We start from the raw sequence: 142553 nt of genomic DNA on the forward strand, positions 1-142553 counted from the left end.
GCAGGGACAGGAATGGATGTTGCAGGTTCCGGGGTTTAGGTGTTTTAGTAAGCTCAGAGAAGGAGGCAAAAGAGGGGGAGGTGTGGCGCTGCTAGTCAAGAGCAGTATTACGGTGGCGGAGAGGATGCTAGATGGGGACTCATCTTCCGAGGTAGTATGGGCTGAGGTTAGAAACAGAAAAGGAGAGGTCACCCTGTTGGGAATTTTCTATCGGCCTCCAAATAGTTCTAGGGTTGTAGAGGAAAGGACGGCGAGGGTGATCCTGGGTAAGAGCGAAAGTAACAGGGTAGTTATTATGGTAGACTTTAACTTTCCAAATATTAACTGGAAAAGATATAGTTCGAGTACATTAGATGGGTCGTTTTTTGTACAATGTGTGCAGGAGGGGTTCCTGACACAATATGTTGACAGGCCAACAAGAGGCGAGGCCACATTGGATTTGGTTTTGGGTAATGAACCAGGCCAGGTGTTGGATTTGGAGGTGGGAGAGCACTTTGGGGACAGTGACCACAATTCGGTGACGTTTACGTTAGTGATGGAAAGGGATAAGTATACACCGCAGGGCAAGAGTTATAGCTGGGGGAAGGGCAATTACGATGCCATTAGACTTGACTTGGAGGGGATAGGTTGGAGAAGTAGGCTGCAAGTGTTGGGCACACTGGATAAGTGGAGCTTGTTCAAGGAACAGCTACTGCGTGTTCTTGATAAGTATGTACCGGTCAGGCAGGGAGGAAGGCGTAGAGCGAGGGAACCGTGGTTTCCCAAAGAAGTGGAATCTCTTGTTAAGAGGAAGAAGGAGGCCTATGTGAAGATGAGGTGTGAAGTTTCAGTTGGGGCGATGGATAGTTACAAGGTAGGGAGGAAGGATCTAAAGAGAGAGCTAAGATGAGCAAGGAGGGGACATGAGAAGTATTTGGCAGGTAGGACCAATGAAAACCCAAAAGCTTTCTATAGGTATGTCAGGAATAAGCGAATGACTAGGGTAAGAGTAGGACCAGTCAAGGACAGAGATGGGAAGTTGTGTGTGGAGTCTGAAGAGATAGGCGAGATACTAAATGAATATTTTTCGTCAGTATTCACTCAGGAAAAAGATAATGTTGTGGAGGAGAATGCTGAGACCCAGGCTATTAAAATAGATGGCATTGAGGTACGTAGGGTAGAGGTGTTGGCAATTCTGGACAGGCTGAAAATAGATAAGTCCCCAGGGCCTGATGGGATTCATCCTAGGATTCTCTGGGAGTCCAGGGAAGAGATTGCTGGGCCTTTGGCTTTGATTTTTATGTCATCATTGGCTACAGGAATAGTGCCAGAGGACTGGAGGATAGCAAATGTGGTCCCTTTGTTCAAAAAGGGGAGTAGAGACAACCTCGGCAACTATAGACCGGTGAGCCTCACGTCTGTAGTGGGTAAAGTCTTGGAGGGGATTATAAGAGGCAAGATTTATAATCATCTAGATAGGAATAATATGATCAGTGATAGTCAGCATGGCTTTGTGAAGGGTAGGTCATGCCTCACAAACCTTATTGAGTTCTTTGAGAAGGTGACTGAACAGGTAGACGAGGGTAGAGCAGTTGATGTGGTGTATATGGATTTCAGTAAAGCATTTGATACGGTTCCCCACAGTAGGCTATTGCAGAAAATACGGAGGCTGGGGATTGAGGGTGATTTAGAGATGTGGATCAGAAATTGGCTAGCTGAAAGAAGACAGAGGGTGGTGGTTGATGGGAAATGTTCAGAATGGAGTTCAGTTACAAGTGGCGTACCACAAGGATCTGTTCTGGGGCCGTTGCTGTTTGTCATTTTTGTCAATGACCTAGAGCAGGGCGCAGAAGGGTGGGTGAGTAAATTTGCAGACAACACTAAAGACGGTGGTGTTGTCGACAGTGCGGAAGGATGTAGCAGGTTACAGAGGGACATAGATAAGCTGCAGAGCTGGGCTGAGAGGTGGCAAATGGAGTTTAATGTAGAGAAGTGTAAGGTGATTCACTTTGGAAGGAATAACAGGAATGCAGAATATTTGGCTAATGGTAAAGTTCTTGGAAGTGTGGATGAGCAGAGGGATCTAGGTGTCCATGTACATAGATCCCTGAAAGTTGCCACCTAGGTTTCATAGGGTTGTGAAGAAGGCCTATGGAGTGTTGGCCTTTATTGGTAGAGGGATTGAGTTCCGGAGTCAGGAGGTCATGTTGCAGCTGTACAAAACTCTGGTACGGCCGCATTTGGAGTATTGCGTACAGTTTTGGTCACCACATTATAGGAAAGACGTGGAGGCTTTGGAGCGGGTGCAGAGGAGATTTACCAGGATGTTGCCTGGTATGGAGGGAAAATCTTATGAGGAAAGGCTGATGGACTTGAGGTTGTTTTCGTTGGAGAGAAGAAGGTTAAAAGGAGACGTAATAGAGGCATACAAAATGATCAGGGGGTTAGATAGGGTGGACAGTGAGAGCCTTCTCCCGCGGATGGAAATGGCTGGCACAAGGGGACATAGCTTTAAACTGAGGGGTAATAGATATAGGACAGAGGTCAGAGGTAGGTTCTTTACGCAAAGAGTGGTGAGGCCGTGGAATGCCCTACCTGCAACAGTAGTGAACTCACCAACATTGAGGGCATTTAAAAGTTTATTGGAAAAGCATATGGATGATAATGGCATAGTGTAGGTTAGATGGCTTTTGTTTCGGTGCAACATCGTGGGCCGAAGGGCCTGTACTGCGCTGTATCGTTCTATGTTCTATGTTCTATGTTCTTGCTGAGTATTTCGCAAGCTCAGGCCAGATGGTGGGGGGTGAATGTAATGCGACATGAATCCAAGGTCCCGGTTGAGGCCGTACTCATGTGTGCGGAACTTGGCTGCATGTTTATGTTCGACGATTCTGCGATGTCGCGCGTCCTGAAGGCCGCCTTGGAGAACACTTACTCGGAGATCAGAGGCTGAATGCCCTTGACTGCTGAAGTGTTCTCCGATGTGTTCTCCGGTGTGACATGTGAATATTCGATTCATTCTCTGTCTGCAGTCTCTGTTGCTGTGTGTGGCACAGGTCTCCCTAGACCGACGAGCCTGCCGCTGATTTGATCTCACTTAAAATAACTTTTAATTGCGTCCCAAAGCCCATCAGTGTCCGCACAATTATAAATCTGAAATGTAAATGAACAATGTGACATTTATCTCTCTGTTCTGGTAATGATCAGAAGCAGTGATGTCAGATTTCACCACTCGCCAAGTCAGCCTGTGGATGCGTCTCGCCAATCACGTGGGTAATGTAATTCTGCCAGTCAGTGTGTTCAGTTGGCAGTTTAGGACAAATTCGAAGTCATCATGACTTCATCAGTGGCCTCATGGTTAAGATGTGAGTGATAGAACATAGAAAAATACAGCACAGAACAGGCCCTTCAGCCCACGATGTTGTGCCGACCCTTTGTCCTAGATTAATCATAGAATTTACAGTGCAGAAGGAGGCCATTCGGCCAGTCGAGTCTGCACCAGCCCCCAGAAAGAGCACCCCACACTTGGACTGTGGGAGGAAAACGGAGCACCCGGAGGAAACCCATGCGCACACGGGGAGGATGTGCAGTCTCCGCACAGACAGTGACCCAAGCCTGAATCGAACCTGGGAGCCTGGAGCTGTGAAGCAATTGTGCTATCCACAATGCTACCGTACTGCCCTTAAGAAGAAATTAATCTACACGATATCATTCTACCGTAATCCATGTACCTATCCAATAGCTGCTTCAAAGTCCCTCATGTTTCCGACTCAACTACTTCCACAGGCAGTGCATTCCATGACCCCACTACTCTCTGGGTAAAGAACCTACCTCTGACATCCCCCCCTATATCTTCCACCATTCACCTTAAATTGATGTCCCCTTGTAATGGTTTGTTCCACCCGGGGGAAAAGTCTCTGACGGTCTATCTATTCCCCTGATCATCTATCAAGTCGCCCCTCATCCTGCTCTGTTCTCATGAGAAAAGGCCGAGCACCCTCAATCTTTCCTCGTAAGACCTACTCTCCATTCCATGCAACATCCTGGCAAATCTCCTCTGCACCTTTTCCAAAGCTTCCACGTCCTTCCTGAAATGAGGCAACCAGTACTGTACACAGTACTCCAAATGTGGCCTTACCAGGGTTTTGTACAGCTGCATCATCACCTCACAGCTCTTAAATTCAATCCCTCTGCTAATGAATGCTAGCACACCACAGGCCTTCTTCACAGCTCTATCCACTTGTGTGGCAACTTTCAAAGATGTATGAACATAGACACCAAGATCTCTCTGCTCCTCCACATTGCCAAGAACCCTACCGCAAACCCTGTATTCCGCATTCATATTTGTCCTTCCAAAATGGACAACCTCACACTTTTCAGGTTTTAACTCCATCTGCCACTTCTCAGCCCAGCGCTGCATCCTATCTATGTCTCTTTGCAGCCGACAACAGCCCTCCTCACTAGGCACAACCCCACCAATCTTCGTATCATCTGCAAATTTACTGACCCACCCTCCAACTCCCTCATCCAAGTCATTAATGAAAATCACAAACAGCAGAGGACCCAGAACTGATCCCTGCGGTACGCCACTGGTAACTGGGATCCAGGTGAAATATTTGCCAACCACCACCACTCTCTGACTTCTATCGGATAGCCAGTTCGTTATCCAACTGGCCAAATTTCCCACTATCCCATGCCTCCTTACTTTCTGCATAAGCCTACCACGAGGAACCTTATCAAATGCCTGACTAAAATCCATGTACATTACATCCACTGCTTTACTTCATCCACATGCTTGGTCACCTCCTCAAAGAATTCAATAAGACTTGTAAGGCAAGACCTACCCCTCACAAATCCGTGCTGACTATCCCTAATCAAGCAGTGTCTTTCCAGATGTTCAGATATCCTATCATTCGGTACCCTTTCCATTACTTTGCCTACCACCGAAGTAAGACTAACTTGCCTGTAATTCCCATGGTTATCCCTATTCCCTTTTTTGAACGTGGGTATGACATTTGCCACTCTCCAATCCCCTGGTACCACCCCTTTTGACAGTGAGGATGAAAAGATCATTGCCAACGGCTCTGCAATTTCATCTCTTGCTTCACATAGAATCCTTGGATACATCCTGTCAGGCCCAGGGGACTTTTCTATCCTAAAATTTTTCAAAATGACCAACACATCTTCCTTCCTAACAAGTATTTCCTCGAGCTTACCAGTCTGTTTCACACTGTCCTCTCCAACAATATGGCCCCTCTCATTTGTAAATACTGAAGAAAAGTACTCGTTCAAAACCTCTCCTGTCTCTTCAGACTCAATACACAATCTCCCGCTACTGTCCTTGATCGGACCTACCCTCGCTCTAGTCATTCTCATATGTCTCACATGTGTGTAAAAGACCTTGGGATTTTACTTGATCCTACCCGCCAAAGATTTTTCATGCCCTCTCTTAGCTCTCCTAATCCCTTTCATCAGTTCCCTCCTGGCTATCTTGTATCCCTCCAGCGTCCTGTCTGTACCTTGTTTCCTCAGCCTTACATAAGTCTCCTTCTTCCTCTTAGCAAGACATTCAAACTCTCTTGTCAACCATAGTTCCCTCACTCGACCATCCCTTCCCTGCCTGACAGGGACATACATATCAAGGACACGTAGTACCTGTTCCTTGAACAAGTTCCACATTTCACTTGTGTCCTTCCCCGACAGCCAATGTTCCCAACTTATGCATTTGAATTCTTGTCTGACAACATCGTATTTACCCTTCCCCCAATTGTAAACCTTGCCCTATTGCACGCACCTATCCCTCTCCTTTACTAAAGTGAAAGTCACAGAATTGTGGTCACTATCTCCAAAATGCTCCCCCACTAACAAATCTATCACTTGCCCTGGTTCATTGCCAAGTCCCAAATCCAATATGGCCTCCCCTCTGGTCGGACAATCTGCATACTGTGTTAGAAAAGCTTCCTGGACACACTGCACAAACAGCACCCCATCCAAACAATTTGATCTAAAGAGTTTCCACTCAATGTTTGGGAAGTTGAAGTCACCCATGTCTCCTCTCCTGTGACTTCTGCACCTTTCCAAAATCTGTTCCCTAATCTGTTCCTCCACATCTCTGCTACTATTGGGTGGCCTATAGAAAACTCCCAACAAGATGACTGCTCCATTCCTATTTCTGACTTCAACCCATACTACCTCAGTAGGCAGATACTCATCGAACTTCCTTTCTGCATCTGTTATACCATCTATAATTAAAAACGCCCCCCCCCCACCTCTTTTACGACTCTCCCTAATCTTATTGAAACATCTACAACCAGGGACCTCCAACAACCATTTCTGCCCCTCTTCTATCCAAGTTTCCGTGATGGCCACCACATCGTAGTCCCAAGTACCGATCCATGCCTTAAGTTCACCCACCTGATTCCTGATGCTTCTTGCGTTGAAGTATACACACTTCAACCCATCTCCGTGCCTGCAAGTACTCTCCTTTGTCAGTGTTCCCTTCCCCACTCCCTCATTGCACGCTTTGGAGTCCTGAATATCGGCTACCTTAGTTGCTGGACTACAAATCCGGTTCCCATTCCCCTGCCAAATTAGTTTAAACCCTCCCGAAGAGTACTAGAAAACCTCCCTCCCAGGATATGGGTGCCCCTCTGGTTCAAATGCAACCCGTCCTGCTTGCACAGGTCCCACCTTCCCTAGAATGCACTCCAATTATCCAAATACCTGAAGCCCTTCCTCCTGCACCATTCCTGCAGCCATGTGTTGAGCTGCACTCTCTCCCTATTCCTAGCCTCGCTATCACGTGGCACCGGCAACAAACCAGAGATGACAACTCTGTCTGTCCTGGCTTTTAACTTCCAGCCTAAACTCCCTGAACTCGTTTATTACCTCCACACCCCTGTTACGACCAATGTCGTAGGTACCAATGTGCACCGCGACTTCTGGCTGCTCACTCTCCCCCATAAGGATCCTGAAGACATGATCAGAGACATCCCTGTCCCTGGCACCCGGGAGGCAACATACCTTCCGGGAGTCTCACTCGCGACCACAGAATCTCCTATCTATTCCCCTAACCATTGAATCTCCTACTACTATTGCTTTTCTATTCTCCCCCTTCCCTTCTGAGCCCCAGAGCCAGACTCAGTGCCAGTGACATGGCCGCTAGGACCTTCCCCCGTAGTTCATCCCCCCCAACAGCATCCAAAATGGTATACTTGTTTTGAAGTGGAACGGCCACGAGGGATCCCTGCACTGTGTGCCTGTTTGTTTTCTTTCCCCTGACTAACCCAGCTACTCTTGTCCTGTACCTTGGGTGTGGTTACCTCCCGTTAACTCTTCTCTATAACCCCTTCTGCCTCCCAGATGATCCGAAGTTCATCCAGCTCCAGCTCCAGTTCCCTAACACGGTCTCCGAGGAGCTGGAGTTGGGTGCACTTCTCGCAGGTATAGTCTGTGGGGACACCTGTGGTATCCCTCACCACCCACATCCTACAGGAGGAGCATGCAACTGGCCTAGCCTCCATCCCCTCTTACCTTACAGAATATAGCTGCCCTATGGACCAACTGGACCTCGCCCTCCGACTCTGCTCCCAGTCAGCTGCACTCTCTGTAAACTCCTGGATCCCTTCTCGCTCTTTGCGGAAATGTAGGAAACGAAATGAAAGGAGCACTTTACTCCCTCCTCACCTAACTCCCTCAGTCACCAAACTCTCACTATAGCACTCAAATGCATCAAATTCAGCACTCAGTGCAAACCATGATGTTTATCATGATGTGATCAAATGAGCATCTGTTTCAGTCTTTCCGCGGGGAGTTTTCATGCTGAGGAGAAACATGTTGGACATGGTCTGGGAATGTTTCACTCCGATCCATTCCCAACATTTCCTGCCCGGATGGGATGGGCGTTTCCTTCCAAACGTTGCAGGACACTTTATTAATAATGATTAATATTGGTTAATGATCATTTATTAAGTATTGTTTCATATGTTTAGTGTAGTTTATTTAGAAATATTAATTATCAGACGCGATCATTTTTTACTTTCATTTCCCAAACAGCTAAATTGGGTGAAAACCATCAATGAGAGGCAAAGGGAGCGCCGGTCATTTGTGTGGTCAGTGGTTTGTTTATGGAGCTGAGTAAATATTCCGGAGCAGAGCCGCTGCGAGCAGGGTTCGAACCTCTGCGGGGATACAATAATGTGGGTTTGCCGTTTCTGTCCACACATCTGGATAGGAATGGAGCTGCTGCTGCCCGGGGAGCTGGACAAGCAAGAGGCACAGATATTGACCAACTGCACCCGCTCCAAACAGATTCCCCAAATTACTGAACAAAACAAAAACAAGCGCAACTGATCTTGTAAGAAACTATGACAGTGTCTCTGAAATCAATATACCAACACCTCTTGAAGATTAGATTTGCTGTAACAATTTACTCTGAACTGTCTCAATATCAGCCTTAATTCCTTCCCAGCTCTCAGACAGGCGCTGACTGGTTAGAAGTTTGCTTCACTTTTCAAGGTCCGGCTCAATAAAATCAATCACAGGCCCATGATCTGCTTTCCTCCTGTTCTCAGACACATCCACTTTCTACAAGGGCGCACTAACTGGTTTTCAGAGTAAGAGTCAGACTGCAGTCACCTCGTTCTCTCTCGATCCCTTTATCCCAGAACCACCTCACAACCAGGAATGGAACTTCTCACAGAGCCAAGAATGGAATAGTTTGTCGATTCTTCCACTGATTCAGGCCCGTCCATCGCCAGGACGTATTCGTCCAAAAGAGTTGGGATGAGATGGGGCTGAGTTTCACTGTGTATCCAATCAGTCCCCGGAGAAGCACAAAAACAAGGAGTGAGGAGAGAAAAAGAAACAAAGAAATAGATAGAGAGACAAAGGAAAGAAAACAAGAAAATATTTTTCAAATATGTTCCATTTCTGCCTCGATCATGTTCCCCAGAAATACATTCAGCTGAATGAAACCAAACCACGTTTCCATTCGCTGCCATTCCTGCTTCTCCTTCCAAACGTTGCAGGAAACGTTATTATTTACTGATTGTTGCTTTGAGTGTGAGTTCCTTATTTATCTTTATATTGAAGAATGAAATGAAATGAAAATCGCTTATTGTCACAAGTAGGCTTCAAATGAAGTTACTGTGAAAAGACCCTAGTCGCCACATTCCGGCGCCTGTTCGGGGAAGCTGGTACGGGAATTGAACCGTGCTGCTGGCCTGCCTTGGTCTGCTTTCAATACCAGCGATTTAGCCCTGTGCTAAACACAGCCCCGTTTAGTTTTTAAAAAGAACGTTTTGCGAAAAAACAGAATTCGATAAATGTTCATACCGTTAACAGACAACCAACCGAAATTCCGATTAATTGTCGAGCCGGCAGCTTCCCGGGGGAGTTAAACAAACATTTCGAATCACATTCGCTGCGAGCAGGATTCGAATCTGCGCGGGGAAACACTATTTCATTTGAAGTCCAACCACTCGACCATCACAGCTGCGTCATTCAACATCAATTTGGTCGATAGAAAAATTCTCAAACCAGCCTGGAATCACTCCAGGAAGTTGTTGCATTCAAGCGACCAACGGGGCCCCGGGGTTTATGTGAGGAGGGATTGAATTTTCGTTGAAAATGACCATTCGATTTGGAAAGACTCGGAAATCTCAGCTCCCTGAACGCACAATTCCACTGATTAAATATTGTGTGCAACAACATTGGAAATATATTAGAAATTCATGTTTCTTTTCAAATGCAGCAGCACTACACTTCCCAGTCTGGAAGAAAATTAAAATGATGAAATCTAGAAATTACAGAGGGAGACCTGTGCAGACCGAATGGTCACATGATGACCTGATGACGCAACTAAAATGATCACGTGTCTGGATTCCGGCAGTTCCCCGGATCGCGGTCAGAGCACAAGCCAGGAGCAGCTGCTCAATTATTAAATCAGTTATTTTTTATTACAACTCCTTGGTCGCCAGTCATTGAGAGACCAGCATTTCTACATGGTGTCAGGAGTGGGCAGTATGGCAGAAGGACTCCACCGCATCAACGTCCTTGGATCATAGAATCGTAGAATCTCCAGGTCAGAAGGCCATTCGGCCCAACGTATCAGCACTGACCCTCCGAATGAGCACCGCAGCTCCTCTTCTCAAGAAGAGGTAATTAATAACTAATTAAGCGCCAGCCCGGCTAGCTCAGTCGGTCGAGCATGGGACTCTTAATCCCAGGGTCGTGGGTTCGAGACCCACGTTGGGCGCGTCTATGTCATTATCTGAAAATATTGATGCTGAATGAACTGTCTTCATAACAGGAACACAATGTTATGTCGCTGGACTGGGAATCCACGGGTCTGAACTAATCCTTGGTGACAAGATTTAATAAATCTGGAATTGAAATCTCGTCTCATGAATGGATCATATTTCCACAATAGGGATTGATTTGACTGAACCACAGTGAAGATCTGTCACCGGCAGTCACACGGTTCCACGATGGAGAGAGAACATTTCAGAGAGCACAGTTACACAGCAGGATATGCATTTACAAGGTCAGGGCCTTCTCCACATTTTCTGTGTGTCTTTCTCTGTCTGTTACAGCAGTGCTGATGTTACGTATTAATTGTCACTCGCGAACACTACCTTTTTGTGATTTACAGATACAGAACAAATCTCAGTCAGGTGAGTAGCAGAGTTTGATGGGTACGACATGTATTCCACAATCACCTTCTCTGCGTCAGATAATCAGATGCAGTCGACACGCGGTGCCTGTGTTGTTTTAACAAGAGTTTTACACAAGAACCGGAACACATTTACACAATACCAGGGTATAAGACGTAGGAGCAGAAGTAGGCCATTCAGCCCATCGAATATGCTCCGTATTTTAATGAGATTATGATTGATCGGATATATGACGTGTTATGACATCACACGGTGGCACGTTGTCACAGTGGCTACCTCACAGAGCCAGCGATCCGGGTTTAATTCCAACCTTTGGTCACTGACTGTGTGGAGTTTGCACTTTCTCTCCGTGTCTGTGTGGGTTTCCTCCGGGTGCTGCGATTTCCTCGCACAGTCCAAATGTGTGCGGGTAGGTGGACTGTCCATGCTAAATTGCCCCTTAGTGTTCAGAAAGTTGGGTGGTGTTACAGGGATGTGGTGCAGAGATAGGGACGCTGTCACAGGGTCGGTGCAGAGTCGATGGGCAGAATGGCCTCCTTTTACATTTTAATGATTTCATGATAATCCTCATGTCCACTTTCCCGGGTTTTTATCACTAGATTTCATGATGAACCTCTAAAACCAACATTCCAACCAAGCCTCAGGTAGCGGTAACTCCTCAATGGTCGTTACGTTCCCGGCTGTCAATCATTTGGTCAGACTGAGGAGGTCACATCCTGGAAATGTCATACATTGATCCAGTTCTAAAGTAAATTAAGTCGCTCTAGTCCCTGATGACCATAGGCTGCTTTCCCCTTTGAGAGTGAGATCTGACTGGTGGTGATTTAACCTGAGGATCATAAGACCATAAGACATATGAGCGGAAGTAAGGCCATTCGGCCCATCGTGTCCACTCCACCATTCAATCATGGCTGATTTCAAATCCATTTACCCGCTCTCTCTCCATAGCCCTTAATTCCTCGAGAAATCAAGAATTTATCAACTTCTGTCTTAAAGACACTCAACGTCCCGGCCTCCACCGCCCTCTGTGGCAATGAATTCCACAGACCCACCACTCTCTGGCTGAAGAAATTTCTCCTCATCTCTGTTCTGAAGTGACTCCCTTTTATTCTAAGGCTGTGCCCCCGGGTCCTAGTCTCCCCTGCTAATGGAAACAACTCCGCCACGTCCACCCTATCTAAGCCATTCATTATCACCATACCTCAGGCAAGGGGCAAGGTTGTGAAGGCGGGGTTTTCCTGATTCAGTTCTATTATAACCGTCTGATCAGAATCTAATTAACCTGGTTCGTCTCTGTTAATATTGTCTCACGCTGAGGCAAACCTCACCGATTGGATAGGCGAGTGATCGTTCTTCAGTCTTCTCATGGACGGACCCACTGAATATTGAGGCACTTTCTGAAAAGTTTGCCTTTCTACCAGGAATAGTCTCATCCCAACACAATAATTTATCATTAATCTGCTCCAAGTATACTTTCACGACTCGCTGAAAGAATATAATCCCTATTTCCTGGGGCATGAAGCCAGGCAGGAGTATATACCTGTAACTCAATGATCAGACTATGTCCATCGTGAAGTGTGAGTTCCGATGATCGACGGATTCCTCGGTGAAGCCGGGAGCGTTTGTTTTTGCTGTCAAATGATGGTTGATTCCAGTCTTTCAGCGGGGGCCTTTCACACTGTGTGGAAATATCTTGGACATGATATTGAGGTGTTTCCCATCAGTCCATTCACAAAAGTCCCTGAATATGCTGGGAATTCGTTTTACTGACAAAATCTGCATTTCCATCATTGACCACCGGGCTGAAATGAAATGAAATGAAATGAAAATCGCTTATTGTCACAAGGAGGCTTCAAATGAAGTTACTGTGGAAAGCCCCTAGTCGCCACAGTCCGGCGCCTGTTCGGGGAGGCTGTAACGGGAATTGAACTATGCTGCTGGCCTGTCTTGGTCTGCTTTCCAAGCCAGTGATTTAGCCCTGTGCTAAACCAACCCCTGAAGACAAAGTGGCGCATATTTTCCATCAATTCATGGATGCAACACGAATTAAGACTTTTTGACGCATGCATTTGTGGGTTCAGGTGGCCGAGTGGTTAAGGCATTGGACTGCTAATCCATTGTGCTCTCTGTGCGACCGAATCCCATCCTCGTCGATTTTTCATCCGCTGGTTGCTCGGAAGTGGGACTCATTTTTCCAAGATGGGTCTGCAATAACTGATGTGACAATCCAGTCCAAGTTGTCAGGCCAGATTGCAGCGACTTGTGTTGGAAAAGCGAGAATTCAAAATTCAGTCTTGTTCTGATTGAGATGAATTGATCGGGTAGTGAGAGAGGAACCACTTTGATTTGATTTATTGCCCCATGAAAAGTATTTTTCTGCTACCAAGGGAACATACACATTACATAGATAGTAGACAGAAAAAGAATAATCGACAGAGTACATTGACAAATGGTACATGGACAAACAGTGATTGGTTACAGTGCGGAACAAGGGCCCAAACAAAGCAAACCCATGAGCAAGAGCAGCATAGGGCGTCGTGAATAGTGTTCTTACAGGGAACAGATCAGTATGAGGGAGAGTTGTTGAGGAGTCTAGCAGCTGTGGGAAAGAAGCTGTTCCTATGTCTGGATGTGCGGGTCTTCAGACTTCTGTACCTTCTGCCTGATGGAATAATCTGTAAAAAGGTAAAACCTGGGTGGGAGGGTCACTGATAATGTTGTCTGCTGTCCTGCAGCAGCGGGAGTTGGAGACAGAATCACTGTGCGGGTGGCAAGCTTGTGTGATACGTTGGGCTGATGTCACCACACTGCAGTTTCTTGCGACCTTGGGCCGAGCAGTTGCGATCCCAAGCTGTGACGCAGCCCGATAGGATGCTCTCTGTGGTCCCTCTGGAGACGTTTGTGAGAGTCGATGCAGACATGATGAATTTCCTCTCCTTCCGTAGGAGGTAGAGACGATGTTGGGTTTCTAGACTGTTGCATCAACATGAGTGGACCAGGACAGACTGTTGGTGAGGGTGACACCCGGAAATGTAATGCTATCCACCATCTCCACTTCGCACCCATTGATGCAGATGGGTGTGTGTGTTGTGCAACGCTTCCTGGCGTCGATGATCAGTTCCTTGATCTTTCCGACATTTAGAGACAGGCTGTTTTAGGTACACTATGCAACCAAGTGATTTATCTACCTTTTGTGTCTGATTTGTCATTGTTTGCGATACGACTTACCGCAGTGGTATCATCCACAAACTTATAGATTGAGTTGGAGCTAAATCCTGCCACACAGGATATGCCTCCATATTCAGCGGGTCCGGCCATGACAAGACTGAAGAACGATCACTCGTCTATCCAATCAGTGAGGTTTGCCTCACTGTGAGACAAGATTGTCTAAGAGAACACCAGATAAATTAGATTCAGATCACACGGTTATAATAGAACTGAATCATGAAAACCCCGCCTTCTCACAACACCCGTTCCAGCCTCCCCGAACAGACGCCGGAATGTGGTGACTCGGGCTTTCACAGTAACTTCATTGAAGCCAACTTGTGACAATAAGCGATTATTGTTATTATTATTGCTCGTCGCCTGAGGTATGGTGATCCTCAGGTTAAATCACCACCAGTCAGATCTCACCCTCAAAGGGGAAAGCAGCCTATGGTCATCAGGGACTAGAGCGACTTAATTTACTTTAGAACTGGATCAATGTGTAACATTTCCCGGATGTGACTTCCTCAGACTGACCAAATGATTGACAGCTGGGAAATTAACGACCATTCAGAAGTTACTGGTACCAGAGGCTTGGTTGGAATGTTGGTTTTAAAGTTTCATCATGAAATGTAGAGATAAAAACCCGGGAAAGTGGACATGAGGGTTATCATGAAATCATTAAAATGTAAAAGGAGGCCATTCTGCCCATCGACTCGGCACCGATTCTCTGAAAGAGCCTCTGTGTCCCCACCACATCCCTGTAACACCACCCAACTTTCTGAACACCAAGGAGCAACTTAGCATGGACACTCCACCTAACCCGCACACATTTGGACTGTGCGAGGAAATCGCAGCACCCGGAGGAAACCCACACAGACACGGAGAGAAAGTGCAAACTCCACACAGTCAGTGACCAAAGGCTGGAATTAAACCCGGATCGCTGGCGCTGTGAGGTAACCACTGTGAAAACGTGCCACCGTATGAGGTCATAACACGTCATATATCAGATCAAGCATGATCTCCTTGCAATACGGAGCATATTTGATGGGCTGAATGGCTGACTTATGCTCCTACGTCTTATAACCTGACATTGTGCAATATTCTGCTATCTGTCTCTAAAACCCTTGTTAAAACAACGTTTAGCGAGTTGGTCACACCGCAGGTGAAAGGTACTGAAGGAGATAGAAAATGGGAGACCAAAAGACAGAGCAAGAGTAGGAAAGCAGTGCAGGTGTCCCCTGTGGTCATCTCCCTGCAAAACAGATATACCGCTTTGGATACTGTTGAGGAAAATGGCTCACCAGGGGAAGGCAGCAGCAGCCAGGTTCATGGCACCGTGGCTGGCTCAGCTGCGCAGCCGGGCAGGAAGAAGAATGGCAGGGCTATAGTGATAGGAGACTCAATCGTAAGGGGAATAGACAGGCGGTTCTGCGGACACAATCGAGACTCCAGGATGGTATGTTGCGTCCCTGGTGCAAGGGCAATGGATGTCTCGGAGTGCCTGCAGGACATTCTGGGGGGGGGGGGGGGGGGGGGTGAACTGCCAGCTGTCGTGGTGCACATAGGCACCAATGATATAGGTTAAAAAAACGGGATGAGGTCCTACAAGCTGAATTGAGGGAGTTAGGAGTTAAACTAAAAAGTAGGACCACAAAGGTAGTAATCTCAGGATTGTTACCAGTGCCACGAGCTCGTCAGAGTAGGAATGTGAGGATAGATAGGATGAATGCGTGGCTCGAGAGATGGTGCAAGAGGGAGGGATTCAAATTCCTGGGGCATTGGAACCGGTTCTGGGGGTGGTGGGACCAGTACAAACTGGACGGTCTGCACCTGGGCAGGGCTGGAATTGATGTCCTAGGGAGAGTGTTCGCTAGAGCTGTTGGGGAGAGTTTAAACTAATATGGCAGGGGGATGGGAACCGACGCAGGAATTTGGAAGGTAGTAAAACAGGGACAGAAACAAAAGGCAGTAAGGGGGAAAGTGTAAGGCAGAGAAGCCATAGTCAAAAATCAAAAAGAGCGACAGTACAAGGTATAGTGACTGAGGGGACCTCCGTGAATAGGACCAGGAATACTAAAAGGAATAAAACGGGAAGTAAAAACATTAATGGTAAGCGACGCGGCAGGTTGTTACATGACTTTATGAGTTCAACCACAAGGAAAATTAGGAGAAAAGTTAAGAGGAAATATAACTTAAGAGAGGTTACTGATCGAGGTGGTAAGATTCAGAACAAAGGTAAAAAAGCCAACATAAGTGTACTTTACCTGAATGTTCGTAATATTCGGAATAAGGTAAATGAGTTGATGGTGCAAATCATCGTGAATGACTATGATTTAGTGGCCATTACTGAAACATGGTTAAAGGATGGTCACGACTGGGAGTTAAATATCCGAGTAAATCAAACTATTCGGAACGGCAGAGTGTATGGTAAGTGAGGTGGTGTAGCTCTGTTATTTGAGGATGACATCTGGGCAATAGTAAGGGATGACATCGGTGCTATGGAGGATGAGGTTGAATCCATTTGGGTGGAAATCAGGAATAGTAAGGCAAAAAAGTCACTGATAGGAGTCATCTATAGGCCAACAAATAGTAACATTATGGTGGGGCAGGCAATAAACAAAGAAATAACTGATGCATGTAGAAATTGTACAGCAGTTAACATGGGGGATTTTAATCTGCATGTCGATTGGTTTAACCAGATCGGTCAAGGCAGCCTTGAGGAGGAGTTTATAGAATGTATCCACGACAGTTTCCTAGAACAGTATGTAATGGAACCTACGAGGGAACAAGCGGTCGTAGATCTGGTCCTATGTAATGAGACAGGATTGATTCAGGATCTCATAGTTAGGGATCCTCTCGGAAGGAGCGATCACAATATGGTGGAATTTAAAATACAGATGGAGACTGAGAAAGTAAAATCAAACACGAGTGTTTTGTGCTGATAGAAACGAGTTTACAGTGGGATGAGAGAAGAACTAGCTAAGGTAGACTGGGAGCAAAGACTTTATGGTGAAACAGTTGAGGAACAGTGGAGAACCTTCCAAGCGATTTTTCACAGTGCACAGCAAAGGTGGACGGTAGAAAGAGGGAAAATCGATCGTGGACATCTAAGGAAATAAGGGAGAGAATCAAATTGAAGGAAAAAGCATACAAAGTAGCTAAGATTAGTGAGAGACTAGAGGACTGGGAAATCTTTAGGGGGCAACAGAAAGCTACTAAAAAAATGCTATAAAGAAGAGTAAGATAGATTATGAGAGTAAACTTGCTCAGAATATAGAAACAGACAGTAAAACTTTCTACAAATATATTTTAAAAAAGAGTGGCTAAGGTAAATATTGGTTCTTTAGAGGATGAGAAGGGAGATTTAATAATGGGAGATGAGGAAATGGCTGAGGTACTGAACAGGTTTTTTGGGTCGGTCTTCACAGTGGAAGACACAAATAACATGCCACTGACTGATGGAAATTAGGCTATGACAGGTGAGGACCTTGAGAGGATTGTTATCAATAAGGAGGTAGTGATGGGCAAGCTAATGGGGCTAAAGGTAGACAAGTCTCCTGGCCCTGATGGAATGCATCCCAGAGTGCTAAAAGAGATGGCTAGGGAAATTGCAAATGCACTAGTGATAATTTACCAAAATTCACGAGACTCTGGGGTGGTCCCGTCGGATTGGAAATTAGCAAACGTGACACCACTGTTTAAAAAAGGAGGTCGGCAGAAAGCAGATAATTGTAGGCCAGTGAGCTTAACTTCGGTAGTAGGGAAGATGCTGCAATCTATCGTCGAGGAAGAAATAGCGAGGCATCTGGATGGAAATTGTCCCATTGGGCAGATGCAGCATGGGTTCATAAAGGGCAGGTCGTGCCTAACTAATTTAGTGGAATTTTTTGAGGACATTAACAGTGCGGTCGATAACGGGGAGCCAATGGATGTGGTATATCTGGGTTTCCAGAAAGCCTTTGACAAGGTGCCACATAAATGGTTGCTGCATAAGATAAAGATGCATGGCATTAAGGGGAAAGTAGTAGCATGGATAAACGATTGGTTAATTAATAGAAAGCAAAGTGTGGGGATTAATGGGTGTTTCTCTGGTTGGCAATCAGTAGCTAGTGGTGTCCCTCAGGGATCAGTGTTGGGCTCACAATTGTTCACAATTTACATAGATGATTTGGAGTTGGGGACCAAGGGCAATGTGTCCAAGTTTGCAGACGACACTAAGATGAGTGGTAAAGCAAAAAGTGCAGAGGATACTGGAAGTCTGCAGAGCGATTTGGATAGGCTAAGTGAATGGGCTAAGGTCTGGCAGATGGAATACAATGTTGACAAATGTGAGATTATCCATTTTGGTAGGAATAACAGCAAAAGGGATTATTATTTAAATGATAAAATATTAAAACATGCTGCTGTGCAGAGAGAACTGGGTGTGCTAGTGCATGAGTCACAAAAAGTTGGTTTACAGGTGCAACAGGTGATTAAGAAGGCAAATTGAATTTTGTCCTTCATTGCTAGAGGGATGGAGTTTAAGACTAGGGAGGTTATGCTGCAATTATATAAGATGTTAGTGAGGCCACATCTGGAGTATTGTGTTCAGTTTTGGGCTCCTTACTTGAGAAAGGGCGTACTGGCACTGCAGGGTGTGCAGAGGAGATTCACTAGGTTAAGCCCAGAGCCGAAGGGGTTGGATTACGAGGAGAGGTTGAGTAGACTGGGGCTGTACTCGTTGGAATTTAGAAGGATGAGGGGGATCTTATAGAAACATATAAAATTATGAAGGGAATAGATAGGATAGATGCGGGCAGGTTGTTTCCAATGGCGGGTGAAAGCAGAACTAGGGGGCATAGCCTCAAAATAAGGGGAAGTATATTTAGGACTGAGTTTAGGAGGAACTTCTTCACCCAAAGCATTGTGAATCTATGGAATTCCTTGCCCAGTGAAGCAGTAGAGGCTCCTTCATTAAATGTTTTTAAGATAAAGATAGATAGTTTTTTGAAGAATAAAGGGATTAAGGGTTATGGTGTTAGGGCCGGAAAGTGGAGCTGAGTCCACAAAAGATCAGCCATGATCTAATTGAATGGTGGAGCAGGCTCGAGGGGCCAGATGGCCTACTCCTGCTCCTAGTTCTTATGTTCTTATCTGGACCACAGGCACCTAGTGCCGACTGCGTCTGGTTATGTGGCGGAGAGAAGATGATTGTGGAATCCATGTCGTACCCATCAAACTCTGCTACTCACCTGACTGAGATTTGTTCTGTATCTGTAAATCACAGGTAGTGTTCGCGAGTGGAGGGAACACTCTGCACCTCAGTCTCTGGAACAGGTTGTGAGAGCAGGGTTCCTTCAATATGAGTCAATATCTGGTACTGTATGTGAGGGTGGGATTCAGTTTCTATCAAACATTGGTACGGAATGTAAGTGTGGAAATCTTTCTGTATTTATCAATCACAATTACTGTTTGGGAAAAGTGAGATTAATACGTAACATCAGCACGGCTGTAACAGACAGAGAAAGACACACAGTAAAGCAGGAAGAGACCATCAGGACACACACACAATGACACACAGAAAAGGTGCCGAGCAAACCAGCAAGATACTGAGATGGAAAAACTGGTTATTTACGAAAATGTGTTTCCTGCTGCACACAGATATTCCCTGTTTGTAAATGTATACCCTGCTGTGTAACCGTGCTCTCTGCTGTGTAACTGTTCTCTCTGCTGTGGAACTGAACTCTTTGGCGCCCCTGAAGCAGAATCATTCTGCGCCATTACTGAGACGAAATTTCAATTCCAGATTTATTAAGTCTTGCCACCAAGGATATATATGTTCAGACATATATATTCCCAGTCCAGCGACATAACCTTGAGTTCCTGTTGTCAAAACAGTTCGTTCAGCATCAATACGTTCAGATAATAATGTAGGCGCGCTCAACGTGAGGGTCGAACCCACGACCCTGGGATTAAGAGTCCCATGCTCTACCGACTGAGCTAGCCGAGCTGATGCTGCATTAGCTATTAAACTACTTCCGGTTGAGAGTAGCGGCGGTGCTCATTCGGAGGGTTAGTGTTGACTCGTTGGGCCGAATGGCCTCCTTCTGAGCTGGTGATTGTACGATTCTATATTCCAAGGATGTTGATGCGGTGGAGTCCTTCTGCCATACTGCCCACTCCTGACACCATGTAGAAATCCTGGTCTCTCAATGACTGGCGACCAAGGAGTTGGAATGAAAATAACTGATTTAATAATTGAGCAGCCCCTCCTGGCTTGTGCTCTGACCGCGATCCGGGGAGAACTGCCGGAATCCCGACACGTGATCATGTTAGATGCGTCATCAGGTCATCATGTGACCATTCGGCCTGCACAGGTCTCCTTCTGTGCTGTAATTTCTAGATTCCATCATTTTAATTTTCTTCCAGACTGGGAAGTGTGGTCCTGTTCCATTTGAATTTCTAATATATTTCCAATGTAACTGATGTTGCTCCACAAACTATTTAATCAGTGGAATTGTGCGTTTGGGGAGCTGAGGTTTTCGAGTCTCTCAAGGCTTCTCTCCAAATCCAATGGTCATTTCCCACGACGATTCAACCCCTCCTCACATAAACCCCGGGGCCCCGTTGATCGTTTGAATGCGATAACTTCCTGGAGTGAATCCAGGCTGGTTTTAGAATGTATTCTATCGACCAAATTACTAATGAATGACACGCTGGACACAGCTGCGATGGCCGAGTGGTTAACGCGTTGGGATTGAAATCCAATGGGGGGTTTCCGCGCAGGTTCGAATCTTGCTCGCAGCGACTGTGATTCGAAATGTTTGTTCAACTCCCCGCTGACTCCGGAATATTCCGATTGGCTGTAAATATACGGTTCATCGAGTTCAGTCCGATATGGAGCATTTGGAACGAAATATAAAGATGGAAACGTGGTTTGGTTTCATTCAGCTGAATGTATTTCTGGGTAAAAAGATCGTGGCAGAAATGGAACATATTTTATCTCTCTATCTGTTCCTTTGTTTCTTTCTCTCTCCCTCACTCACTGTTTTTGTGCTTCTCCGGGGACTGATTGGATACAGTGAAACTCAGCCCCATCTCACCCCAACTCTTTTGGACGAATACGTCCTGGTGATGGACGGTCCTGAATCAGTGGAAGAATCGACAAACTATTCCATTCTTGGCTCTGTGAGAAGTTCCATTGCTGGTTGTGAGGTGGCTCTGAGATAAAGGGATCGAGAGAGAACGAAGTGACTGCAATCTGACTCTTACTCTGAAAACCAGTTAGTGCGCCCTTGTACAAAGTGGATGTGTCTGAGAACAGGAGGAAAGCAGATCATGGGCCTGTGATTGATTTTATTGAGCCGGACCTTGAAAAGTGAACATAGAACATAGAACATAGAAAAATACAGCACAGAACAGGCCCTTCGGCCCACGATGTTGAAGCAGTCTTTTAACCAGTCAGCGCCTGTCTGAGAGCTGGGAAGGAATTACGGCTGACATTGAGACAGTTCAGAGTGAATTGTTACAGCAAATCGAATCTTCAAGAGGTGTTGGTATATTGTTTTCAGAGAAAATGTCATAATTCCTTAAAAGATCAGTAGCGCTTGTTTTTGTTTTGTTCAGTAATTTGGGGAATCTGTTTGGAGCGGGTGCAGTTGGTCAATATCTGTGCTTCTTGCTTGTCCAGCTCCCCGGGCAGCAGCAGCTCCATTCTTATCCAGATGTGTGGGCAGAAACGGCAAACCCACAAAATTGCATCCCAGCGGAGGTGCGAACCCCGCTCGCAGCGGCTCTGCTCCGGAATATTTACTCAGCTCCATAAACAAACCACTGACCACACAAATGATCGGGGCTTCCTTTGCTTCTCATTGATGGTTTTCACCCAATTTGGCTGTTTAAGGAATGAAAGCAAAAATTTATCGCGTCTGGTAATCAGCATTTTTAAATAAATTACACTAAACGTATAAAACAATACTTTATAAATGATAATTAACCGATATTAATCAATATTAATAAAGTTTCCTGCAACGATTGGAAGGAAAAGCCCATCCCATCAGATCAGGAAATGTTGGGAATGGACTGGAGTGAAACAATCCCAGACCATGTCCAACATGTTTCTCCTCAGCATGAAAACTCCCCGCGGAAAGACTGAAACAGACACTCATTTGATCACATCATGATTAATATCACTTACACCTTAACCATGAGGCCACTGATGAAGTCATGATGGCTTCGAATTTCTCCTAAAATGCCAACTGAACCCACTGACTGGCAGAATTACATTACCCACGTGATTGGCGAGGCGCAACCACAGGCCGACTTGTCGAGTGGTGAAATCTGACATCACTGCTTCTGATCAGCTCCAGAACAGAGAGATAAATGTCACATTGTTCATTCACATTTCTGATTTATAATTGTGTGCGGAAACTGATGGGCTTTGGGACGCAATTAAAAGTTGTTTTAAGTGAGATCAAATCAGCGGCTGGCTCGTTGGCCTGGGGAGACCTGTGCCACACACAGCAGCAGAGACTGCAGACAGAGAATGAATCGAATATTCACATGTCACACCAGAGAACACATCGGAGAACACTTCAGCAGTCAAGGGCATTCAGCCTCTGATCTCCGGTAAGCGTTCTTCAAGGCAGCCTTCGGGACGCGTGACAACAGAATCGCCGAGCAGAAACTTATAGCCAAGTTCCGCACACATGAGTACGGCTTCAACCGGGACCTTGGATTCATGTCGCATTACATTCGCCCCGCACCATCTGGCCTGGGATTGCGGAATCCTACCAACTGTCCCGGCTTGAGACAATTCACACCTCTTTAACCTGCGGTTACCCCTATCTGTGGATCAGTAAAGATTTAATCACCTGCAAATACTCGCATTCAAAACATTCTCTTGCATCTTTGACTTTGTCTATATATATGTTTCCGGAACATACCTCTTCATACACCTGAGGAAGGAGCAGCGCTCCGAAAGCTAGTGTTTGAAACACAGTTTGGACTTTAACCTGGTGTTGTCAGACTTCTTACTGCGCACATCAGAGACTGACAGATAAAGATTCATTCACCACCTAAATGCCTATATGCCCCTCCCCCAACGGACACACAAGCGCAATGCCACTGAAAGTGTTGTCATGATTCTGATATGCAGACGTTTTAACGGAAACTGGCAAACAACATAATGATTTTATCCACTCAATAACATTATCAGAGATTGATCATTACAGATTTAGTTCAACCTTCACACAGATTTTCAGAGAATGAAAGATACTGAATGAATGACAGACTCTCAGACAGTCCCAGAGACCCTCGCAAGGCGATTTAACTGAATCCCAAAGACAGAGTGTTACAGTAGATGTGCAACAATCCTAGGAATTACCGGAATATTACAAATATGGAATAAATCTGACTCTGTTATACAGTGTCAGAGACTGAAATATACATGAATTATATTTCAAAATTGATTGCATTTAGCAGGGTGGTAGTGTCAAAGAACCCAATGGAGCGAATCCTCAATGTGAAGATGGGGCCTTGTCTCCACAAGGACTGTGCAATGGTCACTCTGAACATATAGAGTATGGGACACAGAGCTCCACAGACTGAATCCTACTTTCCACACAACACCACTGACTGGATTGGATTGGATTGGATTTGTTTATTGTCACGTGTACCGAGGTACAGTGAAAAGTATTTTTCTGCGAGCATCTCAACAGATCATTAAGTGCATGAGAAGAAAAGGGAATTTAAAAAAATACATAATAGGGCAACACAACATATACAATGTAACTACATAAGCACTGTCATCGGATGAAGCATACAGGGTGGAGTGTTAATGAGGTCAGTCCATAAAAGGGTCATTTAGGAGTCTGGTGACAGTGGGGAAGAAGCTGTTTTTGTGTCTGTTTGTGCGTGTTCTAAGACTTCTGTATCTCCTGCTCGATGGAAGAAGTTGGAAGAGTGAGTAAGCTGGTGGGAGGGATCTTTGATTATGCTGCCTGCTTTCCCCAGGCAGCAGGAGGTGTAGATGGAGTCAATGGATGGGAGGCAGGTTTGTTTGATGGACTGGGCGGTGTTCATGACTCTCTGAAGTTTCTTGCGGTCCTGGGCCGAGCAGTTGCCATACCGGGCCGTGATGCAGCCCGATAGGATGCTTTCTTTAGTGCATCTGTAAAAGTTGGTAAGGGTTAATGTGGACATGCCGAATTTCCTTAGTTTCCTGAGGAAGTATAGGTGCTGTTGTGCTTTCTTGGTAGTAGCATCGGAGTGGGTGGACCAGGACAGATTTTTGGAGATGTGCACCCCTAGGAATTTGAAACTGCTAACCATCTCCACCTCGGCCCCGTTGATGCTGACAGTGGTGTGTACAGTACTTTCCTTCCTGAAGTCAATCACCAGCTCTTTAGTTTTGCTGGCATTGAGGGAGAGATTGTTGTCGCTACACCACTCCACTCAGTTCTCTATTTCCCGCCTGCATTCTGACTCGTCGTTATTCGAGACCCGGCCCACTATGGTCATATCGTCAGCAAACTTGTAGATGGTGTTGGAACCCAAGTTTTGCCACACAGTCGTGTGTGTACAGGGTGTAGAGTAGGGGGGCTAAGTATGCAGCCTTGCAGAGGCCCGGTGTTGAGGACTATTGTGGAGGAGGTGTTGTTATTCTTTCTTACTGATTGTGGTCTGTTGATCAGAAAATCGTGAATCCAGTTGCAGAGTGGGGAGCCAAGTCCTAGGTTTTGGAGCTTTGATATGAGCTTGGCTGGGATTATGGTGTTGAAGGCGGAGCTGTAGTCAATAAATAGGAGTCTGATGTAGGAGTCCTTGTTTTCGAGATGCTCCAGGGATGAGTGTCGGGCCAGGGAAACAGTTAGGGGCAGCACGGTAGCATAGTGGTTAGCACAATTGCTTCACAGCTCCAGGGTCCCAGGTTCGATTCCCGGCTTGGGTCAAAGTCTGTGCGGAGTATGCGCATTCTCCCCGTGTGTGCGTGGGTTTCCTCTGGTTGCTCTGGTTTCCTCCCACAGTCCAAAGATGTGCAGATTAGGTGGATTGGCTATGCTCAATTGCCCTCAGTGTCGAAAATTGCCATTAGTGTTTTATGGGGATAGGGTGCATGTGTGGCCTTGGGTAGGGTGCTCTTTCAAAGAGCCGGTGCAAACTCGATGGGCCGAATGGCCTCCTTCTGCACTGTAAATTCTATGAAATGGCGCCTGATGTGGACCGGTTGCAGAGGTATGTGAATTGCAGTGGATCGAGGCGTTCTGGGAGTATGGAGGTGTTGCGCTTCATGGTGAATCATCGTGAATTCCAAGAGCTGAATTATGTTGTGAATACTCACAAAGAATGGCACACAGAATAAAATGGCGAGATCGTGGAAAATGTGGGCCGTTTTCCATGGCCGGAAGCCTTCACTGAAAAAAGGCAGATCCAGCAGACAGGATTCGCCCTCACCTCCAATGTGTCAGCTCAGCCTTCAGCAGATTGAGAAAGAGAATACTTGAGGAGCAGCTTCATGACAGAATCGTTCGGAGTTACCATTGCACAGTGCTTACTCAGCAACGGCAAAGACTGGTCCCGTATGTCTTTTATTCTGTTCGCAGTGGAGGCCAACTAACCAAAATTAACCAATTTACACAATGATCCCAGTATGAAAAGCAAGGGACAAAAATTGTTTCTTTTGATTTTACTTTAACAATGAAATGAAATTGAACAGGAAATCAGAAGCTCACTCAGCTGATACAATAATCTTCGGGAGGCAATGATAAGCTGGTTTGAGTGAGTCTTAACTGTGATTTGGCTCGTTGGTCTAGGGGTATGATTCTCGCTTAGGGGCTTCCATTTGCGTTAAAATGCGAGAGGTCCCGGGTTCAAATCCCGGACGAGCCCTGTTTATTTTTATGCGCATTGAAGTCGGGAGCAGGTTTGAGCCCCAGAGAATATATCAGTGCTGAACACGTGAAGAAACGAACACGTCATTTAAAGACCGTTTCACCATGGTGTCGGACTCTGAATGTATCCTCAAATATGTAAAACAAACGAACGCCTGTGCATCCAGGTAACTGGCTGAATGCAATGGTTGTATGTAACCCCGATAAACCTTTGATTTATTTGCTGAATGTCCGCCTTAAACATAATCAATGTCCCGCTTCCGCCGCCTTCTGAGGCAGAGTTCCAAAGTCGCACAACTCTCTGGGAGTGAGAAATTTCCATATCTCCATCCGAAAAGGGCGACATCCTTGTTTTTAACTGCCCAGTAGTTCTGGTCTCACCCACAAGCAGTGACATCCTTTCCACGACCATTCAAAATCTGATGCACTTCAATCAAATCAACTGTCAGTCTTCACATCTCGACTGGAAACAAGTGCAGTCTGTCTAACCTTTCCTCAATAGTAAACCCGCTCAAAGAACAAAGAAAAGTACAGCACAGGAATAGGCCCTTCGGACAGTCAAGCCCGTGCCGACCATGCTGCCTGACCAATGACGAATCTAAAATGTTTTCCACTTCCTGGGTCGGTATCCCTCGATTTCCATCCTATTCATGTATCTGTCAAGATACCACTTAAATGTCACTATCGTCGCTGCTTCCACCACCTTCTCCAGCAGCGACTTCCAGGCACCCACTACCCTCTCTGTAAAAAACTTGCCTTGTACATCTCCTCTAAACCTTGCCCTCGCACCTTAAACCTATGTAATTGATTAGTAATTGACCCCTCTACCCAGGGGAAAAGCCTCTGTCTATCCACTCAGTCTATGCCCCTCATAATTTTGTAGACCTCTATCAGGTCGCCCCTCAACGTCCGTCATTCCAGTGAGAACAAACAGAGTTTATTCAACCGATCCTCATAGCTAATGTCCTCCATAACAGGCAACATCCTGGTAAATCTCTTCTGCACCCTCTCTAAAGCCTCCACATCCTTCTGGTAGTGTGGCGACCAGAATTGAACACGATACTCCAAGTGTGGCCTAACTAAGGTTCTAGACAGCTGCAACATGACTTGCCAATCTTGTACTCAATGCCCTGGCCAATGAAGGCAAGCATGCCGTATGCCGTCTTGACTACCTTCTCCACCTGTGTTGCCCATTTCAGTGACCTGTGGACCTGTAGACATAGATCTCTCTGACTTTCAATACTCTTGAGGGTTCTACCATTCACTGTATATTCCCTACTTGCATTAGACCTTCCAAAATGCATTACCTCACATTTGTCCGGATTAAACTCCATCTGCCATCTCTCCGCCCAAATCTCCAAAAGATCTAAATCCTGCTGTATCCTCTGACAAACCTCATCACTATCCGCAATTCCACCAACCTGTGTGTCATCTGCAAACTTACTAATCAGACCAGTTACATTTTCCTCCAAATCATTTGATATACTACGAACTGCAAAGCTCCCAGCACTGATCACTGCAGAACACCAGTAGTCCCAGCCCTCCAATTAGACAAGCACCCTTCCGTTGCTACTCTCTGCCTTCTATGACCTAGCCAGTTCTGTATCCACCTTGCCAGCTCACCCCTGATCCCGTGTGACTTCACCTTTTGTACCAGTCTACCATGAGGGACCTCGTCAAAAGCCTTACTGAGGTCCATATAGACAGCATCCACTTCCCTACCTACATCAATCATCTTTGTGACCTCTTCGAAAAACCCTATCAAGTTAGTGAGACACAAAACCATGCTGCCTCTCACTAATACGTCCATTTGCTTCCAAATGGGAGTAGATTCTGTCTGGAAGGATTCTCTCCAGTAATTTCCCTACCACTGACGAAAGGCTCATTCCTGGCACCAATCGAGGAAACCTTCTCTGAACCGTCTCCAACATATTTACATCTTTTCCTAAATAAGGAAACCAAAACTGCACAGAATTAGCGAAATGTGTAGCTCCTGGAATAAAAGGGACAGTAGCAATATGGATATAAATGTGGTTGAATAATCAGAAACAGAATATAATGGTCAATAGAGACTTTTCGGACTGGAAGAAGGTTTGTAGTGTTTCACATGGGTTCCTACTGGAACATTTGCTTTCCCTGATATAGAACAATTTGTAGATCATGGTGTAGAGCGAACAGTTTCAAAGTTTAGGGATTGTACAAACTTGGAAATTTTGAAAACTGAGACGCGGACAGTCTAGAACTTCAAACGACAAAAGATGATTTTCAGTCTGGAGGCGTGTGAGATGCATTTCGGTAGGGAAGTATAGAATCATAGAATTTACAGTGCAGAAGGTGGCCATTCGGACCATGGAATCTGCACCAGCTCTTCAAAGAGCACCCCCATGAAGCCAACACCTCCACCCTATCCCCGCATCCCAGCAACCCCATCTAACCTAAGGGCAATTTAGCATGGCCGATCCACCTAATCTGCACATCTTTGGAGTGTGGGAGGAAACCGGAGCACCCGAACGAAAGCCACGGAGAACAAATACAGTGATCCAAGCGGGAATCGAACCTGAGGCACGGCGCTGTGAAGCCATAGTGCTAACCACTATGTTACCGTGCTGCCCCTCAACTATTTATGGGGTGAAGGAGCAGACAGAGCTGGGTGCATAAGTGGATAGATCATTGAAGGTGGACAGGTGGAGAGAGCAGGTAATAAAGCAAATCTTATTCTGGGTTTATTACGAGTGGAAAAGAGAACAAGAGCAAGGAGGTTATGCTGAATCTGTACAAGGCACCAGTTAGACATCAGATGGAATATTTTGCACAGCTCTGGAAGCAACAATATTGGAAGGCTGTGGACGTATTGGGCAGCGTGCAGAAGAGGTTTACAGGATTGGTTCCATTTAGGAGGCTAGATTGGAGATGTTGGGAACGTTCTCCTTGGAGAGGATAAGGCAGAGAGGAGATATGATGGAGATGTTCAAAATCATAATATCAACATATTAACTGACCCACCCTTTACAGCCCTATTCGGTTCATGCAAACATTTCTACAGATACACTATACTCCGAGAGAAGAAATTACTCATTATTTCTGGTTTAAATGGGCGGCCACTTACTCTGAGATTATTCCTTCTGGTCCAAGACTCTCCCACATGGTGAACCAGCTTCTCAGCATCTATCCTGTCAAGCCCCGCCCCCCGCCCCTGAAAATCTATTATATCAGTGAATTTGAATGGTGGGATTTATTCCGTGTCCCAAAGATTCGTTCGGGCCTCTGGATTCCCAATCCAGTAACATAATCTTACATCCCTCTGAACAAAAAAACTGTTGATCCAGCTCATTATGAAACATCTTGGGCCAGTGGGCCGATGAATGGCAAATAGAGTTTAATTTGGATAATTGTGATGTGATGCATTTGGGTCGATCAAATCAGGGCAGGACCTACTCAGTTAATGGTAGGGAGTTGGGGAGAGTTACAGAACAAAGAGATTTAGGAGTACAGGTTCACAGCTCCTTGAAGCTGGAGTCGCAAGTGGACAGGGTGGTGAAGAAGCCATTCAGTATGCTCGGTTTTATTGGACAGAATATTGAATACAGGAGTTGGGACGTCTTGCTGGAGTTCATAGATCATAGAATTTACAGTGCAGAAGGAGGCCATTCGGCCCACCGAGTCTGCACCGACTCTTGGAAAGAACACCCTACCCAAGCCCACACCTCCACCGTATCGCCGTAACCCAGTAACCCCACCCAACACTAAGGGCAATTTTGGACACTAAAGACAATTTATCATGGCCAATCCAATCCACCTAACCTGCACATCTTTGGACTGTGGGAGGAAACCGGAGCACCCGGAGAAAACCCATGCTCACACGGGGAGAACGTGCAGACTCCGCACAGACAGTGATCCAAGCTGGAATCGAACCTGGGACCCTGGAGCTGTGAAGCAATTGTGCTATCCACAATGCTACCGTGCTACCAAGTTGTACAATACATTGGCAAGACCACACACGGTATGCTGTGTTCAGTTATGCTCACCCTATTATAGGAAGCATATTGTTAAACTAGAAAGAGTGCAGAAGAGATTTACGAGGGTGTTCCCAGGACTTAATGGTGATTTATAAGGAGAGGCTAGTTAGGCTGGGACTTTTCCCCCTGGACCGTATGAGTCTTGGGGGTGAACTTACAGAAGTCTATACAATACTGAAGACCATAGCTAAGGTAGTCGGCATCTTTTCCCAAAGGTAGAGAAGTCTAGAACGAGGGGGCATAGGTTTAAGGTGAGAATGGAGAGATACAAAAGAGACCAGAAGGGAAATTTCCTCACACAGAGGGTGGTGGGCATCTGGAACGGGCTTCGTGAGGCAGTGGCAGTGGTGAGGAAGCGGGTACGGTTTTATCTTTTGAAAAGCATTTGGACAGTTAAATGGGCAGGGTGGGTAGAAAGGGATATGGGCGAAATGCGGGCAAGTGGGACTAGCTTAGTGATAGAAACTGGTCGGCATGATCAAGCTGGGCCGAAGGGCCTGTTTCCATGCTGTCAACACCTATGACTCTATGACTCTAACCATCTTCCTGAGGACATTAGAATGCCCTCCACAGAATTGTATTGAACCGCTTGATACATAATCATTTCTTTATCCAAATCAAACAGATATTGTGGATTAATCAGGGGGTAAACGAACTCCTAAAATGAAAGAGAATTGAATGAACTGAGCTGAGGAAGGAAAACTGGATTGTCAGCAAGTTATACCGGATTTCTGTATAAAACTACCGCGGCAGGCCTCGAACCTACAATCTTCTGATATCATCACTAGATTTCCTCAAAGTCAGACGCCTTACCCATTAGGCCATGCGCACTGATGTTTAGCCCATATGAATAAATACTGCGATTATATGTGTTTCATTTCTGTTTTTTGATGATCCGCTGTTTCCCAGATCCCAGAAAATACAAGGGAAAGCTCCAGCTGCCGGACATGGTCATTTTCAAAGTGGAAAAGCCCTTCACTCTGTGAGCTGTGAAGATTCATGGAGGCTCGGGGACTCTCAGGCCGGCCAGGGCTCTTTAACCGGCTCCATTCACAGGAAAAGTGACTTCAGTTTCCACAATAACATCCGCTCTCTCTGAAACCCCCAAACTGAAAATCAGTCTCACCGTTAAGGTGAAGACTGCGGACTGCGGTTCCCGCTCCTGCTGTTTAATACAGATCACTATAACTGTGTACATTGAGCAGAAAGAAATTGCTGTTGTTTGTAAACATTTCTTACTGAACTCACTGTCATTCTCCTTCAACAGGACGAGATGAATTTCCTGCTATTTGACAAATTTGCTCAACCGGGTAAATATGAAATATATTATTTGCATCGTGGAATGGAGTCATTTCGAGAACATTTCTACAGAGAGAAATTCCTGGAACCAGCTGCAGAAAAACTCCGGGAGCCTGACGTGATTTCAACGCAACCTTCTGATCTGGAGTCAGGCGCGCTCCCGTTGCGCCACAAGCACAAATTAACTCAGAGATTATTTTTATTTATTTATACTTTGACTGTGTTCTGTACATCAGCAACTGTGCGAAACAAACTCAAAGAAGTTAGATTGAGGGATACTAAAGGGCCCTGAAGTAAAGCAGCTGTACCACGTGGTTAAGGTGATGCACAATAATCCATTGTGCTCTGTACACGTGGCTTCAAATCCCATCCTGGTCTGTAACGTGTCTGTTGTGTCTCTGTTTGGTCCCCTTGATGATGATGAAGTGAAAAAGCTGCGGCTTTTAGCTGTTGTTTGACGGCTTGTGGGTGAATAGTGGAACACTGTCCATATTGAAACCATATTAAAAATGATGAGAAAGTTACTTATTTCACTCCCTAATTGCGCCCAAATTCTGAGTTCGGAACTGTTTCTCTTTCTCGGTTTGAAACTCACGAAGTGGCGCAAAAATATACAACCAGCTTTTTATTGCGATGGCCGGGAATCGAACCCGGGTCAACTGCTTGGAAGGCAGCTATGCTCACCACTATACCACCATCGCTCACTGAAAGAATCAGATTCCAATTGGTACTTTAGATTAGCTTGATAAACTGTTTTGGAACACATTCATACTTAACGTAAGTTATTTCACTCCAATGTAAAATGCTCCAGAATGAGAGTGTCCGTGTCGCACGGCTCCCGTTCTGCCAGGATATGGCACCAGTCCACAATAAATGTATTTATCTCATTGATTTCTAATGTTGTGTGTGTCATTACTCTGGACACTTACTCTGGCCTGAGACCGTAACTTGTTCTTGTGTCCTGATGCTGCCGTTTTCACCCTATTTCAGTAATCGTAGAATGGCTCCAGTGCGGAAGGAGGCCATTCGGCCCATCGAGTCGGTACTGACCCTCGGAAAGACCACCCGACTTCGGCCCAATCGCACCTAACCTTTCGAATACGTCAGGATGGCCGAGTTCAGGTCGCAGTCTCCTCTGGAGGTCAGGGCTCGAATCCCACAACTGACCTTTACTCCGCGAGGCACCATCCAAACCTGGAACCCCTCCCTAACAGCACTGTGTGTGTACATACACCATATGGACTTACAGCGGTTCCAGAATCCCCTCACCGCCCATTCTCGCGGTCAATTAATGATAGATTGTAAATGTTTGGCCGAATCAGCGACAATCAAAGCCAGAGAGACCTGCAATAACCCTCAGAGCAGGAAAGGCAACTCATTGTCCTTTGATCCAAAAGCAAAATACTGCGGATGCTGCAAACCCGAAACAAAGACAGAAAATGCTGCAAATATTCAGCTGATCCGGCAGCATCTGTGGAGAGAGAAACAGGTCGTTCCAACGAAATGTCAGGATCTGAAATGGTAACTATTTCGCTTTTCACAGATTCTACAGATCCGTACAGTATTTCCAGCATTCCCTTGTGATTAGCTGAACATCCTCACACTCTGTAGCTTAATCCGTTAAAGCGCCTGTTCCCCTGTTGAGTCCTGATCCCAGAGGATCTGTTCAGTATTTCCAATAATGTTTCATTTCGAATCCTCCATTTCCACAGAATTGTGACGCTGAAATTCCTCACAATTCTCTCCATTGTTATCTACTCTGCTGGTATTCTGCACCGTCTAATGGAGACATGCTCGCAGGGCTGTGAGAGAGGCTTTCTTTCAGGCGTGAGGCCTCTTTTGGTCCATCAACAGCAACCGGATGCCTGCAGAGAAACTCAGAATGACGATCCCCTCTTCCCAGGATGAACTTAATCAGGGACAAGATGTTGTTTGAAGAGAGAATCAAAGGTCTGAAGAATTGGTCTGAGATTTCTGGCGTTTTGTGAAGAGAACAAGGTGGTGGAGCAATGTGACAATAGCAGGATACGAGTTTGGGATATTATCCAGTCTGTGCTGGGGGGCTGCGGGAAGGACGTTGTCTTGTCTGCCCTCCCAAGCTGAATGTTGGGATTGAGGTCGTGATCAGATTCCGAGAGGAGGGTGAAATCCTTTCACTGAGTTTCAAGCTCACAGTGCGGTTGAGTGTCTTGAGTTACAGGAAGATACAGACGGGATGGTCAAATGGGCAGAAAAGTGGCTGATGGAATTTAAAGCTGTAAAATTAGATGTGATCCACTTGGTAGGGGGGTTTCACAGTAACTCCATTGCAGTGTTAATGTAAGCCTACTTGTGACAATAAAGAATATAATATTATTATTATAGGATTAATGTGAATGGCCTGACACTGGGAAGTCCTGAGGAACAAAGGGACCTTGGAGTGTTTGTCCAGAGATCTCTGAAGGCAGGTGGGCAGGTTAGTAGGGTGCTGGAAAGGCATATGAAATATTTTATCAATCCGGGCACAGATTACAGAAGCAGAGAGGTCACGTTGGAGTTGTATAGAATGTTGGGGAGGTCACAGCTGGAGTACCGTGTGCAATTCTGGTCACCACATTTTGGAAATATGTGACTGCATTGGATGGGGTGCAGAGGTGATTCGGCAGGATGTTGCTTGGGATGGAACATTTAAGGGTTGAAGAGTTGAAGAGAGGTTGGACAGGCTTGTTTTTTTTCGCTGGAACAGAGAAGACTGAGGGGTGACCTGATCGAAGAGTACAAGATTATAATGGGTATAGTCAGGGCGGATAGGGAGCACCTGTTCAACTCAGTAGAAGGGCATGTCACGAGGGGACACAGTGTTATTCTGTGAGTCTGAAACTGTTACAGATCAGGTCTTGGAGGTATGGCTGCTGGAACTTACTCTGAACATGTGTTTGAGAATAATCCTGTATCTGTCAGGCTTCGTGACTCACTGTGAGGATGGGATTGAGGATGTGACCTTCAATCTCTGGGACTGTTTATAAATTTGCATTCATTCCACGTAAATTTCCAGCACAGAAAGAGACAACTGATGTGGGAGGTTTTAAGCAAACAACGTGAGCATTTAATATCAGAACACAATAGTGAAAGATAATGTAACCTTCAATCTGATACTGGATTGCTCTGGAAGTTTAACTCAGGTTGTACACATTGATTTGATCTCTGACACTCCGTCTGATTCGGAGTCAGAATTTTGACATGAATGTAAACTGGACCACAGTCTGGAATCGCTACAGTGTCTTCCATCTGGAACAGAGTGAGTGAGGATTCTGTAATAGTTTGCAAGTTACAGCTCAGTTCATAGACATCGAAATGAGATTGTATCTTTTATTTTCATAAATTGGGTGAGTTTTAAACGAGAATCAGAGTTTGTATCTTTGTCGCTTTCAACATATCTCAATCTGAGAATGTAGCAGATATTTGGGTTTGCAGCTAATGTATTTGTGAGGACACACTCTGGGGATTTGTGCAGCCACTTCTAAACCCCCTATTGCGCGATGTGACTGGTATTTAACTCGAATCTCAGAGTACATTATTAAGGTTAATTGTGTAACTTTTAACCGGCAATCACGTGTCAGTTTTCTCTGATATTTATTATTTCACTAAGGCTGCACTATTGTGAATCTGTTACAGTGATGATGAGAGTGGGTGAGAATTTGGACTGGGATTTATGAGGCCCCCGTTAGGGTGACATGGACACAGCGTCTGTCTCTCCTGCTCTGTTTGATTGATGGGTTGAAAATATGTCTCTGGAACTATTTCTGCTGCCTGAGACTGTGGAACTGATGACCTGTCTGTGTCTCTTTGCTCTGTCAGTGACAATGTATGGACTGTGTGTGGGAAGGAACTGGCGACACTTTTCCCTGTAACTTGTGTGGAGGAAACACCACATTTATTCATCTTCAGAATATTCTGGTATTTGTCTGTGGAAACAAATTATATTTTAAATCTCAAGTACAGTCCGGGAGAAGTTACAGATTTCATCAGTTTAATCCCAATTAATAATCATTGAAACCGCTTTCAGTATCAACAGCAAGTCTCCAGCTTTGATTGGTTAACACTTGTCAATTCAATAACTAATCAATCACAGGGCCAGGGAGACGACATTGTAGGATTTGATTGGCTGATGTTTTCAAATTCCAAAATCCCGCCAATTTCACTGCAGTGAAATGTTCAGGAAACGATTTGAATCTCACTTTGTGATCGGTTTATTATATTTTGCCGTCCCAGTTTCCAGGCGCTATATTAGGAACAGTTTGAATTTGTCAACCTCTTATCTGTAACCGGCGGTAATAACACCCCGTTCATCAATTTAAAACGGAGCAAATCTCAGCTCACTGGGAAAACAGGATTCATGTAGCGGCGCCCAGATCACCCCAGAGGAAACATCAAAAAACAATTTGATTAATTTAACTCACCAGTTGTAAAATCTGAATATGGTTATTAAACTTAAATAATTCCTCCTGAAATTTTGTTTCTCCTCATTGTCCGTCACAAATGCCAGACTGGGATTAAAATCGACTCTCAATTCGGTTTGATTCTCTTCTGTGTGAAACTGTCTGTGACGGGCGGGTATGAAGCCACATTCACAACATTCTGGACCGGGACAAATCTCTATCCTCCACAAAGAGATTTCTCATCAAGTCAATGCGGGAAAAGATGGTGCAGCTTTTTCACAGAGATTGTGGGTGGCTCTTAAAAGAGCCGTTGTGTTTGGGGTGGTTTTCAGTCCATTGTGGAGTTTTACTTGGAGCTGGTGTACTTGGTCACCGCCTTTGTCCCTTCCGACACGGCGTGCTTGGCCAGTTCCCCGGGCAGCAGCAGGCGCACGGCGGTCTGGATCTCCCGGGAGCTGATGGTTCTGCGCTTGTTGTAATGGGCCAGGCGGGAAGCCTCACCCGCGATGCGCTCGAAAATATCGCTGACGAACGAGTTCATGATGCTCATGGCCTTGGAGGAGATGCCGGTGTCGGGGTGAACCTGCTTCATCACTTTGTAGATGTAGATGGAGTAACTCTCCTTCCTCGACCTTCGCCGCTTTTTGCCGCCCTTTACTGCCGGTTTCTTAATGACTTTCTTGGCTCCCTTCTTGGAAGCTGGTTTCGATGTTGGTTTCTTCTCGTCAGCCATCGTCAATTTCACCCAGAAATAAAGCAAACCCCTTCCGAGCGCAGATTAAATAGACAGAGCCTCACATCTATGCTAATGAGGAATGGGGAAAGGAATGATTGTGATTGGACATTGTGAGAATGAGGGCAGCCAGTTATGTTCTGTTTATTTGATTGGATATAACAACAGACCAATCGGATTTAGGATTTTGCACCAATCAGAAACCTTCTTACTACAAACAGGCAATCCATTTCAGAAAGAATGTCTCCAGTCCTAGTTCGTCAATGTGTAAAGATCCAACGGGTAAAATCACCTAGCTGTCGGTGAGAGGGATTGTGCGGCAGTCTGGGATTCCTTCAGCAACTGTGAGTGTCTTGTAATATGTGAGAGTGTGGGATTTGCTCACAAGACGCAATGGGGAAAGACCACTCTGATACAATGTGTGAGTGAGGGATTTACTCACTCTCTCATACAGTGTGAAAGTGTGTGATTTACTCAACTTCTGATATAGTGTGTGAGTGTGGGATTTACTCACTCTCTGACAGTGTGTGAGTGTGGGATTTACTCACTCTCTGATACAGTGTGAGTGTGGGATTTACTCACTCTCTGATACAGTGTGTGAGTGTGGGATTTACTCACTCTCTGATACAGTGTGTGAGTGTGAGATTTACTCATATCTGATACTGTGTGTGAGTGGGATTTACTCACTATATGGTACAGTGTGTGAGTGTGGGATTTACTCATTCTCTGATACAGTGTGAGTGTGGGATTTACTCACTCTCAGATACAGTGTGTGAGTGTGGGATTTACTCACTCTCTCATACAGTGTGTGAGTGTGGGAATTGATCAGTTTTTGATACAGTGTGTGAGTGTGGAATTTACTCACGCTCTGATACAGTGTGTGTGTGGGATTTACTCACTCTCTGATACAGTGTGTGTGGGATTTACTCACTCTCTGATACAGTGTGTGTGGGATTTGCTCACTTTCTGATACTGTGTGTGTGTGGAATTTACTCAGTCTCATATAAATCTGTTATCGTGTGGGGGGCGCAGTGGTTGCTGAGTGAGTGCTTGCTGAGGGGAGTAAATTTTTAAAAAACTTACTGTTGGCGGTTTCCAGCTGAATCCAGTCGCAGTGAGGACAGAGTGACTGCTGGGTAAGGAGTAAAGATTTAAATTGTTTGCGCGGGCCCATAACAGCTGATTGCTGTTATCGTGCAGGGCGCAGTGGTTGCTGGCTAAGTTTTTTATTTTTACCTGTATTGAAATTGGGCGGTTCACATCGGTACCAACGACAAAGGTAAGAGATTTAAAACAGGAATTTCGGGAGCTAGGGTGGAAGCTGAGAGCCACGACAAACCATGTTGTCATCTCTGGTTTGTGCCGCTGCCACGTGCTAGCGAGTTGAGGAACATGGAGAGAGTGCAGATAAACACGTGGCTGCAGGGATGGTGTAGGAGGGAGGGTATCAGTTACGTGGATAATTGGAGTACATTCTGGGGAAGGTGGGACCTGTACAGACAGGACGGTTTGCACCTGAACCAGAGGGGCACCAATGCCCTGGGAGGGAAATTTGCTACGGCTCTTCAGTGGTGTTTAAACTAATTTGTCAGGGGGATGGGGAAACAAGCTGTAGTCCAGAAGCCAGTGTTGAGAGTAGTGAGATACTGAGGAGGGTATCAACGTCGCAGGCGTGTACCGGTAGACAAGAAGGTGGGTTGAAGTGTGTCTACTTCAATCCAAGGAGCATCCGGAATAAGATAGGTGAAACAGGAAAGGAGAGGTCACCCTGTTGGGAGTTTTTTATAGGCCTCCTAATAGTTCTAGGGATGTAGAGGAAAGGATGGCGAAGATGATTCTGGATATGAGCGAAAGTAACAGGGTAGTTATTATGGGAGACTTTAACTTTCCAAATATTGACTGGAAAAGATATAGTTCGAGTACAATAGATGGGTCGTTTTTTGTACAGTGTGTGCAGGAGGGTTTCCTGAAACAATATGTTGACAGGCCAACAAGAGGCGAGGCCACGTTGGATTTGGTTTTGGGTAATGAACCAGGCCAGGTGTTGGATTTGGAGGTAGGAGAGCACTTTGGGGACAGTGACCACAATTCGGTGACGTTTACGTTAATGATGGAAAGGGATAAGTATACACCGCAGGGCAAGAGTTATAGCTGGGGGAAGGGCAATTATGATGCCATTAGATGTGACTTGGGGGGGATAAGGTGGAGAAGTAGGCTGCAAGTGTTGGGCACACTGGATAAGTGGGGCGTGTTCAAGGATCAGCTACTGCGTGTTCTTGATAAGTATGTACCGGTCAGACAGGGAGGAAGGCGTCGAGCGAGGGAACCGTGGTTTACCAAGGAAGTGGAATCTCTTGTTAAGAGGAAGAAGGAGGCCTATGTGAAGATGAAGTGTGAAGTTTTGGTTGGGGCGATGGATAGTTACAAGGTAGCGAGGAAGGATCTAAAGAGAGAGCTAAGACGAGCAAGGAGGGGACATGAGAAGTATTTGGCAGGAAGGATCAAGGAAAACCCAAAAGCTTTCTATAGGTATGTCAGGAATAAGCGAATGACTAGGGAAAGAGTAGGACCAGTCAAGGACAGGGATGGGAAATTGTGTGTGGAGTCTGAAGAGATAGGCGAGATACTAAATGAATATTTTTCGTCAGTATTCACTCAGGAAAAAGATAATGTTGTGGAGGAGAATGCTGAGCCCCAGGCTAATAGAATAGATGGCATTGCGGTACGTAGGGAAGAGGTGTTGGCAATTCTGGACAGGCTGAAAATAGATAAGTCCCCGGGACCTGATGGGATTTATCCTAGGATTCTATGGGAGGCCAGGGAAGAGATTGCTGGACCTTTGGCTTTGATTTTTATGTCATCATTGGCTACAGGAATAGTGCCAGAGGACTGGAGGACAGCAAATGTGGTCCCTTTGTTCAAAAAGGGGAGCAGAGACAACCCCGGCAACTATAGACCGGTGAGCCTCACGTCTGTAGTGGGTAAAGTCTTGGAGGGGATTATAAGAGACAAGATTTATAATCATCTAGATAGGAATAATATCAGGGATAGTCAGCATGGCTTTGTGAAGGGTAGGTCATGCCTCACAAACCTTATTGAGTTCTTTGAGAAGGTGACTGAACAGGTAGACGAGGGTAGAGCAGTTGATGTGGTGTATATGGATTTCAGCAAAGCGTTTGATAAGGTTCCCCACGGTAGGCTATTGCAAAAAATACGGAGGCTGGGGATTGAGGGTGTTTTAGAGATGTGGATCAGAAATTGGCTAGCTGAAAGAAGACAGAGGGTGGTGGTTGATGGGAAATGTTCAGAATGGAGTACAGTCACAAGTGGAGTACCACAAGGATCTGTTCTGGGGCCGTTGCTGTTTGTCATTTTTATCAATGACCTAGAGGAAGGCGCAGAAGGGTGGGTGAGTAAATTTGCAGACGATACTAAAGTCGGTGGTGTTGTCGATAGTGTGGAAGGATGTAGCAGGTTACAGAGGGATATAGATAAGCTGCAGAGCTGGGCTGAGAGGTGGCAAATGGAGTTTAATGTAGAGAAGTGTGAGGTGATTCACTTTGGAAGGAATAACAGGAATGCGGAATATTTGGCTAATGGTAAAGTTCTTCAAAGTGTGGCTGAGCAGAGGGATCTAGGTGTCCATGTACATAGATCCCTGAAAGTTGCCACCCAGGTTGATAGGGTTGTGAAGAAGGCCTATGGAGTGTTGGCCTTTATTGGTAGAGGGATTGAGTTCCGGAGTCGGGAGGTCATGTTGCAGCTGTACAGAACTCTGGTACGGCCGCATTTGGAGTATTGCGTACAGTTCTGGTCACCGCATTATAGGAAGGACGTGGAGGCTTTGGAGCGGGTGCAGAGGAGATTTACCAGGATGTTGCCTGGTATGGAGGGAAAATCTTATGAGGAAAGGCTGATGGACTTGAGGTTGTTTTCGTTGGAGAGAAGAAGGTTAAGAGGAGACTTAATAGAGGCATACAAAATGATCAGGGGGTTGGATAGTGTGGACAGTGAGAGCCTTCTCCCGCGGATGGATATGGCTGGCACGAGGGGACATAACTTTAAACTGAGGGGTAATAGATATAGGACAGAGGTCAGAGGCAGGTTCTTTACGCAAAGAGTAGTGAGGCCGTGGAATGCCCTACCTGCTACAGTAGTGAACTCGCCAACATTGAGGGCATTTAAAAGTTTATTGGATAAACATATGGATGATAATGGCATATTGTAGGTTAGATGGCTTTTGTTTCGGTGCAACATCGTGGGCCGAAGGGCCTGTACTGCGCTGTATTGTTCTATGTTCTATGTTCTAACTTGGAGCATGGATTGGTACCTGGGACTACGATGTTGTGGGCATTACGGAGACATGGTTCGAACAGGGACAGGAATGGTTGTTGGAAGTGCCGGGGTTTAGATGTTTCAGTAAGAGCAGGGAAGGTGGTAAAAGAGGTGGAGGAGTAGCATTGTTAATCAAGGATAGTTAAACGGCTGCAGAAAGGCAGTTCGAGGGGGATATACCTACTGAGGTAATATGGGCTGAAGTTAGAAATAGGAAAGGAGCGGTCACGTTGTTAGGAGTTTTCTATAGGCCCCCAAATAGTAATAGAGATGTAGGGGAAGAAATTGCAAAACAGATTATGGATAGGTGTGGAGGTCACAGGGTAGTTGGCATGGCTGACTTTAACTTTCCAAATATTGATTGGAACCTCTATAGGTTGGGGCAGTTTTTGTACAATGTGTGCAGGAGAGTTTCCTGACACAATATGTGGATAGGCCGACAAAAGGCGGGGCCACATTGGATTTGGTACTGGGTAATGAACTGGGCCAAGTGTTAGATTTGTTTGTGGGAGAGCACTTTGGAGACAGTGACCACAATTCGGTGTCTTTCGCTATTGCAATGGAGAGGGATAGGGCCATACGGCAGGGCAAGGTTTATAATTGGGGGAGGGGTAATTGTGATGCGATTAGGCAAGAATTAGGGAGCATAAGATGGGAACAGAAACTGTCAGGGAAAGGCACAAATGAAAAGTGGAGCGTGTTCAAGGAACAAATACTGCGTGTCCTTGATAGATATGTCCCTGTCAGGCAGGGAGGAAATGGCTGTGTGAGGGAACCATGGTTCACAAAAGAGGTTGAATGGCTTGTCAAGAGGAAAAAGGAAGCGTATGTAAGGATGAGGAAACAAGGTTCAGTTGGGTCACTTGAGGGTTACAAGGTAGCAAGGAAAGACCTAAAGAAAGGGCCAAGGAGAGCTAGGAGGGTGCATGAGATGTCTTTGGCGGGTCGGATCAAGGAAAGCCCCAAGGCTTTTTACTCTTATGTGAGAAATATAAGAATGACCGGGTGAGGTTAGGGCCGGTCAAGGACAGTAGTGGGAATCTGTGCATGGAGTCAGAAGAGATAGGAGCGGCGTTGAATGAATACTTTTCTTCAGTGTTCACCCAAGGAGAGGGGCCATGTTTTTGAGGATGAGAGTGTGATACAGGCGGGTAGGCTGGAGGAGGTAGATGTTCTAAGGAAGAATGTTTTAGCAATTTTGAAAAACCTTAGGGTTGACAAGTCCCTCGGGCCGGATGGGGTATATCCTAGGATTCTTTGGGAGGCAAGGGATGAGATTGCAGAGCCTTTGATCTTTGGGTCCCCATTGTCCACGTTGATAGTGCCCACTGACATAGAATTTACAGTGCAGAAGGAGGCCATTCGGCCCATCGAGTCTGCACTGGCCCTTGGAAAGAGCACCCTACGCAAGCCCACACCTCCACCGTATCGCCATAACCCAGTAACTCCAATTTTGGACACTGAGGGCAATTTACCATGTCCAATCCACCTAACCTGAAAATGAAATGAAATGAAAATCACTTATTGTCACAAGTAGGCTTCAAATGAAGTTACTGTGAAAAGCCCCTAGTCGCCACATTTCGATGCCTGTTCAGGGCGGCTGGTACGGGAATTGAACCGTGCTGCTGGCCTGCCTGGGTCTGCTTTAAAAGCCTGCGATTTAGCCCAGTGTGCTAAACCAGCCGCTGCACATCTTTGGACTAGGGAAAAAAACCGGAGCACCCGGAGGAAATCCACGCACACAAGGGGAGAACGTGCAGACTCCGCACAGACAGTGACCCAAGCCGGGAATCGAACCTGGGACCCTGGAGCTGTGAAGCAATTGTGCTAACCACTATGCTACCGTGCTGCCCCTGCCCATGCCAGAGGACTGGAGAGCAGCAAATGGTGTTCCTCTGTTCAAGAAAGGGAATAGGAATGACCCTGGTAATTATAGACCGGTTAGTCTTACTTCGGTGGTCGGTAAGGTAATGGAAAAGGTCCTGAAGGATAGGATTTATGACCATTTGGAAAGATGCAGCTTAATCCGGGATAGTCAACACGGATTCGTTAAGGGTAAGTCTTGCCTCACAAATTTGATTGAATTCTTTGAGGAGGTTACTAGGTGTGTAGATGAAGGTAGAGCAGCTAATGTCGTATACATGGATTTTAGTAAGGCGTTTGATAAGGTTTCCCATGGTCGGCTCATGAAGAAAGTAAGGAGGTGTGGGAAAGAGGGAAATTTGGCCAATTGGATAAGTAACTGGCTATCACATAGAAGACGAGGGGTGGTGGATGGAAGATTTTCAGGATGGAGAACAGTTACCAGCGGTGTACCACAGAGATCAGTGCTGGGTCCTCTGCTATTTGTGATTTTTATCAATGACTTGGAGGAGGGGGCTGACGGGTGGGTCAGTCAATTTGCTGATGACACCAAGATTGGTGGAGTAGTGGATTAGGTGGAGGGCTGTTGTAGGCTGCAAAGAGAAATTGATACGATGCAGAGCTGTGCTGAAAAATGTCAGATGGAGTTTAACCCTGATAAGTGCGAGGTGATTCATTTTGAATGTGGATTACAGGGTCAACGACAGGGTTCTGAGGGATGTGGAGGAACAGAGAAATCTTGGGGTTCATGTCCATAGATCTCTGAAGGTTGCCACTCAAGTGGACAGAGCCGTGAAGAAGGCCTATAGTGTGTTAGTCGTTATTAACAGGGGGCTTGAGTTTAAGAGCCGTGGGGTTATGCTGCAACTGTACAGGACCCTGATGAGACCACATTTGGAGTATTGTGTGCAGTTCTGGTCTCCTCACTACAGGAAGGATGTGGAAGCATTGGAAAGGGTGCAAAGGAGATTGACCAGGATGATGCCTCGCTTGGAGGATAGGTCTTATGAGGAAAGGTTGAGCGAGCGAGGGCATTTCGCTTTGGAGTGGAGGAGGATGACAGGCGACTTAATAGTGGTTTATATGATGATGAAGGGGACAGATAGAGCGGACGTTCAGAGACTATTTCCTTGGGTGGATGTAGCTGTTACAAGGGGGCATACCTATAAGGTTCAGGGTGGGAGATATAGGAGGGATGTCCGAGGTAGGTTCTTTACTCAGAGAGTGGTTAGGCTGTGGAATGGACTGCCTGCTGTGAGAGTGGAGTCAGACACTTCAGGAACTAACAAGCGCTTATTGGATAGGCACATGGAGCACACCAGAATGACAGGGTGTGGGATAGCTTGATTTTGGTTATGAATAAGGCTCAGCACAACATTGAGGGCCGAAGGGCCTGTTCTGTGCTGTACTGTTCTATGTTCTAAAGTGTGTGAGTGTGGGATTTGCTCTCCCTCTGACAGTGTGAGAGTGTGGGATTTACTCACACTCTGATACAGTGTGTGAGTGTGGGATTTACTCACTCTCTGATACAGTGTGTGAGTGTGGGATTTACTCACTCTCTGACAGTGTGTGAGTGTGGGATTTGCTCTCCCTCTGACAGTGTGAGAGTGTGGGATTTACTCACACTCTGATACAGTGTGTGAGTGTGGGATTTACTCGCTCACTGATACAGTGAGTGTGAGATTTACTCACTCTCTGATACAGTGTGAATGTGGGATTTACTCACTCTCTGATACAGTGTGAGTGTCAGATTTACTCGCTCTCTGATACAGTGTGTGAGTGTGGGATTTACTCACTCTCTGATACAGTGTATGACTGGGATTTATTCACTCCCTGATACATTGTGTGAGTGTGGGATTTACTCACTCTCTGATTCAGTGTGTGAGTGTGGGATTTACTCACTCTCTGATACAGTGTGAATGTGGGATTTACTCACTCTCTGATACAGTGAGAGTGTGGGATTTACTCTCTCACTGATACAGTGTGTGAGTGTGGTATTTACTCACTCTCTGATACAGTGTGTGAGTGTGGGATTTACTCACTCTCTGATACAGTGTGTGAGTGTGAGATTTACTCACTCTCTGATACAGTGTGTGTGTGGGATTTACTCACTCTCTGATACAGTGTGAGAGTGCGGGATTTACTCACTCTGATACAGTGTGTGAGTGTGGGATTTACTCACTCTCTGATACAGTGTGAGAGTGTGGGATTTACTCACTCTCTGATACAGTGTGTGAGTGGGATTTACTCATTCTCTGATACAGTGTGTGTGTGTGGGATTTACTCACTCTCTGATACAGTGTGTGAGTGTGGGGCTTACTCACTCTCTGAACTTTAAACTAGCAAGTTGGGGGGAAGGGAAGTATAAAGCTATGGACAGTATAATGGTTAATGGAGATCAAGGCAGCAGGTTACGTGACAGGTTATTATGTAGAGATATGGGTTCAAAGACAAGGAAAATTAGGAGAAAGTGGAAGACGAAAAATAAATTGTGAAAATTTACTGATCAAGGTGTTAGGATTCATAACAAAGATGTAAAAAACAGCATAAGTGTACTTTACCTGAATGCTCGTAGTATACGAAATAAGGTAAATTAGTTGATGGCGCAAATCATCGTGAATGACTATGATTTAGTGGCCATTACTGAAACATGGTTAAAAGATGGTCCCGACTGGAAGTTAAATATCCAAAGGTATCAGACTATACGAAAGGATAGAATGGACGGTAAGGGCGGTGGTGTAGCTTTGTTGTTTAAGGATGGCATCCGGGCAATAGTAAGGGATGATATTGGTGCTATGGAGGACAAGGTTGAATCAATTTGGGTGGAAATCAGGCAAAAAGGTCACTGATAGGAGTAGTCTATAGGCCACCAAATAGTAACAGGATGGCCGTGCAGGCAATGAGCAAAGAAATAACGGATGCATGTAGAAATGGTACAGCGGTTATCATGGGAGATTTTAATCTGCATATCGAATGGTTTAACCAGGTTGGTAAAGGCAGCCTTGAGGAGGAGTTTATAGAATGTGCCCGGGGTAATTTCCTGGAACAGTATGTAATGGAACCTACAAGGGAACAAGCGGTCCTAGGTCTGCTCCTGTGTAATGAGGCAGGATTGAATAATGATCTCATAGTTCGGGATCCTCTTGGAAGGAGCGACCACAATATGGTGGAATTTAAAATACAGTTGGAGGATGACAAGGTAAAATCAAATACTAGTGTTTTGTGCTGAAACAAAGGCGATTACAATGGGATGAGAGAAGAACTAGCTAAGGTAGACTTGGAGCAAAAACTTAATGGTGAAGCAGTTGAGGAACAGTGGAGAACCTTCCGAGCGATCTTTCACAGTGTTCAGAAAAGGTTCATACCGACAAAAAAGAAAAGGGAAAAATCGACCGTGGATATCTAAGGAGATGAGGGAGAGTATCAAATTGGAGGAAAAAACATACAAAGTGGCAAAAATTAGTGGGAGACTAGAGGACTGGGAAGTCTTTAGGGGACAACAGAAAGCTACTAAAAAAGCCATAAAGAAGAGTAAGGTAGACTATGAAAGTAAACTGGCTCAGAACATAAAAGCAGATAGTAAAAGCTTCTACAAATATATAAGACAAAAAAGAGTGGCTAAGGTAAATATTGGTCCTTTGGAAGATGAGAAGGGAGATTTAATAATAGGAGACGGGGAAATGGCTGAGGAGCTGAACAGGTTTTTTGGGTCAGTCTTCACAGTGGAGGACACAAATAACATGCCAGTGACTGATTGAAATAAGGATATGATAGGTGAGGACCTTGAGATGATTGTAATCACTAAAGAGGCAGTATTGGGCAAGCTAATGGGGCTAAAGGTAGACAGGTCTCCTGGCCCTGATGGGATGCATCCCAGAGTGTTAAAAGAGATGGCTAGGAAAATTGTAAACGCACTAGTGATAATTTATCAAAATGCACTAGACTCTGGGGTGGTCCCAGAGGATTGGAAAGTAGCAAACGTGACACCACTGTTTAAAAAAGGAGGTCGGCAGAAAGCGGGTAATTATAGGCCGGTAAGCTTAACTTCGGTTGTAGGGAAAATGCTGGAATCTATCATTAAGGAGGAAATAGCGGGGCACCTGGAGGGAAATTGTCCCATTGGGCAGACGCAGCATGGGTTCACAAAGGGTAGGTCGTGTCTGACTAATTTGGTAGAATTTTTTGAAGACGTTACCAGTGCAGTAGATAACGGGGAGCCAATGGATGTGGTATATCTGGATTTCCAGAAAGCTTTTGACAAGGTGCCACACAAAAGGTTGCTGCATAAACTAAAGATGCATGACATTGAGGGTAAAGTGGTAGCATGGGTAGAGGATTGGTTAACTAACAGAAAGCAGAGAGTGGGAATAAGTGGGTGTTTCTCTGGTTGGCAACCTGTAACTAGTGGGGTCCCTCAAGGATCAGTGTTGGGCCCGCAGTTGTACACAATTTATATAGACGATTTAGAGTTGGGGACCAAGTGCAATGTGTCAAAGTTTGCAGATGACACTAAGATGAGTGGTAAAGCAAAAAGTGTAGAGGATACCAGAAGTCTGCAGAAGGATTTGGATAGGTTAGGTGAATGGGCTAGGGTCTGGCAGATGGAATTCAATGTTGCCAAGTGTGAGGCTATCCATTTTGGGGGGAATAACAGCAGAATGGATTTTTATTTAAACGGTAAGATGTTAAAACATGCTGCTGTGCAGAGGGACCTGGGTGTGCTGGTGCACGAGTCGCAAAAAGTTGGTGTGCAGGTGCAACAGGTGATTAAGAAGGCTAATCGAGTTTTGTCTTTCATTGCTAGAGGGATGGAGTTCAAGACTAGTGAGGTTATGCTGCAATTGTATAGGGTGTTGCTGAGGCCGCATCTGGAGTATTGTGTTCAGTTTTAGTCTCCTTACCTGAGAAAGGACATATTGGCACTGGAGGGACTGCAGAGGAGATTCACTAGGTTGATCCCAGAGTTGAGGGGATTCGATTATGACGAGAGGTTGAGTAGACTGGGACTGTACTCATTGGAGTTTAGAAGGATGCGGGGGGATCTTATTGAGACATATAAAATTATGAAGGGAATAGATAGGATAGATGCGGGCAGGTTGTTTCCACTGGTCGGGGAAAGCAGAACTACGGGGCATAGCCTCAAAATAAGGGGAGGTAGATTAAGGACGGAGTGTAGGAGGAACTTCTTCACCCAAAGGGTTGTGAATCTCTGGAATTCCTTGCCCAGTGAAGCAGTTGAGGCTCCTTCTTTAAACGTTTTTAAGAAAAAGATAGATGCCTTTCTAAAGAATAAAGAGATTTGGGGATATGGTGTACGGGCCGGAGAGTGGAGCTGAGTCCACAAAGATCAGCCATGATCTCATTAAATGGCGGAGCAGGCTCGAGGGGCCAGATGGCCTACTCCTGTTCCTAGTTCTTATCTTCTTATGGTACAGTGTGTGACTGTGGGATTTACTCACTCCCTGATACAGTGTGTGTGTGGGATTTACTCACTCTCTGATACAGTGTGTGAGTGTGGGATTTACTCACTCTCTGATACATTGTGTGAGTGTGGGATTTACTCACTCTCTGATACATTGTGAGTGTGGGATTTACTCACTCTCTGACACAGCGTGTGTGTGTGGGATTTACTCACTCTCTGATACAGTGTGTGAGTGTGCGATTTACTCTCTCTGATACAGAGTGAGAGTGTGGGATTTACTCACTCTCTGATACAGTGTGCAAATGTGGGATTTACTCACTCTGATACAGTGTGTGACTGTGGGATTTACTCACTCTCTGATACAGTGTGAGTGTGGGATTCACTCACTCTCTGATACAGTGTGTGAGTGTGGGATTTACTCACTCTCTGATACAGTGTGTGAGTGTGGCATTTACTCACTCTCTGATACAGTGTGTGAGTGTGGGATTTACTCACTCTCTGATACAGTGTGTGAGTGTGGGATTTACTCTCTCTGATACAGAGTGAGAGTGTGGGATTTACTCTCTCTGATACAGAGTGAGAGTGTGGGATTTACTCACTCTCTGATACAGTGTGAGTGTGAGATTTACTCACTCTCTGATACATTGTGTGTGTGTGGGATTTACTCACTCTGATACAGTGTGTGAGTGTGGCATTTACTCACTCCCTGATACAGTGTGTGAGTGTGGGATTTACTCACTCTCTGATACAGTGTGTGAGTGTGGGATTTACTCTCTCTGATACAGAGTGAGAGTGTGGGATTTACTCACTCTCTGATACAGTGTGCGAATGTGGGATTTACTCACTCTGATACAGTGTGTGACTGTGGGATTTACTCACTCTCTGATACAGTGTGAGTGTGGGATTCACTCACTCTCTGATACAGTGTGTGAGTGTGGGATTTACTCACTCTCTGATACAGTGTGTGAGTGTGGGATTTACTCACTCTCTGATACAGTGTGTGTGTGGGATTTACTCACTCTCTGATACATTGTGTGTGTGTGGGATTTACTCACTCTGATACAGTGTGTGAGTGTGGGATTTACTCACTCTGATACAGTGTGTGAGTGTGGCATTTACTCACTCTCTGATACAGTGTGTGAGTGTGGGATTTACTCACTCTCTGATACAGTGTGTGAGTGTGGGATTTACTCTCTCTGATACAGAGTGAGAGTGTGGGATTTACTCTCTCTGATAGAGTGAGAGTGTGGGATTTACTCACTCTCTGATACAGTGTGAGTGTGGGATTTACTCACTCTCTGATACATTGTGTGTGTGTGGGATTTACTCACTCTGATACAGTGTGTGAGTGTGGCATTTACTCACTCCCTGATACAGTGTGTGAGTGTGGGATTTACTCACTCTCTGATACAGTGTGTGAGTGTGGGATTTACTCTCTCTGATACAGAGTGAGAGTGTGGGATTTACTCACTCTCTGATACAGTGTGCGAATGTGGGATTTACTCACTCTGATACAGTGTGTGACTGTGGGATTTACTCACTCTCTGATACAGTGTGAGTGTGGGATTCACTCACTCTCTGATACAGTGTGTGAGTGTGGGATTTACTCACTCTCTGATACAGTGTGTGAGTGTGGGATTTACTCACTCTCTGATACAGTGTGTGTGTGTGGGATTTACTCACTCTCTGGTACAGTGTGTGAGTGTGGGATTTACTCACTCTCTGAAACAGTGTGTGAGTGTGGGATTTACTCACTCTCTGATACAGTGTGTGAGTGTGGGATTTACTCACTCTCTGAAACAGTGTGTGAGTGTGGGATTTACTCACTCTCTGACACAGTGTGTGTGTGTGGGATTTACTCACTCTCTGATACAGTGTGTGAGTGTGGGATTTACTCTCTCTGATACAGAGTGAGAGTGTGGGATTTACTCACTCTGATACAGTGTGCGAATGTGGGATTTACTCACTCTGATACAGTGTGTGACTGTGGGATTTACTCACTCTCTGATACAGTGTGTGAGTGTGGGATTCACTCACACTCTGATACAGTGTGTGAGTGTGGGATTTACTCACTCTCTGATACAGTGTGAGTGTGTGATTTACTCACTCTCTGATACATTGTGTGTGTGTGGGATTTACTCACTCTGATACAGTGTGTGAGTGTGGCATTTACTCACTCTCTGATACAGTGTGTGAGTGTGGGATTAACTCACTCTCTGATACAGTGTGTGAGTGTGGGATTTACTCACTCTCTGATACAGTGTGTGAGTGTGGGATTTACTCACTCTGATACAGTCTGTGAGTGTGGGATTTACTCACACTCTGATACAGTGTGTGACTGTGGGATTTACTCACTCTCTGATACAGTGTGTGAGTGTGGGATTTAATCACGCTCTGATACAGTGTGTGAGTGTGGGATTTACTCACTCTCTGATACAGTGTGTGTGTGGGATTTACTCACTCTCTGATACAGTGTGTGAGTGTGGGATTTACTCACTCTGATACAGTGTGTGAGTGTGGGATTTACTCACTCTGATACAGTCTGTGAGTGTGGGATTTACGCACTCTCTGATACAGTGTGTGTGGGGAATTTACTCACTCTCTGATACAGTGTGAGAGTGTGGGATTACCTCACTCTCTGATACAGTGTGTGAGTGTGGGCTTTTCTCACTCTCTGATAGTGTGTGTGAGTGTAGGATTTACTCACTCTCTGATACAGTGTGTGAGTGTGGGATTTACTCACTCTCTGATAGTGTGAGAGTGTGGGATTTAATCACTCTCTGATACAGTGTGTCAGTGTGGGATTTACTCACTGTCTGATACAGAGTGTGATTTAGGGATTTACTCACTCTCTGATACAGAGTGAGAGTGTGGGATTTACTCACTCTCTGATACAGTGTGTGACTGTGGGATTTACTCTCTGATACATTGTGTGAGTGTGGGATTTACTCACTCCCTGATACAGTGTGTCAGTGTGGGATTTACTCACTGTCTGATACAGTGTGTGAGTATGAGATTTACTCACTCTCTGATACAGTGTGTGAGTGTGGGATTTACTCACTCTCTGATACAGTGTGTGTGTGTGGGATTTACTCACTCTCTGATACAGTGTGTGATTTACTCACTCTCTGATACAGTGTGGGAGTGTGGGATTTACTCACTCTCTGACACAGTGTGAGAGTGTGGGATTTACTGACTCGCTGATACAGTGTGTAAGTGTGGGATTTACTCTCTCTGATACAGTGTGTGAGTGTGGAATTTACTCTCTCTCTGATACATTGTGTGAGTGTGGGATTTACTCACTCTGTGATACAGTGTGAATGTGCGTATTACTCAGCTGAGGCCTAACCAATGTTTTATACAGTTCCATCATATCCTGCCTTTTCTTAATCTCTGTACCTCGGCTAATAGAGACAAGGATAGTATAGGCCCGGGGTTTTCAAGCTCAGTGTCATGACCTGTGGGTGGATCTCTGGCAGGTTTCAGGAGGGTGCTGGTGATGCAGATCGCGGGAGGAATGGCCAATGGTCACGTCTAGTGTTTACAAATGCCGACCGTGATGGCCGTTTGAGATTGTCGGCCATTCCGCGCATGCCTGCCTTGTCAAGTAGTGCGCAGGTCCGGAGCTCAGCAAGGGGGACTGGCTGCTCCTGACGTCAGAGCGCTGTCCCAGGCCAGTTTTTACCAGCAAATTCTGGAGTCCTCCCACCGGAAGCAGCGCCAGCGAGCAGGTCACACGCCCCGTACGCTGACATCACGTGTTCTGGGCCCGAGAGAGATTCCTCCATTTTGCAGCTGCCAGCAGTGCTGGTGTGAACTCCAGGGCCTCTGGTGAACAACCCATGAAGAAGCTGAAAACAGGAACAAAGCAGCACAATGATGAGTATTTCAGGGGTGGGTTTATAAATTGTGCCACTGCAATCAGGAGTCAAATTTCATGGGTGTTACATGTCGGGAATTACTGGCAAATGAAAGTTTAAACCCTCAAAATGTCAAAGACGTTTGAAGACTCAGTATGGCGAGTTCGAGGACAAACCTCTGTAATTTTCGTCAATGGATGCAGTGAGATCTTCAATCATCAGCTGAAGTCATTATCAGAAATGTAACATTGAATAACAAAGCAAGTGAGATCGTGGGGACCGAGCAGGCTCACCTGTCACATTAAAGTCAAGTGAAAATGGTGGGTCGCGAAGATCAGCCGCGATGGTCGCAAAGGCCGCCCAGCGAGGGTCCCGAAGGATGGGAGGTTGGTAAAAATGGGACCCCGGTTAAAAAGTTTGATCCACACTGCCAAAGGCTTTCTTAACCATTGTATCCAGCTGCTCTATGTTAAGGTACTGGTGTACATGCACACCAAGATCCCTCGGGTCCTTCGTGCCTCCCTAAAATCCTGCCATTTATCATGTATTCTCTTGTCTTGTTTGTCCTGCCCAAGTACATCTCTTCCAGATTGAATTCCGTTTGCCACTGATCAGTCCATCTGTGTCCTCCTGTATTCGAAGGCTATCCTCCTCAACATTTACCACCTCACCAAATTTCATATTAGCAGCAAGCTTACTGATCAACCCTCCTATATTCATATCTAAAGCATTTGTATCAACCACAAACCGCCAGGGCCTCAACACTGATCCCTGTGGGAACCCACTGGACACAGTCTTCCAGTCAGAAAAACACTCCTCCACCAACTGCCTCTGCTTCCTTCCACTCAGCCAATTTTGGATCCAATTTGCCAAATTTCCTTATGTCCCATAGAAACTGACCTTCACATCAGTCTCCCATGTGGGACCTGATGAAAAGCCTTGCTGAAGTCCAAGTAGACTACGTCAAAATGCATTTCGCTCATCTACACACCTGTTCACCTCTTTAAAAAAAATTCTATCAAGTTGGTCAGCCATGTCCTCCCCTGAACAAAACCATGCTGACTGTTCCTGATTAATCCCTGCCACTACAAATGCAGATTAATTCTGTGTCTCAGAATTGCTTCCAATAGTTTCCACATTAAAGGTAAAATGATAATTCGGTACAGAGTAGGGCCCATGACAGAGCACAGTGGTAACTTGTGTGTGGAACCGGAGGATGTAGGTAGGGTTTAAAATGAGTATTTTGTGTCAGTGTTCACCCGTGAGAAGGACAGTGTGGATATAGAAATCAGGGAGAAGGACTGTCATAAAGCTAAAGAGATTAATATAGACAGAGAGGAGGTTCTGAGTGGGAGGCTTCAAAGTAGACAAAGCTCCAGGGCCAGATGATATGTATCCCAGGCTGCTGAGTGAGGCAAGCGAGGACATAGCAGGGGCACTGGCAATAATTTTCAATTCCTCTCTGGCCACAGGAGAGGCGCTGGCGGACTGGAGGATCGCCAAGGTGGTACCATTATTGAAGAAGGGAGGAAAGGATAAACCAGGAAACTACAGACCAATCAGTCTAACCTGAGTGGTTACTTGTAAAACAACTTCATTTTACCTGCAAGTATCCTTTCACGTCTCCTTTTTCCTCTCCTAATTTCCGTTTTAAGTTCCCTCTTGCACATTCTATACACCTGTGACGCTTCTGCTGTTTTGAGCCCTCGATATCTCCCACAGGCCCCCCCTTTTCTACTTATCCAACGCTGTATATCCCTCAATATACATGGTTGACTGGATTTGTTGGTCCCACCCTTTTCTTGATTGGAACATGTTGGCCGTGTACTCTCCCTATTTCCTTGTTGAATGTGTCCCACTGTTCTTTCACAGATTTACCGAAAGGTGTCTGCTCCCGATCCACTCTGGCCAAATCATATCTGATCTTATTAAAATCAGCCTTCCTCCAGTTGAGAACTTTGATCTGAGGTCCATCCATGTCCTTTTCCAGAACAGTCAAAGAGATCTAGGAGTACAGGTCCACAGATCACTGAAAGGGGCAACACAGGTGGAGAAGGTAGTCAAGAAGGCATACGGCATGCTTGCCTTCATTGGCCGGGGCATTGAGTACAAGAATTGGCAAGTCATGTTGCAGCTGTATAGAACCTTAGTTAGGCCACACTTGGAGTATAGTGTTCAATTCTGGTCGCCACACTACCAGAAGGATGTGGAGGCTTTAGAGAGGGTGCAGAAGAGATTTACCAGAATGTTGCCTGGTATGGAGGGCATAAGCTATGAGGAGCGATTGAATAAACTCGGTTTGTTCTCACTGGAACGAAGGAGGTTGAGGGGCGACCTGATAGAGGTATACAAAATTATGAGGGGCATAGACAGAGTGGATAGTCAGAGGCTTTTCCCCAGGGTAGAGGGGTCAATTACTAGGGGGCATAGGTTTAAGGTGAGAGGGGCAAAGTTTAGAGTAGATGTACGAGGCAAGTTTTTTTACGCAGAGGGGAGTGGGTGCCTGTAACTCACTACCGGAGGAGGTAGTGGAAGCAGGGACGATAGGGACATTTAAGGGGCATCTTGACAAATATATGAATAGGATGGGAATAGAAGGATACGGACCCAGGAAGTGTAGAAGATTGTAGTTTAGTCGGGCAGTATGGTCGGCACGGGCTTGGAGGGCCGAAGGGCCTGTTCCTGTGCTGTACATTTCTTTGTTCTTTGTTCTTTGTTCTTTTATCTTGCACTTAATGAATTATGATCACTGTCTGCAAAATGGTCCCCCAACGATACTTCAACCACTTGTTCAGCTTCGTTACTGAAAATGAAGCCCAAGACCGCCCCTCTCTTGTCTGTCCCTCTACGGACTGGCTTAAAATGTTCTCATGGATGCATTTTAAGAATTCCGCTCCCTCTAAACTTTCACACTATGACTACACCAGTTCATATTGGGGAAGTTGGAATCCCCCACTGATCCCACTATCACACCCCTATTACTTTGCCACTTCTCTGAAATTTGTCTACATATTTGCTCTTCTATATCTTTCGGATGGTTAGGGGACTATAGAACACTCCAGTAATGTGATTGCTCCTTTTTGGTTTTTAAGATATACCCATTTGGCTTCAGTTGAAGAGCCTTCTTAGATGCCGTCTCTCCTTACTGATGTCATTCATTCCCTGATCAAAATTGTGACACCCCCGCCCCTTTTACCTCCTGCCCGATCTCTCCTGGAGATCCTATATGCCGGAATATTGAGCTCCCAATCCTTCCCCTCTCCCAACCGTGATTCAGTGACAGCAAATACATTAAACCCGATATTCTCACTTCATCTGCCTTGTTCGTCAGACTCCCAATCTCGCTGTGATATATAATGCATACTTACAGTTTAGTGCTCAGTTAGCGGTTTGTGTGTGTGTAAGTTTTATCCTCAATGTCCCTATGATATATAATGCATATTTTACTGCTTCCTGCTCAGTTACTGGTGTGTCAGAGTGAGAGAATGTGAGTATGTGTGCGTGTGTTTTATTTTCAATGTCACTCTGTGATATATAACACATATTCTACTGCTTACTGATCAGATATTGATGAGTAAGTGTATGGTCGTGTGTGCGAGAGAGTCGGCATGAATGTGTGCGTAAGTGTGTATTACCCTCACTGTCTCTCAATGATACATAACACATATTTTACTGCTTACTTTCAGAGTGTGTGTGAGAGAGAGAGTGTGTGTGTGAGAGAGAGAGTGTGTGTGTGAGAGCGAACGTGTGTGTGTGTGGGTGTCAGTTTCCCCTCATTGTCTCAGTGATATATAATGCATATATTAGTGTCTGCTGCTCATTACTGGTATGTGAGAGCATGTGTGTGAGAGAGAGAGACAGCGCATGTGTGTGAGAATAAGCGTGCATGTGTGTGTGAAAGTGTGTATGTGTGAGAATGCGTGTGCGAGCATGTATGTGTGTTTGTGAGAGAGTGCACTTATGTGTATTTTATCCTCATTGTCTCTCTTTGATATATGATGCATATTTTACTACTTATTACTCAGATATTGTTGTGTCAGAGAGTTTGTGAGTATCAGAAAGTGTGTGAATATGAAAGAGGGTGAGAGTGTGTGAGGGACTGTGTGCAAGAGTGTGTGTCAGTCTGTGTGACATAGTGTGTGAGTGTGAGAAATAGTCTTCAGGAGTGTGAGGGGAGAGAGTATGTGTGTGCTTTACCGTCATTGTCTCTCTGTGATATATAACATATTTTACTGCTTACTGCTCAGTTACTGAAGTGTGAGAGTGGAGCGAGTGTGTTTTACCTTCAGTGTCCCTCTGTGATATATAACATATTTTACTGCTTACTGCTCAGTTACTGAAGTGTGCGAGTGGAGCGAGTGTGTTTTACATTCAGTGTCCCTCTGCGATACAAAACGCATATTTAACTGCTTAATGCTCAGTGACTTGTGTGTGTGCGTGAGAGAGCCTGTGTGTGCGTGAGAGAGCCTGGGTGTGCGTGAGAGAGCCTGGGTGTGCGTGAGAGAGCCTGGGTGTGCGTGAGAGAGCCTGGGTGTGCGTGAGAGAGCCTGTGTGTGCGTGAGAGAGCCTGGGTGTGCGTGAGAGAGCCTGGGTGTGCGTGAGAGAGCCTGTGTGTGCGTGAGAGAGCCTGGGTGTGCGTGAGAGAGCCTGGGCGTGCGAGAGAGAGCCTGGGCGTGCGAGAGAGAGCCTGGGCGTGCGTGAGAGAGCCTGAGCGTGCGTGAGAGAGCCTGAGCGTGCGTGAGAGAGCCTGAGCGTGCGTGAGAGAGCCTGAGCGTGCGTGAGAGAGCCTGAGCGTGCGTGAGAGAGCCTGAGCGTGCGTGAGAGAGCCTGAGCGTGCGTGAGAGAGCCTGAGCGTGCGTGAGAGAGCCTGAGCGTGCGTGAGAGAGCCTGAGCGTGCGTGAGAGAGCCTGAGCGTGCGTGAGAGATAGTGTTTGTATGATCGAGTGAGAGTGTGAGGATGTGTTTTGCGTCATTGTTTCGCGGTGAGATACAACAAATATTTTACAGCTTACTGCTCAGTTAATGGTGTGTAAGTGTGTGTGTGAGTGAGAGAGTGTGTGAGACTCTCAGTGAAGTATAACACATATTTTACAGCTTACTGTTCAGTTCCTGGAGTGCGGTGTGAGAGTGAGTGTGTGATAGAGAGTGTGAGCAGAAGTGTGTGCACGTGGGTGTCAGTTTTCTCCTCACTGCCTCTGTGATATATAATGCATATATTAGTGCCTGCCGTTCAGTTACAGGTATGTTTGAGAGGGTGTGAGAGAGGGAGTGGGTGTGTGAGAGAGAGAGTGGGTGTGTGAGAGAGAGAGTGGGTGTGTGAGAGAGAGAGTGGGTGTGTGAGAGAGAGAGTGGGTGTGTGAGAGAGAGAGTGGGTGTGTGAGAGAGAGAGTGGGTGTGTGAGAGAGAGAGTGGGTGTGTGAGAGAGAGAGTGGGTGTGTGAGAGAGAGAGTGGGTGTATGAGAGAGAGAGTGGGTGTGTGAGAGAGAGAGTGGGTGTGTGAGAGAGAGAGTGGGTGCGTGAGAGAGAGAGAGAGAGGGTGCGCGAGGGGGTCGGTGGGTGCGCGAGGGGGTCGGTGGGTGCGCGAGGGGGTCGGTGGGTGCGCGAGGGGGTCGGTGGGTGCGCGAGGGGGTCGGTGGGTGCGCGAGGGGGTCGGTGGGTGCGCGAGGGGGTCGGTGGGTGCGCGAGGGGGTCGGTGGGTGCGCGAGGGGGTCGGTGGGTGCGCGAGGGGGTCGGTGGGTGCGCGAGGGGGTCGGTGGGTGCGCGAGGGGGTCGGTGGGTGCGCGAGGGGGTCAAATGGTGCGCGAGGGGGTCGGTGGGTGCGCGAGGGGGTCGGTGGGTGCGCGAGGGGGTCGGTGGGTGCGCGAGGGGGTCGGTGGGTGCGCGAGGGGGTCGGTGGGTGCGCGAGGGGGTCGGTGGGTGCGCGAGGGGGTCGGTGGGTGCGCGAGGGGGTCGGTGGGTGCGCGAGGGGGTCGGTGGGTGCGCGAGGGGGTCGGTGGGTGCGCGAGGGGGTCGGTGGGTGCGCGAGGGGGTCGGTGGGTGCGCGAGGGGGTCGGTGGGTGCGCGAGGGGGTCGGTGGGTGCGCGAGGGGGTCGGTGGGTGCGCGAGGGGGTCGGTGGGTGCGCGAGGGGGTCGGTGGGTGCGCGAGGGGGTCGGTGGGTGCGCGAGGGGGTCGGTGGGTGCGCGAGGGGGTCGGTGGGTGCGCGAGGGGGTCGGTGGGTGCGCGAGGGGGTCGGTGGGTGCGCGAGGGGGTCGGAGGGTGCGCGAGGGGGTCGGTGGGTGCGCGAGGGGTTCGGTGGGTGCGCGAGGGGGTCGGTGGGTGCGCGAGGGGGTCGGTGGGTGCGCGAGGGGGTCGGTGGGTGCGCGAGGGGGTCGGTGGGTGCGCGAGGGGGTCGGTGGGTGCGCGAGGGGGTCGGTGGGTGCGCGAGGGGGTCGGAGGGTGCGCGAGGGGGTCGGTGGGTGCGCGAGGGGGTCGGTGGGTGCGCGAGGGGGTCGGTGGGTGCGCGAGGGGGTCGGTGGGTGCGCGAGGGGGTCGGTGGGTGCGCGAGGGGGTCGGTGGGTGCGCGAGGGGGTCGGTGGGTGCGCGAGGGGGTCGGTGGGTGCGCGAGGGGGTCGGTGGGTGCGCGAGGGGGTCGGTGGGTGCGCGAGGGGGTCGGTGGGTGCGCGAGGGGGTCGGTGGGTGCGCGAGGGGGTCGGTGGGTGCGCGAGGGGGTCGGTGGGTGCGCGAGGGGGTCGGTGGGTGCGCGAGGGGGTCGGTGGGTGCGCGAGGGGGTCGGTGGGTGCGCGAGGGGGTCGGTGGGTGCGCGAGGGGGTCGGTGGGTGCGCGAGGGGGTCGGTGGGTGCGCGAGGGGGTCGGTGGGTGCGCGAGGGGGTCGGTGGGTGCGCGAGGGGGTCGGTGGGTGCGCGAGGGGGTCGGTGGGTGCGCGAGGGGGTCGGTGGGTGCGCGAGGGGGTCGGTGGGTGCGCGAGGGGGTCGGTGGGGGCGCGAGGGGGTCGGTGGGGGCGCGAGGGGGTCGGTGGGGGCGCGAGGGGGTCGGTGGGGGCGCGAGGGGGTCGGTGGGGGCGCGAGGGGGGCGGTGGGGGCGCGAGAGGGGGGGTGGGGGCGCGAGAGGGGGGTGGGGGCGCGAGAGGGGGAGTGGGGGCGCGAGAGGGGGAGTGGGGGCGCGAGAGGGGGAGTGGGGGCGCGAGAGGGGGAGTGGGGGCGCGAGAGGGGGAGTGGGGGCGCGAGAGGGGGAGTGGGGGCGCGAGAGGGGGAGTGGGGGCGCGAGAGGGGGAGTGGGGGCGCGAGAGGGGGAGTGGGGGCGCGAGAGGGGGAGTGGGGGCGCGAGAGGGGGAGTGGGGGCGCGAGAGGGGGAGTGGGGGCGCGAGAGGGGGAGTGGGGGCGCGAGAGGGGGAGTGGGGGCGCGAGAGGGGGAGTGGGGGCGCGAGAGGGGGAGTGGGGGCGCGAGAGGGGGAGTGGGGGCGCGCTGAGGGGGAGTGGGGGCGCGAGAGGGGGAGTGGGGGCGCGAGAGGGGGAGTGGGGGCGCGAGAGGGGGAGTGGGGGCGCGAGAGGGGGAGTGGGGGCGCGAGAGGGGGAGTGGGGGCGCGAGAGGGGGAGTGGGTGCGCGAGAGGGGGAGTGGGTGCGCGAGAGGGGGAGTGGGTGCGCGAGAGGGGGAGTGGGTGCGCGAGAGGGGGCGTGGGTGCGCGAGAGGGGGCGTGGGTGCGCGAGAGGGGGCGTGGGTGCGCGAGAGGGGGCGTGGGTGCGCGAGAGGGGGCGTGGGTGCGCGAGAGGGGGCGTGGGTGCGCGAGAGGGGGAGTGGGTGCGCGAGAGGGGGAGTGGGTGCGCGAGAGGGGGAGTGGGTGCGCGAGAGGGGGAGTGGGTGCGCGAGAGGGGGAGTGGGTGCGCGAGAGGGGGAGTGGGTGCGCGAGGGGGGAGTGGGTGCGCGAGAGGGGGAGTGGGTGCGCGAGAGGGGGAGTGGGTGCGCGAGAGGGGGAGTGGGTGCGCGAGAGGGGGAGTGGGTGCGCGAGAGGGGGAGTGGGTGCGCGAGAGGGGGAGTGGGTGCGCGAGAGGGGGAGTGCGTGCGCGAGAGGGGGAGTGGGTGCGCGAGAGGGGGAGTGGGTGCGCGAGAGGGGGAGTGGGTGCGCGAGAGGGGGAGTGGGTGCGCGAGAGGGGGAGTGGGTGCGCGAGAGGGGGAGTGGGTGCGCGAGAGGGGGGTGGGTGCGCGAGAGGGGGGAGTGGGGGCGCGAGAGGGGGAGTGGGGGCGCGAGAGGGGGAGTGGGCGCGCGTGAGAGAGCCTGGGCGCGCGTGAGAGAGCCTGGGCGCGCGTGAGAGAGCCTGGGCGCGCGTGAGAGAGCCTGGGCGCGCGTGAGAGAGCCTGGGCGCGCGTGAGAGAGCCTGGGCGCGCGTGAGAGAGCCTGGGCGCGCGTGAGAGAGCCTGGGCGCGCGTGAGAGAGCCTGGGCGCGCGTGAGAGAGCCTGAGCGCGCGTGAGAGAGCCTGAGCGCGCGTGAGAGAGCCTGAGCGCGCGTGAGAGAGCCTGAGCGCGCGTGAGAGAGCCTGAGCGCGCGTGAGAGAGCCTGAGCGTGCGTGAGAGATAGTGTTTGTATGATCGAGTGAGAGTGTGAGGATGTGTTTTGCGTCATTGTTTCGCGGTGAGATACAACAAATATTTTACAGCTTACTGCTCAGTTAATGGTGTGTAAGTGTGTGTGTGTGTGTGTGAGAGAGTGTGTGAGATCTCTCAGTGAAGTATAACACATATTTTACAGCTTACTGTTCAGTTCCTGGAGTGCGTGTGTGTGAGTGATTGTGTGATAGAGAGTGTGAGCAGAAGTGTGTGCACGTGGGTGTCAGTTTTCTCCTCACTGCCTCTGTGATATATAATGCATATATTAGTGTCTGCCGTTCAGTTACAGGTATGTTTGAGAGGGTGTGAGAGAGGGAGTGGGTGTGTGAGAGAGGGAGTGGGTGTGTGAGAGAGGGAGTGGGTGTGTGAGAGAGGGAGTGGGTGTGTGAGAGAGGGAGTGGGTGTGTGAGAGAGGGAGTGGGTGTGTGAGAGAGGGAGTGGGTGTGTGAGAGAGGGAGTGGGTGTGTGAGGGAGGGAGTGGGTGTGTGAGGGAGGGAGTGGGTGTGTGAGGGAGGGAGTGGGTGTGTGAGAGAGGGAGTGGGTGTGTGAGAGAGGGAGTGGGTGTGTGAGAGAGGGAGTGGGTGTGTGAGGGAGTGAGCCTATGTGTATTTGACATTGTCACTATTTGATACATATAACATATTTTGCTGTTGCTGCTCAGTTACTGGTGTGTGTGTGCGAGAGAGTGAGAGTGTGTTTTACCATCACGGTCTCTGTGATATATGATGCATATTTTACTGCTTACTGCTCAGTTACTCTTGCGTCAAAGTGTGTGTGAATATCAGAGTATGTGTGAGTGTGTGCGAGAGAATGTGTCACTGTGTGCAAGAGTGTATGAGTATGAGATATAGTCTGCTTGTGAGTGTGTGTGTTTTGCCTTCATTGTCTCTGATATTTCACATATTTTACTGCTCAGTTACTGGTGTGCGAGTGTGTTTATCCTCACTATCTGGCTATCATATATAATATATTTTACTGCTTACTGCTCAGTTACCTAAGTGTGAGAGTGGAGAGAGTGTGTTTTACCCTCACTGTCCCTCTGCGATATATAACACATATTTAACTGCTTACTGCTCAGTGACTGGTGTGTGTGAGAGTCTGTGAGAGAGGGAGCAAGAGCGTGAGTGTGTGTGAGAGACAGTGTTTGCCAGAGAAATAGAGTGTGAGTGTGTGTTTTACTCTCACTGTCTCTCTGCGATATATAATTCATATTTTACCGCTCAGTTACTGGTGTGTGTGAATGAGATAGTGTACGAGTGTGTGAGAGAGAGAATGTGTGAGAGAGTGAAATATATGAGTTATAAAGCAGAGATAGACAGTGAGGGCACACTCACACTCACACTCACACTCACACTCACACTCACACTCACACTCACACCAGTAACTGAGCAATAAGCAGTGGAATATTACATTATATATCACAGAGAGACAGTGAGGTTACTGCACACACTCATGGGTCGATTGTCCCGAAAGACGTGCTGCTGGGTAATTTGGACATTCTGAATTCCCCCTCCGTGTACCCAAACAGGCGCCAGAATGTGGCGACTAGGGGATTTTCACAGGTACTTCATTGCAGTGTTAATGTAAGCCTACTTGTGACAAGAAAGTTTATGATAAGATTGATTCACAGAGGTACTGGTGTGTGAGAGTGTGTGTTTGATCCTCCATATCTCTCTGTGATATAGGACACATATTGTACTGCTTACTGTTCATTTACTGGTGAGTGAGAGTGGGTAAGTGAGAGAGTGTGAGTATTATCCTCATTGTTTCTATGATATATAACATTTTACTGCTTACTGCTCAGTTATTGTTGTGAGTGTGTGTGTGTGTGTGAGTGAGTTTGGCTGTCAGTTTTACCCTCACTGTCTTTGATATATAACACAGATATTAGTGATTGCTGCTCTGTTACTGGGGTGTGAGTTTGTATGAGATTGTGTGTGTGTGAGTGTGTGTGTCAGTGAGCCTGTGTGTATTTTCCCCCACTGTCTTTCTTTGATATATAACACATTATGTACTCTTACAGGTGTGTGTGAGTTTTACCCTCACTATGTATCTGTGATATATAACACATATTTTACTCTTACAGGTGTGTGTGTGTTTTACCCTCACTATGTATCTGTGATATATAACACATATTTTACTCACAGGTGTGTGTGTTACCCTCACTGTGTATCTGCGATATATAACACATATTTTACTCTTACAGGTGTGTGTGTAAGTTTTACTCTCACTATGTATCTGTGATATATAACACATATTTTACTCTTACAGGTATGTGTTTTACCCTCACTATGTATCTGTGATATATAACACATGTTTTACTCTTACAGGTGTGTGTGTAAGTTTTACCCTCACTATGTATCTGTGATATATAACACATATTTTACTCTTACAGGTGTGTGTGTGTTTTACCCTCACTATGTATCTGTGATATATAACACATATGTTACTCTTACAGGTGTGTGTGTGTGTTTTACCGTCACTATGTATATCTGATATATAACACATATTTTACTCTTACAGGTGTGTGTGTTTTACCCTCAATATGTATCTGTGATATATAACACATATTTTACTCTTACAGGTGTGTGTGAGTTTTACCCTCACTATGTATCTGTGATATATAACACATATTTTACTCTTACAGGTGTGTGTGTGTTTTACCCTCACTATGTATCTGTGATATATAACACATATTTTACTCACAGGTGTGTGTGTTACCCTCACTGTGTATCTGCGATATATAACACATATTTTACTCTTACAGGTGTGTGTGTAAGTTTTACTCTCACTATGTATCTGTGATATATAACACATATTTTACTCTTACAGGTATGTGTTTTACCCTCACTATGTATCTGTGATATATAACACATGTTTTACTCTTACAGGTGTGTGTGTAAGTTTTACCCTCACTATGTATCTGTGATATATAACACATATTTTACTCTTACAGGTGTGTGTGTGTTTTACCCTCACTATGTATCTGTGATATATAACACATATGTTACTCTTACAGGTGTGTGTGTGTGTTTTACCGTCACTATGTATATCTGATATATAACACATATTTTACTCTTACAGGTGTGTGTGTTTTACCCTCAATATGTATCTGTGATATATAACACATATTTTACTCTTACAGGTGTGTGTGAGTTTTACCCTCACTATGTATCTGTGATATATAACACATATTTTACTCTTACAGGTGTGTGTGTGTTTTACCCTCACTATGTATCTGTGATATATAACACCTATTTTACTCTTACAGGTGTGTGTGAGTTTTACCCTCACTATGTATCTGGGATATATAACACATATTTTACTCTTACAGGTGTGTGTGTGTTTTACCCTCACTATGTATCTGTGATTATATAACACATATTTTACTCTTACAGGTGTGAGTGTGTTTTACCCTCACTAGGTATCTGGGATATATAACACATATTTTACTCTTCAGGTGTGTGTGTGTTTTACCCTCACTATGTATTTGTGATATATAACACAGATTTTACTCTGACAGGTGTGTGTGTGAGTTTTACCCTCACTATGTATCTGTGATTATATAACACATATTTTACTCCTACAGGTGTGTGTGTGTTTTACCCTCACTATGTATCTGTGATATATAACACATATTTTACTCTTACAGGTGTGTGTGTGTTTTACCCTCACTATGTATCTGTGATATATAACACATATTTTACTCTTACAGGTGTGTGTGTGTTTTACCCGCACTATGTATCTGTGATATAGAACACATATTTTACTCTTACAGGTGTGTGTGTGTTTTACCCGCACTATGTATCTGTGATATAGAACACATATTTTACTCTTACAGGTGTGTGTGTGTGTTTTACCCGCACTATGTATCTGCGATACATAACACATATTTAACTGCTTACTGCTCAGTGATTGGTATGTGTGTGAGTGAGAGTGACTGAGTGTGTGTGAGAGAGAGAGTGTGTGAGAGAGAGAAGCAGCATCTTTGTGTGAGAGAGAGCGTAAGTGTGTGTGACAGTTGTGTGTGTGTTTTGCCCTCTTTGTTTCTCTGTGATACATCACAAATATTATACAGCTTATTGCTCAGTAAATAGCGTGTGTGTGCGTGAGATAGTATGTGTGAGAGGGAGTGAGATAATGTGCGAGATAGTGAGCATAAATGAGAGTGAGAGTGAGATGGTGTGTGTGTGAGAGGGAGTGAGTGTGTGTGAGAGGGAGTGAGTATGTGTGAGTGTGTGAGTGAGATAGTGTGCAAGAGAGAGTGTGTGTGAGAGGGAGTGAGTGAGAGTGTGTGAGTGAGATAGTGAGTGTTAGTCCGAGTGTGTGAGAGGGAGTGTGAGAGTGTGTGTGTGAGATAGTGAGTGTCAGTCCGAGTGTGTGTGAGGGAGTGAGTGTGAGTGAGAGTGTGTGAGTGAGAGGGAAGGAGTGTGACAGAGCGTGTGAGTGAGATAGTGAGTGTCAGTCCGAGTGTGTGTGAGGGAGTGAGTGTGAGTGAGAGTGTATGAGTGAGAGGGAAGGAGTGTGACAGAGCGTGCGAGTGAGATAGTGAGTGTTAGTGACAGTGTGTGTGAGGGAGTGAGTGTGAGTGAGAGTGTGTGTGAGGTAGTGTGTGTGTGAGGGAGTGAGAGTGTGTGTGAGGGAGAGTCTGTATGTGTGCGGGATAGTGAGTGTTTGTGTAGGTGTGTGAGAGAGCAACAGGGTGAAAAGTGGATGTGCTGCTGATGGGCAGCAGGGTGGCACAGTGGTTAGCACTGCTGCCTGACAGCGTCAGTGACCTGGGTTTGATTCCGACTTCGGGCGACTGTGTGGAGTTTGTACATTCTTCCGTGTCTGTTTGGGTTTCCTCCGGTTTCCTCCCACAGTCCAAAGATATGCAGGTTATGGGGTTTGGATATGCTATACTGACCCTCGGTGGGGTTACAAGGAGAGGGTGGGAGATTGGTCTTAGCGTGGCGTGGTCATTCAGAGGGTCAATGCAGACACGATGGGTTGAATGGTCTCCTTCTGCACTGTAGGGTTTCTATGAGAGAGAGAGTGTTTGTGAGTGTGTGTGACTGTGTCTGAGAGAGTGTGCAAGAGACAGAGTGTGTGTGTGTGTTACCCTCACTGTTTCTCTCTGATATGTAACAAATATTTTACTGCTCAGTAAGCAGTAAAATGTGAGACAGTGTGTGAGAGACAGCGTGAGTGTGTGATTTACCCTCACTGTCTCTCTATGGTGTATAACACATATTGTACAGCTTACTGCTCAGTTACTGCTGTGTGACTGTCTGAGTGAGCGCGTGTGAGTGAGAGAGTGAATGCATATTTTACCCTCACTGTATCTCTGTGGTATATCGCATACTTTATTGCTTACTGCTCAGTGACGTGTGTGTGTGTGTGAGAGAGAGTGTGTATGTGAGAGAGAGTGTGAGTGCATGTTTTACCCTCACTGTATCTCTGTGATATATGTCACATATTTAATTGCTTACTGCTCAGTGACTGGTGTGTGAGAGAGAGAGAGAGAGAGAGAGTGAGTGAGTGCGTGTGTATTAACCTCACTGTCTCTCTGTGATATATAATTAATATTTTATTGATTATTACTATGTTCTGGATTTGTGAGTGTCTGTGGGAGAGACAGTGCATGGGTGTGTGTGTGAGAGAGAGAGTGTATGAGAGAAAGAGTGTGAGTGAGTGTGTATAAACCTCACTGTTACTCTGTGCTCTATATAACATATTTTGCTGCTTAATGCTCAGTGATTGGTGTGTGTGTGTTTCACCCTCAGACTCTGCGATATATAATGCTTATGTAGTGCTTACTGCTAAGTTACTTGTGAGTGGACATGTGCATAAGAAAATATGAGTGTGTGTTTTACCCTCACTGTCTCTCTGTGATAGATAATGCATATTTTACTGCTTACTGTGGGAGAATGTGTGAGTGTGTTTTACCCTCACTGTCTGTGTATGATCTATGGCATATTTTACTGCTTTCTGCTCAGTTGTTGGTGTCTGAATGTGTGTGAGAGTGTGTGTTTTCCACTGTAGCTGTCTGTCTCTGTTATGGGTCATGTGTTAGCGAAAAATCAATTTGATTCTATAACTCTCTGCCTCTGTTCTGTGTGCTTGCATTTGTAGCTGTCTATCTCTGTTAGAGGATTCTGGGTTTAATCTCTATCTGTCCACCTCTCTGATGAGCATGATTTTATTGTGTTTTCTGTTCTTGTCAATATCTGTTCTGTGAGTTAATGGTGAACTTTCTGTTCAATATTGATCTTCCATTATTACTTTTAGTGATAATATTGATATAACAAATGATCTGTAGCCACGTCTCATGAAAATGACACTGTACCGTTATATCTGAGATCGTTCGAGTTAAACCAGGGACTGGTTTAGCACAGTGGGCTAAACAACTGGCTTGTAATGCATAAGAAGGCCAGCAGCGCGGGTTCAATCCCGTAACTGCCACCCTGAACAGGTGCCGGAATGTGGCGACTAGGGGCTTTTCACAGTAACTTCATTGAAGCTTACTTGTGACAAGAAGCGATTATTATTATGTATTTTGCACTAATAAAGGTGCAAAAAAAGTGCAAATGGATTACATCCACATTGATTGCTGAATCTATACCTAATTAATACTATACGGATTACTTTACAGGTGAAAAGCTGTTATCACAACAAGTTGATACAACGTGCCATGATATGGAGGGAGGGAGGACGAATTGTGGAAAATTATCCCACCTGCCCTCTTGTGTATCACTGTTGGATTGGACATGTTTATCTGGGACTTGAGGTCAATGTGAGTGTGACTGCTTCTGTTCTCTGTGACGGTGGAGTTGATGATGTGTCTGTGTCTCTGCAATGTTGGATTAATATTGTACTTACTGTCAGTTAGAAGGAGACGGCGGCACATACATTTTGCTGAGGAATCATCACCTTGTTCTTGGAACTCATTTCTTCATCTGTTGAACTAGGGGGAAGAAAGCATAGCTCTTGTAAATCAGGGTCAGATGAGGCCAATGATAGATCAATCTATTCTTTCAACTGATAATCACAGAATTTATAGTGCAAAAGGAGGTCATTCGGTCCATCGAGCCCATCTTTGTAAAGAGCGTTCCACGCCTCCACCCGTACCCAGTAACCCCACCTAACCATGTGAAATGAAATGAAAATCGCTTATTGTCACAAGTCGGCTTCAAATGAAGTTACTGTGAAAAGCACCTAGTCGCCACATTCCAGCGCCTGTTCGGGGAGGCTGGTACGGGAACTGAACCGTGCTGCTGGCCTGCACTTGGTCTGCTTTAAAAGCCAGCGATTTAGCCCAGTGTGCTAAACCAGCCCATGTGCGCTGTTGGACAGTGTTGGACACTATGTGCAATTTATCATGGCCATTCCACCTAACCCGCACATCTGACTGTGGGAGGAAACTGGAGCACCCGGAGGAAACCCACGCAGATACGGGGAGAACGTGCAGACTCCGCACAGACAGTGACGAAGCCGGGATTCGAACCTGGGACCCTAGAGCTGTGAAGCAACCGTGCTGCCCCCAATCAGTAAAAGAAAGAAAATACTCTCCAAATTCTAACCCAGAATCAGACAATAAGCCAGGCCCAGAAAGAGCTCTCCCTCCACGCCCCCCACCCCCTCACTCCAAGTCCCGGAACAAGATCGTGTTCCGCTGCGCCTCTTGCAAACAGCTCCCGATTCTCCCTGAACTCCCCCCGAGTCAGTAATGATCTCTGAGCCGCTTTGCTCACACTCCCAGATGGAGGTGCTGCTGCAATGAGAACGCTGTTTCCTCGCTGACCTGGGCGCTGACATTGACATTTCCCTCAGTTTCAACAAAGCGATTCCACTCACTGACCAAATGGAGAGTGTGGGGGGGGAGGGGCTGCGCATGCGCTCCCAATCTCAGAATGACGACAAGCAGGGGCGGGGTTACACCGGGCATGCGCACATCCCCGCCGCAATTCAGCATTGAGAATCAATGGGAATATTCCCCATTTCACTGTCATCACATGAGGAGCAAAACCTCCTATAGAGCCCGTGTTGGGGGGACTGTGTGTGTGGCTGCAAGTGGCCCTGCGCCCTCGGGCTCAACCAATCACCTTTGTAGCTGTGTGTTTGTCCCAATGAGAGATTCAATTTGCAGTCATTGCCTGCAGCTTGTTTGTTATTACACTGTCACTCAGCCCCTCAAACTCACACTTTCTGCAAACTACCATTCCACTGAACCACAGAATTACTACAGTGTGAAGGAGGCAATTCGGCCCATCGAGCCTGCAGCGACCTTCTGAAAGAGCGCCCCAGCTCCGCCCACTCGCCGCCTTATCCCCATAAACCCGTAACCCCACTGAACCGACACACCCTTGGACACAGCGGGAATTCAGCATTGCCAACCCACCTAACATGCACATCTATGGCCTGTGGGAGCAAATCGGAGCACCCGGAGGGAACCCACCCACACACACGGGGAGAACATGCAAACGCCATACAGGCAGTCACCCAATGCTAGAATTGAACCCAGGTCCCTGGCACAGTGAGGCAGCAGTGCGAACCACTGTTCCACCTCTGGCTTCACTCCCCTGGTTCACTCACTCCCCTGGTTCACTCACTCCCCTGATTCACTCGCTCCCCCGGTTCACTCAACCCACTGGTTCACTCACTCCCCTGGTTCACTCACTCCCCTGGTTCACTCACTCCCCTGGTTCACTCACTCCACTGGTTCACTCACTCCACTGGTTCACTCAACCCACTGGTTCACTCACTCCCCTGGTTCACTCACTCCCCTGGTTCACTCACTCCCCTGGTTCACTCACTCCCCCTGGTTCACTCACTCCCCCTGGTTCACTCACTCCCCCTGGTTCACTCAACCCCCCTGGTTCACTCAACCCCCCTGGTTCACTCAACCCCCCTGGTTCACACGCTCTCCTGGTTCACGCGCTCCCCTGGTTCACTCGCTCCCCTGGTTCACTCGCTCCCCTGGTTCACTCGCTCCCCTGGTTCACTCGCTCCCCTGGTTCACTCGCTCCCCTGGTTCACTCGCTCCCCTGGTTCACTCGCTCCCCTGGTTCACTCGCTCCCCTGGTTCATTCACTCCCCTGGTTCATTCACTCCCCTGGTTCATTCACTCTCCTGTTTCACTCAACCCCCTGGCTCACTCACTCTCCTGGCTCACTCACTCTCCTGGCTCACTCACTCTCCTGGCTCACTCACTCTCCTGGCTCACTCACTCTCCTGGCTCACTCACTCTCCTGGCTCACTCACTCCTCTGGTTTACTCACTCTCCTGGTTTACTCTCTATCCAAATGGACGTATTACTGAGAGGCAGCATGGTTTTGTGAAGGGGAGTTCATGTCTCACTAACTTGATAGAGTTTTCCGAAGAGGTCACAAAGATGATTGATGCAGGTAGAGCAGTGGATGTTGTCTATAATGACTTCAGCAAGGCCTTGTCAAAGGTCCCTCATGGTAGACTGGTACAAAAGGTGAAGTCACATGGTATCAGGGGTGAGCTGGCAAAGTGGATACAGAACTGGCTAGGTCATAATGGCAGAGAGTAGAAATGGAAGGATGCTTTTCTAATTGGAGTGCTGTGACTAGTGGTGTTCCGCAGGGATCAGTGCTGGGACCTTTGCTGTTCATATATATAAATGATTGGGAGGAAAATGTAACTGGTCTGATTAGTAAGTTTGCAGATGACACAAAGGTTGGTGGTATTGCGGTAGTGATGAGGACTGTCAGAGGATAAATCAGGATTTAGATTGTTTGGAGACTTAGGTGGAGAGATGACAGATGGAGTTTAATCCGGACAAATGTGAGATAATGCATTTTGGAAGGTCTAATGCAGGTAGGGAACAGACATTGAATATTAGAACTCTCAAGAGTATTGAAAGTCAGAGAGATCTAGGTGTACAGGTCCACAGGTCACTGAAAGATCAGCCATGATCTCATTGAATGGTGGAGCAGGCTCGAGGGGCCTGCTCCTAGTTCTTATGTTCTTATGAAAGGGGCAACACAGGTGGAGAAGGTAGTTAAGATGGCACACGGTATGCTTGCCTTCATTGGCCGGGGCATTGTGAATAAGAATTGGCAAGTCATGTTGCAGCTGTACATAACCTTAGTTAGGCCACACTTGGAGTATAGTGTTCAATTCTGGTCGCCACACTACTAGAAAGATGTGGAGGCTTTAGAGAGAGTGCAGAAGAGATTAACCAGGATGTTGCCTGGTATGGAGGGCATTAGCTATGAGGAGCGGTTCAATAAACTTGGTTTGTTCTCACGGGAACGGCGGAGGTTGAGGGGCGGCCTGACAGAGATAGACAAAATTATGAGGGGCACAGACAGAGTGGATAGTCAGAGGCTTTTCCCCAGGGTAGAGGGGTCAATTACTAGGGGGCATAGGTTTAAGTTGCGAGGGGCAAAGTTTAGAGTAGATGTACGAGGCAAGTCTTTTTTACACAGAGGGCAGTGGGTGCCTGGAACTAGCTGCCAGAGGAAGTGGTGGAAGCAGGGACGATAGTGACATTTAAGGGCCATCTTGACAAATACATGAATAGGATGGGAATAGAGGGATTCGGACCCAGGAAGTGTAGAAGGTTGTAGTTTAGTCGGGCAGCATGGTCGGCACAGGCTTGGAGGGACGAAGGGCCTGTTCCTGTGCTGTACTTTTTTTTGTTCACCTTTAGATTTACACACTTCTCTGGTATTACAATTCCCATGAATCACACAATCATCTGGTGAATACACTCCCTGCTTTATACATTCCCCTGTTGTACACACTACCCTGGTTTACACACACTCTGGTTTACACACCTTTTATTGTGCACATTCTCATGGTTTTACACACTCTCCTGGTTTACACTCACTAATTTTAAACACTCTCCTGGATGGAAACTCCCCTGGTTGTGAACATTCCTCTGATTTCCAGGTGCCCGGATTGTGGAAGTGCCTCCCCTCCACACAGAAAGTCCAGCTCTATGAGTTCATCCTTATCCTTGTTTCTATGTCACTCTCTATTTTTCTCTGTCTCTGTCTCAAATTTTCAATATTTCATCAGGAGTGTTATGGACACAGTGATAACACGTGTAACACTGGCCCTCACTGTGAACATTGGACACTGAGATAACACGTGTAACACTGGCCCTCACTGTGAACACTGGATACAGTGATAACACGTGTAACACTGGCCCTCACTGTGCACACTGGACACGGTGATAACACGTGTAACACTGGCCCTCACTGTGAACACTGGATACAGTGATGACACGTGTAACACTGGCCTTCACTGTGCACACTGGACACAATGACAACATGTGTAACACTGGCCCTCACTGCGAACACTGCTGCCATTTTGTGGGTGAGACGGTCACTGTCCCTCCTCCACACAGAAAGTCCGGCTCTGCGAGTCCATCTCTATTTCTTGAATTTGCTACTGGGATCAGAATGGTCAGAATCTGTGTCACTGTGAAAATCTCCACTCTCAGAGGGGGTGGGATTATTCTTTAACTGGGTGTCCCTGTTTGTTGAGTTTGGGGTTCAATGTTACCGGGCAGTGCAGGAGGATCACATCAAGCAGGAAAATCTCCACTGATAGAGAGGAGATCAATTGTATTTTCACCTTCACGAAAGGTGGGTCATCAATGAATTTAGATTTTAAAATATGACTGGCTGCTGCCGGGTATTTAGGTAAACAGAAAACTCAGAGAGTTGAACAGTAATTAAGACAGGGATTGGGAACAAGTGTTGAGAAGAGGGAGAATTCTGCCCTGGGAAATGTCATTTCCAGACCTTGTGTGTGGATGTGAATATTGTGGAAGAGAGAGTGTGTGAAAGGGGCGGGCCAAACAGGAGAAACCAACTGTGTTTGTGTGTCCGCTCTGACCAGGAGATCTCCCAATCCCTCTGGGACTAAATGGAAACATTTTTCATTCCAACAATCCCCCTGTTCCCCTCCTACTTTTCCAAGTTGGATTTCAGGGCAGTTTCGATGCTGCTTTCCAGATTTCTGTGGAAAGGTTGGGAAAATGAGAGCGATTGGGAGAGAGAGCGCGAACAGTGCATCAGTAAAACGGGTTTAAATGCAAAATGGAGCCTTCAAATCGCGTGAAACCTTTTCTACAGCAAACATTCGGGTGTGAGAGACAGGAAGGATTGATCCTGGGACACCGTGGAGCTGGAATTTGAGTGGAATTGGAGAGTTTGGGACGAGAGAAAAACACAGAGGCAGCAGCAGCCTGGAGCTGAGAGCAGGTTGTCTCCGCCCCGTCCGCTCGCTGCCTTTTAAGTTGCTCAGTGCCGCCACCAGAGGCTTCATTTCTCACCCACATTGACGGAGAGATTTTGTGCAGAGTCTCGGACATGAGCGATAGTGCAGCCGCCGAAACGGCTCCTCCAGCCGCCGCCCCAGTCAAGGCTGTCAAGAAGCAGAAGGCGGTTCCCCGGAAGAAACAAGAAGGTCCCGGGCTGGGCAAGCTGATCCTCCAGATTGTGGCGGAAAGCGGCGATCGCAAGGGGATTTCCTTACAGGCCATAAAGAAGGCGCTGCGGAGCAAAGGGGTCGATGTGGATAAACAGGGGAACAAGATCAAGCAAAGTGTCAGGAGAAATGTGGACAACGGCAGCTTGGCTCAGGTCAAGGGCACGGGCGCCTCCGGCTCCTTCAAGATCGTTAAGAAGACAACCGGGGGGAAAGTGAGAAAGACCGGAGCAGGCAAGAAACCTTCAGTGAAGAAAACAGTAGCCAAGAAATCTCTCAAGAAACCAGCAGCCAAGAAATCTCCCAAGAAACCAGCAGCCAAGAAATCTCCCAAGAAACCAGCAGCCAAGAAATCTCCCAAGAAACCAGCAGCCAAGAAATCTCCCAAGAAACCAGCAGCCAAGAAGGCGGCAACTCCCAAAAAGAGAGCGAAGAAAGCAGCCCCGAAGAAAAGGTCTCCTGTGAAAAAGACCACGGGCAGAATAAATCCGACCCAATTGAAGGCCAAGCCCAAAGTGAAATCAGTAAAGGCTAAGAAACCAGCAAAGAAGTGAAAGAAGGCGAGCAAATTGTAAACCTCTGAACCCAAAGGCTCTTCTCAGAGCCACCCACATCTCTCAGGAAAGAGCTGATCCCCCGACCAATGAATCGCTGTCCCGGTGCTGGGAGCAGATTTCAGACAGAAATGTCAATCCAGTATTGCCCCTCACTCGCTGACATGCTCTGCACCGGGCCTCTCCCCGCTCTGCACTAAAACACAGGGATGTTGCTGCCTCTTCCTAAACGGGGATGTGTCCGGGGGAACAGTCACAGTTTGTGTTAGTTTCATTATTCACAGATTCAGGGGGAGAGTCTGTAAAAGAGTTAACATGGCGGAGAAATCCCGCCTCACAACTTAAACACTACATCAGCTGGAAGGGATGCGAGTAAAATTCCCAACCCGTCTGGGAGAGGAGTTGTGTGGGGATGGAATAGGAGCTGGGGTTGAAATAGGAGCAGATAGTTGGGCTAGTTCTAGAAAGGAGTGAACTGAGGCGGGAATATTACTGACAAGTCTGGATTTAATAGATCTGCGTTTCTAACTAGCTGCTATCTGATGTTGCAGTTTGTACGTGTTGTTCAGCGCGCTCTTTTCACTTCTGTTTGGAATATAAAATGTGGGTTGGAGCAGGCAGGAGGAGGAGCTGAATGATCAAAGACATTTCACTGCTCTGTCTGTCACTCAGTCTGCTCCCCGCCTCTCTCTCTCTCAGTCAGGTCGGGGCGGGCTGTATAATAAAGGTTAGAGCAGCAGCTCGTCTCATTCAGCAGCGATTTGACTGAACAAGCATCATGTCTGGCAGAGGGAAAGGAGGCAAAGGACTGGGTAAAGGCGGAGCAAAGCGGCACCGCAAAGTGCTTCGTGATAACATCCAGGGCATCACCAAACCAGCAATCCGCCGCCTGGCTCGCCGTGGCGGCGTCAAGCGCATCTCGGGTTTGATCTATGAGGAGACTCGCGGGGTGCTGAAGGTTTTCCTGGAGAATGTGATCAGGGACGCGGTCACCTATACTGAACACGCCAAGCGCAAGACCGTCACCGCCATGGATGTGGTTTACGCTCTCAAACGCCAGGGCCGCACTCTCTATGGATTCGGCGGCTGAGGAAATCCATTTGACAATTTAACTAAATCCAAAGGCTCTTTTAAGAGCCGCCCAAATCCTCACATTGAGAGCACTGACCTTAGAATGGCAGCAGAATAACGCATTGAGCTGGTTTAGCGAGTCATAAGAGGAAACCAAGGTATCCAAGTTAAGACAGGTAGCGTTAGAGCAGGAAATCCTTTCCCATCATCGATACGTTTTCTCATTATAAGGTGACATAGATGTGTTGTACAGTCTGAAACAAAACCTTTCTCCAAAGTCAAACCTGTAACCGCACATAGTGAACACTGACATTGTAATGCGAGCGGGAATTATGTACCTGCTCGATTTTATTCAATTTATCTCTGTTGCGTCCAATCCGAGACAAAAATGGGACCAGGAATCATTGAGAAGTTTTTGATATTTACAACTTGAGATTGATTTTTGATTTTTTCGGTTTTGTTAAATATCCGTTCCTGGTCCCTGTGAAATTGGCGGGCTTTTTGAAATTGATGGCGTGTCAGTTGCAGGTCCACCAATCAGGGCCCTGATATCCTTCCCAATCATCGCTCTTTTCAAACTTGTCCACGGGTTCGGGCTGCATCCAATGAGGAGAAGTGGGCGGTCACTATAATGTCTTAAATAGGCAGCGAGAGAGCGGCGCCAGCATTCTCAGCGTGTGCGTTTCCCCCAGTTTCACATCATGGCCAGGACCAAGCAGACAGCGCGCAAATCGACCGGAGGCAAAGCTCCTCGCAAACAGCTGGCTACCAAAGCGGCCCGCAAGAGCGCTCCAGCCACGGGCGGAGTGAAGAAGCCCCATCGCTACAGACCCGGCACTGTGGCTCTGAGGGAGATCCGCCGCTACCAGAAATCCACCGAGCTGCTGATCCGCAAACTGCCCTTCCAGCGCCTGGTGCGAGAGATCGCTCAGGACTTCAAGACAGACCTGCGCTTCCAGAGCTCCGCCGTCATGGCCCTGCAGGAGGCCAGCGAGGCTTACCTGGTGGGGCTCTTTGAGGACACCAACCTGTGCGCCATCCACGCCAAGCGAGTCACCATCATGCCCAAAGACATCCAGCTGGCCCGCCGCATCCGCGGGGAACGCGCCTAAAGCCCGGATTCAGCACCACCAACAACAAAGGCTCTTTTAAGAGCCACCAAGTCTGTCAGGAAAAGAGCTTCCACATCCAGTGTTTCGATTCAGGAATTTATTTTATTTCCTTTATTTTTTTCTCCCTGCTGTCTGTTTCCTCATTCCCCTGGATCCGTTCTCAGTTGTGGGCCAGCCTGTATTTAATTTCAGCCCAATTCACTAGACTTGCGGTGATTGCTAATACAAACATCAACAATATCTCATGTAATCATCGAGACTGCACCGACCCTTCGAAAGAGTAACTTAGATTAATGGGTAGCAAGACGGGGACAGGCTGATATGGAGGGATAAAGACGAAAGAGATAATGCTGGAAAATCTCAGCACGTTTGGCAGCATGTGTTGGGAGAGAAGAGCTGACGTTTCGAGTCCAATGATAGATATGTAGATGGTGAGGTATAAACTTGCATAGATAAATGGATGGTTCGATCGATAGGTAGAAAGACCGTAAAGGGCAACTCACTCACAGAAAAGTTGCCATCACAGCAGGAGGAGGCTTGAGGGGAATTCTCACAATTTACTCTGCATCATAATGACGTTTCTCGTCTCCATATCTCAAAGAAAATTTATAGTTTATAAACGATGTTGTCAATTTTGCCGCACAGTATGTAATATCAAAACATTTTTATTGGATCTACAATTTCAGTTTCCCAGGATTTCTTACCCCAATAAACTGCTTCCATAAAAACTTTCCTGCAAATTGAGCCAGGGGTTGATAATCTGAGGCTCCGAGTATGAAGCGAGTCACACAGTAACCCACTTACAGATATAGTCATTGCAGAAATATCTACATATTAAATAGAGCGGAATCACTTGCGGATAGATTACAAGTTACAGACTTCCTTCTTTGAGGAATATTATTGAAACTAAGATAAATTCAGTTCAGACTTTTATCCCAAATAAATACCGTCAATACACATGTATCATAAATACTGAACATGTAAATAATCTGCACAGAATGCGCTGCGGATTGATATCATAAAGCGTGAAACATTTGCACATTAAGTAGCAGAGCAGAATCTGAGGGACAGACAATAGTTGGCCCTTTTTCAGATAAAGTGAGTGGCTCTGAAAAGAGCCTTTGTGTTATTAGATTAAAGAATGGTCGCTTCACTTCTTGCCGGCGCCAGCGCTGGTTTTCTTGGGCAGCAGCACGGCCTGGATATTAGGCAGCACCCCACCCTGAGCGATGGTCACCCTTCCCATCAACTTGTTGAGCTCCTCGTCGTTGCGGACGGCCAGCTGCAGGTGCCTGGGGATGATGCGGGACTTCTTGTTGTCCCGGGCCGCGTTACCGGCCAGCTCGAGGATTTCAGCGGTCAGATACTCGAGCACAGCAGCCAGATAGACCGGGGCTCCGGCCCCCACACGCTGGGCATAGTTGCCCTTTCTCAGGTGCCTGTGAACACGGCCCACCGGGAACTGCAGTCCAGCCCGGGAGGAGCGAGACTTGGCCTTGGCCCGAGCTTTACCGCCGGTCTTTCCTCTTCCAGACATTGTCCCAATCTCACAAACACTTTCACACAGAACAATTTCTGCAACATTTACTCTTTTATAAACTGACGGCTCCTCTGATTGGTCGCTGCTCAGTTCACCTTATTTGCCTATATTCTGCACCAATCAGCTCACTGGAAACAGAAGAGGGCGGGATTTACCCACAACAACCGGCAGAAGCTGAGAATTTGTCCATTTCAAAAAGCCGCCAATTTCATTGTGGGAAAGGAGCGAATTCAAATAAATGTCGTCCTTAGTCAGAGATTTCAAATCCCTTCTATTTATTTGGTTTGATTCAGCGCTTCCCGTCACCAATCACAGGCGCGGGTTTAACATTTAGTTTAAATGTGATTCATTCTCCTCTCGCTGTCTAACTGTCCCGGGCGGGAATCAATCCCTGTTCACAGCATTCCCGGAAGGAAAACGCTCCGTTTAGTCTTCAGTCAGGACCGAGTGTCCTTCACTGAAAACAGGGAGTGGGATTGAGTCCTCAGACTCTCCTTATTCCGCTCTGGAATCATCCCACTCCGGACTGTTACCCTGCGGGAATTACTGGGAATAAAATGATGGATCAATGAACATTTCAGGAATTGGGAGAAGGCTCCGTTCCCGCTAAAAACAGCTGCTAATGAGGTGATTTGGGGGCTGTGAAAATAACAGAATAATAACAGCTTTCAGCACAAAGCCAAGGCGGCGGAGTGAATTCTGCCTGAACCAATCGGAGAGCTGGAGAGAAGGAGCTACAGGTTTTGATTGGCTGACATTTTCAAGTTCCAAACTCCCGCCAATTCCAGTGCAGGAAAATCCCAAATAACGGACCGGCTCAATGTTCAGGAAACTATTTGAATCTCACACTTCGTGATCCGTTTATTGATTTTTCCATCCCAGAATCCGGGCGCTATTTTAGTAACAGATTGAATTTGTCAATCTCTTCTCTGTAACCGGCAGTAATAAGACCCCGTTCAGCAATTTAAAACGGAGCAAATCTCAGCTCACTGCAAAAGCAGAAACATCGAGATTACCAACCAACTCCTTCACACAGGCTTCACAGGGACAGAGAGAAAGGGCTGATTTCTGAGCCTCTCTCCTGAAAGCGGCCGGGAATGTTACTGGGAAGTGTGGAGAGAATCCCCGACTCTATCCAGCCGGTGGAACAGGCAGCTTTGTGTCCGGAGAATAGGGAGGGCCGGGGAGAGGCAGATCTTAAAGCGCTGCAATGGACTCAGGTCCTGTGTGTGCTCAAATCTCGCAGATTCCGTCCCCTGGGAAAACTGCGGAATAAACAGATCAACCCGAAAATAACCTCTTCATTACCGCCTTTACTCTGTTCCGAGAGCGGGAAACACGTCACCCGAGAGAAAAAATAATAATTTCCTTATGAATTTAACTCACCAGTTGTTAAACTCGGAATATGGGTATCATTAAATTTAAATAATTCCCTCCTGAAATTGTGTTTCTCCTCATTGTCCGTCACAAATGCCAGACTGGGTTTAAAATCGGCTCTCAATTCGGTTTGATTCTCTTCTGTGTGAAAGTGTCTGTGACGGGCGGGTATGAAGCCACATTCACAACATTCTGGAACGGGCCAAATCTCTATCCTCCACAAAGAGATTTCTCATCAAGTCAATGCGGGAAAAGATGGTGCAGCTTTTTCACAGAGATTGTGGGTGGCTCTTAAAAGAGCCGTTGTGTTTGGGGTGGTTTTCAGTCCTTGTGGAGTTTTACTTGGAGCTGGTGTACTTGGTCACCGCCTTTGTCCCTTCCGACACGGCGTGCTTGGCCAGTTCCCCGGGCAGCAGCAGGCGCACGGCGGTCTGGATCTCCCGGGAGCTGATGGTGTGGCGCTTGTTGTAATGGGCCAGGCGGGAAGCCTCACCCGCGATGCGCTCGAAAATATCGTTGACGAAGGAGTTCATGATGCTCATGGCCTTGGAGGAGATGCCGGTGTCGGGGTGAACCTGCTTCATCACTTTGTAGATGTAGATGGAGTAACTCTCCTTCCTCGACTTTCGCCGCTTCTTGCCGCCCTTTACTGCCGGTTTCTTAATGACTTTCTTGGCTCCCTTCTTGGAAGCTGGTTTCGATGTTGGTTTCTTCTCGTCAGCCATCGTCAATATCACCCAGAAATAAAGCAAACCCCTTCCGAGCGCTGATTAATTAGACAGAGCGTCACATCTATGCTAATGAGGAATGGGGAAAGGAATGATTGTGATTGGACATTGTGAGAATGAGGACAGCCAGTTATGTTCTGCTTATTCGACTGGAGATGTAAACAGACCAATCACATTTAGGAATTTCCACCAATCAGAAACCTTCTTACTACAAACAGGAAATACATGTCAGAAAGAATGTCTCCAGTCCCATTTTGTCAGTGTGTAAAGATTCAATGGGAAATGTCACCTAGTTGTCGGTGAGAGGGACCCTTCACCACAGAGAGAATGTGCGGGAGTGCGGGATTTACTCACTCTGTGATACAGTGTGTGTGTGGGATTTACTCACTCTCTGATACAGTGTGTGAGTGTGGGATTTACTCACTCTCTGATACAGTGTGAGTGTGGGATTTACTCACTCTGATAGTGTGAGAATGTGGGATTTACTCACTCTCTGATACAGTGTGTGTGTGTGGGATTTACTCACTCTCTGATACAGTGTGAGAGTGTGGGATTTACTCACTCTCTGATACAGTGTGTCAGTGCGGGATTTACTCACTCTCTGATACAGTGTGTGAGTGTGGGATTTACTCACTCTCTAATACAGTGTGTGAGTGTGGGATTTACTCACTCTCTGATACAGTATGTGAGTGTGGGATTTACTCACTCTCTAATACAGTGTGTGAGTGTGGGATTTACTCTCTCTGATACAGTGTGTGAGTGTGGGATTTACTCACTCTCTGATACATTGTGAGTGTGATTGTATTACTCTAGCTGAGGCCTAACCAACGTTTTTATAGTTCCAGCAGAACCTGCCTGTTCTTAAACTCTGTGCATCGGCTATTAGAGACAAGGGTACCATAGGCCTGGCATTTTAAAGCTCACGGTCGTGACCTGTGGGTGGATCTCGGGAAGGTTTCAGGAGAGTGGCGGTAATCAGGATTGCAGGAGGAATGGCCAATGGTCACGACCAGCTTTTAAAAGTGCTGGCCGTGCTGGTTGTTTGAGATTAACGGCCATCCCGCGCATGCCTGCCTTATCAAGTAGTGCGCAAGGTGGACCGGCTCCTCCTGATGTCAGTGCACAGTCCCAGGCCAGTTATTTTCAGCAAATTCTGGAGTCCTCCCACCGGAGGCGGCGCCAGAGCGCAGGTCACACGCCCCGTATGCTGACATCACGTGTTCTGGGCCCGAGAGAGATTCCTCCATTTTGCAGCTGCCAGCAGTGCTGGAGTGAACTCCAGGGCCTCTGGTGAACAACCCATGAAGAAGCTGAAAACAGGAACAAAGCAGCACAATGATGATTATTTGAGGGGTGGGTTTATAAATTGTGCCACTGTAATCAGGAGTCAAATTTCCTTGGTGTTACATGCAGGGAATTAGTCGTGGTGCACATTGGTACCAACGACATAGGTAGGAAAAGGGGTGTGGAGGTAATAAACAAGTTTCGGGAGTTAGGCTGGAAGTTGAAAGCCAGGACAGACAGAGTTGTCATCTCTGGTTTGTTGCCGGTGCCACGTGATAGCGAGGCTAGGAATAGGGAGAGAGTGCAGTTGAACACATGGCTGCAGGAATGGTGTAGGAGGGAGGGCTTCAGGTATTTGGATAATTGGAGCACATTCTGGGGAAGGTGGGACCTGTACAAGCAGGACGGGTTGCATCTGACCCAGAGGGGCACCAATATCCTGGGAGGGAGGTTTGCTAGTACTCTTCGGGAGGGTTAAAACTAATTTGGCAGGGGAATGGGAACCGGATTTGTAGTCCAGCAACTAAGGTAGCCGATATTCAGGATGCCAAAGCTTGTAATGAGGCAGTGGGGAAGGGAACACTGACAAAGGAGAGTATTTGCAGGCACGGAGATGGGTTGAAGTGTGTATACTTCAACGCAAGAAGCATCAGGAATAAGGTGGGTGAACTTAAGGCATGGATCGGTACTTGGGACTACGATGTGGTGGCCATCACGGAAACCTGGATAGAAGAGGGGCAGAAATGGTTGTTGGAGGTCCCTGGTTATAGATGTTTCAATAAGATTAGGGAGGGTGGTAAAAGAGGTGGGGGGGGGGGGTGGCATTATTAATTAGAGATAGTATAACAGCTGCAGAAAGACAGTTTGAGGAGTATCACCCTATTGAGGTAGTATGGGTTGAAGTCAGAAATAGGAAAGGAGCAGTCACCTTGTTAGGAGTTTTCTATAGGCCCCCCAATAGTAGCAGAGATGTGGAGGAACAGATTGGGAAACAGATTTTGGAAAGGTGCAGAAGTCATAGGGTAGTAGTCATGGGCGACTTTAACTTCCCAAATATTGAGTGGAAACTCTTTAGATCAAATAGTTTGGATGGGGTGGTGTTTGTGCAGTGTGTCCAGGAAGCTTTTCTAACACAGTATGTAGGTTGTCCAACCAGAGGAGGGGCAATATTGGATTTAGTACTGGGTAATGAACCAGGGCAAGTGATAGATTTGTTAGTGGGGGAGCATTTTGGAGATAGTGACCACAATTCTGTGACTTTCACTTTAGTAATGGAGAGGGATAGGTACGTGCAACAGGGCTAGGTTTACAATTGGGGGAAGGGTAAATACGATGTTGTCAGACAAGAATTGAAGTGCATAAGTTGGGAACATAGGCTGGCAGGGAAGGACACAAGTGAAATGTGGAACTTGTTCAAGGAACAGGTGCTACGTGTCCTTGATATGTATGTCCCTGTCAGGCAGGGAAGAGATGGTCGAGTGAGGGAACCATGGTTGACAAGAGAGGTTGAATGTCTTGTTAAGAGGAAAAAGGTGACTTATGTAAGGCTGAGGAAACAAGGTTCAGACAGGGCATTGGAGGGATACAAGATAGCCAGGAGGGAACTGAAGAAAGGGATTAGGAGAGCTAAGAGAGGGCATGAACAATCTTTGGCGGGTAGGATCAAGGAAAACCCCAAGGCCTTTTACACATATGTGAGAAATATGAGAATGACTAGAGCGAGGGTAGGTCCGATCAAGGACAGTAGCGGGAGATTGTGTATTGAGTCTGAAGAGATAGGAGAGGTCTTGAATGAGTACTTTTCTTCTGTATTTACAAATGAGAGGGGCGATATTGTTGGAGAGGACAGTGTGAAACAGATTGGTAAGCTCAAGGAAATACTTGTTAGGAAGGAAGATGTGTTGGGATGTGTTTTTGAAAAACTTGAGGTTAGGCAAGTCCCCCGGGCCTGACGGGATATATCCAAGGATTCTATGGGAAGTAAGAGATGAAATTGCAGAGCCGTTGGCAATGATCTTTTCGTCCTCACTGTCAACAGGGGTGGTACCAGGGGATTGGAGAGTGGCGAATGTCGTGCCCCTGTTCAAAAAAGGAACTAGGGATAACCCTGGGAATTACAGGCCAGTTAGTCTTACTTCGGTGGTAGGCAAAGTAATGGAAAGGGTACTGAAGGATAGGATTTCTGAGCATCTGGAAAGACACTGCTTGATTAGGGATAGTCAGCACGGATTTGTGAGGGGTAGGTCTTGCCTTACAAATCTTATTGAATTCTTTGAGGAGGTGACCAAGCATGTGGATGAAGGTAAAGCAGTGGATGTAGTGTACATGGATTTTAGTAAGGCATTTGATAAAGTTCCCCATGGTAGGCTTCTGCACAAAGTAAGGAGGCATGGGATAGTGGGAAATTTGGCCAGTTGGATAACGAACTGGCTAACCGATAGAAGTCAGAGAGTGGTGGTGGATGGCAAATATTCAGCCTGGATCCCAGTTACCAGTGGTGTACCGCAGGGAACAGTTCTGGGTCCTCTGCTGTTTGTGATTTTCATTAATGACTTGGATGAGGGAGTTGAAGGGTGGGTCAGTAAATTTGCAGACGATACGAAGATTGGTGGAGTTGTGGATAGTAAGGAGGGCTGTTGTCGGCTGCAAAGAGACATAGATAGGATGCAGAGCTGGGCTGAGAAGTGGCAGATGGAGTTTAACCGTGAAAAGTGTGAGGTTGTCCATTTTGGAAGGACAAATATGAATGCGGAATACAGGGTTAACGGTAGAGTTCTTGGCATTGTGGAGGAGCAGAGAGACCTTGGGGTCTATGTTCATACATCTTTGAAAGTTGCCACTCAAGTGGATAGAGCTGTGAAGAAGGCCTATGGTGTGCTCGCGTTCATTAACAGAGGGATTGAATTTAAGAGCCATGAGGTAATGATGCAGCTGTACAAAACTTTGGTAAGGCCACATTTGGAGTACTGTGTACAGTTCTGGTCGCCTCATTTTAGGTAGGATGTGGAAGCTCTGGAAAAGGTGCAAAGAAGATTTACCAGGATGTTGCCTGGAATGGAGAGTAGGTCTTACGAGGAAAGGTTGAGGGTGCTAGGCCTTTTCTCATTAGAGCGGAGAAGGATGAGGGGCGACTTGATAGAGGTTTATAAGATGATCAGGGGAATAGATAGAGTAGACAGTCAGAGACTTTTTCCCCAGGTGGAACACACCATTACAAGGGGACATAAATTTAAGGTGAAAGGTGGAAGATATAGGAGGGATATCAGAGGTAGGTTCTTTACCCAGAGAGTAGTGGGGGCATGGAATGCACTGCCTGTGGAAGTAGTTGAGTCGGAAACATTAGGGACCTTCAAGCAGCTGTTGGATAGGTACATGGATTACGGGAAAATGATATAGTGTAGATTTATTTGTTCTTAAGGGCAGCACAGTAGCATTGTGGATAGCACAATTGCTTCACAGATCCAGGGTCCCAGGTTCGATTCCAGCTTGGGTTATTGTCTGTGCGGAGTCTGCACGTCCTCCCCGTGTCTGCGTGGGTTTCCTCCGAGTGCTCCGGTTTCCTCCCACAGTCCAAAGATGTGCGGGTTAGGTGAATTGGCCAATGATAAATTGCCCTTAATGTCCAAATTGCCCTTGGTGTTGGGTGGAGGTGTTGAGTTTGGGTCGGGTGCTCTTTCCAAGAGCTGGTGCAGACTCAAAGGGCCGAATGGCCTCCTTCTGCACTGTAAATTCAATGATAATCTATGATTAATCTAGGACAAAGGTTCGGCACAACATCGTGGGCCGAAGGGCCTGTTCTGTGCTGTATTTTCTATGTTCTATGTTCTATTACTGGCAAATGAATGTTTAAACCTCAAATTGTCAAAGACATATGACGACTAAGTGTGGCGAGTTCAAGGACAAACCTCTGTAATATTTTTTCAATGGATGCAGTGAGAGATCTTCAATCATCAGCTGAAGTCATTTTCAGAAATGTAACATTGAATAACAAAGCAAGTGAGATCGTGGGGACCAAGCAGGCTCACCTGTCACATTAAAGTCAAGTGAAAATGGTGGGTCGCGAAGATCAGCCGGCGATGGTCGCAAAGGCCGCCCAGCGTGGGTCCCGAAGGATGGCCGGTTGGTAAAACTGGGACCCGAGTTAAAAAGTTTGATCCACACTGCCATAGGCTTCCTTACCCATTGTATCCAGCTGCTCTGCTACCTTAAGGTACTGGTGTACATGCACACCAAGATCCCTCGGGTCCTTCGTGCCTCCCAGCGTCCTGCCATTTATCATGTATTCTCTTGTCTTGTTTGTCCTGCCCAAGTGCATCTCTTCCAGATTGAATTCCGTTTGCCACTGATCAGTCCATCTGTGTCCTCCTGTATTCGGAGGCTATCCTCCTCAATATTTACCACCCCACCAAATTTCATATTAGCAGCAAACTTACTGATCAACCCTCCTATATTCATATCTAAAGCATTTGTATCAACCACAAACAGCAAGGGCCTCAACACTGATCCCTGTGGGAAACCACTGGACACGATCTTCCAATCAGAGGCTAGGGGCTGGTTTAGCACAGTGGACTAAACAGCTGGCATGTAATGCAGAACAATGCCAGCCGCGAAGGTTCAATTCCCGTACCGGCCTCCCCGAACTGGTGCCGGAATGTGGCAACTTGGTGCTTTTCACAGTAACTTCATTGAAGCCTACTTGTGACAATAAGCAATTATTATTATTATTAGAAAGACACTCCTCCACCAACAGCCTCTGCTTCCTGCCACTCAGCAATTTTGGATCCAATTTGCCAAATTTCCTTCAGTCCCTGGGGCATGTGTCTTCACATCAGTCAGCCATGTGGGACCTGATGAAAAGCCTTGCTGAAGTCCAAGTAGATTACGTCAAATGCATTTCACTCATCGACACACCTGTTCACCTCTTCGAAAAATTCAATCAAGTTGGTCAGACATCTCCTCCCCTTAACCAAACCACGCTGACCTTTTAATATCTGCCTCTACAAATGCAGATTAATTCTGTGTCTCAGATTTGCTTCCAATAGTTTCCCCACCACACAGGTTAGACTGACTGGCCTGCAGTTTCCTGTTTTATCCTTTCCTCCCTTCTTCAATAATGGTACCACATTGGCGATCCTCCAGTCCGCCAGCGCCTCTCCTGTGGCCAGAGAGGAATTGAAAATCATTGCCAGTGTCCCTGCTATTTCCTCGCTTGCCTCACTCATCAGCCTGGGATACATTTCATCTGGCCCTGGAGCTTTGTCTACTTTGAAGCCTCCCACTCAGAACCTCCTCTCTGTCTATATTAATCTCTTTAATATTATTACAATACTTCTCCCTGATTTCTATACCCACACTGTCCTTCTCACGGGTGAACAAGTTTGCACTGAGTGCTGAATTTGGTGCATTTTGAGTGCTATAGTAAGAGTTTGGTGACCGAGGGAGTATAAGGCTTCACTTTTATCTAAAGTTTAGTCTTTCTTTTATTTAGTTAATTAACTTAAAAGTTGCTGTTTGGTTTAGAAGAAGGTGAATTTTCAATCAGCTTTAAACAGGCTTCTACTTGTAGGCACTTGCAGCTGGAGCTTGTTAATTAGTAAATTGGATTAGGCCAGTTTTCAGAGGCTAGATTTACAGTATAAAAGTGATCCCCTACAGTGCAGACTTTGTTTGCACTGAGTGCTGAATTTGGTGCATTTTGAGTGCCATAGTAAGACTTTGGTGACCGAGGGAGTGCTGAATTTGGTGCATTTTGAGTGCTATAGTAAGAGTTTGGTGACCGAGGGAGTGCTGACTTTGGTGCATTTTGAGTGCTATAGTAAGAGTTTGGTGACCGAGGGAGTTAGGTGAGGAGGGAGTAAGGTGCTCCTTTCATTATGTTTCTGACATTTCCGCAAAGAGTGAGAAGAGAGCCAGGAGTTTACAGAAAGTGTAGCTGACTGGGAGCAGTGTCGGAGGGCGGAGATCTAGTTAGTCCACACAGCAGCTATATTCAGTCAGGTAAGAGGGGATGGAGGCTAGGCCAGTTGCATGCTCCTCCTGTAGGATGTGGGTGCTGAGGGATACCACCGATGTCCGCGCTGACTATACCAGCGGGAAGTGCACCCAACTCCAGCTCCTCAAAGACCGTGTTAGGGAACTGGAGCTGAAGATGGATGAACTTCGGATCATCCGGGAGGCAGAGGGGGTGATTGAGAAGAGTTACAGGGAGGTAACCACACCCAAGGTACAGGACAAGAATAGCTGGGTTACCATCAGGGAGAAAAAAACAAACAGGCAGACAGTACAGGGATCCCTCGTGGCCGTTCCCCTTCAAAACAAGTATACCATTTTAGATGCTGTTGGGGGGGATGACCTACCGGGGGAAGGCCCTAGCGGCCAGGTCTCTGGCACTGAGTCTGGCTCTGGGGCTCAGAAGGGAAGGGGGGAGAATAGAAAAGCAATAGTTGTAGGAGATTCAATGGTTAGGGGAATAGATAGGAGATTCTGTGGTTGCGAGCGAGACTCCCGGAAGGTATGTTGCCTCCCGGGTGCCAGGGTCAGGATGTCTCGGATCGTGTTTTCAGGATCCTAAAGGGGGAGGGCGAGCAGCCAGAAGTCGTGGTGCACATTGGTACCAACGACATAGGTAGGAAACGGTGTGTGGAGGTAATAAACAAGTTTAGGGAGTTAGGCTGGAAGTTAAAAGCCAGGACAGACAGAGTTGTCATCTCTGGTTTGTTGCCGGTGCCACGTGATAGCGAGGCTAGGAATAGGGAGAGAGTGCAGTTGAACACGTGGCTGCAGGAATGGTGTAGGAGGGAGGGCTTCAGGTATTTGGATACTTGGAGCGCATTCTGGGGAAGGTGGGACCTGTACAAGCAGGACTGGTTGCATCTGAACCAGAGGGACACCAATATCCTGGGAGGGAGATTTTCTAGTACTCTTCGGGAGGGTTTAAACTAATTTGGCAGGGGAATGGGAACCGGATTTGTAGTCCAGCAACTAAGGTAGCCGATATTCAGGACGCCAAAGTGTGGAATGAGGCAGTGGGGAAGGGAACACTGACAAAGGAGAGTACTTGCAGGCACGGAGATGGGTTGAAGTGTGTATACTTCAACGCAAGAAGCATAAGGAATAAGGTGGGTGAGCTTTAGGCATGGATCAGTACTTGGGAGTACGATGTGGTGGCCATCACGGAAACTTGGATAGAAGAGGGGCAGAAATGGTTATTGGAGGTCCCTGGTTATAGATGTTTCAATACGATTAGGGAGGGTGGTAAAAGAGGTGGGGGGGTGGCACTGTTAATTGGAGATAGTATAACAGCTGCAGAAAGGCAGTTCGAGGAGTATCACCCTAATGAGGTAGTATGGGTTGAAGTCTGAAATAGGAAAGGAGCAGTCACCTTGTTAGGAGTTTTCTATAGGCCCCCCAATAGGAGCAGAGATGTGGAGGAACAGATTGGGAAACAGATTTGGAAAGGTGCAGAAGTCACAGGGTAGTAGTCATGGGTGACGTTATCTTCCCAAACATTGAGTGGAAACTCTTTAGATCAAATAGTTTGGATGGGGTGGTGTTTGTGCAGTGTGTCCAGGAAGCTTTTCTAACACAGTATGTAGATTGTCCGACCAGAGGAGGGGCAATATTGGATTTAGTACTTGGTAATGAACCAGGGCAAGTGATAGATTTGTTAGTGGGGGAGCATTTTGGAGATAGTGACCACAATTCTGTGACTTTCACTTTAGTAACGGAGAGGGATAGGTGCGTGCAACAGGGCAAGGTTTACAATTGGGGGAAGGGTAAATACGATGTTGTCAGACAAGAATTGAAGTGCATAAGTTGGGAACATAGGCTGGCAGGGAAGGACACAAGTGAAATGTGGAACTTGTTCAAGGAACAGGTGCTACGTGTCCTTGATATGTATGTCCCTGTCAGGCAGGGAAGAGATGGTCGAGTGAGGAAACCATGGTTGACAAGAGAGGTTGAATGTCTTGTTAAGAGGAAAAGGGAGACTTATGTAAGGCTGAGGAAACAAGGTTCAGACAGGGCATTGGAGGGATACAAGATAGCCAGGAGGGAACTGAAGAAAGGGATTAGGAGAGCTAAGAGAGGGCATGAACAATCTTTGGTGGGTAGGATCAAGGAAAACCTCAAGGCCTTTTACACATATGTGAGAAATATGAGGATGACTAGAGCGAGGGTAGGTCCGATCAAGGACAGTAGCGGGAGATTGTGTATTGAGTCTGAAGAGATAGGAGAGGTCTTGAACGAGTACTTTTCTTCTGTATTTACAAATGAGAGGGGCCATATTGATGGAGAGGACAGTGTGAAACAGACTGGTAAGCTCGAGGAAATACTTGTTAGGAAGGAAGATGTGTTGGGCATTTTGAAAAACTTGAGGATAGACAAGTCCCCCGGGCCTGACGGAACATATCCAAGGATTCTATGGGAAGCAAGAGATGAAATTGCAGCGCCGTTGGCAATGCTCTTTTCATCCTCACTGTCAACAGGGGTAGTACCAGGGGATTGGAGAGTGGCGAATGTCGTGCCCCTGTTCAAAAAGGGACTAGGGTTAACCCTGGGAATTACAGGCCAGTTAGTCTTACTTCGGTGGTAGGCAAAGTAATGGAAAGGGTACTGAAGGATAGGATTTCTGAGCATCTGGAAAGACACTGCTTGATTAGGGATAGTCAGCACGGATTTGTGAGGGGTAGGTCTTGCCTTACAAATCTTATTGAATTCTTTGAGGAGGTGACCAAGCAAGTGGATGAAGGTAAAGCAGTGGATGTAGTGTACATGGATTTTAGTAAGGCATTTGATAAGGTTCCCCATGGTAGGCTTCTGCAGAAAGTAAGGAGGCATGGGATAGTGGGAAATTTGGCCAGTTGGATAACGAACTGGCTAACTAATAGAAGTCAGAGAGTGGTGGTGGATGGCAAATATTCAGCCTGGATTCCAGTTACCAGTGGCGTACCGCAGGGATCAGTTCTGGGTCCTCTGCTGTTTGTAATTTTCATTAATGACTTGGATGAGGGAGTTGAAGGGTGGCTCAGTAAATTTGCAGACGATACGAAGATTGGTGGAGTTGTGGATAGTAAGGAGGGCTGTTGTCGGCTGCAAAGAGACATAGATAGGATGCAGAGCTTGGCTGAGAAGTGGCAGATGGAGTTTAACCCTGAAAAGTGTGAGGTTGTCCATTTTGGAAGGACAAATATGAATGCGGAATACAGGGTTAACGGTAGAGTTCTTGGCAATGTGGAGGAGCAGAGAGATCTTGGGGTCTACATTCATACATCTTTGAAAGTTGCCACTCAAGTGGATAGAGCTGTGAAGAAGGCCTATGGTGTGCTCGCGTTCATTAACAGAGGGATTGAATTTAAGAGCCGTGAGGTGATGATGCAGCTGTACAAAACTTTGGTAAGGCCACATTTGGAGTACTGTGTACAGTTCTGGTCACCTCATTTTAGGAAGGATGTGGAAGCTTTGGAAAAGGTGCAAAGAAGATTTACCAGGATGTTACCTGGAATGGAGAGTAGGTCTTACGAGGAAAGGTTGAGGGTGCTAGGCCTTTTCTCATTAGAACGGAGAAGGATGAGGGGCGACTTGATAGAGGTTTATAAGATGATCAGGGGAATAGATAGAGTAGACAGTCAGAGACTTTTTCCCCGGGTGGAACAAACCATTACAAAGTGACATAAATTTAAGGTGAAAGTTGGAAGATATAGGAGGGATATCAGAGGTAGGTTCTTTACCCAGAGAGTAGTGGGGGCATGGAATGCACTGCCTGTGGAAGTAGTTGAGTCGGAAACATTAGGGACCTTCAAGCAGCTATTGGATAGGTACATGGATTACGGTAAAATGATATAGTGTAGATTTATTTGTTCTTAAGGGCAGCACGGTAGCATTGTGGATAGCACAATTGCTTCACAGCTCCAGGGTCCCAGGTTCGATTCCGGCTTGGGTCACTGTCTGTGCGGAGTCTGCACGTCCTCCCCGTGTCTGCGTGAGTTTCCTCCGGGTGCTCCGGTTTCCTCCCACAGTCCAAAGATGTGCAGGATGGGTGGATTGGCCATGATAAATTGTCCTTAGTGTCCAAAATTGTCTTTGGTGTTGGGTGGGGGTGTTGGGTTTGGGTGGGGTGCTCTTTCCAAGAGCCGGTGCAGACTCAGGGGGCCGAATGGCCTCCTTCTGCACTGTAATCTCAATGATAATCTATGATTAATCTAGGACAAAGGTTCAGCACAACATCGTGGGCCGAAGGGCCTGTTCTGTGCTGTATTTTCTATGTTCTATGTTAACCCTGACACAAAGTACCCATTTCGAACCCCACCTACATTCCCCGGCTCCACACACAAGTTACCACTGTGATCCATGATGGGTCTTACTGTGCCCCAAGTTATCATTTTACCCTTAATGTACTTGTAGAACAACTTAACAACTTTATTTTACCTGCCAGTATCCTTTCAGTATCTGGTGCGACCGCATTTGGAGTATTGCGTGCAATTTTGGTCGCCGCATTATCGGAAGGATGTGGAAGCATTGGAAAGGGTGCAGAGGAGATTCACCAGCATGTTGCCTGGTATGGAGGGAAGATCTTATGAGGAAAGGCTGAGGGACAGCTGAGGCTGTTTTCGTTTGAGATAAGAAGGTTAAGAGGTGACTTAATATAGGCATACAATAGGGCAGCACAGTGGCGCAGTGGGTTAGCCCTGCTGCCTCACGGCGCTGAGGTCCCAGGTTCGATCCTGGCTCTGGGTCACTGTCCGTGTGGAGTTTGCACATTCTCCCCATGTTTGCATGGGTTTCGCGCCCACAACCGAAAGATGTGCAGGGTAGGTGGATTGGCCCCACCAAATTGCCCCTTAATTGGAAAAAATGAATAGGGTACATTTAAAAAAAAAAAAATTTTTTTTTTTTTTTAATTGAGGCATACAAGATGATCAGAGGATTGGATAGGGTGGACAGTGAGAGCCTCTTTCCTTGGATGGTGATGTCTAGCACGAGGGGACTTAGATTTGAATTGAGGGGAGATAGATATAGGACAGATGTCAGAGGTAGATTCTTTACTCAGAGAGTAGTAAGGGCGTGGAGTGCCCTGCCTGCAACAGTGGTGGACTCGCCAACACTAAGGGCATTCAAATGGTCATTGGATAGACTTATGGATGATAAGGGAAGTGTAGATGGGCTTTAGAGTGGTTTCACAGGTCGGCACAACATCGAGGGCTGAAGGGCCTGTACTGCGCTGTAATGTTCTATGTTCATGTCTCCTTTTTGCTCTCCTCATTTCCGTTTTAAGTCCCCTCTTGCACATTCTGCACACCTCTAGCACTTCTGCTGTTTTGAGCCCTTGATATCTGCCACAAGCCTCCCCTTTTAGAAGATAAGACATAGGAGTGGAAGTAAGGCCATTCGGCCCATCGAGCCCACTCCACCATTTAATCATGGCTGATTTCAACTCCATTTATCCGCTCTCTCTCCATAGCCCTTAATTCCTTGAGAAATCAAGAATTTATCAACTTCTGTCTTAAAGACACTCAACGTCCCGGCCTCCACCACCCTCTGTGGCAATGAATTCCACAGACCCACCACTCTTTGGCTGAAGAAATTTCTCCTCATCTCTGTTCTAAAGTGACTCCCTTTTATTCTAAGGCTGTGCCCCCGGGTCCTAGTCTCCCCTGCTAATGGAAACAACTTCCCTACATCCACCCTATCTAAGCCATTCATTATCTTGTAAGTTTCTATTAGATCTCCCCTCAACCTCCTAAACTCCAATGAATATAATCCCAGGATCCTCAGACGTTCATCGTATGTTAGGCCTACCATTCCTGGGATCATCCGTGTGAATCTCCGATGGACCCGCTCCAGTGCCAGTATGTCCTTCCTGAGGTGTGGGGCCCAAAATTGCTCACAGTATTCTAAATGGGGCCTAACTAATGCTTTATAAAGCTTCAGAAGTACATCCCTGCTTTTATATTCCAAGCCTCTTGAGATGAATGACAACATTGCATTTGCTTTCTTAATTACGGACTCAACCTGCAACCTTTCTACTTATCCAACGCTGTATATCCCTCAATATACATGGTTGACTGGATTTGTTGGTCCCACCCGTTTCTTGATTGGAACATGTTGGCCGTGTACTCTCCCTATTTCCTTGTTGAATGTGTCCCACTGTTCTGTCACAGATTTACCGAATGGTGTCTGCTCCCTATCAACTCTGGCCAAATCATATCTGATCTTATTAAAATCAGCCTTCCTCCATTTGTGAACTTTGATCTCAGGTCCATCCATCTCCTTTTCCAGAACTATCTTGAATTTAATGAAGTTATGATCACTGTCTGCAAAATGCTCCCCCAACGATACTTCAACCACTTGTCCAGCTTCGTTACTGAAAGTGAAGCCCAAGACCGCTCCTCTCTTGTCTGTCCCTCTACGTACTGGCTTAAAACGTTCTCATGGGTGCATTTTAAGAATTACGCTCCCTCTAAACCGTTCACACTATGACTACCCCAGTTCATATTGAGGAAGTTGCGATCCCCCACTGTTCCCACTATCACAACCCTATTACTTTTCCACTTCTCTGTAATTTGCCTCCATATTCACTCTTCTATTTTTCTCAGATGGTTAGGGGGCCAATGGAACACTCCAGCAATGTGATTGCTCCTTTTTGGTTTTTAAGTTCTACCCATTTGTCTTCAGTATAGTTCTAATATCTGGGCACCGCAAGGCTGCCTACTTAGCCCCTTACTATCCTCCCTGTACACACACGACTGCCTGGCAAAATTTTGTTCCAACCCCATCTACAAGTTTGCTGACGATACGATCATAGTGGGCCGGATCGCGAATAATGACGAGTCAGAATACAGGAAGGAGATCGAGAACCTAGTGGAGTGGTGCAGCGACAACAACCTCTCCCTCAATGCCAGCAAATCTAAAGAGCCGGTCATTGACTTCAGAAAGCTAAGAACTGGACACACCACTGTCAGCATCGATGAGGCCGAGGTGGAGATTGTTAGCAGTTTCAAATTCCTCATGGTTCACATCTCCAAAAATCTGTCCTGGTCCACCCACATCGACGCTACCACCAAGAAATCTCAACAGGGCCTTTATTTCCTCAGCAAACTAAGGAAATTCGGCATGTCCACATTAACTCTTACCAACTTTTACAGATGCACCATAGAAAGCATCCTAGCTGCTGCATCACGGCCTGGTATGGCAACCCCTCGGCCCAAAACCGCAAGACACTTCAGAGAGTCGTGAACACAGCCCAGTCCATCACACGAACCTGCCTCCCATCCATTCACTCCATCTACAACTCCCGGTGCCTGGGGAAAGCAGCAAGCACAATCAAAGACCCCTCCCACCCGGCTTACTCACTCTTCCAACTTCTTCCATCGGGCAGCAGATACAAAAGTCTGGGAACACGCACAAACAAACTCAAAAACAGCTTCTTCCCCACTGTTACCAGACTCCTAAACGACCCTCTTATGGACTGACCTCATGAACACTACACCCTGTATGCTTCACCCGATGCCGGTGTCTATGTAGTTAAATTGTGTACCTTGTGTTGCCCTATTATGTATTTCCTTTTATTTCCTTTTCTTTTCATGTACTTGATGATATGTTGAGCTGCTCGCAGAAAAATATTTTTCACTGTACCTCGGTCCACGTGACAATGAACAAAATCCAATCCAGTTGAAGAGCTTTCTAAGATGTCATCTCTCCTTACTGCTGTAATTCATTCTCTGATCAAAATTGTGACAGTGCCTCTTCTTTTACCTCCTGCCCTATCTCTGCTGGAGATCCTGTATCCTGGAATATTGAGCTTCTAATCCTTCCCTTCTCCCAACCGTGATTCAGTGACAGCAAATACATCATAACCCCATGTTCTCACTTCATCTGCCTTGTTCGTCAGACTCCCAATCTCGCTGTGATATAGAACGCATACTTACTGTTTACTGCTAAGTTAGTGTGTGTGAGTTTTATCCTCAATGTCTCTGTGATATATAATGCATATTTTACTGCTTCCTGCTCAGTTACTGGTGTGTCAGAGTGAGAGAATGTGAGTGTGTGTGCGTGTGTTTTATTTTCAATGTCACTCTGTGATATATAACACGTATTTTACTGCTTACTGATCAGTTATTGATGAGTGAGTGTGTGTGAGTGACCGTATTAATGTGTGTGAAAGTGTGTATTACCCTCACTGTCTCTCTTTGATACAGAACACATATTTTACTGCTTACTGCGCAGGTCCTGGTGTGAGTGTGCGTGAGAGAATGTGTGTGAGAGAGAGGGCATGTGTGAGAGGGCGAGCGCGCGTGCATGAGGGCGAGCGCGCGTGCGTGAGGGCGAGCGCGCGTGCGTGAGGGCGAGCGCGCGTGCGCGAGGGCGAGCGCGCGTGCGCGAGGGCGAGCGCGCGTGCGTGAGGGCGAGCGCGCGTGCGCGAGTGCGCGTGTGTGTGTGTGGGGGCGCGTGTGTGTGTGTGGGGGCGCGTGTGTGTGTGGGGGTGCGTGTGTGTGTGTGGGGGCGCGCGTGTGTGGGGGCGCGCGTGTGTGTGGGGGCGCGCGTGTGTGTGGGGGCGCGCGTGTGTGTGGGGGCATGCGTGTGTGTGTGTGGGGGGGGCGCGTGTGTGTGTGGGGGCGGGCGTGTGTGTGGGGGCGCGTGTGTGTGTGGGGGCGCGTGTGTGTGTGGGGGCGCGTGTGTGTGTGGGGGCGCGTGTGTGTGTGGGGGCGCGTGTGTGTGTGGGGGCGCGTGTGTGTGTGGGGGCGCGCGTGTGTGTGGGGGCGCGTGTGTGTGTGGGGGCGCGTGTGTGTGTGGGGGCGCTTGTGTTTGTGGGGGCGTGCGTGTGTGTGTGTGGGGGCGTGCGTGTGTGTGTGGGGGGGGCGCGCGTGTGTGTGTGGGGGGGGCGCGCGTGTGTGTGGGGGGGGTGTGTGTGGGGGGGCGCGCGTGTGTGTGGGGGGGCGCGTGTGGGGGAGCGCGCGCGCGCGTGTTGGGGTGCGCGTGTGTGGGGGGGCGCGCGTGTGGGGGAGCGCGCGTGTGGGGGAGCGCGCGTGTGGGGGAGCGCGCGCGTGGGGGAGCGCGCGCGTGTGGGGTGGGGAGGGGGGGGGCGTGCGCGCGCGTGTGGGGGAGCGCGCGCGTGGGGGGAGCGTGCGCGTGTGGAGGAGCGCGCGCGTGTGGGGGGGGCGTGGGGGCGCGCGCGTGGGTGTGCGCGCGTGTGGGGGGGGCGCGCGCGCGTGTGGGGGGGGGCGCGCGCGCGCGCGTGTGGGGGGGGGCGCGCGTGTGTGGGGGGGCGTGTGTGTGGGGGGGCGTGTGTGTGGGGGGCGTGTGTGGGGGGGGCGTGTGTGGGGGGGGCGGGCGTGTGTGGGGGGGGCGGGCGTGTGTGGGGGGGGCGGGCGTGTGTGGGGGGGGCGGGCGTGTGTGGGGGGGGCGGGCGTGTGTGGGGGGGGCGGGCGTGTGTGGGGGGGGCGGGCGTGTGTGGGGGGGGCGGGCGTGTGTGGGGGGGGCGGGCGTGTGTGGGGGGGGCGGGCGTGTGTGGGGGGGGCGGGCGTGTGTGGGGGGGGCGGGCGTGTGTGGGGGGGGCGGGCGTGTGTGGGGGGGGCGGGCGTGTGTGGGGGGGGCGGGCGTGTGTGGGGGGGGCGGGCGTGTGTGGGGGGGGCGGGCGTGTGTGGGGGGGGCGGGCGTGTGTGGGGGGGGCGGGCGTGTGTGGGGGGGGCGGGCGTGTGTGGGGGGGGCGGGCGTGTGTGGGGGGGGCGGGCGTGTGTGGGGGGGGCGGGCGTGTGTGGGGGGGGCGGGCGTGTGTGGGGGGGGCGGGCGTGTGTGGGGGGGGCGGGCGTGTGTGGGGGGGGCGGGCGTGTGTGGGGGGGGCGGGCGTGTGTGTGGGGGCGGGCGTGTGTGTGGGGGCGGGCGTGTGTGTGGGGGCGGGCGTGTGTGTGGGGGCGGGCGTGTGTGTGGGGGCGGGCGTGTGTGTGGGGGCGGGCGTGTGTGTGGGGGCGGGCGTGTGTGTGGGGGCGGGCGTGTGTGTGGGGGCGGGCGTGTGTGTGGGGGCGGGCGTGTGTGTGGGGGCGGGCGTGTGTGTGGGGGCGGGCGTGTGTGTGGGGGCGGGCGTGTGTGTGGGGGCGGGCGTGTGTGTGGGGGCGGGCGTGTGTGTGGGGGCGGGCGTGTGTGTGGGGGCGGGCGTGTGTGTGGGGGCGGGCGTGTGTGTGGGGGCGGGCGTGTGTGGGGGCGGGCGTGTGTGGGGGGGGCGGGCGTGTGTGGGGGGGCGTGTGTGGGGGGGGGGCGGGCGTGTGTGGGGGGGGGCGGGCGTGTGTGGGGGGGGGGGGCGGGCGTGTGTGGGGGGGGCGGGCGTGTGTGGGGGGGGCGGGCGTGTGTGGGGGGGCGGGCGTGTGTGGGGGGGCGGGCGTGTGTGGGGGGGCGGGCGTGTGTGGGGGGGCGGGCGTGTGTGGGGGGGCGGGCGTGTGTGGGGGGGCGGGCGTGTGTGGGGGGGCGGGCGTGTGTGGGGGGGCGGGCGTGTGTGGGGGGGCGGGCGTGTGTGGGGGGGCGGGCGTGTGTGGGGGGGCGGGCGTGTGTGGGGGGGCGGGCGTGTGTGGGGGGGCGGGCGTGTGTGGGGGGGCGGGCGTGTGTGGGGGGGCGGGCGTGTGTGGGGGGGCGGGCGTGTGTGGGGGGGCGGGCGTGTGTGGGGGGGCGGGCGTGTGTGGGGGGGCGGGCGTGTGTGGGGGGGCGGGCGTGTGTGGGGGGGCGGGCGTGTGTGGGGGGGCGGGCGTGTGTGGGGGGGCGGGCGTGTGTGGGGGGGCGGGCGTGTGTGGGGGGGCGGGCGTGTGTGGGGGGGCGGGCGTGTGTGGGGGGGCGGGCGTGTGTGTGGGGGCGGGCGTGTGTGTGGGGGCGGGCGTGTGTGTGGGGGCGGGCGTGTGTGTGGGGGCGTGTGTGTGTGTGGGGGCGTGTATGTGTGGGGGCGTGTATGTGTGGGGGCGTGTGGGGAGGCGTGTGTGGGGGCGTGTGTGTGTGGGGGGGGCGTGTGTGTGTGTGGGGGCGTGTGTGTGTGTGGGGGCGTGTGTGTGTGTGAGCATGTTTGCATTTTACCCTCTTTATCTCTCTTTGATATATTACACATATTTTACTGTTCCTGCCCAGTTACTGGTGTGTGTGAGAGAGTGTGAGCATGTGTTTTACCATCATTGTCTCTCTATGATAGATGATGCATATTTTACTGCTAATTACTCAGGAACTGTTGTGTCAGAGAGTGAGAGTATCAGGTGTGTGAATATGAAAGAGTGCGAGTGTGTGAGGGAGCGTGTGCAAGTGAGTGTGTCAGTCTGTGTGAGGGAGTGTGAGAAATAGTCAGCATGAGTGTGTGTGTGGGGAGTGAGTGTGTGTTTTACCTTCATTGTCTCTCTGTGATATATAACATATTTTACTGCTCAGTCACAGGTGTGTGAGAGTGTTTTATCCTCACTGTCTGTCTATCGGAAATAACATATTTCGCTGCTTACTGCTCAGTAACTGGTGTGTGTGTGTGAGAGAGAGTGTGTGTGTGGGGAGAGTGCGTGTGAGCGTGTTTTGTACCCTTACTGTCCCTCTGCGAAATCAGCAAGAAGTCTTGCTGGAGAGGGATAGGGCCATACGGCAGGGCAAGGTTTATAATTGGGGGAGGGGGGACCTTCCGGTTGCGGCTATGTGGAGCTAAGTCGCACATTCGGCGGCTCCCGCAAAAACGGACTTTTGGGTTCTTTTCAGGGCCCCCAATCTGCGGATTCTGGGCCTCCCGGAGGGGACGGACATGGGGGCCTATGTGGTCACCATGTTGAACTCGCTGATGGGAGCGGGGTCCTTCCAGGGGCCCCTGGAGCTGGAAGGGGCCCATAGAGTACTGGCGAGGAGGCCCAAGGCTAACGAGCCTCCGCGGGCGGTGCTGGTGCGGTTCCATCGGTTCGTCGATCGGGAGTGTGTGTTCAGGTGGGCCAAGAAGGAGAGGAGCAGCAGGTGGGAGAACGCGGAGGTTCGGATATATCAGGACTGGAGTGCGGAGGTGGCGAAGAAGAGGGCCGGGTAGAATCGAGCGAAGGCGGTGCTGCACAGGAAGGGGGTGAAGTTTGGCATGTTACAGCCGGAGCGACTGTGGGTTACCTACAAGGACCGGCACCACTACTTGAAATGAAATGAAATGAAAATCGCTTATTGTCACAAGTAGGCTTCAAAGAAGTTACTGTGAAAAGCCTCTAGCCGCTACATTCCTGCGCCTGTTTGGGGAGGCTGTTACTGGAATCGAACCGTGCTGCTGGCCTGCCTTGGTCTGCTTTCAAAGCCAGCGATTTAGCCCTGTGCTAAACAGCCCCATTGAGTCTCCGGAGGAGGTGTGGGCCTTTGTTCAGGCCGAGATGTTGGACACAGATTGAGTGTCGGGATGGGCGATTGGGGACTATGGTTGATATGCTATGTTTATTTTTGTTTTGAGGGGGGGGGCTTTTGTATTGCTCCGGGTTTCTTTTTCTTTGTGTTTTTTCTCTTTTGGGTCGGAGAAGGTGGCTGGGGCGGGTTGGGCACTGTTTTGGTTGGGTTGGTCGGGGGGGGCTCTTGAAGGTGAGATGGGGCCTTGCGGGGGAGGGGGAGGCCCGAGTCAGGGGTGAGGGGACAGGGCCTGTAAAAGGAGCTGCGTCAGAGGTGGCGGGGCCTGGTAGGTGGAAAGCGCGGGCTTTTTCCCATGCTGAAGACTGGAGGGGGCGGGGCCGGGGCAGGGAAGCGAGGGTTGTTTCCCACGCTTAGAACAGAAGGGGGAGGGGGAGAGCCTATGGATGGGGACGGGAGAGGAGGGTGTGCCACACAATGGGAGGAGTCGAAGGAGAGGCGGGAATGGCCGGGATCAGCAGGCGTCAGATGACTTGCGGAAGTGCAATGGGGGGAGTAAATCGGCTAGGATGGGTCCTAGCCGGGGGGTGTGGGGGGTTGGGCGTGGGGGAATCGAGTTGCTGCTGCTATGGTCAAGGAGGAGCTGGAGCGAGTGGGGGGGGGGGGGGGGGGGTCGAGGCGGGGGTATGCCGCTGTGGGGAACGGGCCGGGTGTGGGGTGCGGGCGCGTGGCTGGCCGAGGAGGGGGTCATGGCTAGTCGGCGGGGGAGGCGGGTAGCTCCCTGATCCGGCTGATAACCTGGAATGTAAGGGGACTGAATGGGCCGGTTAAGCGGGCCCGCGTGTTCGCTCACCTGAAGGGGCTCAAGGCGGATGTGGTTATGCTTCAGGAGACACACCTGAAGGTGGCAGACCAAGTAAGATTGAGGAAAGGGTGGGTAGGTCAGGTGTTTCACTCGGGGCTGGATGCCAAAAATCGAGGGGTGGTGATCTTGGTGGGAAAGAAGGTGTCATTTGAGACGTCGAGCATTGTGGCAGATAATGGCGGGTTTTATGCGGCGTATGTTGGGTCGGATCCCAGACTTGGAAGTGGGGGGCCTGATAATGGGGGAGACTTTAACACGGTGCTGGACCCGGCACTGGATCGCTCCAGGTCTAGGACGGGTAGGAAGCCGGCGGCGGCTAGAGTGCTGAGGGGGGTTTATGGACCAGATGGGAGGGGTGGACCCTTGGGGATTTGCAAGGCCGGGGGCTAGGGAATTTTCATTCTTCTCACATGTCCATAAGGGTTATTCCCAAATCGACTTTTTCACCTTGAGTAGGGCGTTGATAGCGAGAGTAGAGGATACTCAGTATTCGGCAATAGCCATTTCGGACCACGCCCCGCATTGGGTGGACTTGGAGATGGGGGAGGAGAGGGACCAGCGCCCGCTGTGGCGCTTGGAGGTGGGGCTGTTGGCGGACGAGGAGGTGAGCGAGCGGGTCCGAGGAAGTATAGAGAGGTACCTGGAGACCAACGCCAACGGGGAGGTCCGAGTGGGGATGGTATGGGAGGCACTGAAGGCGGTGGTGAGGGGAGAGCTGAACTCCATTAGGGCCCACAAGGAGCAGAGGGAGTGGGGGGAGAGGCTGGTTTGGGAGATGGTGAGGGTAGACAGGAGGTATGCGGAGGAGCCCGAGGAAGGATTGTTGAGGAAGAGGCGCAGCCTCCAGGCCGAATTCGACCTGGTGACCACCAGGAAGGCGGAGGTGCCGTGGAGGAAGGCCCAGGGGGCGATTTACGAGTATGGGGAAAAGACAAGACGGATGCTGGCGCATCAGCTTCATAAGCGGGATGCAGCGAGGGAGATCGGGGAAGTTAAGGTCCGGTGGGGGGGTGTGGAGTGGAGCTGGCATCACTGGGGGTCTTCAGGGACTTCTACGAGGAATTGTACCAATCCGAGCCCCCACGGGAGGAGGGAGGGATGGGCCGCTTCCTGGACTAATTGAGGTTTCCAAAGGTGGAAGAGGGACTGGTGGTGGGATTGGGGGCCCCAATTGGGCTGGAGGAGCTGATCAAAGGGATAGGAAGCATGCAGGCGGGGTAGGCACCGGGGCCGGATGGTTTCCCGGTCCAATTCTATAAAAAATAGATGGACCTGTTGGGCCCGCTGTTAGTTAGGACCTTCAATGAGGCAAAGGAGGGGGGGGGCCTTGCCCCCTACGATGTCCCGGGCACTGATCTCCTTGATCCTGAAGCGGGACAAGGATCCCCTGCAGTGTGGGTCTTACAGACCGATTTCCTTTCTAAATGTAGATGCCAAGGTGCTGGCGAAGGTCTTAGCCACGAGGATTGAGGATTGTGTGCCGCAGATAATCCATGAAGACCAGACGGGGTTTGTGAAGGGGAGACAGTTGAACGCGAGTGTGCGGAGGCTTTTGAACGTTATCATGATGCCTGCCAGGGAGGGGGAGGCGGAGATAGTGGTCGCGATGGATGCTGAGAAAGCCTTCGATAGGGTAGAGTGGGGGTAACTGTGGGAGGTGCTGAAGAGGTTCGGGTTTGGTGAGGGGGTTGTCAGGTGGGTTAGGCTGTTGTATGAGGTCCTGATGGCGAGTGTGGCCACAAACAGGAAGAGGTCCGAGTACTTTCAGTTGCACCGAGGGACGAGACAGGGGTGTCCCCTATCCCCCCTGCTCTTCGCACTGGCGATTGAACCCCTGGCTTTGGCACTGAAGGAGTCAAGGAACTGGAGGGAGTTGGTGCGGGGTGGGGAGGAGCATAGGGTGTCACTTTATGCAGACGACCTGCTGCTGTATGTGGTGGACCCGGTGGGAGGAATGCCGGAGGTAATGAGGATTCTTAGGGAATTCAGGGACTCTTCGGGGTACAACCTCAACATGGGGAAGAGCGAGCTGTTCGTACTTCATCCAGGGGACCAGGAGAGGGGGATTGGCGAGCTCCCACTAAAAAAGGCGGAGAGGAGCTTCAGGTATCTGGGAGTCCAGGTGGCCAGGAGCTGGGGGGCCCTGCATAGGCTTAACTTTACAAGGCTGGTAGAGCAAATGGAGGAGGAGTTCAAGAGGTGGGACACGTTGCCGCTGTCCTTGGCGGGTAGGGTGCAGTCAATCAAAATGATGGTGCTCCCAAGATTTTCGTTCCTGTTCCAGTGCCTCCCCGTGTTTATCCCAAAGGTTTTTTTCAGGCGGGTTAACAGGAGTATAATGGGGTTTGTGTGGGCGCGAGAGACTCCGAGGGTGAGAAGGGTGTTCCTGGAGCGGAGTAGAGATAGGGGGCACTGGCGCTGCCCAACCTCTGTGGATACCACTGGGCCGCCAATGCGACAATGGTGCACAAGTGGGTGATGGAGGGGGCCACATGGAAGAGGCTGGAGACGGCACCTTGTGTGGGTACTAGTCTGGGGGCGCTGGCAACGGCACCGCTGCCGCTCCCTCCAAGGAGGTATACCACAAGCCCGGTGGTGGTGGCTGCCCTCAAAATTTGGGGGCAGTGGAGGCAGCACAGGGGGAAAGTGGGGGCCTTGGCGGGGACCCCATTACGGGGGAACCACTGGTTCGCCCCAGGAAGAACAGGTGGAGGGTTTGCGGGGTGGCACAGGGCAGAGATACGAAAGTTGGGGGACCTGTTTTGTGGGCGGGAAGTTCGCGAGCCTGGGTGAGCTGGAGGAGAAGTACGGGCTCTCCCCGGGGAACACCTTCAGGTACTTACAGGTAAGGGTGTTTGCCAGACGGCAGGTGGTGGAATTCCCGCAGCTACGGCCACACACAGTACAGGACAGGGTGCTCTCGGGGTGTGGGGGGGAGTGGGGAAGATCTCGGAAACTTACCAGGTGATGCAGGAGGAGGAGGAGGCCTCGGTGGTGGAGGTAATAGGTAAGTGGGAGGAGGAGTTGGGAGAGGAAATTGAGGCAGGGATGTGGGCAGACGCCCTGGGGAGGGTGAACTGTTCCTCATCGTGCACGAGGCTCAGTCTCATACAGTTTAAGGTGCTGCACAGGGCACACACACCGGGACAAGGATGAGTCAGTTTTTTTGGGGGGAGGACAGGCGTGTTAGGTGCTCAGGGAGCCCAGCAAACCACACCCATATGTTCTGGCATTGCCCAGTGCTGGAGGAATTTTGGAAGGGCGTAGCGAGGACGGTGTCGAGGGTGAAATTCGCCTTGAGAGGGTCGGTACAAGGGTACTTTAGGCAGTGGCAACCGTTCTTAGACTTCCTGGCAGAGCGGTAGACATTGGTCAATGGCAGCAGCAACTCGCTGGGGGGGAGGGGGTCACTTTATTTTTTGTTTTTGTTATTTACACTGGAGGGTCTGAGGGGTTGTATATACTTGTTGTATTAAGTCAGGGTGTCAATGTTAATTTATTATTTATGTACAGGGCGGGAGGGGGATATGGAGGGTTGTTTTTCTGGACTGTGTCTTGTACTTAACCCTGTTGGGTTTCTTTTTCATTTTGTTATTGATATTTTATGAAAACCTTTAACAAAATCTTTTATTTTTAAAAAATAATTGTGGGAGGGGTAATGATGATGCGATTAGGCAAGAATTAGGAAGCATAAGATGGGAACAGAAACTGTCAGGGAAAAGCACAAATGAAAAGTGGAGCTTGGTCAAGGAACAAATACTGTGTGTCCTTGATAGGTATGTCCCTGTCTGGCAGGGAGCAAATGCCCGTGAGAGGGGACCATGGTTCACAAAAGAGGTTGAATGTCTTGTCAAGAGGAAAAAGGAAGCGTATGTAAGGATGAGAAAACAAGGTTCAGTAGGGTAGCTTGAGGGTTAGAAAGTAGCAAGGAATGAGCTTAAAAAAGGGCTTAGGAGAGCTAGGAGGGGGCATGAGAAGTCCTTGGCAGGTCGGATCAAGGAAAACCCCAAGGCTTTTTACTCTTATGTGAGAAATAAAAGAATGACCAGGGTCAGGTTAGGGCCGGTCAAGGACAGTAGTGGGACCTTCTGCGTGGCGTCATAAGAGATAGGAGAGGGCCGCACGGTAGCATTGTGGGTAGCACAATTGCTTCACAGCTCCAGGGTCCCAGGTTCGATTCCGGCTTGGGTCACTGTCTGTGCGGAGTCTGCACATCCTCCCCGTGTGCGCGTGGGTTTCCTCCGGGTGCTGCGGTTTCCTCCCACAGTCCAAAGATGTGCAGGTTAGGTGGATTGGCCATAATAAATTGCCCTTCATGTCCAAAATTGCCCTTAGTGTTGGGTGGGGTTACTGGGTTATGGGGATAGGATGGAGGTGTTGACATTGGATGGGGTGCCCTTTCCAAGAGCTGGTGCGGACTCGATGGGCCGAATGGCCTCCTTCTGCACTGTAAATTCTATGAGAGGCGTTGAATTAATACTTTTCTTCAGTGTTCACCGAGGAGAGGGGCTATGTTTTTGAGGATGTGTGTGTGAGACAGGCGGGTAGGCTGGAGGAGGTAGATGATCTGAGGGAAGATTTATGAGCAATTTTGAAAAATCTGAGGGGCGACATGTCCCCTGGGCCAGATGGGTTATATCCTCGGTTTCTTTGGGAGGCATGGGATGAGATTGCAGAGCCTTTGGCTTTGATCTTTGGGTCCTCACAGTCCACGGGGATAGTGCCAGAGGACTGGAAAGTGGCGAATGTTGTTCCTCTGTTCAAACAAGGCAATAGGAATGACCCGAGTAATTATAGGCCGGTTAGTCTTACTTCGCTTTTCAATCAGCTTTAAACAAAGCTTCTACTTGTAGGCACTTGCAGCTGGAGCTTGTTAATTAGTTAATTGGATTAGGCCAGTTTTCAGAGGCTAGATTCACAGTATAAAAGTGATGCCTTACAGTGCAGACTTTGTTTGCACTGAGTGCTGAATTTGGTGCATTTGAGTGCGATAGTGAGAGTTTGGTGACTGAGGGAGTGCTGAATTTGGTGCATTTGAGTGCTATAGTGAGAGTTTGGTGACTGAGGGAGTGCTGAATTTGGTGCATTTGAGTGCTATAGTGAGAGTTTGGTGACTGAGGGAGTGCTGAATTTGGTGCATTTGAGTGCTATAGTGAGAGTTTGGTGACTGAGGGAGTTAGGTGAGGAGGGAGTAAAGTGCTCCTTTCATTTTGTTTCCGACATTTCCGCAAAGAGTGAGAAGAGAGCCAGGAGTTTACAGAGAGTGCAGCTGACTGGGAGCAGAGTCGGAGGGCGGAGATCCATTTGGTCCACAGGGCAGCTATATTCTGTAAGGTAAGAGGGGATGGAGGCTAGGCCAGTAGCATGCTCCTCCTGTAGGATGTGGGTGGTGAGGGATACCACCGATGTCCGCGCTGACTATACCTGCGGGAAGTGCACCCAACTCCAGCTCCTCAAAGACCGTGTTAGGGAACTGGAGCTGAAGCTGGATGAACTTTGAGTCATCTGGGAGGCAGAGGGGGTGATAGAGAAGAGTTACAGGGAGGTAACCACACCCAAGGTACAGGACAAGAATAGCTGGGTTACAGTCAGGGGGAAAAAAACAAACAGGCAGACAGTGCAGGGATCCCTCGTGGCCGTTCCCCTTCAAAACAAGTATACCGTTTTGGATGCTGTTGGGGGGGATGACCTACCGGGGGAAGGCCCTAGCGGCCAGGTCTCTGGCACTGAGTCTGGCTCTGGGGCTCAGAAGGGAAGGGGGGAGAATAGAAAAGCAATAGTTGTAGGAGATTCAATGGTTAGGGGAATAGATAGGAGATTCTGTGGTCGCGAGCGAGACTCCCGGAAGGTATGTTGCCTCCCGGTTGCCAGGGCCAGGGATGTCTCGGATCGTGTCTTCAGGATCCTTAAGGGGGAGGGGGAGCAGCCAGAAGTCGTGGTGCACATTGGTACCAACGACATAGGTAGGAAAAGGGGTGTGGAGGTAATAAACAAGTTTAGGGAGTTAGGCTGGAAGTTGAAAGCCAGGACAGACAGAGTTGTCATCTCTGGTTTGTTGCCGGTGCCACGTGATAGCGAGGCTAGGAATAGGGAGAGAGTGCAGTTGAACACGTGGCTGCAGGAATGGTGTAGGAGGGAGGGCTTCAGGTATTTGGATAATTGGAGCGCATTCTGGGGAAGGTGGGACCTGTACAAGCAGGACGGGTTGCATCTGAACCAGAGGGGCACCAATATCCTGGGAGGGAGGTTTGCTAGTACTCTTCGGGAGGGTTTAAACTAATTTGGCAGGGGAATGGGAACCGGATTTGTAGTCCAGCAACTAAGGTAGCCGATATTCAGGACGCCAAAGCATGTAATGAGGCAGTGGGGAAGGGAACACTGACAAAGGAGAGTATTTGCAGGCACGGAGATGGGTTGAAGTGTGTATACTTCAACGCAAGAAGCATCAGGAATAAGGTGGGTGAACTTAAGGCATGGATCGGTACTTGGGACTACGATGTGGTGGCCATCACGGAAACTTGGATAGAAGAGGGGCAGAAATGGTTGTTGGAGGTCCCTGGTTATAGATGTTTCAATAAGATTAGGGAGGGTGGTAAAAGAGGTGGGGGTGGCATTATTAATTAGAGATAGTATAACAGCTGCAGAAAGGCAGTTCGAGGAGTATCACCCTATTGAGGTAGTATGGGTTGAAGTCAGAAATAGGAAAGGAGCAGTCACCTTGTTAGGAGTTTTCTATAGGCCCCCCAATAGTAGCAGAGATGTGGAGGAACAGATTGGGAAACAGATTTTGGAAAGGTGCAGAAGTCATAGGGTAGTAGTCATGGGCGACTTTGAAGTCAGAAATAGGAAAGGAGCAGTCACCTTGTTAGGAGTTTTCTATAGGCCACGCAATAGTATCAGAGATGTGGAGGAACAGATTTTGGAAAGGTGCAGAAGTCACAGGGTAGTAGTCATGGGTGACGTTAACTTCCCAAACATTGATTGGAAACTCTTTAGATCAAATAGTTTGGATGGGGTGGTGTTTGTGCAGTGTGTCCAGGAAGCTTTTCTAACACAGTATGTAGATTGTCCGACCAGAGGAGGGGCAATATTGGATTTAGTACTTGGTAATGAACCAGGGCAAGTGATAGATCTGTTAGTGGGGGAGCATTTTGGAGATAGTGACCACAATTCTGTGACTTTCACTTTAGTAATGATGAGGGATAGGTGCGTGCAACAGGGCAAGTTTTACAATTGGGGGAAGGGTAAATACGATGTTGTCAGACAAGAATTGAAGTGTATAAGTTGGGAACATAGGCTGTCAGGGTAGGACACAAGTGAAATGTGGAACATGTTCAAGGAACAGGTACTACGTGTCCTTGATATGTGTCAGATAATTAAAGGTGCTATATTTAAATGCGCGCAGTGTACGGAACAAGGTAGATGAGCTTGTGTCCCAGATTGTGACTGGCAGGTATGATGTGGTAGGCATCACAGAGACATGGTTGCAGGGGGTTCAGGACTGGCATTTAAACATCCAGGGATTCACAACCTATTGAAAAGACAGAGAGATGGGCAGAGGGGGCGGGGTTGCCTTGTTAATTAGGAATGAAATTAAATCAATCACACTAAACGACATAGGGTCAGATGATGTGGAGTCTGTGTGGGTAGAGTTGAGGAACCACAAAGGCAAAAAAACCATAATGGGAGTTATGTACAGGCCTCCTAACAGTGGTCAGGACCGGGGGCACAAAATGCACCACGAAATAGAAAGTGCATGTCAGAAAGGCAAGGTCACAGTGATCATGGGGGACTTCCATATGCAGGTGGACTGGGTAAATAATGCTGCCAGTGGACCCAAGGAAAGGGAATTCATTGAATGTTTACAGGAGGGCTTTTTGGAACAGCTTGTGATGGAGCCCACGAGGGAACAGGCCATTCTGGGCTTAGCGTTATGTAATGAGCCAGACTTGATTAAAGATCTTAAAGTAAGGGGGCACTTAGGAGGCAGTGATCATAACATGGTAGAATTAAGTCTGCAATTTGAAAGAAAGAAGGTAGAATCAGATGTAAAGGTGTTACAGGTAAATAAAGGTAACTACAGGGGCATGAGGAGGAACTGACGAAAATCGACTGGGAGCAGAGCCTAGTGGGAAAGACAGTAGAACAGCAATGGCAGGAGTTTCTGGGAGTAATTGAGGACACAGTACAGAGGTTCATCACAAAGAAAAGAAAGGTTATCAGAGGGGGGGTTAGGCAGCCATGGCTGACAAAAGAAGTTAGGGAATGCATCAAAGCAAAAGAGAAAGCCTATAATGTGGCACAGAGTCGTGGGAAGTCAGAAGATTGGGAAGGCTACAAAAACAAACAGAGGATAACAAAGAGAGAAATAAGGAAAGAGAGAATCAAATATGGAGGTAGGCTAGCCAGTAACATTAGGAATGATAGTAAAAGTTTCTTTAAATACATTAAAAACAAACGGGAGGCAAAAGTTGACATTGGGCCACTCCAAAATGACGCTGATAATTTTGTGATGGGAGACAAGGAAATAGCTGAGGAACTAAATAAGTACTTTGCGTCAGTCTTCACAGTAGAAGACATGAGTAATATCCCAACAATTCCGGAGAGTCAGGGGGCAGAGTTGAATATGGTAGCCATCACAATGGAGAAAGTGCTAGAGAAACTAAGAGGTCTAAAAATTGATAAATCTCCAGGCCCAGATGGGCTACATCCTAGAGTTCTAAAGGAGAGATAGCTGAAGAAATAGTGGAGGCGTTAGTTATGATCTTTCAAAAGTCACTGGAGTCAGGGAAAGTCCAGAGGATTGGAAAATCGCTGTTGTAACCCCCCTGTTCAAGAAGGGAACAAGGAAAAGGATAGAAACTTATAGGCCAATTAGCCTAACCTCGGTTGTTAGCCAGTTTCTAGTATCCATTGTTAAGGATGAGATTTCTAAATTCTTGGAAGTGCAGGGTCGGATTAGGACAAGTCAGCATGGATTTAGTAAGGGGAGGTCGTGCCTAACAAACCTGTTAGAGTTCTTTGAAGAGATAACAAATAGGTTAGACCAAGGAGAGCCAATGGATGTTATCTATCTTGACTTCTAAAAGGCCTTTGATAAGGTGCCTCATGGGAGACTGCTGAGTAAAATAAGGGCCCATGGTATTCGAGGCAAGGTACTAACATGGATTGACGATTGGCTGTCAGGCAGAAGGCAGAGAGTTGGGATAAAAGTTTCTTTTTCGGAATGGCAACCGGTGACTAGTGGTGTCCCGCAGGGTTCAGTGTTGGGGCCACAGCTGTTCTCTTTATATATTAACAATCTAGATGACGGGACTGAGGGCATTCTGGCTAAGTTTGCTGATGATACAAAGATAGGTGGAGGGGCAGGTAGTATGGAGGAGGTGGGGAGGCTGCAGAAAGATTTAGACAGTTTAGGAGAGTGGTCCAAGAAACGGCTGATGAAATTCAACGTGGCAAGTGCGAGGTCTTGCATTTTGGAAAAAAGAATAGAGGCATGGACTATTTTCTAAACGGTGACAAAATTCACGATGCTGAAGTGCAAAGTGACTTGGGAGTCCTAGTCCAGGATTCTCTAAAGGTAAACTTGCAGGTTGAGTACGTAATTAAGAAAGCAAATGCAATGTTGTCATTCATCTCAAGAGGCTTGGAATATAAAAGCAGGGAAAGCTTTATAAAGCATTAGTTAGGCCCTATTTAGAATACTGTGAGCAATTTTGGGCCCCACACCTCAGGAAGGACATACTGGCACTGGAGCGGGTCCAGCAGAGATTCACACGGATGATCCCAGGAATGATAGGCCTAACATACGATGAACGTCTGAGGATCCTGGGATTATATTCATTGGAGTTTAGGAGGTTGAGGGGAGATCTAATAGAAACTTACAAGACAATGAATGGCTTAGATAGGGTGGATGTAGGGAAGTTGTTTCCATTAGCAGGGGAGACTAGGACCCGGGGGCACAGCCTTAGAATAAAAGGGAGTCACTTTAGAACAGAGATCAGGAGAAATTTCTTCAGCTAGAGAGTGGTGGGTCTGTGGAATTCATTGCCACAGAGGGCGGTGGAGGCCGGGACGTTGAGTGCCTTTGAGACAGAAGTTGATAAATTCTTGATTTCTCAAGGAATTAAGGGCTATGGAGAGAGAGCGGGTAAATGGAGTTGAAATCAGCCATGATTGAATGGTGGAGTGGACTCGATGGGCTGAATGACCTTACTTCCGCTCGTATGTCTTATGGACTTATGTCCCTGTCAGACAGGGAAGAGATGGTCGAGTGAGGGAACCATGGTTGACAAGAGAGGTTGAATGTCTTGTTAAGAGGAAAAGGGAGACTTATGTAAGGCTGAGGAAACAAGGGGAAGGCGTTGGAGGGATACAAGATAGCCAGGAGGGAACTGAAGAAAGGGATTAGGAGAGCTAAGAGAGGGCATGAACAATCTTTGGCATGTAAGATCAAGGAAAACCCCAAGGCCTTTTACACATATGTGAGAAATATGAGAATGACTAGAGCGAGGGTAGGTCCGATCAACGACAGTAAAGGGAGATTGTGTATTGAGTCTGAAGAGATAGGAGAGGTCTTGAACGAGTACTTTTCTTCTGTATTTACAAATGAGAGGGGCCATATTGTTGGAGGGGACAGTGTGAAACAGACTGGTAAGCTCAAGGAAATACTTGTTAGGAAGGAAGATGTGTTGGGCATTTTGAAAAACTTGAGGATAGACAAGTCCCCCGGGCCTGACGGGATATATATGGGAAGCAAGAGATGAAATTGCAGCGCCGTTGGCAATGATCTTTTCATCCTCACTGTCAACAGGGGTGGTACCAGGGGATTGGAGAGTAGCGAATGTCGTGCCCCTGTTCAAAAAAGGGAATAGGGATAACCCTGGGAATTACAGGCCAGTTAGCTTTACTACGGTGGTAGGCAAAGTCATGGAAAAGGTACTGAAGGATAGGATTTCTGAGCATCTGGAAAGACACTGCTTGATTAGGGATAGTCAGCACGGACTTGTGAGGGGTAGGTCTTGCCTTACAAGTCTTATTGAATTCTTTGAGGAGGTGACCAAGCATGTGGATGAAGGTAAAGTAGTGGATGTAGTGTACATGGATTTTAGTAAGGCATTTGATAAGCTTCCCCATGGTAGGCTTCTGCAAAAAGTAAGGAGGCATGGGATAGTGGGAAATTTGGCCAGTTGGATAACGAACTGACTAACCGATAGAAGTCAGAGAGTGGTGGTGGATGGCAAATATTCAGCCTGTATCCCAGTTACCAGTGGCGTACCGCAGGGATCAGTTCTGGGTCCTCTGCTGTTTGTGATTTTCATTAATGACTTGGATGAGGGAGTTGAAGGGTGGGTCAGTAAATTTGCAGATGATACGAAGATTGGTGGAGTTGTGGATAGTGAGGAGGGCTGTTATCGGCTGCAAAGAGACATAGATAGGATGCAGAGCTGGGCTGAGAAGTGGCCGATGGAGTTTAACCCTGAAAAGTGTGAGGTTATCCATTTTGGAAGAACAAATATGAATGCGGAATACAGGGTTAACGGTAGAGTTCTTGGCAATGTGGAGGGGCAGAGAGATCTTGGGGTCTATGTTCATACATCTTTGAAAGTTGCCACTCAAGTGGATAGAGCTGTGAAGAAGGCCGATGGTGTGCTCGCGTTCATTAGCAGAGGGATTGAATTTAAGAGCCGTGAGGTGATGATGCAGCTGTACAAAACTTTGGTAAGGCCACATTTGGAGTACTGTGTACAGTTCTGGTCCCCTCATTTTAGGAAGGATGTGGAAGCTTTGGAAAAGGTGCAAAGGAGATTTACCAGGATGTTGCCTGGAATGGAGAGTAGGTCTTACGAGGAAAGTTTGAGGGTGCTAGGCCTTTTCTCATTAGAACGGAGAAGGATGAGGGGCGAATTGATAGAGGTTTATAAGATGATCAGGGGAATAGATAGAGTAGACAGTCAGAGACTTTTTCCCCGGGTGGAACAAACCATTACAAGGGGACATTAATTTAAGGTGAATGGTGGAAGATATAGGGGGGATGTCAGAGGTAGGTTCTTTACCCAGAGAGCAGTGGGGGCATGGAATGCACTGCCTGTGGAAGTAGTTGTGTCGGAAACATTAGGGACCTTCAAGCAGCTATTGGATAGGTACATGGATTACGGTAGAATGATATAGTGTAGATTTATTTGTTCTTAAGGGCAGCACGGTAGCATTGTGGATAGCACAATTGCTTCACAGCTCCAGGGTCCCAGGTTCAATTCCGGCTTGGGTCACTGTCTGTGCAGAGTCTGCACATCCTCCCCGTGTCTGCGTAGGCAGCAATGCTAACCACTGTGCCACCGTACTGCCCTCGGTGGTCGATAAGTTCATGGAAAGTGTCCTGAGGGATAGGATTTATGACCATGTGGAAAGATGCAGCTTAATCCGGGATTGTCAACAAGGATTCGTGAAGGGTCCTGCCTCACAAATTGGATTGAATTCTTTGAGGAGCTAAGTGTGCAGATGAAAGTAGAGCAGTTGATGTACTATACATGGATTTCAGTAAGGTTTTTGATGAGGTTCCCCATGGTCAGCTCATGAAGAAAGTAAGGAGGTATGGGATCGAGGGAAATTTGGCCAATTCGATAAGTAACTGGCTATCACATAGAAGACAGAGGGTGGTGGTGGGTGGAAAATTTTCAGACTGGAGACCAGTTACCAGCCGTGTACCACAGGGAGCAGTGCTGGGTCCTCTGCTATTTGTGATTTTTATAAATGACTTGGAGGAGGGGGCTGAAGGGTGGGTCAGTAAATTTGCTGATGACACCAAGATTGATGGAGTAGTGGATGAGGTGGAGGGCTGTTGTAGGCTGCAAAGAGACATTGATAAGATGCAGAGCTGGGCCGCAAAATGGCAGATGGAGTTTAACCCCTGATAAGTGCGAGGTGATTCATTTTGGTCGGACAAATTTGAATGTGGATTACAGGGTCAACGGCAGGGTTCTGAGGAATGTGGAGGAACAGAGAGATCTTGGGGTTCATGTCCACAGATCTCTGAAGGTTGCCACTCAAGTGGACAGAGCTGTGAAGAAGACCTATAGCGTGTTCGTGTTTATTAACAGGGGGCTTGAGTTTAAGAGCCGTGCGGTTATGCTGCAACTGTACAGGACCCTGATGAGACCACATTTAGAGTATTGTATGCAGTTCTGGTCACCTCATTATAGGAAGGATGTGGAAGAATTGGAAAGGGTGCAGCGGATATTTACCAGGATACTGCCTGGATTGGAGGGTAGGTTTATGAGGAAAGGTTGATTGAGCTAAAGCTTTTCTCATAGGAGCGAAGGAGGATGAGAGGCGACTTAATAGAGGGTTGTAAGATGATGAGGGGGATAGATAGAGTGGACGTTCAGAGACTATTTCCTCGGGAGGATGCAGCTGTTACAAGGGGGCATATCTATAAGGCTCAGGGTGGGAGATAGAGGAGGGATGTCCGAGGTAGTTTCTTTACTCAGAGAGTGGTTAGAGTGTGGAATGGACTGCCTGCTGTGATAGTGGAGTCGGACATTTAGGAACTTTCAAGCGGTTATTGGATAGGCACATGGAGCACACCAGAATGACAGGCAGTGGGATGGCTTGATCTTGGTTTCGGACAAAGCCCGGCACAACATCGAGGGCCGAAGGGCCTGTTCTGTGCTGTACTGTTCTATGTTCTAACAACACCAGGTTCAAGTCCCACAGGTGGTGCTTCGAAACAAACCTTTTGGACTTTAACCTGGTGTTGTAAGACTTCTTACTGTGCTCACCCTAGTCCAACGGTGGCATCTCCACATCATCTCTGTGATATATAACATATTTTACTGCTCAGTAACAGGTGTTGGAGAGTGTGCGAGTGTGTGTTTTATCCTCACTGTCTGTCTATCATACACAACATATTTTGCTGCTCACTGCTCAGTTACTGGAGTGTGTGAGTATGTGAGAGTGGCGAGAGTGTGTTTTACCCTCACTATCCCCCTGAGACATACAATGCATATTTAACTGCTTACTGCTCAGTGACTGGTGTGTGTGAGAGAGCATGAGTGTGTGTGAGAGATAGTGCCTGTATGAGAGTGTGAAGGTGTGATTTGCCCTCATTGTTTCTCCGTGATATATGATGCTTACTGGTGTGTGTGAGAGTGTGTGTGTGTGTGTGTATGAGTGTGTGCTTTACCCTCACTGTCACTCTATGATACATAACATATATTTTACTGCTTACTGCTCAGTTAATGGTGTATGAGTGTGTGTGTGAGTGCGAGAGTGTGTGACAGAGCGAGTGTGAGCAGAAATGTGTGTGTGGGTGTCAGTTTTCTCCTCACTGTCTCTGTGATATAGCATATATTAGTGTCTGCTGCTCAGTTACTGATATGTTTGAGAGTGGGTGTGCGTGAGAGAGAGCGGGTGTGTGTGCATGAGGTGAGTGGGTGTGCGTGCGTGAGAGAGAGCGGGTGTGCGTGAGAGCGAGCAGGTGTGCGTGAGAGATAGCGGGTGTGCGTGAGAGATAGCGGGTGTGCATGAGAGATAGCGGGTGTGCGTGAGAGATAGCGGGTGTGCGTGAGAGAGTGGGTGTGTGTGCATGAGGAGAGCGGGCGTGCGTGCATGTGTGAGAGCGGGTGTGCGTGAGAGAGCGGGTGTGCATGAGAGAGAGAGCGGGTATGCATGAGAGAGAGAGCGGGCGTGCGTGAGAGAGAGCGGGCGTGCGTGAGAGAGAGCGGGTGTGCGTGAGAGAGAGCGGGTGTGCGTGAGAGAGAGCGGGTGTGCGTGAGAGAGAGCGGGTGTGCGTGAGAGAGAGCGGGTGTGCGTGAGAGAGAGCGGGTGTGCGTGAGAGAGAGCGGGTGTGCGTGAGAGAGAGCGGGTGTGCGTGAGAGAGAGCGGGTGTGCGTGAGAGAGAGCGGGTGTGCGTGAGAGAGAGCGGGTGTGCGTGAGAGAGAGCGAGTGTGCGTGAGAGTGTGTGAGTGAGTGTGTATTATCCTCACAGTCTCTCTGTGATATACAATTAATATATTCTTGATTACTGCTCAGTTATTGATTTGTGAGTGTGTATGAGAGACAGTGTGCGTGAGTGTGTATAAACCTCTCTGTTTCTGTGTGCGATATATGACATATTTTACTGCTTAATGCTCAGTTATTGGTGTGAGTCCCTGTGATATACACTGCATATATAGTGCTTGCTGCTGAGTTACTTGTCAGTGAGCATGTGCATGAGAAAACGTGAGTGTGTGTTTTACCCTCACTGTCGATTTATGATATATGGCATATTTTACTGCTTCTTGCTCAGTTGTTGGTGTCTGAATGTGTGAGTGTGTTTTTCACGGTAGCTGTCTGTCTCTGTTATGGGTCAAGTGTTAGGGGGGAAATTAATTTGACTCTCTAACTCCTGTCTCTGTGCTTGCATTTGTAGCTGTCTGTCTCTGTTATGGGATTCTGGGTTTAATCTCCGTCTGTAATATTATTTACAGATACACGAGAGGACAGGTAATCTCAGTCTGTCCACCTCTCTGATGTGCAAGATTTTACTGTGTTTTCTGTACTTGTCAATACCTGTTTTGTGAGTTAAGGGTGAACATTCTGTTCAGTATTGATCCTCCATTATTACTTTTAGTGATAACATTGATATGTTAAATGATCTATTTCCATGTCTGTTTCATGAGAATGACACTGTACCATTATATCTGAGATTGTGTGAGATATTTGGATGGGAATTTTATATTTAGTTTTGGGAGGTGGCTCGGTAATTATATTTAATTATGATTAATTCAGCACTTTTCAATCAGCTGTACTATCCGACCTTTCACTTGTACCAAAGGTTCACAACTTGTGAGATGAAAGGATGGCCTGACAATTTGATAAGTGTCCCTTTGGAGAACAATTTAAATGTATAATTTTTCTGTTAATGCCTTATTCAAGTGCTTTGCTTCTGATATATTTTAAACTAAGAAAGTTACAAAAAAGTGCAAATGGATACTTGCACATTGATTGCTGAATCTATAGCCTAATTAATACTATACTTATTACTTTACAGATGAAACGCTGTTGTCAAAAGTTGATCCAACATTCCATGAGTGTAGGGGTGAATTGTGGAAAATTATCCCACCTGTCTTCTCGTGTATCTGTAAATAATATTTACATTTTCTCCAGAAGTCCAGATTTACTTGAATTTCTTCAATTCGATAATGAGGACTGTTGGATTGGACATGTTCATCTGGGACTTGAGGTCTCTGCGAATCTGACTGCTTCTGCTCAGTGACGGTGGAGCTGATGTTGTGTCTGTGTCTCTGCAATGCTGCATTAATATTGTACTTACAGTCAGTTAGAAGGAGACGGCTGCACATTCACGTTGCTGAGGAATCATCATCATCATCGTGGAACTCATCATTTCATCTGTTGAACTAGGAAGAAGAAAACAAATTTCATGTAAGTTAGGGTCAGGTGAGGCCAATGATAGATCAATCTATTCTTTCAACTGATAATCAGTAAAAGAAAGAAAATACTCTCCAAATCCTAACCCAGAATCAGACAATAAGCCAGGCCCAGAAAGAGCTCTCCCTTCCCCCCGCTCACTCCAAGTCCCGGAACAAGATCGTGCTCCGCTGCGCCTCTTGCAAACAGCCCCCGATTCTCCCTGAACTCCCCCCGAGTCAGTAATGATCTCTGAGCCTCTTTGCTCACACTCCCAGATGGAGGTGCTGCTGCAATGAGAACGCTGTTTCCTCGCTGACCTGAGCCCTGACATTGACATTTCCCTCAGCTTCAACAAAGCGATTCAACTCAGTGACCAAATGGAGAGTGTGTGGGGGAGGGGCTGCGCATGCGCTCCCAATCTCAGAATGACGAGCGGCAAGCGGTTACGCCGGGCATGCGCAGATCCCCGCAGCAATTCCGCATTGAGAATCAATGGGAGTATTCCCCATTTCACTGTCATCGCAAATGGAGCAAAACCTCCTCCAGAGCCCGTGTTGGGGGGACTGTGTGTGTGTCTGCAAATGGCCCTGCGCCCTCGGGCTCAACCAATCACCTTTGTAGCTGTGTGTTTGTCCCAATGAGAGATTCAATTTGCAGTCATTGCCTGCAGCTTGTTTGTTATTACACTGTCACTCAGCCCCTCAAACTCACACTTTCTGCAAACTACCATTTCACTGACTGACTTCATTTTTCATAGAAGCACACAATTTATTTTCAAAAATATACTTCATTTATAGAATCCCTTGAAATAAACATGGTCAAACATTTCAAATTGTCACCACAATAATATCGTATCATACAATAATATTTACATTTTCTCCAGAGCTCCAGATTTACTTGAATTTCCTCAGTTGGATAACGAGGACATTACACACATTTCAATATTTACATTACAATTCTTCTCAAAATATTTTCATCGGTCATGTTCCACCCTGTAAAGCTTCAATAATTTTAAACATTTAGAGTTAATCACACAGACCGACGGGTTTTACACGGTCACCAGCCCCTCTTTAGTGTTAATCACACAGACCCGGGGTTTTACCCGGTTACCAGCCTCTTGGTGTACATTTGCTGCAAGAACTTACACAGTGGCCTTTCCCCATTGAGCCTTGGTGCCGGGTACCCCAAGCTTGAGTGCGTCCCTCAGCACGTAGTCCTGGACTTTGGAATGTGCCAGTCTGCAACACTCAGTCGAGGCCAATTCTTTACCCTGGAAGATCAACAGGTTACGGGCAGACCAAAGAGAGTCTTTCACCGAGTTTATGATCCTCCAGCAGCAGTTGATGTTTGTCTCAGTGTCCCCCCCTGGGAATAGCCCGTAGAGCACAGATTCCTGTGTCACAGAGCTGCTCGGGCTGAACCTGGACAAATCCCACTGCATCTGTCAAACAAAGAACAATACAGCACAGGAGCAGGACCTTCGGCCGTCCAAACCTGTACCGGTCATGATACCAAACTTTGCCAAAACCCTCAGCACTTCCGTGTGCCGTATCCCTCTCTACCCATCCGATCCACGTGTTTGTCAAAATGATTTTTGACCGCCGTAATGTATCTGCTTCCACAACCTCCCCTGGCAACGCGGTCCATGCTCTCCCCACTGTCTGCGTAAAAAACCTGCCTCGCACATCCTCTGTAAACTTTACCCCGTGCACCTTAAATCTATGCCCCCTGGTGACAGACCTCTCCACCCTGGGAAAGATTGCCTGCCCATTCACTCTATCCATGCCCCTCATTTTGTAGGCCTTTATCAGATCACACCTCAAACTCCGTCTTTCTAATGAAAACAGTCCGAGTCTATTTAGCCTCTCCATACAGCTGTAGCATAACTTGCCAGTTTTTATACTTAATGCCCCGTCCAATGAAAGCTGGAATTCCGTCTGCTTTGTTGACGACCTTGTCCACTTCTGTTGCCACCTTCAAAGATCTGTGGACCTGCGTGACCAGATCTCTCCGACTTTCTATATTCCTAAGAGTTTTGCCATTTACGGTATATTTCCCCTCTATGTTAAACCTACCAAAATGCATTACCTCCAGTTTGTCCAGATTAAACTCCATTTGCCATTTCTCTGCCCAAGTCTCCATCCTATGTATGTCCTGCTGTATCCTCTGACAATCCTCAACACTCTCTGCCGCTCCCACCAACCTTGGTGTCATCCATGAAGTTTCACTCTCCAAACCTTCTTTGGAAAGGCACATTCCACATGGATGTGAGTGACCGTTTCATCCCCCAGCCACTTTGAGGGCAGCGTGTGACGGCGTTAAGACTTTGGGTGTGCATGAAGGATCTGACGGGGAGGACCCTTCTCACCACCAGCCAAGCTTTGTGCCTGTTTGAAAGTTCTGGTGATGCGATGATCTGCCAGATGCCTCTGAGAGTCCGCTCAGGGGAACCATCTGACATGATCCACCGTCTCCTTTCCCTAAGGGCCTCGAGGACATTACGTTCAGACCACTGCTTGATCGCCTTGTGGTCAAAGGTGTTTTCCTGAACAAATGTCTCCATGAGGGACAGGTACTACGACACGGTCCAACTACCAGAGCATCCTGCGGCAATGAAGCCAGACCCATCTTTCGTAACACCGGGGACAGGAAGAACCTCAGTACGTAGTGACACTTTGTGTTTGTGTACTGGGGGTACACGCACAGCCTGATGTAATCACACACAAAGGTGAACATCAGGGGGAGGCCGGCCTTGGGTATGTTTCTCCCTCCATTATCCAGAGATTAGTACATGCTGTCCCTTCTGTTTGTATATGGGTCCCTGTGATCTCCAGATGCACTTGATGATAGCTCGGGTGACTGCTGCGCGCAGGACTGGGGAATGGGCCAGACCTGCGCCACGTCCAGCAACACCGAGATCCTTCCCATATAATTACTACAGTGCAGGAGGCCATTCAGTCCATCGAGTCCACAGCGACTCTCTGAAAGAGCAAACCTACCCAGGCCCACTCCCTCGCAACTCCACCTAACACACACACCGAGACACAAAGGGTTAATTTAGCATGGCCAATCCACCGAACCTGCGTATCTTTGACTGTGGGAGGAAACCCACACAGACACAGAATGTCAGGGTCAGAGTGAACCCGGGTCCCTGGCGCTGTGAGGCAGCAGTGCTGACCACTGTGCAGCCCATCATGTTGCAGTTGTACGTGTTGTTCAGCGCGCTCTTTTCACTTCTGTTTGGAATATAAAATGTGGGTTGGAGCAGGCAGGAGGAGGAGCTGGATGATCAAAGACATTTCACTGCTCTGTCTGTCACTCAGTCTGCTCCCCGCCTCTCTCTCTCAGTCAGGTCGGGGCGGGCTGTATAATAAAGGAAAGAGCAGCAGCTCGTCTCTCATTCAGCAGCGATTTGACTGAACAAGCATCATGTCTGGCAGAGGGAAAGGAGGCAAAGGACTGGGTAAAGGCGGAGCAAAGCGGCACCGCAAAGTGCTTCGTGATAACATCCAGGGCATCACCAAACCAGCAATCCGCCGCCTGGCTCGCCGTGGCGGCGTCAAGCGCATCTCGGGTTTGATCTATGAGGAGACTCGCGGGGTGCTGAAGGTTTTCCTGGAGAATGTGATCAGGGACGCCGTCACCTATACTGAACACGCCAAGCGCAAGACCGTCACCGCCATGGATGTGGTTTACGCTCTCAAACGCCAGGGCCGCACTCTCTATGGATTCGGTGGCTGAGGAAATCCATTTGACAATTTAACAAAACCCAAAGGCTCTTTTCAGAGCCGCCCAAATCCTCACATTGAGAGCACTGACCTGAGAATGGCAGCAGAATAACGAATTGAGCTGGTTTAGCGAGTAAGGAGGCAAAATTGACAAACATTTTCCATCATTGATTTCTCTTTTCACATTACAAGGCGACATGAATCTGCTGGAGAGGCTGAATCACAAAAGCTTTCTCCCAAGTCAGACCTGTAACCGCACAGAGTGAACACTGACATTGTAATGGGAGCGGGAATGAATTCTGAAACCCCGCAGACCCATTGCCCATAAATGGTCTGTTTAGGAAAGCCTGCCGGCTAAAAACTGCCGTCCCCCGGTAAATACCAACAATACAGGGGAAGCTCATTCCAGCCGGAAGCCTCTGGGAAATTCTCACAAACACGGCACTAAGCGGATCGAGAACAGGTCACCCTTTTTCAGATAAAGTGAGTGGCTCTGAAAAGAGCCTTTGTGTTATTAGATTAAAGAATGGTCGCTTCACTTCTTGCCGGCGCCAGCGCTGCTTTTCTTGGGCAGCAGCACGGCCTGGATATTAGGCAGCACCCCGCCCTGAGCGATGGTCACCCCTCCCAGCAGCTTGTTGAGCTCCTCGTCGTTGCGGACGGCCAGCTGCAGGTGTCTGGGGATGATGCGGGTCTTCTTGTTGTCCCGGGCCGCGTTGCCGGCCAGCTCGAGGATTTCAGCGGTCAGATACTCGAGCACAGCAGCCAGATAGACCGGGGCTCCGGCCCCCACACGCTGGGCATAGTTGCCCTTTCTCAGGTGCCTGTGAACACGGCCCACCGGGAACTCCCCTCAAGGGGACCTCTCTCCGGGCCCTCACTACGGAGGCACTCCCATACCCACCCAAGAAACACTCCAGCAGCCCAGTGGTGATAGCCACCCAACAGACGTGGAACCAACTAAGGCAGCGATTTGGCCTGAGTAAAATGTCCAACAAAGCCCCCACCTGCAACAACCACAGGTTCACACCAGCACTCACCGACTTCTAAAGGTGGAGAGAGGATGGGGGGGGGGACATTGACAGTCAGGGACCTATATACACTGACATCAGCTTCACAGCATTGGAAGAACTGATGCAAAGATGCCAGCAAGCTAAAGGCCAAAACTCAAAATACCTGCAGCTTAGAAACTTCCTATGGAAGGAGATAAGGACATCCCGGCGACCACCACGACAGACAACACGAGAAGGTCTACTGGACACAGACATCCTAGGCAGAGGGGACTGTACTGATATGTACGAACAACTGCGAGAGAAGGCTGTCACCGAGTTGAACACGACAAGGAGAAAATGGGAGGAAGAATTGGGGTTCGAAGTAGGGTGGGGATTGTGTAGCGAAGCACTGCATAGGATCAACTCTACCTCCACATGCACGAGGCTCAACCTCACGCAGCTAAAAGTGGTACATAGAGCCCACTTGACCAGAACCCGAATGAGCAGGTTCTTCCTCGAGGTGGAGGATAGATGTGAGCGGTGCCAAGGAGGGGAGGGGGATAGGCAGGATTATAGGCTGAGCCAGACAGCGACAGACTGTAAATAGAGAACCCGACGAAGAAGCCTTTGTGTACTGTACAATAAATGAAAATGAACGGCAATGTTTATCATTTTGAAAATGCCAATATAAAGATTTCTTTTAAAAAGTGTCAAAACAGAGGGGTGTGCACAAGAGAGTGTGTAAACCAGTGGAGCTTCTAAACAATTGGAAGTGGTTAAAGCATGGGAGTCTATAAAGCAAAGCAAGGGAGTGTGTGTGAAGCGGGGGAGCGTGTGTGAAGCGTGCGGAGCGTGTGTGAAGCAGGGTAGCGTGAGTGAAGTGGGGGAGCGTGTGTCAAGCGGGGGAGCGTGTGTCAAGCGGGGGAGCGTGTGTGAAGCGGGGGAGTGTGGGTGAAGCGGGGGAGCGTGGGTGAAGCGGGGGAGCGTGGGTGAAGCGGGGGTGCGTGGGTGCAGCGGGGGAGCGTGGGTGCAGCGGGGGAGCGTGGGTGCAGCGGGGGAGCATGTTTGAAGCGGGGGAGCGTGTTTGAAGCGGGGGAGCGTGTTTGAAGCGGGAGAGCGTGTTTGAAGCGGGGGAGCGTGTTTGAAGCGGGAGAGCGTGTGTGAAGCGGGGGAGCGTGTGTGAAACGGGGGAGTGTGTCAAGCAGGTGAGTATATGGAACCAGGGGAATGTATGGAACCAGGGGAACGTATGAAACCAGGGGAACGTATGGAACCAGGGGAACGTATGGAACCAGGGGAACGTGTGGAACCCGGGAATTGTATGGAACCAGGGGAGATGAGCAGCACGGTGGCACAAGTGGATAGCCCTGCGGATTCACTGCGCCAGGGTCCCAGGTTTGATTCCCCGCTGGGTCACAATCTGTGCAGAGTCTGCACCTTCTCCCCGTGTCTGCATGGGTTTGCTCCGGGTGCTCCGGTTTCCTCCCACAGTCCAAAGACGTGCAGGTTAGGTGGATTGGTGGATAAATTTCCCTTAGTGATCAAAAAGGTTAGGAGGCCTTATTGGGTTACGGGGATAGGGTGGAAGTGAGGGCTTAAGTGGGTCGATGCAGACTTGATGGGCCGAATGGCCTCCTTCTGCACTGTATGTTCTATGTTCGCGTCTGGAACCGGGGGAGCGCCTGGAACCGGGGGAGCGTCTGGAACCGGGGGAGCGTCTGGAACCAGGGGAGGATGCACAAGAGTGTGTGTAAATTGGAGGGTGTGCACAGCAGTTGAGTGTTCAGACGAGGCGAGTGTGAAACCAAGAGAGCATGCAAACCAGGCAAGTGTGTAAAACCAGTTCATACCAGTTGATTGTGTAAATCAGGGGAGTGCTTCACAGTGGTCACAGGGTTGATTCCCGCTTGGGTCGTTGCCTGTGCACAGTCTGCACGTTTTCCCCGTGTCTGCGTGGGTTAACTCCGGATGCTCCGGTCTCCTCCCACAGGTCCGAAAGACATGTTCGTTATGTGAATTGGACATTACGCCAATATTTTTGCTCTATGATTTGTCTCAGTTTAAGCTGATAAATAATTCTGTACTTTTCAATCAGCTGTAGTATCTGACTTTTTACTCATATCTAAGGTTCACAACTTGTGAGATGAAAGTATGTCTGATACATTTTAATCCCAAAAACTTACAAAAAAGTACAAATGGATACTTGATCATTGATTGCTCAATCGATAGCCTAATTAATACTATACTGATTACTTTACAGATGAAACGCTGTTATCACACAAGCTGATCCAACGTTCGACAATATGGAGGATGGGTGAATTGTGGAAATTTATCCCACCTGCCCTCTCGTGTATCACTGTTGGATTGGACATGTTTATCTGGGACTTGAGGTCGATGCGAGTTGTTCATGTTGCTGAGAAATCGTCATCTTGGAACTTATCTCTTCATCTGTTGTTCTAGGGGGAAGTAAACAAATCTCTTGTAAGTTAGGGTCACCACCCTATCCCCATAACCCAGTAAACCAGTAACCCCACTCAACCAACACTAAGGGCAATTTTGGACACTAAGGGCAATTTATCATGGCCAATCCACCAAACCTGCACATCTTTGGACTGTGGGAGGAAACCGGAGCACCCGGAGGAAACCCACGCACACACGGGGAGAACGTGCAGACTCCGCACAGACAGTGACCCAGCCGGGAATCGAACCTGGGACCCTGGAGCTGTAAAGCAATTGCGCTAACCGCTATGCTACCGTGCTGCCCACGGTAGATAGATCAATTTATTCTTTCAACTGATAATCAGTAAACGAAAAAGAAATCACTCCACAAATCCAAACCCAGAATCAGACAATAAGCCAGGCCCAGAAAGAGCTATCCCTTCCCCCCCCCCGCTCACTCCAAGTCCCGGAACAAGATCGTGCTCCGCTGCGCCTCTTGCAAACAGCCCCCGATTCTCCCTGAACTCCCCCCGAGTCAGTAATGATCTCTGAGCCTCTTTGCTCACACTCCCAGATGGAGGTGCTGCTGCAATGAGAACGCTGTTTCCTCGCTGACCTGGGCGCTGACATTGACATTTCCCTCAGTTTCAACAAAGCGATTCCACTCACAAATCAAATGGAGAGTGTGTCTTGGAGTGGCTGCGCATGCGCTCCCAATCTCAGAGTGACGTCTACGGGGCGTGGTTCACCGGGCATGCGCAGATCCCCGCAGCAATTCCGCATTGAGAATCAATGGGAGTATTCCCCATTTCAGTCATTACATATCGGGCAAAACCTCCGAGAGAGCCCGTGTTGGGGGGACTGTGTGTGTGGCTGCAAGTGGCCCTGCGCCCTCCGGCTCAACCAATCACCTTTGTAGCTGTGTGTTTGTCCCAATGAGAGATTCAATTTGCAGCCATTGCCTGCAGCTTGTTTGTTATTACTCTGTCACTCAGCCCCTCAAACTCACACTTTCTGCAAACTACCATTCCACTGAACCACAGAATTACTACAGTGTGAAGGAGGCAATTCGGCCCATCGAGTCTGCAGCGACCCTCTGAAAGAGCGCCCCAGCTCCGCCCACTCGCCGCCTTATCCCCATAAACCCGTAACCCCACTGAACCGACACACCCTTGGACACAGCGGGAATTCAGCATTGGCGACCCACATAACCTGCACATCTATGGCCTGTGGGAGGAAATCGGAGCACCCGGAGGAAACCCACCCACGCACACGGGGAGAACATGCAAATGCCATACAGGCAGTCACTCAACCCGTGTCCCTGCCAAAGTGAGGCAGCAGTGCAAATCACTGTTCCACCTCCGGGTTTACTCACTCCCCCGGTTCGCTCACTCCCCCGGTTCGGTCACTCCCCCGGTTCGGTCACTCCCCCGGTTCGGTCACTCCCCCGGTTCGGTCACTCCCCCGGTTCGGTCACTCCCCCGGTTCGCTCACTCCCCCGGTTCGCTCACTCCCCCGGTTCGCTCACTCCCCCGGTTCGCTCACTCCCCCGGTTCGCTCACTCCCCCGGTTCGCTCACCCTCCCGGTTCGCTCACCCTCCCGGTTCACTCACTCCCCGGTTCACTCACTCTCCCGGTTCACTCACCCCCCCGGTTCACTCACTCCCCCGGTTCACTCACTCCCCCGGTTCACTCACTCCCCCGGTTCACTCACTCCCCCGGTTCACTCACTCCTCCGGTTCACTCACTCCCCCGGTTCACTCACTCCCACGGTTCACTCACTCCCACGGTTCACTCACTCCCCCGGTTCACTCACTCTCCCGGTTCACTCACTCTCCCGGTTCACCCATTCTCCCGGTTCACTCACTCCCCCGGTTCACTCACTCTCCCGGTTCACTCACTCTCCCGGTTCACTCACTCTCCCGGTTCACTCACTCTCCCGGTTTACTCACTCCCCTGGTTCACTCATTCTCCCGGTTTACTCACTCCCCCGGTTCACTCACTCTGCCGGTTTACTCACTCTCCCGATTGACTCATTCTCCCGGTTGACTCACTCTCCTGATTTATTCACTCCCCTGGTTCACTCACTCCCCTGGTTCACTCACTCCCCTGGTTCACTCACTCCCCCGGTTCACTCACTCCCCCGGTTCACTCACTCTCCCGGTTCACTCACTCTCCCGGTTCACTCACTCTCCCGGTTCACTCACTCTCCTGATTTACTCACTACCCTGGTTCACTCACTCCCCTGGTTCACTCACTCCCCTGGTTCACTCACTCCCCTGGTTTACTCATTCTCCTGATCTCACTCCCCTGGTTCACTCACTCTCCTGGTTCACTCACTCCCCTGGTTCACTCACTCCCCTGGTTCACTCGCTCCCCTGGTTCACTCACTCTCCTGGTTCACTCACTCTCCTGGTTCACTCACTCCCCTGGTTCACTCACTCTCCTGGTTCACTCACTCCCCTGGTTCACTCACTCCCCTGATTCACTCATTCTCCTGGTTCACTCACTCTCCTGGTTTACTCACTCTCCTCGTTCACTCACTCTCCTGGTTTACTCACTCCCCTGGTTTACTCACTCTCCTGATTTACTCACTCCCCTGGTTCCCTCACTCTCCTGGTTCACTCACTCTCCTGGTTCACTCACTCTCCTGGTTCACTCACTCTCCTGGTTCACTCACTCTCCTGGTTCACTCATTCCCCTGATTTACTCACTCCCGTAGTTCACTCACTCTCCTGGTTTACTCACTCCCCTGGTTCACTCACTCTCCTGGTTCACTCACTCCCCTGGTTCACTCATTCCCCTGGTTCACTCACTCTCCTGGTTTACTCACTCTCCTCGTTCACTCACTCTCCTGGTTTACTCACTCCCCTGGTTTACTCACTCTCCTGATACCCTCACTCTCCTGGTTCACTCACTCTCCTGGTTCACTCACTCTCCTGGTTCACTCACTCTCCTGGTTCACTCACTCTCCTGGTTCACTCATTCCCCTGATTTACTCACTCCCGTAGTTCACTCACTGTCCTGGTTTACTCACTCCCCTGGTTCACTCACTGTCCTGGTTTACTCTCTCCCCTGGTTCACTCATTCTCCTGGTTTACTCACTCTCCTGGTTCACTCACTCTCCTGGTTCACTCATTCCCCTGATTTACTCACTCCCGTAGTTCACTCACTCTCCTGGTTTACTCACTCCCCTGGTTCACTCACTGTCCTGGTTTACTCTCTCCCCTGGTTCACTCACTCTCCTGGTTCACTCACTCTCCTGGTTTACTCACTCTCCAGGTTTACTCACTCTCCTGGTTTACTCACTCTCCTGGTTCACTCACTCCCCTGGTTTGCTCACTCTCCTGGTTCACTCACTCTCCTGGTTTACTCACTCCCGTATTTTACTCACTCTCCTGATTCACTCACTCTCCTGGTTCACTCATTCCCCTGATTTACTCACTCCCGTAGTTCACTCACTCTCCTGGTTTACTCACTCCCCTGGTTCACTCACTCTCCTGGTTTACTCACTCCCCTGGTTAACTCACTCTCCTGGTTTACTCACTCCTCTGGTTCACTCAATCTCCTGGTTTACTCACTCTCCTGGTTCACTCACTCCCCTGGTTTGCTCACTCTCCTGGTTCACTCACTCTCCTGGTTTACTCACTCCCGTATTTTACTCACTCTCCTAATTCACTCACTCTCCTGGTTCACTCACTCCCCTGGTTCACTCACTCTCCTGGTTTACTCACTCCCCTGGTTAACTCACTCTCCTGCTTCACTCACTCCCCTGGTTTACTCACTCTCCTGGTTCACTCACTCCCCTGGTTAACTCACTCTCCTGCTTCACTCACTCTCCTGGTTTACTCACACTCCTGGTTCACTCACTCTCCTGGTTTACTCATCCCCTGGTTCACTCACTCTCCTGGTTCACTCACTCCCCTGGTTCACTCACTCCCCTGGTTCACTCACTCTCCTGGTTCACTCACTCTCCTGGTTCACTCATTCTCCTGGTTTACTCACTCTCCTGGGTTACTCACTCTCCTGGGTTACTCACTCTCCTGGTTTACTCACTCTCCTGGTTCACTCACTCTCCTAGTTTACTCACTCTCCTGGTTCACTCACTCCCCTGGTTCACTCTCTCTCCTCGTTCACTCACTCTTCTGGTTCACTCACTCTCCTAGTTCACTCACTCCCCTGGTTCAGTCACTCTCCTGGTTTACTCACTCCCCTGATTCAGTCACTCTCCAGGTTTACTCACTCTCCTGGTTTACTCACTCTCCAGGTTTACTCACTCTCCAGGTTTACTCACTCTCCTGCTTCACTCACTCCCCTGATTTACTCACTCCCCTGGTTTACTCACTCTCCTAGTTCACTCACTCTCCTGGTTTACTCACTCCCCTGGTTCACTCACTCCCCTGGTTCACTCACTCCCCCGGTTCACTCACTCCTCTGTTTCACTCACTCTCCTGGTTCACTCACTCTCCTGGTTCACTCACTCTCCTGGTTTACTCCTCCCGTAGTTTACTCACTCCCGTAGTTTACTCACTCTCCTGGTTCACTCACTCTCCTGGTTCACGCACTCCCCTGGTTCACTCACTCCCCTGTTTCACTCACTCTCCTGGTTCACGCACTCTCCTGGTTCACGCACTCCCCTGGTTCACTCACTCCCCTGTTTCACTCACTCTCCTGGTTCACGCACTCTCCTGGTTCACGCACTCCCCTGGGTCACTCACTCCCCTGTTTCACTCACTCCCCTGTTTCACTCACTCTCCTGGTTCACGCACTCTCCTGGTTCACTCACTCCCCTGGTTTACTCACTCCCGTAGTTTACTCACTCCCGTAGTTTACTCACTCTCCTGGTTCACTCACTCTCCTGGTTCACGCACTCCCCTGGTTCACTCACTCCCCTGTTTCACTCACTCTCCTGGTTCACGCACTCTCCTGGTTCACGCACTCCCCTGGTTCACTCACTCCCCTGTTTCACTCACTCTCCTGGTTCACGCACTCTCCTGGTTCACGCACTCTCCTGGTTCACTCACTCTCCTGGTTCACTCACTCCCGTAGTTTACTCACTCCCGTAGTTTACTCACTCTCCTGGTTCACTCACTCTCCTGGTTCACTCACTCCCCTGGTTCACGCACTCCCCTGGTTCACTCACTCCCCTGTTTCACTCACTCTCCTGGTTCACTCACTCTCCTGGTTTACTCACTCCCGTAGTTTACTCACTCCCGTAGTTTACTCACTCTCCTGGTTCACTCACTCTCCTGGTTCACGCACTCCCCTGGTTCACTCACTCCCCTGGTTCACTCACTCTTCTGGTTCACTCACTCTCCTGGTTCACTCACTCTCCTGGTTCACTCACTCTCCTGGTTCACTCACTCCCCTGGTTCACTCACTCTCCTGGTTCACTCACTCTCCTGGTTCACTCACCCCCCTGGTTCACTCACCCCCCTGGTTCACTCATTCCCCTGGTTCACTCACTTTCCTGGTTTACTCACTCTCCTCGTTCACTCGCTCTCCTGGTTTACTCGCTCCCCTGGTTTACTCACTCTCCTGATTTACTCACTCCCCTGGTTCCCTCACTCTCCTGGTTCACTCACTCTCCTGGTTCACTCACTCCCCTGGTTCACTCACTCCCCTGGTTCACTCATTCCCCTGATTTACTCACTCCCGTAGTTCACTCACTCTCCTGGTTCACTCACTCTCCTGGTTTACTCACTCCCCTGGTTCACTCACTGTCCTGGTTTACTCTCTTCCCTGGTTCACTCACTCCCCCGGTTCACTCACTCCCCCGGTTCACTCACTCCTCCGGTTCACTCACTCCCCCGGTTCACTCATTCCCACGGTTCACTCACTCTCCCGGTTCACTCACTCTCCCGGTTTACTCACTCCCCTGGTTCACTCATTCTCCCGGTTTACTCACTCCCCTGGTTCACTCACTCCCCTGGTTTACTCACTCTGCCGGTTTACTCACTCTCCCGATTGACTCATTCTCCCGGTTGACTCACTCTCCTGATTTATTCACTCCCCTGGTTCACTCACTCCCCTGGTTCACTCACTCCCCCGGTTCACTCACTCCCCCGGTTCACTCACTCCCCCGGTTCACTCACTCTCCCGGTTCACTCACTCTCCCGGTTCACTCACTCTCCCGGTTCACTCACTCTCCTGATTTACGCACTACCCTGGTTCACTCACTCTCCTGGTTCATTCACTCCCCTGGTTCACTCACTCCCCTGGTTCACTCACTCCCCTGGTTTACTCATTCTCCTGATCTCACTCCCCTGGTTCACTCACTCTCCTGGTTCACTCACTCCCCTGGTTCACTCACTCCCCTGGTTCACTCGCTCCCCTGGTTCACTCACTCTCCTGGTTCACTCACTCCCCTGGTTCACTCACTCTACTGGTTCACTCACTCCCCTGGTTCACTCACTCCCCTGATTCACTCATTCCCCTGGTTCACTCACTCTCCTGGTTTACTCACTCTCCTCGTTCACTCACACTCCTGGTTTACTCACTCCCCTGGTTTACTCACTCTCCTGATTTACTCACTCCCCTGGTTCCCTCACTCTCCTGGTTCACTCACTCTCCTGGTTCACTCACTCTCCTGGTTCACTCACTCTCCTGGTTCACTCACTCTCCTGGTTCACTCATTCCCCTGATTTACTCACTCCCGTAGTTCACTCACTCTCCTGGTTTACTCACTCCCCTGGTTCACTCACTCTCCTGGTTCACTCACTCCCCTGGTTCACTCATTCCCCTGGTTCACTCACTCTCCTGGTTTACTCACTCTCCTCGTTCACTCACTCTCCTGGTTTACTCACTCCCCTGGTTTACTCACTCTCCTGATTCCCTCACTCTCCTGGTTCACTCACTCTCCTGGTTCACTCACTCTCCTGGTTCACTCACTCTCCTGGTTCACTCACTCTCCTGGTTCACTCATTCCCCTGATTTACTCACTCCCGTAGTTCACTCACTCTCCTGGTTTACTCACTCCCCTGGTTCACTCACTGTCCTGGTTTACTCTCTCCCCTGGTTCACTCACTCTCCTGGTTTACTCACTCTCCTGGTTCACTCACTCTCCTGGTTCACTCATTCCCCTGATTTACTCATTCCCGTAGTTCACTCCATCTCCTGGTTCACTCACTCTCCTGGTTTACTCACTCCCCTGGTTCACTCACTGTCCTGGTTTACTCTCTCCCCTGGTTCACTCACTCTCCTGGTTTACTCACTCTCCTGGTTCACTCACTCCCCTGGTTTGCTCACTCTCCTGGTTCACTCACTCTCCTGGTTTACTCACTCCCGTATTTTACTCACTCTCCTGATTCACTCACTCTCCTGGTTCACTCACTCTCCTGGTTCACTCACTCCCCTGGTTCACTCACTCTCCTGGTTCACTCACTCTCCTGGTTCACTCACCCCCCTGGTTCACTCACCCCCCTGGTTCACTCATTCCCCTGGTTCACTCACTCTCCTGGTTTACTCACTCTCCTCGTTCACTCGCTCTCCTGGTTTACTCGCTCCCCTGGTTTACTCACTCTCCTGATTTACTCACTCCCCTGGTTCCCTCACTCTCCTGGTTCACTCACTCTCCTGGTTCACTCACTCCCCTGGTTCACTCACTCCCCTGGTTCACTCATTCCCCTGATTTACTCACTCCCGTAGTTCACTCACTCTCCTGGTTCACTCACTCTCCTGGTTTACTCACTCCCCTGGTTCACTCACTGTCCTGGTTTACTCTCTTCCCTGGTTCACTCACTCCCCCGGTTCACTCACTCCCCCGGTTCACTCACTCCTCCGGTTCACTCACTCCCCTGGTTCACTCATTCTCCCGGTTTACTCACTCCCCTGGTTCACTCACTCCCCTGGTTTACTCACTCTGCCGGTTTACTCACTCTCCCGATTGACTCATTCTCCCGGTTGACTCACTCTCCTGATTTATTCACTCCCCTGGTTCACTCACTCCCCTGGTTCACTCACTCCCCTGGTTCACTCACTCCCCCGGTTCACTCACTCCCCCGGTTCACTCACTCCCCCGGTTCACTCACTCTCCCGGTTCACTCACTCTCCCGGTTCACTCACTCTCCCGGTTCACTCACTCTCCTGATTTACGCACTACCCTGGTTCACTCACTCTCCTGGTTCATTCACTCCCCTGGTTCACTCACTCCCCTGGTTCACTCACTCCCCTGGTTTACTCATTCTCCTGATCTCACTCCCCTGGTTCACTCACTCTCCTGGTTCACTCACTCCCCTGGTTCACTCACTCCCCTGGTTCACTCGCTCCCCTGGTTCACTCACTCTCCTGGTTCACTCACTCCCCTGGTTCACTCACTCTACTGGTTCAATCACTCCCCTGGTTCACTCACTCCCCTGATTCACTCATTCCCCTGGTTCACTCACTCTCCTGGTTTACTCACTCTCCTCGTTCACTCACACTCCTGGTTTACTCACTCCCCTGGTTTACTCACTCTCCTGATTTACTCACTCCCCTGGTTCCCTCACTCTCCTGGTTCACTCACTCTCCTGGTTCACTCACTCTCCTGGTTCACTCACTCTCCTGGTTCACTCACTCTCCTGGTTCACTCATTCCCCTGATTTACTCACTCGCGTAGTTCACTCACTCTCCTGGTTTACTCACTCCCCTGGTTCACTCACTCTCCTGGTTCACTCACTCCCCTGGTTCACTCATTCCCCTGGTTCACTCACTCTCCTGGTTTACTCACTCTCCTCGTTCACTCACTCTCCTGGTTTACTCACTCCCCTGGTTTACTCACTCTCCTGATTCCCTCACTCTCCTGGTTCACTCACTCTCCTGGTTCACTCACTCTCCTGGTTCACTTACTCTCCTGGTTCACTCACTCTCCTGGTTCACTCATTCCCCTGATTTACTCACTCCCGTAGTTCACTCACTCTCCTGGTTTACTCACTCCCCTGGTTCACTCACTGTCCTGGTTTACTCTCTCCCCTGGTTCACTCACTCTCCTGGTTTACTCACTCTCCTGGTTCACTCACTCTCCTGGTTCACTCATTCCCCTGATTTACTCATTCCCGTAGTTCACTCACTCTCCTGGTTCACTCACTCTCCTGGTTTACTCACTCCCCTGGTTCACTCACTGTCCTGGTTTACTCTCTCCCCTGGTTCACTCACTCTCCTGGTTTACTCACTCTCCTGGTTCACTCACTCCCCTGGTTTGCTCACTCTCCTGGTTCACTCACTCTCCTGGTTTACTCACTCCCGTATTTTACTCACTCTCCTGATTCACTCACTCTCCTGGTTCACTCATTCCCCTGATTTACTCACTCCCGTAGTTCACTCACTCTCCTGGTTTACTCACTCCCCTGGTTCACTCACTCTCCTGGTTTACTCACTCCCCTGGTTAACTCACTCTCCTGGTTTACTCACTCCTCTGGTTCACTCAATCTCCTGGTTTACTCACTCTCCTGGTTCACTCACTCCCCTGGTTTGCTCACTCTCCTGGTTCACTCACTCTCCTGGTTTACTCACTCCCGTATTTTACTCACTCTCCTGATTCACTCACTCTCCTGGTTCACTCACTCCCCTGGTTCACTCACTCTCCTGGTTTACTCACTCCCCTGGTTAACTCACTCTCCTGCTTCACTCACTCCCCTGGTTTACTCACTCTCCTGGTTCACTCACTCCCCTGGTTCACTCACTCTCCTGGTTTACTCACACTCCTGGTTCACTCACTCTCCTGGTTTGCTCACTCCCCTGGTTCACTCACTCTCCTGGTTCACTCACTCCCCTGGTTCACTCACTCCCCTGGTTCACTCACTCTCCTGGGTTACTCACTCCCCTGGTTCACTCACTCTCCTAGTTTACTCACTCTCCTGGTTCACTCACTCCCCTGGTTCACTCTCTCTCCTCGTTCACTCACTCTTCTGGTTTACTCACTCCCCTGGTTCACTCACTCCCCTGGTTCACTCACTCCCCTGGTTCACTCACTCTCCTGGTTCACTCACTCCCCTGGTTCACTCACTCTCCTGGTTTACTCACTCCCCTGGTTTACTCATTCTCCTGGTTTACTCACTCCCCTGATTCACTCACTCTCCAGGTTTACTCACTCCCCTGATTCACTCACTCTCCTGGTTTACTCACTCCCCTGATTCACTCACTCTCCAGGTTTACTCACTCCCCTGGTTTACTCACTCCCCCGGTTTACTCACTCCCCCGGTTCACTCACTCCCCCGGTTCACTCACTCCTCCGGTTCACTCACTCCCCCGGTTCACTCATTCCCACGGTTCACTCACTCTCCCGGTTCACTCACTCTCCCAGTTTACTCACTCCCCTGGTTCACTCACTCCCCTGGTTTACTCACTCTGCCGGTTTACTCACTCTCCCGATTGACTCATTCTCCCGGTTGACTCACTCTCCTGATTTATTCACTCCCCTGGTTCACTCACTCCCCTGGTTCACTCACTCCCCTGGTTCACTCACTCCCCCGGTTCACTCACTCCCCCGGTTCACTCACTCTCCCGGTTCACTCACTCTCCCGGTTCACTCACTCTCCCGGTTCACTCACTCTCCCGGTTCACTCACTCTCCTGATTTACGCACTACCCTGGTTCACTCACTCTCCTGGTTCATTCACTCCCCTGGTTCACTCACTCCCCTGGTTCACTCACTCCCCTGGTTTACTCATTCTCCTGATCTCACTCCCCTGGTTCACTCACTCTCCTGGTTCACTCACTCCCCTGGTTCACTCACTCCCCTGGTTCACTCGCTCCCCTGGTTCACTCACTCTCCTGGTTCACTCACTCTCCTGGTTCACTCACTCCCCTGGTTCACTCACTCTACTGGTTCACTCACTCCCCTGGTTCACTCACTCCCCTGATTCACTCATGCCCCTGGTTCACTCACTCTCCTGGTTTACTCACTCTCCTCGTTCACTCACACTCCTGGTTTACTCACTCCCCTGGTTTACTCACTCTCCTGATTTACTCACTCCCCTGGTTCCCTCACTCTCCTGGTTCACTCACTCTCCTGGTTCACTCACTCTCCTGGTTCACTCACTCTCCTGGTTCACTCACTCTCCTGGTTCACTCATTCCCCTGATTTACTCACTCCCGTAGTTCACTCACTCTCCTGGTTTACTCACTCCCCTGGTTCACTCACTCTCCTGGTTCACTCACTCCCCTGGTTCACTCATTCCCCTGGTTCACTCACTCTCCTGGTTTACTCACTCTCCTCGTTCACTCACTCTCCTGGTTTACTCACTCCCCTGGTTTACTCACTCTCCTGATTCCCTCACTCTCCTGGTTCACTCACTCTCCTGGTTCACTCACTCTCCTGGTTCACTCACTCTCCTGGTTCACTCACTCTCCTGGTTCACTCATTCCCCTGATTTACTCACTCCCGTAGTTCACTCACTCTCCTGGTTTACTCACTCCCCTGGTTCACTCACTGTCCTGGTTTACTCTCTCCCCTGGTTCACTCACTCTCCTGGTTTACTCACTCTCCTGGTTCACTCACTCTCCTGGTTCACTCATTCCCCTGATTTACTCATTCCCGTAGTTCACTCACTCTCCTGGTTCACTCACTCTCCTGGTTTACTCACTCCCCTGGTTCACTCACTGTCCTGGTTTACTCTCTCCCCTGGTTCACTCACTCTCCTGGTTTACTCACTCTCCTGGTTCACTCACTCCCCTGGTTTGCTCACTCTCCTGGTTCACTCACTCTCCTGGTTTACTCACTCCCGTATTTTACTCACTCTCCTGATTCACTCACTCTCCTGGTTCACTCATTCCCCTGATTTACTCACTCCCGTAGTTCACTCACTCTCCTGGTTCACTCTCTCTCCTCGTTCACTCACTCTTCTGGTTTACTCACTCCCCTGGTTCACTCACTCTCCTGGTTCACTCACTCTCCTGGTTTACTCACTCCCCTGATTCACTCACTCTCCAGGTTTACTCACTCTCCAGGTTTACTCACTCTCCTGGTTTACTCACTCTCCTGGTTCACTCACTCTCCTAGTTTACTCACTCTCCTGGTTCACTCACTCCCCTGGTTCACTCTCTCTCCTCGTTTACTCACTCTTCTGGTTTACTCACTCCCCTGGTTCACTCACTCTCCTGATTCACTCACTCTCCAGGTTTACTCACTCTCCAGGTTTACTCGCTCCCCTGGTTTACTCACTCTCCTGATTTACTCACTCCCCTGGTTCCCTCACTCTCCTGGTTCACTCACTCTCCTGGTTCACTCACTCCCCTGGTTCACTCACTCCCCTGGTTCACTCATTCCCCTGATTTACTCACTCCCGTAGTTCACTCACTCTCCTGGTTCACTCACTCTCCTGGTTTACTCACTCCCCTGGTTCACTCACTGTCCTGGTTTACTCTCTCCCCTGGTTCACTCTCTCTCCTGGTTTACTCACTCTCCTGGTTTACTCACTCCCCTGGTTTACTCACTCCTCTGATTCACTCAATCTCCTGGTTTACTCACTCTCCTGGTTCACTCACTCCCCTGGTTTACTCACTCTCCTGGTTCACTCACTCTCCTGGTTTACTCACTCCCGTATTTTACTCACTCTCCTGATTCACTCACTCTCCTGGTTCACTCACTCCCCTGGTTCACTCACTCTCCTCGTTTACTCACTCCCCTGGTTAACTCACTCTCCTGCTTCACTCACTCCCCTGGTTTACTCACTCTCCTGGTTCACTCACTCCCCTGGTTCACTCACTCTCCTGGTTTACACACTCACCTGGTTCACTCACTCTCCTGGTTTACTCACTCCCCTGGTTCACTCACTCTCCTGGTTCACTCACTCCCCTGGTTCACTCACTCCCCTGGTTCACTCACTCCCCTGGTTCACTCACTCTCCTGGTTCACTCACTCTCCTGGTTCACTCATTCTCCTGGTTTACTCACTCTCCTGGTTTACTCACTCTCCTGGTTTACTCACTCTCCTGGTTCACTCACTCTCCTAGTTTACTCACTCTCCTGGTTCACTCACTCCCCTGGTTCACTCTCTCTCCTCGCTCACTCACTCTCCTGGTTCACTCACTCCCCTGGTTCACTCACTCCCCTGGTTCACTCACTCTCCTGGTTCACTCACTCTCCTGGTTCACTCATTCTCCTGGTTTACTCACTCTCCTGGTTTACACACTCTCCTGGTTTACTCACTCTCCTGGTTCACTCACTCTCCTAGTTTACTCACTCTCCTGGTTCACTCACTCCCCTGGTTCACTCTCTCTCCTCGTTCACTCACTCTTCTGGTTTACTCACTCCCCTGGTTCACTCACTCTCCTGGTTCACTCACTCTCCTGGTTTACTCACTCCCCTGATTCACTCACTCTCCAGGTTTACTCACTCTCCTGGTTTACTCACTCTGCCGGTTTACTCACTCTCCCGATTGACTCATTCTCCCGGTTGACTCACTCTCCTGATTTATTCACTCCCCTGGTTCACTCACTCCCCTGGTTCACTCACTCCCCTGGTTCACTCACTCCCCCGGTTCACTCACTCCCCCGGTTCACTCACTCTCCCGGTTCACTCACTCTCCCGGTTCACTCACTCTCCCGGTTCACTCACTCTCCCGGTTCACTCACTCTCCTGATTTACGCACTACCCTGGTTCACTCACTCTCCTGGTTCATTCACTCCCCTGGTTCACTCACTCCCCTGGTTCACTCACTCCCCTGGTTCACTCATTCTCCTGATCTCACTCCCCTGGTTCACTCACTCTCCTGGTTCACTCACTCCCCTGGTTCACTCACTCCCCTGGTTCACTCGCTCCCCTGGTTCACTCACTCTCCTGGTTCACTCACTCTCCTGGTTCACTCACTCCCCTGGTTCACTCACTCTACTGGTTCACTCACTCCCCTGGTTCACTCACTCCCCTGATTCACTCATGCCCCTGGTTCACTCACTCTCCTGGTTTACTCACTCTGCTCGTTCACTCACACTCCTGGTTTACTCACTCCCCTGGTTTACTCACTCTCCTGATTTACTCACTCCCCTGGTTCCCTCACTCTCCTGGTTCACTCACTCTCCTGGTTCACCCACTCTCCTGGTTCACTCACTCTCCTGGTTCACTCACTCTCCTGGTTCACTCATTCCCCTGATTTACTCACTCCCGTAGTTCACTCACTCTCCTGGTTTACTCACTCCCCTGGTTCACTCACTCTCCTGGTTCACTCACTCCCCTGGTTCACTCATTCCCCTGGTTCACTCACTCTCCTGGTTTACTCACTCTCCTCGTTCACTCACTCTCCTGGTTTACTCACTCCCCTGGTTTACTCACTCTCCTGATTCCCTCACTCTCCTGGTTCACTCACTCTCCTGGTTCACTCACTCTCCTGGTTCACTCACTCTCCTGGTTCACTCACTCTCCTGGTTCACTCATTCCCCTGATTTACTCACTCCCGTAGTTCACTCACTCTCCTGGTTTACTCACTCCCCTGGTTCACTCACTGTCCTGGTTTACTCTCTCCCCTGGTTCACTCACTCTCCTGGTTTACTCACTCTCCTGGTTCACTCACTCTCCTGGTTCACTCATTCCCCAGATTTACTCATTCCCGTAGTTCACTCACTCTCCTGGTTCACTCACTCTCCTGGTTTACTCACTCCCCTGGTTCACTCACTGTCCTGGTTTACTCTCTCCCCTGGTTCACTCACTCTCCTGGTTTACTCACTCTCCTGGTTCACTCACTCCCCTGGTTTGCTCACTCTCCTGGTTCACTCACTCTCCTGGTTTACTCACTCCCGTATTTTACTCACTCTCCTGATTCACTCACTCTCCTGGTTCACTCATTCCCCTGATTTACTCACTCCCGTAGTTCACTCACTCTCCTGGTTTACTCACTCCCCTGGTTCACTCACTCTCCTGGTTTACTCACTCCCCTGGTTAACTCACTCTCCTGGTTTACTCACTCCTCTGGTTCACTCAATCTCCTGGTTTACTCACTCTCCTGGTTCGCTCACTCCCCTGGTTTGCTCACTCTCCTGGTTCACTCACTCTCCTGGTTTACTCACTCCCGTATTTTACTCACTCTCCTGATTCACTCACTCTCCTGGTTCACTCACTCCCCTGGTTCACTCACTCTCCTGGTTTACTCACTCCCCTGGTTAACTCACTCTCCTGCTTCACTCACTCCCCTGGTTTACTCACTCTCCTGGTTCACTCACTCCCCTGGTTCACTCACTCTCCTGGTTTACTCACACTCCTGGTTCACTCACTCTCCTGGTTTACTCACTCCCCTGGTTCACTCACTCTCCTGGTTCACTCACTCCCCTGGTTCACTCACTCCCCTGGTTCACTCACTCTCCTGGGTTACTCACTCTCCTGGTTTACTCACTCTCCTGGTTCACTCACTCTCCTAGTTTACTCACTCTCCTGGTTCACTCTCTCCCCTGGTTCACTCTCTCTCCTCGTTCACTCACTCTTCTGGTTTACTCACTCCCCTGGTTCACTCACTCCCCTGGTTCACTCACTCCCCTGGTTCACTCACTCTCCTGGTTCACTCACTCCCCTGGTTCACTCACTCTCCTGGTTTACTCACTCCCCTGATTCACTCACTCTCCAGGTTTACTCACTCTCCTGGTTTACTCACTCTCCTGGTTTACTCATTCTCCTGGTTTACTCACTCTCCTGGTTTACTCACTCTCCTGGTTTACTCACTCTCCTGGTTTACTCACTCTCCATGTTTACTCACTCTCCTGCTTCACTCACTCCCCTGATTTACTCACTCCCGTAGTTTACTCACTCTCCTGGTTCACGCACTCTCCTGGTTCACGCACTCTCCTGGTTCACTCACTCCCCTGGTTCACTCACTCCCCTGGTTCACTCACTCCCCTGGTTCACTCACTCTCCTGGTTCACTCACTCTCCTGGTTTACTCACTCCCGTAGTTTACTCACTCTCCTGGTTCACTCACTCTCCTTGTTCACTCACTCTCCTGGTTCACTCACTCTCCTGGTTCACTCACTCTCCTGGTTCACTCCCTCTCCTGGTTCACTCACTCTCCTGGTTTACTCACTCTCCTGGTTTGCTCACTCCGCTGGTTCACTCACTCACTCCCCTGTTCACTCACTCCCCTGGTTCACTCACTCTCCTGGTTCACTCACTCTCCTGGTTCACTCACTCTCCTGGTTCACTCACTCCCCTGGTTCACTCACTCCCCTGGTTCACTCACTCTCCTGGTTCACTCACTCCCCTGGTTCACTCACTCCCCTGGTTCACTCACTCTCCTGGTTCACTCACTCTCCTGGTTTACTCACTCCCCTGGTTCACTCACTCTCCTGGTTCACTCACTCTCCTGGTTCACTCACTATCCTGGTTCACTCACTCTCCAGGTTTACTCACTCTCCAGGTTTACTCACTCTCCTGCTTCACTCACTCTCCTGCTTCACTCACTCCCCTGATTTACTCACTCCCCTGGTTCACTCACTCTCCTGGTTTACTCACTCTCCTGGTTCACTCACTCTCCTGGTTCACTCACTCCCCTGGTTCACTCACTCCCCTGGTTCACTCACTCTCCTGGTTCACTCACTCTCCTGGTTCACTCACCCCCCTGGTTCACTCACCCCCCTGGTTCACTCATTCCCCTGGTTCACTCACTCTCCTGGTTTACTCACTCTCCTCGTTCACTCACTCTCCTGGTTTACTCGCTCCCCTGGTTTACTCACTCTCCTGATTTACTCACTCCCCTGGTTCCCTCACTCTCCTGGTTCACTCACTCCCCTGGTTCACTCATTCCCCTGATTTACTCACTCCCGTAGTTCACTCACTCTCCTGGTTCACTCACTCTCCTGGTTTACTCACTCCCCTGGTTCACTCACTTTCCTGGTTTACTCTCTCCCCTGGTTCACTCACTCTCCTGGTTTACTCACTCCCCTGGTTTACTCACTCCTCTGGTTCACTCAATCTCCTGGTTTACTCACTCTCCTGGTTCACTCACTCCCCTGGTTTAGTCACTCTCCTGGATCACTCACTCTCCTGGTTTACTCACTCCCGTATTTTACTCACTCTCCTGATTCACTCACTCTCCTGGTTCACTCACTCCCCTGGTTCACTCCCTCTCCTGGTTTACTCACTCCCCTGGTTAACTCACTCTCCTGCTTCACTCACTCCCCTGGTTTACTCACTCTCCTGGTTCACTCACTCCCCTGGTTCACTCACTCTCCTGGTTTACACACTCACCTGGTTCACTCACTCTCCTGGTTTACTCACTCCCGTGGTTCACTCACTCTCCTGGTTCACTCACTCCCCTGGTTCACTCACTCTCCTGGTTCACTCACTCTCCTGGTTTACTCACTCTCCTGGTTTACTCACTCTCCTGGTTCACTCACTCTCCTAGTTTACTCACTCTCCTGGTTCACTCACTTGTCTGGTTCACTCTCTCTCCTCGTTCACTCACTCTTCTGGTTTACTCACTCCCCTGGTTCACTCACTCTCCTGGTTCACTCACTCTCCTTGTTTACTCACTCCCCTGATTCACTCACTCTCCAGGTTTACTCACTCTCCAGGTTTACTCACTCTCCTGGTTTACTCACTCTCCTGGTTCACTCACTCTCCTAGTTTACTCACTCTCCTGGTTCACTCACTCCCCTGGTTCACTCTCTCTCCTCGTTCACTCACTCTTCTGGTTTACTCACTCCCCTGGTTCACTCACTCTCCTGATTCACTCACTCTCCAGGTTTACTCACTCTCCAGGTTTACTCGCTCCCCTGGTTTACTCACTCTCCTGATTTACTCACTCCCCTGGTTCCCTCACTCTCCTGGTTCACTCACTCTCCTGGTTCACTCACTCCCCTGGTTCACTCACTCCCCTGGTTCACTCATTCCCCTGATTTACTCACTCCCGTAGTTCACTCACTCTCCTGGTTCACTCACTCTCCTGGTTTACTCACTCCCCTGGTTCACTCACTGTCCTGGTTTACTCTCTCCCCTGGTTCACTCTCTCTCCTGGTTTACTCACTCTCCTGGTTTACTCACTCCCCTGGTTTACTCACTCCTCTGGTTCACTCAATCTCCTGGTTTACTCACTCTCCTGGTTCACTCACTCCCCTGGTTTACTCACTCTCCTGGTTCACTCACTCTCCTGGTTTACTCACTCCCGTATTTTACTCACTCTCCTGATTCACTCACTCTCCTGGTTCACTCACTCCCCTGGTTCACTCACTCTCCTCGTTTACTCACTCCCCTGGTTAACTCACTCTCCTGCTTCACTCACTCCCCTGGTTTACTCACTCTCCTGGTTCACTCACTCCCCTGGTTCACTCACTCTCCTGGTTTACACACTCACCTGGTTCACTCACTCTCCTGGTTTACTCACTCCCCTGGTTCACTCACTCTCCTGGTTCACTCACTCCCCTGGTTCACTCACTCCCCTGGTTCACTCACTCCCCTGGTTCACTCACTCTCCTGGTTCACTCACTCTCCTGGTTCACTCATTCTCCTGGTTTACTCACTCTCCTGGTTTACTCACTCTCCTGGTTTACTCACTCTCCTGGTTCACTCACTCTCCTAGTTTACTCACTCTCCTGGTTCACTCACTCCCCTGGTTCACTCTCTCTCCTCGCTCACTCACTCTTCTGGTTTACTCACTCCCCTGGTTCACTCACTCTCCTGGTTCACTCACTCCCCTGGTTCACTCACTCTCCTGGTTTACTCACTCCCCTGATTCACTCACTCTCCAGGTTTACTCACTCTCCTGGTTTACTCACTCTCCTGGTTTACTCACTCTCCAGGTTTACTCACTCTCCAGGTTTACTCCCTCTCCTGCTTCACTCACTCCCCTGATTCACTCACTCTCCAGGTTTACTCACTCCCCTGATTCACTCACTCTCCAGGTTTACTCACTCCCCTGATTCACTCACTCTCCTGGTTTACTCACTCCCCTGGTTCACTCACTCTCCTGGTTTACTCACTCTCCTGGTTTACTCACTCTCCTGGTTTACTCACTCTCCTGGTTTACTCACTCTCCTGGTTCACTCACTCTCCTAGTTTACTCACTCTCCTGGTTCACTCACTCCCCTGGTTCACTCTCTCTCCTCGCTCACTCACTCTTCTGGTTTACTCACTCCCCTGGTTCACTCACTCTCCTGGTTCACTCACTCCCCTGGTTCACTCACTCTCCTGGTTTACTCACTCCCCTGATTCACTCACTCTCCAGGTTTACTCACTCTCCTGGTTTACTCACTCTCCTGGTTTACTCACTCTCCAGGTTTACTCACTCTCCAGGTTTACTCCCTCTCCTGCTTCACTCACTCCCCTGATTCACTCACTCTCCAGGTTTACTCACTCCCCTGATTCACTCACTCTCCAGGTTTACTCACTCCCCTGATTCACTCACTCTCCTGGTTTACTCACTCCCCTGGTTCACTCACTCTCCTGGTTTACTCACTCTCCTGGTTTACTCACTCTCCAGGTTTACTCACTCTCCTGGTTTACTCACTCTCCTGGT

The 142553-nt window shown here is 49.0% G+C and overlaps 1 protein-coding gene and 5 non-coding genes across 10 annotated transcripts; 3 read left to right on the plus strand and 3 right to left on the minus strand.

Annotated features, from left to right (window-relative positions):
* The first annotated feature begins 10164 nt into the window (after positions 1–10164).
* Positions 10165–10237, plus strand: trnak-cuu (transfer RNA lysine (anticodon CUU)). Its single transcript has one exon. It is a non-coding gene; the product is annotated as a tRNA-Lys (tRNA).
* A 9541-nt stretch (positions 10238–19778) lies between these two features.
* trnak-cuu (transfer RNA lysine (anticodon CUU)) lies at positions 19779–19851 on the minus strand. Its single transcript has one exon. It is a non-coding gene; the product is annotated as a tRNA-Lys (tRNA).
* A 715-nt stretch (positions 19852–20566) lies between these two features.
* trnas-uga (transfer RNA serine (anticodon UGA)) lies at positions 20567–20648 on the plus strand. Its single transcript has one exon. It is a non-coding gene; the product is annotated as a tRNA-Ser (tRNA).
* Positions 20649–25639: 4991 nt separating this feature from the next.
* On the plus strand, positions 25640–25730 carry trnap-agg (transfer RNA proline (anticodon AGG)). Its single transcript is given in 2 exon segments — positions 25640–25675; positions 25695–25730. It is a non-coding gene; the product is annotated as a tRNA-Pro (tRNA).
* Positions 25731–31676: 5946 nt separating this feature from the next.
* Positions 31677–31748, minus strand: trnag-ucc (transfer RNA glycine (anticodon UCC)). The gene has a single exon. It is a non-coding gene; the product is annotated as a tRNA-Gly (tRNA).
* Positions 31749–34109: 2361 nt separating this feature from the next.
* On the minus strand, positions 34110–115965 carry LOC140400066 (histone H2B-like). 5 transcript variants are annotated; one of them, XR_011938029.1, is made up of 3 exons: positions 115891–115965; positions 67144–67228; positions 34110–34991 (listed from the first exon to the last, which is right to left on the minus strand). XR_011938029.1 is itself a non-coding variant. In XM_072489545.1 (2 exons), the coding sequence occupies exon 1, from the start codon at positions 36196–36198 to the stop codon at positions 35812–35814; it is 387 nt and encodes a 128-aa protein (XP_072345646.1). In that variant the 5' UTR covers positions 36199–37956; the 3' UTR covers positions 34110–34991; positions 35487–35811. The 5 variants fall into 5 exon arrangements, 1 of the variants encoding a protein (XP_072345646.1); XR_011938028.1 differs by lacking the exon at positions 34110–34991 and adding an exon at positions 50472–51669; XR_011938027.1 differs by lacking the exons at positions 34110–34991; positions 115891–115965 and adding exons at positions 50472–51669; positions 68066–68086.
* Between the last annotated feature and the right edge of the window lie 26588 nt (positions 115966–142553).

The sequence above is a fragment of the Scyliorhinus torazame genome, chromosome 24 (assembly GCF_047496885.1).
Source record: "Scyliorhinus torazame isolate Kashiwa2021f chromosome 24, sScyTor2.1, whole genome shotgun sequence".
Taxonomy (NCBI): Eukaryota; Metazoa; Chordata; class Chondrichthyes; order Carcharhiniformes; family Scyliorhinidae; genus Scyliorhinus; species Scyliorhinus torazame.

Coding starts and splice junctions, on each gene's coding strand:
- LOC140400066 (XM_072489545.1), bottom strand. CDS start 36,198: ATGGCTGACGAGAAGAAACCAACATCGAAACCAGCTTCCAAGAAGGGA.